This window comes from Cygnus atratus, chromosome 1, assembly GCF_013377495.2.
Source record: "Cygnus atratus isolate AKBS03 ecotype Queensland, Australia chromosome 1, CAtr_DNAZoo_HiC_assembly, whole genome shotgun sequence".
NCBI lineage: Eukaryota > Metazoa > Chordata > Aves > Anseriformes > Anatidae > Cygnus > Cygnus atratus.
This window is the reverse complement of record NC_066362.1, coordinates 113,105,132-113,207,168: the sequence shown is the minus strand read 5'-3', so window position 1 is coordinate 113,207,168 and position 102,037 is coordinate 113,105,132. Positions and strand designations below refer to the sequence as shown.

Below are 102,037 nucleotides of genomic sequence, written 5' to 3'. Positions count from 1 at the left end.
CCTCACAGGGGTAGAGAAGAAAGGCGTTGGCAGGGAGAGGATGGACTCTGCTTTAAATATCGTGAATTCAAAGGCTGCCTCAGGTCTTCAAAGCTAAGACTTCTCTTTACTGGTTATGGGCCAAAAAATTCTACGTGATCTCTGTATCTCACTCGCAATATGTTTTACTGGAAGCTGTATTTTTCAAAGAAAGAAGGGTACCACATGAAGAGGATGCAGGAAGGCAGAAAACAATAACAACAAGCATACCATAAACCACATTTTGCATAAATACAGCTTTGCAGTGTCAATTCATAACATATATATGAAAGGTACCTTGAAAATCTTATAAATCTACCTAAAAAATGGATTTTCTCAGGGTCTTTACTCAACATCGGCAGATATCATACAAGAAAAAAAAAATGATAATGTTATAATATAGATAAATATTGACTGGAAATATGGCAGGGTTCTCCAATATAATTTACAGGAAATTTAGATTATGAATCTGAATTTCAAGGGCAGAAAGCCAGTGTAACAATTCAACCACCACTTAGAAGTCCTTACTTCCAATTAAACTTTAAATAATGGAACTTAATCAACAAAAAAGATTTTACCTCATGAATTAAAGTTGGAAGTTCTCAAATTCCTCTCATGCTTCCAATCTCACATTCCAAAACCCACGGTGACGAGATCCTGAACTTAGGTTTTTATTGTTATTATTAAAAAACAGCTACTGACAATAGACTTGCTTCCCTTGGTTAGCTTCACAAACTTTTATGTAGTTCATAGTTTCCAGGCAGTCACAGATTGAAAATCTTCGATTTTAAACACGTAAGCCTTACTGAAAAGCCTCTCTTGCTCCTTGCCTTTCTTTAGGTGACAAAATAAAACAAACAGAAAAATGGTAAGAGAAAAATAAAATCAAAATATTCCTGCCATTTTCCCTTTATTCTTTAAAAAAAAAAAAAAAAAGAGGGACTAAAGACTAAAAATCAATCAATTTCAGGGATTAACATGGAAACAGAGCCTCCCAGAATCATTCTCTCTTGAACTTTATCATTAATGGTTTTTCACATATTTTTACTCTCCTTTTAAAGTCTTCGCCACCTTTTCTTCTGCAGCATGTCTCAAATGTTTTCATTTTGTTGTAATTGTGTGTGGCTTACTCCTCTCCCAGTTGCATTTTCTATTTTTTAAAAGCATATTCAAGTGTGTACTTTGAAACTGTAACTAGTACCATTTAGGGCCTACACCATGTTTATACTGATCCTTTAATTCAAAAACAATTAAAAAAAAAAAAAAACAAAAGTAGAAGCAAGTATGTTTTCTGACTGCTCATTGCTGTCAGGTCCTGCAATTTGTAGTAAGATATACCTAGGAGCCTTAAGTTAATGTCTTTGTCCTTACATCCAGACAAAGAAACTATAAATCCAAGAACACGACATTAGATGTATTGTAAATATTGTATGATGTTCAAATACCTTTATGGCCCCTAGAGAAAGATAGCAACCAGCTCGTGATGATATTGTGATGACAGGCAATTCGCATGGAATTAATTTTTCGGTGTCTGAAATACTTTATTTTTACTATTGACGTATTATCTGCAGCCAGTATCTTGCATATCTACTGTACTTACAGAAACAGAATAAGAAGGTTGCTGGTAAGTCTTCATGAAACAAATCCCCCCCAGTGTAAAACAGCTGCATGTCCTTAGACCCTGTAGAGATAAACCCACAGGATGCACGTAAGCTCGGTAGAGCTGTCTCCAGCCATCTGCACCACTTTGCCCGTGACCTAGATGTTTGAAAGAGCAAAGTGCTACTATAGAGAAGACCTGGGCATTTTCCCTCCCTTCACAATGATCTAGACCCAGTACCAGCTCCCAACTTGTGTTTGTATGTCTCTGCCATTGTGCTGTCCCTCTGCTGTTTTCACCTTAATAGAACATGCCGGAGACCCATTTCACATCATTCCTTTGTACAAGTGTTCTTAATCCTAATCCCTCTTCTCTTCTAGGAAATGTGTCAAAGCTACAAGGCTGCACTTATCCTCCTTTGGATTCTCTGTCCAAATTAATCTTGAATTCCTTGCAATCAATAAGGTAATTTTAAGACCTGGGGTGCACAGTTCTACTTCCTTTTCGTTCACTTTCTCTTCTGTTCTGAAATCAGAGGGAAGAAGTGATACCCCTACGGTAGAAGGGGAGCATCTCTTTGAACCCCTATGGACAGGGAAAATTGGAATTCCTCATCTCTCAAACCTCAGCTGAATGTTTTATTTGAGGATGAAATGTTCAGTAGTGATAGCAGACCTTTACTTCCTGCGTGCCTCGATCTGCAAATGTCCATAATCATTATATTGTACCAGATAAATAAAATATGATTCTTACAGAATCAATTCCTTACTACAGTCAGCAGATTTGAATGGATTTAGCAGAGGGGAAAAACATGACAATAGCTTTGAGGTATCAAAGTGACAAAGAAAAAGTAGAAGTCTTTGTGATTATCAGCACTTTGTGTCTCAGTACTTCACATGTGTATTCCCTGTGTACCGAAGCAAACTGTTTGAATGTTGAATGAGGAGAGATGTGAAAAGAGTGAAAGAAGAAAGGAGAAAAATAAGAGGGGAGAAGAGAGGGGAATGAAGTGAGAAGAGAGGAAGAAAACTGAAGAGTAGTGGAAAAGTTAAAAGAAGTTAAGACATCAAAAACAGTGAGAAGTGGTAAGGAAAAAGGAGTGAAAGAAGAAATCTGAGAAAATGAAAGGCATGAAAATAAAAAATGAAAGATGTGAATAGATGTGAAAAGAAATTACAAGAAAAGACATGAAAAGAAAGATGAGAAAAGGGAATGAATGAAGAAAGTGAAATCAAAGAAAAAGTGGAGAAAAAACAATGAACTGAAAATATAGGAGAGAGAATTGATATAAAAAGAAGCAAAGCTAGGAAGGAGTGAGTCAAACTTGTGACAAAAAGGAAAAAAAAATGGAGGAAGAGAGCTTGAGGTCAGTCAAAAGAAGATCAAGCTCTGCACCACTTTGTTGGAAAGGTGGGGAAAGTAGCACACAAGGGTGGAGCAGGAGGGCATGGGAAAGCAGGGAAGGAAAAGGAGTGAAAGGAGTCAGAGCAGTGAAGAGCAGGAAAAAAAAAAGCCATGAAAGCAGGAAAGAGCAGGAATAAGTACAGAAGAGAAAAGCAGAGCTGGGTGGAGATGTGAGAAGTGGCAACATGAAGTCAAAGCATGGAAAAGCAGCAAGGGGAAGGGGAAGTGGGAGGAGAAGAGAGCAACACAAAGAGCGGTACAGAGTCAGAGTGGGGAAATGGAGGCAAAGGAAGAGGGGGAAGAAAAGGTGGGGTTGGGAGGCAAAAAGCAAGGATCAGCAACCAAAGCACTGATAAGCAGGGAAAATCAGAGGCCAGAAAAGCAAAAGCAGCCAAAGTTAAATAAGTGAAAGACAAGGAAAGGAGAAGTAGAGAAGGAGGGGAACTAAATCATCTGAAAAGCTGTGCATTACATGAAGGCAGCAAAAAGGAGGGCGTAAGGTAAAAGCAGGAAGAAAAAGGGGGGGGGGGGGAAGGGAACAGAAAAAATCTGAAAAGCAGAAAAAAAATCAAAAATTAAGCAAATGAAGAAGCGAGGGGGGAGGTGGGAGGAAGGAAGGAAGTGGGGGTAGGAGAGGGGAAGGAATGGCCTGAAAAGCAATAGAAAAAAGTCAGCAGTAATAGGCAATGAACGGAAAAGACCAGAAAAGCAGTTGAAAAAAAGCCAAAGCAGTGAAGAGACTGAATAGCAGAGAAAAGGACAGAAAATGAGGGGAGAGAATAAAAAGATGTAAAAAGCAGAGGAAAGGAGGGAAAAGAATGAAAATGTGAGATGTGAAAAGAAGATAACAACACAGTGAAAATAACTTAAAGCAGAGAAAAGAAGGAAAAAGCCAGGAGAATATCAGAAAAGCAAGCAAGAGGAAGGCAAAGCAATGACAACCAGGGAAAAGAAGGGAGAGGGTGAGATGGGAAAAGCAGTGAAAATAAATTAAAACAGTTACTAGCAAGGAATGGAAGTCAGTGGGGTGAACAGCAGGGAAGGGGAAGGCAAAACCTGGGAGCAGGGGGTGAAGGAAAGCCCTGAAAAGCAGCTACAAGAAGTCAAAGCACTGACAAGGAGCTACAAGAACTGAACGTAGTGACAAGCAGGGAAAACAGAGAAGGGAAAGGAAGGAAAAGGACCCGAAAAGCATAGAGAAAGCAGTGTAAAGCAGGGAAAAGCTGGGAAAAGCAGCCAAAACAGGAAAAAGCTAGGGGAAAAAAAAAAGTTAAGCCAGGGAAAAGTGGCAGAAGATACCAAAGGAAGGAAAAGAAAGGGGCAGGTGGTAAAAAACGAAGAGCAGGGAATAAAAGTCAAAACAGTGACCAGAAGGGAAAAGAAGCAAATGGGGAAATATTAAGAGATCTGAAAGCCAGTGAAAAACAGTCAAAGCAGTGAAAAGCAGACAGACAACTAAAGGGAATGGAAAAGAAGTATGAGAGAAGTGGGGGAAGAGAAAGATGTGATCTAGAAAGTGGGAGAAAGAAGTCAAAGCAGTGAAAAGCAGGAAAAAAAAAATCAGGAAAAAAATGAGAAGACATTAAGTTGTGGTGAAAGAAGTCAGAACAGTGACAAGCATTGCAAAGATGAGAAGAGAAAAGAAGTAAAAGCAATAAAAAGCAGGGAAAGACAGAAGCATTAAGCAGACATAAGAGCAGGGGAAAAAGAAAGGGAAGACCTGAAAATCAGTGAAAAGGAAATTAAAGTGGTGGCAAGTGCATGGGGTGAGGTGGGGAAAGAGACGGCAGAATGGGAAAGAATGTAAAAGGAGGAAGAGAGACAGGAAAATATGAAGAGGAATGGAGATGGAGAAGGAGAAAGAACAGAAGGTGTAGAATAGGGGTGGAGAGGAAGAAGAGAAAAGCAAGGAAAAGATCTAAAAAACAGAGAAAGGTCACAGTACTGAAAAGTGTGTGTGGAGGTAGATACCTTAAGAGCAAGGAAAATAGGAGGACAGAAAAGCAAGATGAGGATGGAAAAGCAGAGGCAAAAAGTCAAGCTAATGAAAAGCAAGGAAAACAAAGGAAAATATCTGAAAAGTGGTGAAAAGGAAGTCAAAGCAGTGACAGTCAGAGCAGAAAAAAGTCAGAGCAGAAAAAAGTCAAAGCAGGGCAAAGCAATGAAAGAAAGAATCAAAACAGTGACAAGAATGAAAAAGGGGGGGGGGGGGGAAATAAAGAAAGAAAACCCATGAAAAGCAGGGGAAAGACAAGAAGGGAGAAGCGGGGAAAAGATGAGAAGAGAAAAGCAGGTAAAAGATAAAGCAGTGACAAGCAAGGAAAAGGGGGGGTGTGGGGGGGAGGGAGACCTGAAAAGCACGGAAGATGCCAGAAAAATGCCCACAAAAACAATGAAGTCAAAGCAGTGAAAAGCAATGGGAATAATAAAAAGGGAGGGGGGGGAGGAGGTTAATATAATAAGGAAAAGAAGTTCAGGCAGTGAAAAGCAGGGAACAGAGGAGACGCTTGGGGAGAAGGAAGCATCTCGAATAGCATGGGACACTGAAGAAGAGAAGGGAAAAGAACGGTAAACAAGTCAAAGCAAGGAAAAGAAGTCCAAGAGAGAAAAGAGGGTAAAGCATCAACAGAAGGGAAGAAGAAAAGCTTGAGAGGAAATCAAAGCAGGGAAAAGTATGGAAGTGATGGAAAAATGGGCAAGGGGAAAAGCAGCCTGTGTGTGTAGGGAAGGGATAATAGACCTGAAAAGTATTTGAAACAAAGTTGGGGAGGAAAGGGGAAGGGAGAAACATTAAAAAAAAAAAAATTGAACTGAGGATGAGAAAGCAAAGTAAACATCTCAAAAGCACTGAAAAAGGAAAGGGAGAAGAGAAGAGAAAGACACAGGAAGCACTGAGAAGAAAGGGGAAAGAGACCAAGAAAGCATCAGAAAGAAAGGAAAAGCAGTGGAAAAAAATCAGTGAAGGGAGAACAAAGGGTGAAAAGAAAGTGGGAGAGGGAGAGGAAAACATAAGCAAGGAAGAGAGGTAGTGAAAACAAGTCAAAAGTAATGAAAAGAAGTGAAGAAAAAAAAACCTGAAAAGCTGATAAAAGAATGGAAAAGTCAAAGCAAGGGGGGAAAGCCAAAGCAGGGAAAAGAATAGAACAAAAAGCACCAAAAAGAAGAGAAGGGGGGGACCTGAAAATCTTGAGAGGAAGTCAGAGTAAAAAGCAGAGAGAGGAAGGGAAAAGCAGAAAAAAAGATAGGAAAAGAACAAGAGGAAAAGAAATAGTGAAAAGAAGCATAAAAGCAGAAAGGTGGGAAAAGCAAGAACAGCAGGAAAAAGAAGCAAAAAGAAGAAGAAAAGAAAAGCAGGGAAAAGAAATAAAAAAGCTGAACAATGGCAAGAGAAGGAAAAAACAGTGAGTAAGAAGGGCAGGAAGGTGGAAAGAAGGATGGGAGGAGAAAAAGAAGGGGAACTGGGGTGCGAAAGAGAGGAAAAAAAGGCATTGTTTCCAAAGAGGGACATTAAATATAGTTTCTATTGAAAAGAAAGTGAGCAGGGTTTTAAAATGATTTAATTCAGAATTAGTATGCTTACTGCTTCAAAACAACTCAGACAAAAGCCTCTCTTTTTCACCATGAGGAAGCTCTAAATGTGACATCTCTGATTGTCAAAGCTCGGGCCACTGAGAGATTCCTGGATGTGTTTGCCTTGGCCGGTGAGGTTGTATCAGTACACAAACCCTCCTCTATTCAAGTCACTATCTCAAAGGGACTCCCACTGACACAACTGAATCCAAGGCACTGCAACTCTAACGTACCTACTTGTAGCATTTGTTGTTTACAGAGCAAATTCCTCTTCACAAACACACAGAAGTGTATTAGCTCTGTGTAGTTGCTGGACTGATGGAAGATGCCTGCGTAGAGCAGGGTATTTATTACCTGACAGTGTTATTCCAGTTTAGAATAAATCCATGTACAGCATTTTTCTTGGAAGAAATACTACCCTTGTGAAAAAAAAATAAAATTAAAAAAAAAAAAGTGGTAAAATTACTTCATAAATAAAGCAAACATTTTATACAGGCAAGAGACAGATTCAGTTACTAAAGTGTGCCAGCCCTAGATCGGGAAAGCAGACAAAAAGTGGACTGAAGCTTTTGAACACTAAATTCCCTCAGTTTGTTCTCAACCCTAGGGGCTCTGAAAGTTTTCTGCAGGTGTAAAAATGAAGGGGTTTGTTGCATTGGAAATACAGAATAACACAGCGTGTGCTCCCTTGAGGACTAGCCTTTTTGCCTCCTTGTAAAAACTCCTCTTTATCATCATCCTTGCAGTCTCAAAAAGATTGACTCCATCTACCAGCAGCTGATGTTTTATGCTGGGCAACATGCTGAACGAGCTCCAGGTTGGCAAGAAAACCTCAAGGAAAGAGGCACTGAAGCGCTGCAGGAGGTGGCACGAAAGAGATTCTGGAGAAGACAGTCTGGGTGGAGAAGTTTTCTGCTTTACATCTGCAACTACTCACTTCAGAGCAAACTAACTCTGTTTTTATTTTTCCACACATCATTTTCCAGTCCCTAACCAATTTATTGTCTTTTGACAGTTGACATCTGTCGCACAAATCTCCTTTTCTCCCACTTGTCATGGGCAGACCTACAGGAGGTGGATTTGGTTATTACTTTCTACTGTCCTACTGTTCTTTTTATTACTCAGGACCACATGGAATACCCAGAAGATGTGAAATCTGAAGAAATTCTTAAAATCCATCAGACTTCGCCAGACTCAAACTAATGCTCAGTAAGACTCATCTCTGCACTCTCTTTTGATGATCAGATTTACACTTATAACACAAAACTGGATTTGAGAAAGTGTTTTTAACCCTTTCCTCCTCCTTCAGTTAAGTTTTAAGGACTAGTCTGTGGATTGCCTTGAAAATTAAGTCAAATTTCTTTACGTACACACTACAGAAAGTCTGCACAGCATTAGCAAAGCCAGAACTTCTTTTCCAATACCCAAAAAGCAAGCCACCAAGCCAGGTCTTCAAAACTATAAGTTACTTCCATACCATTGCCTCAAGCAGTGAGAACTGGCTGGCACTATGCAGAAAAACTAATAGAAAAACATGATGCTGACATGTTAAGACAACAAGTATGTCCTACAGTCAGACATGGCAACCTTCAACACCCTGTAACAAAAAAATGCTTTGAATTAAAATGCTGGTATCTGTACAAAACCCTAAAATGTAAAGCATATGCGATTTAAAAAATAAAATAAAGCAATCATTTAGACTTTTTTTTTCCCCTAGAAGGAATAATACTATTCATCCACTGCTCCACTAGCAAAAAATGTCTTCACAGAAAGTTTTTGTGACAGACTCCAGAAGGGGACTGCACCAATGAAGAAGCCAAATAGCCGATGTACTTAAGAGAACATTGTATATACTCTATAAAAAGAATTTGCATTGGAGACCAGCGTGTTTCTAAGAGAGGCTGCAACACTGTCTGATGGTACACGTGGCAATTCCATGAGATTTGTCTGTTTGCATGCAAAACAATGATAGAAGCAAAATGACAAAACATTTTTGCACGTTGTTAACTGAACAGCTTTAAGTTAAGCTTGTCAATTAAGATGCGGTGCTCTAGAAAATATAACACCCTTATAACTAAAACATGTGCCCAGAGATCATGACAATCATATTCCAGGGTTTTGGAGTTTGCACTTCCAGTGGGAAGCAAAAATTCCTGTTGAAGCTGTTCCTATGAAGTACTTAAGAGACCAAGAGCTGGACGCCAGCCCTACTTACCAGAGATGAGAAACGACTCTTGTGAAGACATACAGGAAAGAAAAGAGAATCCCAGTGTACTACATAAGAAGTTTAATTGCATTGCCTTGTTCACCTAAAGCCACGTTACATTCTATTGTCCGAAAAGCGTGATCTGCAGGGGGCTTTGTCAGTCCTGGCCCTACTGAAATTCAGACCAACTTGCCCCAGGATGCATCTGCTCTTTAGGGTTCTTAAAGTTTTGTTTAAAAAGCCAAATTGTCCAATACAATCTTCCTGAAAGGACTTATGACATTTCTACTGTAATGGTAATTCTGTCTTATCAATAACGGTATTATTAGTCCTAATTTTCAAAAAAAAAAAAAAATAGTGTATACTTTTGTTAGACCAAAACAACTGGGGCTGTTTTTCTTGCCATGATAATTTGATATTTGAAGTTTGCAGCTTTTCACTGTGACACTGTTTATCATTATTCAGTTGTGATGCTTTGCATTGTTCATTCCTGAGGAAAAACTGCTTGTTGTGAAACAAAGGAGGTCCTGCCTTTGGAATGAGGACCTAAGCTGGATCCACATAAAACACCTTGAGGACATAAGCACAAACACTGGGAGATCCTTGTGCCCTTCCTACTCCGTGGCAATGCTTTTTTTTTCCTTTATTTAGGATGTCTTTGGTCAGCCTCACTTCCACTCTTACCCTACTAAAAACAGATCAAGTTTCCATAACCAGTCACTCAGCAACACACAGTTTGACTTTTTTTTTTTTCCTACAGTCCTAGACCCATTAACATCTAATGTGGTCTGCCTCTTTTAAGGTCTCACTCAGCTCTGTTTTCAGCACATTTTAAATGTGTACATCTCAGCATTAGCTGGTAAATGAATTAAAATACTGCCAGATGCCTGCATGCTGACAATCCACTCTTTCCATTACTGCTGCTTTTGCCAGTCTGTTCTGTCCAGCATTTCCTCATTTGGTCTGCTGTCAGAAACCAAGTTCTCCTTCTTCAATTTAGCCTTTCTTAATTATAGCAAACTCATCTCATCTTTCATTTCTGTGAACTAGTGACTTGATTAACAGTTTGGATTCAGACCTACCTTGCAACAAAATACACATCTACATTCTAGTTACAACACACTTTAATTACTGGAATCCAAACTTTTGTGACAAAAGTATTTTCCACTCAAGTGGAAGTGTTAATCTTCACTCATCATGGCCATAAAGTTCTTCCTTTAGGTTCCCTTACATGCTTTCTTAGTACGAGATCTGCATTAAAAAAGTCTCATTCACTTTCAGTTAAGGTCTGCACCATTCCACTCTGGCTAAAGGTATTTCTCTCCCCTCCCTATGCTATTACCCATCTTGTTTAGGCTCCCTTCCACACAGAACAACCTCTCAATTTACCCTCACTTACCCTCTTCTAAATCAAATCCCTGCAGAAGACTCTTTTTTCCTCTAGAACCTCTGAACATTGATTGAAGTGATTGAATTCTCTCTCTGCATTCAGCAGAGGAGCCTCAAGTGCACAATTTTAACTTCCACCTTTGTCTGGCTTATGAAGCATATCACATCCTCGCATCATTCAGGTTCTCAAGGACAGTCACTGTGACTGTTTTGTGATTGAACTCGGTGATGCTTTGTTAACATCTAGCAAAATACATGATAAACAACAGAAAGTGCATATCCTCTTGGGTCTAGGCAGATCATATATATTTGATAAGGCTAATATGGAGAATTGTTGAAATAAAAACAAGGCATCTTAATCAACAGGGAACAAATAGTTAAACTGTCACTGCGAGGTGGAGAAATAAATCCCAATTGCAAAGTTTTCAACAAGAGGTTGCTTATATAGAATGAGAAAAAGAAACAGGGATATATAACAGGAAACTACAATTTGGCAAGGCATCTTTCTTTGCTTGGCAGCCATAAGACATTGCACAATTCTAATATCCACTCTTCTAAATAAAAATACATCACTCGCCACAGTCATGCTGGATCACATACAAACTATCCTCATGAGATCAATTCTCAGCAATAACTCTACTTTGTAGTTAGTTACTCGTGCCATTTTAACTGGAAAGATACTTCCATACTAGTTTGAAGTTCCATACAACAATCTTATTGAAACATAATTTGATCTATAAATCAACACAGAACATACTAAACACTCTGTGTCAGAAGGTTATGGATTTAGATAACTTCCTTGTTAAAAAAAGATATATTTTGACAGGATTTATCTTCAAAGCAGTTTAAGATTTTTCAGTTAATAAAATATAAGCTTATCGATGGTTTAATGAAAATGATGGTAGAGTGATAAACAGAGACAAGTCACATCTATAGGTGAATCCAACCCTTCCGTAAACCAGTCCCATTCAGACATCATTATACTTACAGGATGGAAGACTACATCCTGGAAGAGCAGCAGTTCTGAAAAGGACTTAGGAATCATGATGGATAATCATCTAAATTTACAATCTTTTAATGCAAATAACTGAGACTGAAAGATTTTAAAATGCAATCGTTGGAGGTATAAACAAACAAGCAAAGATATAAACTGAAAGGTTCAAGAATGTACCTGCACATACTACACGCACACAGCAATACCGAAGTTACTACCAGAATGCTGTATGCAGTTCTCACGTCCACGCGTTAGAATGGATTTGAAAACATCTGAAGTTTCAGAAGAGCCATAAAAGCTTTACAGTTAGAGATATAAGGAACTCCATCTACATAGGTTATTAAAGTTAACATATTTTTATGTGAATAAAGTGAAAGAGTTTAAACCTAGAGTAGTTATTAGTTATTCTAATAGGCGGCTAGCTATCCGGTGGCCAGCAGCTGTAACTAAACAGTTCTGAAACCAAAGGAGGACTACGAGCATGGAAAATGAACTAGCTGAATCACTCAGGAGACACGGAGAAATCCTCACGCTTGAAGAACCTATATGGAAACTGGCTATCTTTTTTAAAACGCATGTTCTATTGCACCCAAAAGATACAGACTTCATGATGCAAAAATAACTAGATTGTATCCTAGAGATAATGAATGGCATGCCAGTCAGATTATTTCATTACCATGGTCACTTCTGGCCTTAAAATCAGCTAGTCTGTATTAGGTAGAAAGCTGCAGTGCGTATAAGAACATTCAAACTAACAGATGATAATATAAACAACTCAAACTACAAATACAGTCAAACAGAATCAAGCAGAGCTGTGTTCATACATCAATGATTTGTATACCTTGCTGTTTCAATTAAAAACTCAAAATTATCCATTACGCCTCCAACTTTTACTTTCATATTTTTAAGTCTGTTTCAATGTATCTGATATTTACATATTATAGTATAATCATACCTACCATACCATGGCTTGGAGTAGGTTAATTGCATAGGAAGATTTACTATGTTTACATTTCTTTTCTTAAATTACTCTTTTTTTCAAAAAGCACAGTAAAGAGTCTGAGGACAAATTATTCAACTGTTTATCATACATAAGACTGCATGACTATAATACAAAGGGCTTGTCTTTTTCATTTAACGTTACAATATACACAGCAAGTCCGGACTAGATCTTACAATCTGAACACAGGTATTTAACCTTTTCCATGCTGTTTATGTTTACAATGCACAGAAGTCCTGTAACCAAACTGTGTAGTAAAGCACACAAAACTGGACTGTAACATAACACAGTATGCAGAAGCACTGGATTTTGCGGTTTCTTCTTTATGTAGGTATTTTTTTAAACTGCTTCATTTTTGGCGCTTGCTAAGGTGTGGCAACCCACGCACACAAAAATTACCCAGATTTCGTATTACCCTTATATTCCTAGACAGCAGTAAGTACTGGATTCCTTTCTATATTGCTGAACTCAGCACCCTGTTTTTAAGGTGACAGCCTTCCAATTCCTGTAAACTCTGAATTACTGAGTTTAAGAAAAAAAGAAAAGAAACAGGAAAAAAAAAACAGTTTCATCCACAGGGTTGACATGTTGATACAAAAGAAATATGGATCACTTGATTAAAAAAAAAAAAGTTGTGATTTACAAAAAAAAATGGTAATCCCAAGTATTCATTCCCATCTACACGGTAGCCAGCTGCTGTGTTGCCACTCTAAGTATATAAAAAAGTCCACCTTTTAGTCTGAAAAAAATTACTTAGCCACATGGAACTGACCAGTGTGAACTCTGAATTTTCTGCTGAATTAAGTTTTAAAAGGGCTTACTGGCAGAGGTAGATCACTGCTTCTGTAATATATAATAGGCAAACAGTGTTAATCTGGGATGGGCAGTCACTGAATTGCCCTTGTTCTTTCAGATGGTTTTCACTGAGCTTTTATTTATACAACTAAATCTCTGAATGGGCCCATAAATTTTGCAACTGCCAAGCTGACTGTGTTATATTAAGGCAGCATTACCCAAAAATTAGGCACCTGTTAAATACAGCCTGCTAACCTCAGGTCTCATGTGAGTGTCTTGCTTTACTCAGACTATTATTTTGGACCTGTTCATGCAATCAAGGTCTTGCCTTCAAGTTTACAATTATGTTAATAAGGAATACAAGAATCAACTGCTGGTTTCATAGCTTCTGGATCTAGTGTCCCTTTTACCTTCAGAAGCCTGAACACATTTATAACGTAACAGATGTTATAGTCTTGAAGTAGATGTCAATCTATTATGTTCAGTACACAGATTGCTGTAAATGTATTGGCTATGAATTCAACAACAGTTCCAGTTTTGTTTAAGCAATAGTACAGCCATAATTCTCAACTGACATTTAAAAATGGTCTAGTTACACCTTGTGTCAAAGTGCAGAACTGCTACATTATTGGTTACAGACATCTATGTGCTATAAAAACAGCTTTGGTACAATAAATTATCAAAAAAGAAAATAAATTTTTGTAAAATTCACAGCATAATTGTGAGGCAAAAAAGCAGTCACATAAAATTCTGCATTTTTAAAAATGTTCAGGATGAACAGAAGACGTCTTTGTGCAGAAGTAATGGTGGAGAAACCACGTGCCAAGAAAAAGCAAAAGAAAAAAGTAAAAAGCAGGAAGGGACACAGTTGTAGCTATTTCCATCAAACGCAAACCACTACTTCTGTGACCTTCAACCAATAAGGAAGTCAACTTTATGACACACGCAAAGTGACCTTGCAATACCTTACAATAAGTGGGTCACAAAAGTCTATTTTTAAAAGAAAGGCCTCTTGAATTACCCATTCTCTGTGTTTTCAGCATTAAGGACTGTCTGCAAAAGCATGTCCAAAAGTGATTGCATCTGAAATGGTAGGCTCTTCTAACTTAAGAGTCCAAATCCATAAGGCCAAAGGTTTTCCCAAAGACCACCACTTAGACCTCCCCACGACTGGCCAGGACCGACCCGTTGATTGCTTCTCAGTGCACCTTAGTTATGAAACCAGTCATATTTCAATACTAACTGACTGTGGTCTCCAAAATATGAGACGCACAGATTCCCATTACAATTGCTGCTTTGATCCTCAGTAGATTCAGATAAGGAGAGTTCTGATCACCGCCACTTAGCATGCTTAATGTGCCTTACAAACTCCATTACAACCGTCCCTTTTTACAACTGAAGAATATATATTTGTGTAATCTGAAGGTCCCTCTTCCTTACAGTACTGCATTTCTGTGCCCATGTTTGTTTGGGGAACTAAAAAAAAAAATATATGTATATATATATTACTCACTCCCCTCCCACCCAAAATCTTCAAAGGGCCTTTTTATAAATCATGTGCAATGTCTTTAAAAAGAAACTAGTTTGCAGCTACAGCCAACATTTTAACAATAGCCCCCTGTTGAATGAGACAGAAAAAAAAAAAAACACCCTCCCCCCAAAAAACAAACTATGACGAGGTTGTGGCAAGTTAAAATGGGCGAAGCAAAAGGTGAACACCACTAAGCTATTCATTAAGGTGGGTCCGGACATGGCTCTTTAAAAAAAAAAAAAAAAACTTCATTGTCCCTTTGCAATCTTTTCAAGTCTAAAAAAATAGTCAGCTTTGCCCTCCTGTAGCGGTTCAGTGAGTTTATCTCCTTCTGATTCAAGCAGCTTTGCACTTTGTTTTTGGAAAAACACCACTTCTATAAAAACACACAAGAAACAAACTTAGTTTCAGTTTAGTCACGAGCTAGCCACAGGACTTTGCTGAACACAAACTCCTGTCATGGGAGACTCTTCTCTATCAATTCCTTGCCTCATTGCAAGGTGTCCTTCAGTCATGTAATGAGCAGGACCTGTATTAGCAGAAAACTGGTACGTTGGATGTCCAGCTATGCCAGTTTCTTGGCGTGGATTAGAGTAGACTGTTAAATTCATGTCCATGGCTCCATTTTGTCCAAAGTCCAAGGTATTAGCAGCCACTGGGCGGTTCTGATAGGCCTGATTGCCTTGGTTACCAGTAGAGGAGGAAGATGTAGAGGAAGAAGTAGTTGAGGAAGACAGGGATGTCATGGAGTGGTGACTGTGGCCCACCTCCATAGAATCCTGGGTGGAGGAGCTGTTTGTTGGAGAATTGTAGACCCTTGGCCTGGTCCGGCTACCCAAGGCTTGCTGTCCATGATGGTGGTGGTGGTGGTGGTGGTGATGGTGGTGGTGAGAGCTATTTCCATGATGATGATGTAATGCATTCTGTTGTTGAGGGGTTACATGGAAGGTGGTTTCTTGAACTGGATGGTTTTCAACAGTGACCTGTGTAGGAGCTTCAGTGGCTGTCCAACCAATTGGAGGAGGAAACTGTTGTCGAACCTATGTTAACAGGCAAAACAAAAAGTGAAATGATTAATCAAATGTATCCATATATGAGAGAGATTAAGTTATTAATGTTTCTGCTAACTTTTGAATAAGTTAACCAATCCTTGCAGTTTCAAAATTAGTCTAGAAATATAATCATGTAGTTAAGGAGTATTCTAATACATGTTTCTACATATAACTTTAAAAAAAGTTTGCATTCTGATTTTTTTTTTCAAACAGGCAGTTAAAGAAAGTCCCATATGTGACCTTACTACCAAATTAAAAAAGCAGCTTTAAACAGCATATTGGTTCTAGGTGTTGTACAAACATTAAGGCCTTAATCTGTGACTAGGGCCTCTGGATACATTTAGCATGCTAAACTAAATTAATATGTTGCAGTTCATATCTTGAACACTACCAACACTATTAGAGGATTACTACCCACACCTCTGGAACAACACTGCTGATTAAAGATTATTAAAGTAGCAAGATCTAGCTACACAGCCATTTGTTGAATATATTAAATTATCTACTTGGGAGAAGAAGAAACTGAGTTGCAAAGAAGCATGTATGATGTTCTCTTCTTTTCATGACTGTAATGCATGGAGGCTACTGCTTAATACCTGTAAAAAGGATTCTACAACTTTAAAAGGGATGAACAGAAATGTAAAATCACTACAACATTTCAGTTAATGTTCTTCCAGGAACAAACGAAGGTAATATACAGTATTTTGTGGTTTTATCTGATCTGTATTTAAAAAAAAAAAAAAAAGAAATTACTGAATCATTTGTAGCTAATAATGTTCCTAATTCACCAGTCGTAATGTTGGTGAAGCATATGAACACGGTGAGATGGAAGTAAGAACTTGAGCAGGAGTCCACTGAAGTACAAGCTAGATTCATTGGGTTGGAAGATACGTAGTTCTGTGTACCCTTAAGCCCTGTATAAGATGACAGCCCCATCTGGCATGTTGCGACTCATACAAAACCTTTGCATCCACAGAATTTATTGGAAATTTTTACACTGAAGTTTTTACCTCCACTGAAGTACAAGCTAGATCTTCATTAGGTTGGAAGATACGTAGTTCTGTGTACCTTTATGCCCTGGATAACATGACCACCCCATCTGGCATGTTGCAACTCATACAAAACCTTTGCATCCACAGAATTTATTGGAAATTTTTACAGCTACCTACAGTACTTTTGACTAAGTGAATGACCTAACATACAAAGGACTACACAAGAAGGGGACTACACAAAAGGGGCCTGCTCCTGCGGGGGCTCTCCATGGGCCGCAGCCTCCTCCAGGCCACATCCACCTGCTCCACCGGGGGCTCCTCCACGGGCTGCAGCATGGAGATCTGCTCCGTGTGGGACCCATGGGCTGCAGGGGGACAGCCTGCTCCACCAGGGGCCTCTCCACAGGCCGCAGGGGAACTGCTGCTGCATGCCTGGAGCACCTCCTGCCCTCCTGCTGCACTGACCTTGGGGTCTGCAGGGTTGTTTCTACATTTTCTCACCCCTCTCTCCCAGTTGCTGCTGTGCAACTTTCCCCACTCCCTCCCCTTTCTTCAATGTGCTCCCCAAGAGGCCCGCACAGCGTCACTCCCTGGCTGAGCTCTGGCCAGCAGTGGGTCCCTTTTGGAGCTGGCTGGAGCTGGCTCTGATCTGACATGGGGCAGCTGCTGGGCTCTGCTCACAGAGACCACCCCTGCACCTTCCCGGTTCCGAAACCTCGCCATGTAAACCTAATACAACTACTTTTAGGGATTTCATATTCTCAGAAAAAATGTATAAATCAGACAAAGCTCTACTTGTGCATACCTGTGGGCTGTGTGTTTCACAGTCCATAGCTTGAACAGCAGCAGTGAAGTGTCCACCACTATGTCGATGCTGGTGTGTGGGGTCTGACCGTGCTCTTCCACTGTTGCTTGTCCCAGAAGATCCACCTATAAAATCACAGCGACAAGAGATACAAAAGCTGTAAAACAATGACAGCTGTAAGCTGTAAAACAATGACAGCATAAAGATTTAAATAGCTTCAAGATAAAAAATAGAGGACCTATCACTCACATTTTTGTAAATCTACTTATAACTTTTCATTGGAGCAGTTCCAGCCAATAAACAAATGCCAAACAAAAGTCTGTCATCTGGGACAGGCTCTGGGACAGACTCCTTCGACACGATTCAGAAATATAATTTAATAAGAAAACCTCACCTGAGCTTGAAGATGTACTAGAGGTGGTTCCTGAAGACTGTGACTGCTCCATGGCAGGACTCGTAGACACGCTGTTGCTTGTGTTGGTACCTTCGTCTGCTGTTTTCTTAAAGAAACTATGCTGTAGGGCATAGTAAGGTTGAATTCGTGTCTTAGGGTCATAATCAAGCATCCTTAAGATGAGGTCTTTGAACTTCAAGTAGTCAGCTACAGTATGACCCGATTCCCCAGCACGACGTCCACCTGGTCCTCCTGTTTCAACTCCTAGTATATTATGAAGCTTACGAGTTCCAGGCGGTTTGTATTCCTGTTGAGAAATTAGAAATTACTTGAAATCAAGTTACACACTAAGCCTTGGATGTGCGTAGTTTAAACATGCCATAAAAGTGAAGCAGTCAAATCAAAGTAAGAAACTATTCAACACTACAGAAAGTGTTACTTAATCAACCTGTCTTACAACTCAGAATAATAATAAGCAACAATAAACTACATTTTTAGTAAGACAATGTAAAACAAAGTAATATCTCACCATTATTTAATTTATTTTTTTTTTAAAGGGATAATCCATATTGTCATCCTAACTATATAACCTACCCTTTTTCCATCTTTGGTCTTCTTCAAGTTCCACGTGCCATCTGGCAACTTCTCAAAGAACTTCCTTGCTTTTGGTGCTTGGTCAAGGATATGGGCAGGCGGTATCCCCAAAACTTCCACTATTTTATTCATTTGATCCACCTGTTCCGCAGGAAGAATATTTATGAATAACATGGGACAGATAGATGAGTAGTACAATAGAGTCCAATATTCTACAGTTACGTGGGAAGCATATGTTAACTACCCACACAAGTTAAGCTCTGAATTAATTTCAAGTTTAAGAAAAATTCAATATTAACTAAATAAATTAGTGAACAAGGAGCTGTGGGGAAGATCAGGGGAGAAGTGAACCCAGAAACATAAAGTTATTACCAAGCAATTTAGAGTTCTAACAAAAGACATTGCTATTACTGATGTTTATGAATTTTAGAATTATTAGACTTCCCTAATTTAACCATTATAACAACAGATGAGTATCATTACCAGAACGAATAAAAAAGATCAAATTACTTGTACTGTATAATAGCTGCATACCTCATTTGCCCCACTAAAAAGAGGCTCTCCAGTGTGCATCTCAACTAAAATACACCCAAGGGACCACATATCAATTGCAAGATCATAAGGCATTCCCAGTAGCACCTCTGGTGATCGATAAAAACGACTCTGGATATATTGGTATATCTGAAATAAAAGCATTTAAAGATAATACACAGCATCCAAAGAGCACTATTATGATTCTGTATTACAAAACGTAATTACAATAAAATACACTTTCAGTGTGGGGAAAGCAAAGACAAGGTATTAGTGATACTAAAAGTATGTTACAAATTTATAAAAATATTTAAATGTTAATTATTAAAAAAATACTAACTCTTGCTCACAAAAAAAAGTGCAAATTCACTCACAATTACAATATTTTACACTTTACGGTTGATGAGTGTAATCTCATGCAATTACAGATAATTGTACAACAAAATTTTAGTCTGGTAACATTCATATAAAAACTATTCCAGAAGCCACATCAGAACCACATAACACTTCAGACAAAACCAACAGTAAAAAAAAATCAAAAGCAACAATTATATTGTCATGAAATGAAATTACCAGGTGATTCCAGCTGGAATCACCCCCAACTATCCAGCTCATTTCACAAGTCAGAAATTTCAGTCTTGATCCTAGATCTGAAGACTGGCTTAAACATGGGCATATACAAACAAGAAACAAAGCAAAACAAACAAAAAAGAAAGATCTTAAAAACAAAACAAAACAAAAAACCTCCAAAACCCTTAAAAAGAAAACAACCAAAGAAAAATATTCCAAACAGAATTGTACTTTATATTTTAATTAACACAAAATTTTATCCAGCACTTTCCACAAAGGTGCCAATGTTTACTTACTTCTATTTAAGTTAACTTTTCTGTGAAATTGCACAAAGCTTTTTTTAATTGTGCTTTCTAGCACCTCAAAATTATCTTATTATTGACCTATACAATCTAGATCTCATTTGTCTTCCCTTCATTTTCTTCCTAGGCTCAGATGTTTCTACTTAATAGAGAAAATTAATTTTATTAATCCTAAATTTGTGCCTCACCACTTTCTATTCAGTCAATCCATGAGGTTTCTTAATTCTCTTCATAAAGCGATATCATCTTCATTATCACTATTCATATTTCTGAACTGACATCTTTTTTGCAACTGCTGCAGATTTACAGCAAGTCTGATTTAGCAGGTGTTTTGTTTGTTTGTTTAACACCCAGTTTTCTCATAGCAAAAGGATATCATTCATATATTTATAGATAAAACCACCAAAGGCACACAGCTGACCTGGCAAGGTTCAAAAGCCTCTTTTCAAGGAAGAAAAAAAAAAAAGTGGAAGTCTAATTTCTGTCTGTAGAAGTTTCCTTACCTCTCTAGCTATCAATTTGTATTCAGTGCAAACAACTAAAGCTAAGGTACCCTGAATACAGGTGGTCAATCATTCCACCAAATAGGATTCGTTCAACCAGAAAAGTGTCTATTGGGATTAGACTATACAGTGCACAATGAACAGTAAGTACATCCTGATGAACTTTTCAATGAACTGTCAGTGCAAATCAAACATTTGAGGAATATAATTCTTCTTCCTAAAGAAAACAGTCTTTGGCATCCAAGCATAATTGTTTATGGTTCTAATAGCTGTTGTATATACTTTAATGTTTCTTAAAGTAAATACAGAGCTAGTTGACTATGCTAGACAGAAACTAACAGCTCAAATCAAAAATGCACTCATCTTCAAAGCACATGAACAACGGGATACAAACACAAATATTTTGGACAGTTATTAATTAGGCTAAATCTACCCTAATCTAAAGAAAACAATTTGTCCTGGAAACACTTTGCACGTATGCATCTTTACTCATAGTAGTACCACCAGTGAACTCAATCCAATCTTCCCACAGTTTTACTAAAGTGTTTGTAAAAATGTGGTTAGTTATAAGCAGCATCTTTAAGAGCCAAATACTGCACTGTCTCAACTCCCAGAGTTATGTCTTATCTCCATGGCACACTAAATAGGTACCATCTTAAAGTGGAAGAAACTAAATGCATCATCAAATAAGAAAATAATAAAGAAGTATTATATTTAAGAGCACTACACCACTGCAGACCTCTACAATCAAGTGATGATGCAACTTGCATTAACAGCGCATAAAAATATAATCAAGGAGAAAAGAAAGATGGAAAGTTTATCACATGTATCCAATAATAGCATAATCAGAATTTCTACCCATACGCACCCTCTGTCCAAGTTGACATGAACTGCCAAAATCAACAATCTTGATGGCGCTTCGTTTGGGGTTACAGAGCAGGATATTCTCAGGTTTTAGGTCACAGTGAATGATACTAAGTTCAGGAGTCGCCAGAAAAAGCAGTGCAGTGCACATTTGCTGTGCAAATTTTCTTGTCAGATTCAATGAGACACCTCTGAAGTTGGTGTTCCGCAACAGATCATACAGATTGTAGGACAGCATTTCAAAGACTAAGCAGAGATGGTTTCGGAACATGAAGTGGCGCTTCAAATGCACTTTAAAAAATGGAAGAAAATAATTAATACATATGCTGCGTGGTACATATTACATACAAATTACACTAAAATGCTTAAATGTTTCAGTCAATATGCAAGAGATTGACCTGTAAGATAATATTGAGTTGTTTTTTTCTAGATCTATTATTATTTACAGAACATTTCTGCTATGCCCAGGGTATGGGTTGTTGGATTTTTTCATATATCACGTGTAACTCAGTAAAGCTACATTAACCAAAAAAGTGATTTAAAAGATAGAAGAGAAATTTTTCAAAATGAATATATCACTCCCCTATTAGCAAAGGCAAAAAAAAATAGTGGAAAATAAAAATAACATAGAATTCTAAACGAAATTAAATTCAGATTAAGTGGAGAACTACAGTGCTATTCACAACTGATCTCTGTCTTCAATAAATTAGCAACACCCATATCTAAGTAAAAACATCAGCAAAAAAGACAAGCAGCAGTACAAATTGTGTGCAAAACAATCTTAATCATGAGCCTTTGGACCTTTTCCAGTGAAGAGTTCATTTCTCCACCCTCCTAAAACTAAAATTGTATTTAAGTCCAAGCAGACTGGAAAAAAGTGTACATGCAACAGCATTCTCAACAGTAAAGCAGATATCACACTTTAGATTAAATTATGTATTAGGAATTCCCTTTACATTTACAGAGAAATTATTTGAATGCCAGAGTAATTTAAAACATACCAATATATTATTGCAATTTATAAATCATGACTTCAATAGACTACTTCAATTAATAAAATCAATCACAATCCCAAAGGCATTATATTCAACCAGACATAATTTCAAAATTATGAAAGCAACAAACCCAATCCAAATCTAATCAATCTGTTTCATGAAATACGTGAAAAAATCATCTGTTTAGAAGCAAGCAGGATTTGCCAGGTTCTTATTCAGGTTGGTCTCCGCAAGCAAAAGAAAATTTAAATAGGAAAAAAAAACATTGCCATCTTCAGATAAATAGCAATATAGCCCCTCTTTGTCACAATAAAATCTTGAACCAATATTAGCACAGTCAGCATTCAGACTTTCAGTTAAGGTAATTACATGGTGTCCCATCGAGTTTTATTTTCCTCATTATTATAAGCCAGTTCTTCACGTGTCCCTTACAACTAACCTGTAATGATACCATTTGCTTGCATCCTGATGGCAACTCCTGCAATACTTCATTGTCTAGACCTTTTGTATTTTCTCATCTTTAATGTACTTCCAATACCCTACCACCACAAAAGCACCAGCACCTTTTCATGTGCTTGTGGTCTTCCTGCACCATATACCCCTTCCTCCCCACAGCACCTCGCTGAACCTGCCAACTTGGCAAGAAACAACATGTACTCCGACTAATTTTCAACTACCAGCATGCTACTTGACCAGCTCTACCAGTACCACCTGCAGTGCCACACAGCTCAAATAGTCTGGGTAAGAGCTGAACTTGACAAACCTTTCCCGCAGTGAAGACATCACATTTGAACATTTATCCTCAACTCTGCTACCCTGAAACTTGAATACCTTAATGCATTCCTGTAGTCCTCTAGAAGCTACTAGAGAAGACCTGGCAGAAGTATACGCAGTTACACTTTATGTCATTAAAAATCAAGGTTAAAATCTATATTCTGCAGACCAGTCTCCTAACTTAACCACACACATCATGAAGTCTTCCTTTTATACCACACAGTATATTGTAATACTTGCAATGCTTCATGAAATGCTCGCAAAGCCTTATTCAACCACTCTCAGCACCATGCACCTGCAAGTCTATGCAAGGATAAAGTGAAGCACCTATAGATCTCAGTTTTTGCATCACATGCAATACATGGTATTCACTCAAAACATGATCTCTTTGCCTTTTTTTTTTGACCTTTACTAATGCTGCCATGCTTGTTAAATACAGTGATTTAAAAAAAAAAAAAGTGGAACTACTGAAATATATCTTAATAGATTCAGAAATCAACTTGATACAAGCCTAAAGCTATTAAAGTTAGTTGTGTGCTTAAACAAAAGCAGTAATTCATTTCTCTATTGCTCAAAATTATCAAAACCTTTTTCTTTTGTTTTTGCTTAAATACTGCACTTTATATTAAACCATCTCAAGTCACACAGTTAGATATATGAAGTTTTAGTCAAATCTCATTTTATGTGGTGCTATATACTTTCTAAAAATCTAAGTTAAGAGTTTATTCATTTGGTGATAGCTCTAGTGTTTTTATTTGCTCCGTATTGATCTGAAACTGCTCCTGTCTTTAACATTCCTGAAATATCTTTTTTGATATAGTAGGATGCAAAGTTTAGTTTCTGTTTTATATAAGCATGTTCCTAATAAAGTTAAAAATGTATAAAAACTTTTAAACTGTATACATAAAATGTATTATAAGGATAATACTCCATAAAAAAGTTAAAATGTAACTGAATAGTCATCAGATAATTTAACAGCAATGTGTACTAACATTATTTTAAGGGTTTCTTTATAAACTACAGAAAGAAAAATTAGTAATCCAATATATACATGCAAACCTGAAGAGTATAGTTGTTAGTATTTCAGCTCCTGCAAACTAAGATAAAAATGTTTAAAAACAGTTTCATTTCTTAAATTATCTCTCACAGTTTTCCATCTCTTTACAACATGATGTCCTTCCATCACATTTTTGCCCAATGCTCCACTTCAGAGGACAGACGGGATTTAATAAACTTTTTACCTGAGCTGACCAACTTAATTTCATCATGACTTGAAAGTTCAATTAGCATTATAATAATAACCTCAAGGAATAGCATGTCAGTCTACAGGAAAAGTCAGAATTATAAGCTTTAGAAATATTTTCTGAGATCTAAATAGGCAAGTCTTAACTATTACAAAAGTCTTATCTCAGCTTTGTTGCATGAAATTTTGAGCTTTTTAAACAAGCACAATCAAAAAATAATGAACAAGCTAGCCATAAAACTACCTATTTCATATTATCTGTTATCCCAAAACATTTTATGTTTTTCTTCTAGATCTAGTCCTGCTGCAAAGCGATCTGTTGTTTATGCAAGTTAATTTACACTGAAAACTACTATTAAAAGTTGTATTATTTCATTTGTTAGCACCAAAACCATTAGTTGCAGCACCCTACACTATATATCAAAACCTAAAATATTCATAATTTGATTAAATAAAAATTAAGAAAAATATTTGAATACCTATATAGTACTTCATTTCAGTGTCATGTTTGTTCATAAGCTCAAGCAGACGCACTTCAATCTGGGCTTGGTTTAGGAAAGCTTTCTTGTTTTTTATTATTTTGATAGCCACCCACTCCTGTTCCACTCGATCATAAGCCTTTACAACCTGAAAGAGAAAAATCAAATATGTAAGTCATCTCTCTGCTCAAGTTTGGAAAATTCTGCAAAACCCTTTTTAAACATATCAGAATTTATAGAAAATTTTTACAACTTTTGTTCTTTCCAGTTAAATTTCTTTTCTTGCTTGATACTACAATAAAGCCACAACCGATAACACAGAGTTTACTGAAGTGATGTTGCAAAATAGAGCAAAGGCTTCACTGAGCTGGACTAAGGCAAGTATTGTACCCAAATGCAAACAGTAAATCAACAAAAACAATACTGTAAAATGACTTGCAGAACACGAAAAAACCTAACAAATAAAACAAAAGAAAAGCTCCATAAAAGAAAAGCTCCATCCTCCTTCCAGACTTTTTCTTCAAGCCTTGACTACAAATACCAATAGTAAAAACAAACATTACTGGAAAGAATAGGTTATCCCTAGCATTAGACCATTGTTTTAATATAAAAACCCAAAACAAATAGCTAAAAATGTGAAACGATGGCAAAAGGCTGAAGATTTGCTCATTTGCAAAGCACATGACCAATTTAAATATACTGAAGTATATTCAAACATTATATGTGGTAACAAGAAACAGCACAAAATACAAATGCCTTGAGCAGGCACTTCAGCATAGTAGAATTAAGAAAAAAATGAGTTGAATTTCAAAATGAAATAAGAATGGCACTTTAAATGATATGCATATTATCACTGACACAAATTACAGATTGCACAGCTGATATACATTACCTGTCCAAAGGATCCTTTGCCTATTAAAGAGTCAATTTCATAACGATCCATCCACTTCTCCCCATTTTTTACAATATAGTCATAGTTGTCATCATCATAGCCATCATTGTAAACTTTTCGCTCCTTTTTGTGACTGGAATCATCTCCTTGGCCCTGCTGATGCCGCCGCTTTTTTTTTGCATAGTAAACCTAAACATGAAAAGTATATTGCTTACTCAGTTACCTTTGAAAATACAGAGCTATATGAAGCCAGCTATTTCAAAAATGTTAGTGCTTTGTATTATAAGAAACAGCGTGGCGAGCAGGTGTAGGGAAGTGATTGTCCCCCTGTACTCAGCTCTGGTGAGGCCGCACCTCGAGTACTGTGTTCAGTTTTGGGCCCCTCGCTACAAGAAGGACATGGAGGTGCTTGAGAGAGTCCAGAGAAGGGTGACGAAGCTGGTGAGGGGTCTCGAGAACAAGTCTTACAAGGAGCGGCTGAGGGAGCTGGGATTGTTCAGCCTGGAGAAGAGGAGGCTCAGGGGCGACCTTATCGCTCTCTATAGGTACCTTAAAGGAGGCTGTAGCGAGGTGGGGGTTGGTCTATTCTCCCACGCGCCTGGTGACAGGACGAGGGGGAATGGGCTAAAATTTTGTCAGGGGAGGTTTAGGTTGGATATTAGGAGGAAATTCTTTACTGAAAAGGTTGTTAGGAATGGGCTGCCCAGGGAAGTGGTTGAGTCACCATCCCTGGAGGTCTTTAAGAGACATTTAGATGTTGAACTTAGTGATATGGTTTAGTGGAAGACTTGTTAGTGTTAGGTCAGAGGTTGGACTAGGTGATCTTGGAGGTCTCTTCCAACCTAGACGATTCTGTGATTCTGATCCTGTGATTATGGATCCTTCAAATAACCAAAGAACTTCGAAAATGATATTACTTAAGATGGGGTGGGGTAGGGGGGTAGGGGGCAGCGAAGGGGTGTGGGGGGGGATGGGCTAGATTCTCTCTCTCTTTTACTGTCCTCCATGTAACAGAAACAAACTGGTATACAACAGGTATAAAAATACTTCTGTACTTTGCAGTCATTTTAGCTCTAATAAAGTAATGTACGATTTCTTTAATTTACGATCAAATGAGTTCACTCTGCAAGAAAGAATCCAAAATAATGCCAGCAGAAGATGCAGTACGATTCACAGAAAATATACTTAATAACATATTTCAAACAATAAATTCATATCAATACACAAAACAAAGATAGCTGGAGCCATTACCTCATTAATATGCTTGTATGTTTTAATCAAATCTACGGAGAGTTTCCTCAAAGGAGCAGTAGCTGGATCACGGAAAGTTTGGGGCATCCGCCTCTGTAATATGACAATATTAGATATATTAGAAATAAGCATCAACTTTAATTATATTTAATCACTTCACCAAATTGAGATACTCTACACAGAAATGAGGTTTTTCATGGTAACATCTTTTTATTTGAGCTGACAAGGAAAAGAAAAACAAATACAGGAACCAAAGAAAATAACATTTAGTGCAGTTACTTTTTAATACATTTATTCAACAATAAATAAATAAATAAACTTCCAAGTGCTTAATCTCATCTGCTGCCTCCCATTACAGCTGAACTGATACTCAGCCTCCTGCAGAGCTGCAGAAAGAGCATAAGCTGTCAACAAAAATAATGAAACTGATTTATATATAAGTATTGCTGAACTAATAAAGGACCTGGAAAAGTACAACTGCTCCTCTGTCTTTTACAGGACTGCTTAAAACTTCTGACTGTGGCTGTGCAAAAAGCTTTTTTTTTTCCTTTTGCTCAAGAACCAAAAATAAAAATAAAATATGTTGAAGTGACCCAAAAAGGTTTTCACAAACAGATGTAAGAAAGAGTCTGGGTATCTGAACCCAGGTACCCAGACAACCCCACACTAGAAAGCTAAGCTCACATTCTCTTCCTGCGGACAAGCAGACACAGAAATAACCCAAGAAAAACAAAAGAGACAGAGTGCACAAGAGATTGAGAGAGATCATGAATGAGCTTGAGAGCTAAATAGCGCAAAAAAGCCAAGAAGCTGCCAGCAACCTGATTGCATCTGTGCGAGGCTGGGGCTCCCAACAGCTACAGGCTCAGCAGAGCCTGAACTGCAAATCACAGTCCTGACGCACACCACTCAAAATATGTCTACGTAACATTTCTGCATCCATGCAAGACTGCTGACTTCCAGGCTTTCTGATTAGAGACTTTCTCAGAGACAATGTAATCCAGTTAAACTTTCCTCAGGGACTTTTAACCCAAGCCACGTACGTCCTAGATGTTTGCTCTAATCCATTCACTTTTGGATATGCCCCCTACCATCAATTTCCTTTCAGCAGCTTTAACAAATTAAGCCCTTAATTCATTTTGACTACAAGCCCGTGACCGTTCTGTATACATCAGGAAGGTCTGTTTTAAAATTTTCTAAACAAACTATTTGACATTTCCAAAATATTTTTGTTCCTTCTTCTCATCTGTCAAACAGATGTTAATCATGAAACGAATCACACCTAAATGCAATCATTTTTGGTTCTCTTACACTGCATCCCTAAACACCTCAAGAGCATCTAGTCCTAATCACAACCATCACTGTCACAGGCTTGTGAAATGCAAAAATTTCCCTTAAATTTCTGAATTTGATTTAAAGAAATTATTGGAACATAGTAACATTGGTAGATTTTGCTGGTAAAAGAAACTGGTGCACAAACACTTGCAGAGACAACCCTCCCACCTAGGCTGATATGACCACCAAAGTCCCCAGTACTGCAGGTTAATGTTTTGAGGAAACAGCCTGAGGACAGAAGAACTCAATAGTTCAGATCAACAATTCAGACATAAGACTGCTCTAACTTAGAAAGGGAATTTGTACAAGAAATGTTCGTGTTTATTTTCTAATTTAGAAGTCAGATTTCCTTACTTAGGGGAAAAAAAATCTAATCTCAATGTTAGGGGGAAAAAATAATAATTTAATGCTGTTCCCTAATCACAAATCATTAAAATTCTGCAGGCTACCTCTGATGCTGTTCATAGCCAGGATCCTGTCTGAAAACGGTTCTTTTAATTGTGCATTTAGACAATCATATATTTCTGAGGACTCACTTGACCTGTATGAACTTTTTAACAGATATTAATTTGCTATTCTGGGTTCTTGAGAAAGTCTGGGTGAGAGAGGAGAGGGAGTTGGCCTTTTCTTCCTGCCCTTGTTATACTGTAAAATTTTTAACATTCCCTTCTTCTTCCTCCAAGATTCTTCTTCAGATTCTTGCTCCGTTCTTTCCTGGTGATGTAGGATTATGGAACAAAGCGCTCATTATCCATTTTACACAGTAACACTCATAAATTCTTCATCATTGGGGTAATAACAATTTCCCTCTTGGTTTTAAAGAACATTCAATGACAGAAAAAAAATTAAATCCTATTTTGCAAGCTCCAGTCTCTATCTGGTGGCCAGACAGCAACACTGCAACCTCAGATCTTCCTGAAGATCGAACAAAATCAAAAGATATTTCAAGACTAAGAGACAAGAAACTACTTTCATTACAGTTACATATGTCAGTAAATATCCACTGCATTCTGACTGGTCCACACTGATGCCTTCATAGCATTACTACAGCTACCTGGAATGGCAGCATGATGAAAACTAAACTACAAGTAAGGAACTGAAATTTGATTTTTCGTAACTGTTGAGAAGCAACTTGTAACTAGTCTAAATAAGGAAGAATCACATAAACGCACAAAAAGGCATCTAAGAACCCCATTTACATGTATTCACACCACTTTTGAGATAAATCTTGCTTCAAAATAAACTCTGACTTTTAATTCAAGTGTGTTATTTTACCTATAATAGTCTTTGAGGTTTCCTGAATGAAGGAACAGATAACTTGCACTCTCTATGTATAATTTCTCTCTCTCTTTGGGCATATACTTTGTTATCTAAAAACAGATGGCACTGTTTCTTGCAAAACGCATTTCATTTTGATTAAGGGGAATTATAAGCAGATATATATGTGCTCTAATTCAGATATTAAACAAACAAACAAAAAACTACTTCTAAGTTCATAGGGAGGGAGGGAGGGATTCTGGCTGTATACTGTACAAGTTTCATTTCACAAAAAGAAGAAGTAATGAGACTTTATTCTATAAAGATTACAGTTGGAATTCTTGTTAAAAGTTATGACCTACATATTAAAGAACTGAACAGACCAGTCTCATCTCCTATGCCACTTGCTTTTTAAAACCCTTCTTGCATCACAACAATATAAGATAGGAAGTCAACGCTAATCCCTTGTCATGGCAGACAGCCACATAATAGATGGTATCTCCAGAGGGTCAACAAAACAGATGTTTAATTGATATAACCACAAGCCACTGTAACATTTCTCCGTAACACATAATATACAGCAAACCAGATTTTTAGCAAAATGACTTAAAGCAAAAAAAAAAAAAGCATGTGCCAGACAGAGAACCAGAGATATCCAGGACTCTTCGAAGTGACTATACTCAGAGTCAGAACTATGTGCAGGTAGGGACAGAATTTCCATCACTGACTTGTTCTGTATTTCCCTCCTTTTCTGGCTTCCTTCCCTAAATAAATAAGGTTAATGAGTGAAAGTAATAGCAGCAGACAAGCTATACGTTAAATAATTACATAAAAATGGCAAGTAAAAAAGGGTCATCTTCCAAGATTTTACACTGCCTGATTCAGCCCAACCATTTTCAAAAGTATTCTTTTAGAATAGAGGATGGTGGAGAGAATTAGAGAAATGGGGGGTAAACAAACAAACAAAAATGAAATTCTTGTTGCCAGAACATAGAATTACTTCTAAACAAAAATCTGAGATAGAGGAAAAGTAAGGGAAATACTTTTACTGAAATTAAATGCATGCTCACGTTCATTACAGTCTGGTGAAGTCTGGCCATCACTAATAATTACGTCAACGATTAGGTGGCTGAAGTAACTAAGAATTTGCTGCTGCCTGCTTGAACACATTAACTTTCCAATGATCTAGCTGTAATCAATAAAATCCCTGTCCAACAATCTGGTCAGCAAAATCAAGAATTTTGCAGGTGGTAAGTGATCTTAGATACTTATACAAACAAAAATGTTTAGCTGTCAGACTGACCTTTGAATCCCAGGTGATTTGTGAAAGCTAAACTGCTGGAATTTGTTACCAAATTCTGCCCAGGAATCTCAACTCAGCTTCCTTATCAGGTAAATCAATTTTCTACTCTTTTGTACTTAACCAAAAAAAGTTTGGGGCAATCTGAGTATCCATGAAGATAAACATTATCACAGCACAAAATAAACACTTGTTTGAAGTTGTAAAAACTTTTAAGCTCTTATCTGTTATTAACATCAGGCTACGTTGAACTCTCAAGATGCAACCAGTTCAGACAGGACAAAGAAATATTACTGCTTGTTTCTGCTAAAGGAGGAAAGGTCCCAGAGATCTCATCTTTTCTATTCACTCCAGGCCACATCCTCTTACTGCTTTCCTGAAGTGGGCTCTGGCACTTATCAGAGAGGTAAGACCACACAGCCAAGGGCAGGACCCCATCCTGCCAGCAGGCCCAGCATGCAGACAGAGAAAACCCTTACCATCCAGCAGTTTTTGGGAAACAAGAGCCTTAAGCTTGACCACAGGGTGGGGGGGAAGAAGAGAGCTGGAAGTATTTAACTGTAATATAAACCTTGTAAATAAATGGAAAAACAAAGCAATCTGGTTGGCTTTGAAGTATATCTTCCTGTTATTTGTTCCTTGCCAATGATGAGATGAGTAAGCTTCAGCCACCATAACCATTAAGCAATAGGTGTAAGAAAAGACAATGTAAATAATATTTTAAGGGTAACATAAAACTAAACATTATTTATATAACTTTAAGATAAATTGTCATTACTGTTTCCTAACCTCTAATCTGCAACTGTAATTGATTCATAAAATACCAGAATATGGTCCACAAGCCATTACAAATCGAAATACAAGCAGGACAGAGTGGGAATAGAAACAATGAATTAAAATTCAAGGACTAGCTTCCTTGTTATCTGGTTATGAATGAAAATCATTGCAAGAACTTGAACAAGAAAAAAAAAATGACTCGGCAATAAAATGAAAAACAGAAAAGAGAAGGGAGGGGAGGGGAGGGGAGGGGAGGGGAGGAGAGGGGAGGGGAGCGGAGCGGAGAGGAGAGGAGCGGAGAGGAGCGGAGAGGAGCGGAAAACATAAGGGAGATCATTGTCCAAGGGACCTGATGAGTTACATCCACAGGTCCTGAGGGAACTGGCAGAAGAAGTTGCTAAGCCGCTGTCCATGATATTTGAAAAGTCGTGGCTGTCCGCTGAAGTTTCTGCTGACTGGAAAAGGGGGAAGATAACCCTCATTTTTAAAAACAGAAAAAAAAAGATGACCAAGGGAAATACAGGACAGTCAATCTCGCCACTGTGCCTGTCAAGATCGTGGAGCAGATCCTCCTGGAAAATATGCTAAGACACATGGAAAATAAGGAGGCAATTGGAGACAGCCAATAAGGCTTCATTAAGGGCAGATAGTGCCTTACAAATCTGGTGGCCTTCTACAACAGGGTTACAGCATTGGTGGATAGGGGAAGAGCAACTGATGTCATCTACTTGGACTTGTGCACAGCATTTGACACTGCCCCACTGATCCTTGTCTCTAAATTGGAGAGACACGGATTTGACAGACAGACCACTCAGTGGGTAAGGAACTGGCTGGATGGATGCACTCAAAGAGTTGTGGTCAACGGCTCTGTGTCCAGGTGGAGACAAGTGACGAGTGGTATTCCTCGGGGGCCAATACTGGGACCACTGCCTTTTAACACCTATGTTAGTGTCATGGACAGTGGGATCGAGTGCACCCTCAGCAAGTTTGCTGATGACACCAAGCTGAGAAGTGCGGTCAGCACACTGGAGGGAAGGGATGCCATCCAGAGGGACCAGGGCAGGCCTGAGAGGTGGGTCTGTGTGAACCTCATGAGGTTCAACAAGGCCAAGTGCAAGGTCCTGCAGCTGGGCCAGGGCACTCCCAAACATGAAAACAGCTGAGCAGAGAACAGATCAAGAGCAGTCCTGAGGAGAAGGCCCTGTGGATGCTGGTTGACGGGAAGCTCAATGTGAGCCGGGCAATGTGGCTTTCTTCGGGGCTGCAAGCACAACCTGGGCTGCATCAAAAGCAGTGTGGCCAGCAGGGTGAGGGAGGTGATTCTCTCCTTCTGCTCTGCTCTCATGAGACCCCACCTGGAGCACTGCATTCAGCTCTGGGGTCCCCAGCACAAGAAGGACATGGAAGTATTTGAGTGAGTCCGGAGGACAGCCACAAGGGGGCTCGGAGGGCTGAAGCACCTCTCCTATCAAGACAGGCTGAGAGGGTTGGGTTTGGTCAGCCTGGAGAAGAGAAGACTTCAGGGAGACCTTAGAGCAGCCTTCCAGGACTGAAAGAGGGCCTATAAGAAACCTGGAGAAGGAGTCTTTATCATCAGGGAGTACAGCCACAGACAAGGCATAATGGATTTAAACTAGAAAAGGGCAGGTTTAAAGTAGATTTAAGGAAGAAACTCTTTACTGTGAGCTGTGGACGCCCCATCCCTGGAAGGGTTCAAGGCCAGGCTGTATGGGGCTTTGGGCAACCTGGTCTGGTGGGAGGTGTCCCTGCCCATGGCAGAGAATTGGAATTAGGTGGTCTTTAAGGTCCCTTCCAACCCAAACCATTCTATGATTTATAATCTTTGCTATTTATCAAAATGACATTGCTTACAGCAAGTGCTGCTGTTCTAAATGCCAGAAGTTAACAGCTACTTTAAGCAACTGACAAACATTATCCTTATTACCTGGCAGCAGCCTGAAGAAACTTATTTTCTGAGAGAAAATACTATATGCTATTAAATATTTATTATCTATTTTAATATCTATTCATTCTATAAATTTTCAGGATCCCAAAAAACGAGACTTCTTCCTGGGTTGTACTTTCAAGCAAGTCAGGTTTGTCTGGACTGGAAGGAAATACCCTACTTACAAAGTTTGGCAAATGTAGCAATCAGCTTTTTTGACACTTGCATTCTCAACTCCTTCACTTCAGGATTCTCAAAGATACGCTGGGCTGCTCCGCAAATTATTTAACAGTTTTTTTACTCGGTGAGAATCGAGTTTATTCTAACCATGGAGTATTGAGGAGAGGGGAGGGAAGGCTTCCCTCTCAGAAGACACCTGCACCAGCCCCTGCGGCGGTCCCAAGCTTGCAGTGCAGTGCTCCGCTCTGGCCAGCAGATGGTGGCCGGAGCTCGGAAAAGGATTTTGCCGGGCAGCCGGAGACCCCCGCTTCCCTTCCCGGTGTGGCCAGCAAAAGGGCTGGCAACTTGATGTCTATCCAGCGGGCATTTACACCCAAACGGGCTACATTTAGGATGCTGCACCTGGTGGCACCAAAGCGGAGTCAGTCACCTAGGCTGCGGGTGGCCACTGCTGAGTCAGGAAATTTGGAAACTGAAGCTGAGACCTAACTTCTTGTCTAACGGGGTGCAAAACATCACATTAAAAGGATCTACCCTGTAAGAATTATCCTTCCTGGATCTGCTGAAAGTTACCTTTTCCTTTCTGCTGTTTTTTACAGCAATTAGACAAACCTATTAAGCCCTCTACAACAGAAATTCAGCCCACTCCTTATTTAACACAGGGTCATTTTTGTTCTTGTATTTGTGCATGTGTAAGTCAAATTCTTTAAATCACATTTGCTGCCCAAATTAAAAACATGATCTCCTTTAACCACACATACTTGAAAACTGACGTATACCACCTTATGGTCTGAATTTTTGGGTAGACCTGTGTGAGGCCAGGAGCTGGACTTGATCCTTATCCCTTCCAACTCGGGATATTCTAGGACTATGAGACTGAGTAGAGTTTGCCATCACTAAAAGGCTAGTCTGGTGTTCCAGGCTTTAGTAACAGACGAGCAGTTGACAACAGAAAGAACTAATGGCTGATGGTGGGATTCCAGCAGAGGAACAAAACAACTACACCGAGATGGTTCAAAAAATGATCTCTGCAAGAGTTGTTCAGAATTGACATATGCAGGACAGAGAGAAACAAGTTGCAGACCATTCAAGGCAATACCATGAATAAAAAGGTTTTCTGTAGAAGAGCCATCAAGAAAGAATGTGTAAGATGTATGTATTGTTTAGCCATGAAAACCTAGATGGTATGGAGATTTCATCCTGACTTAAAGACAAGATGATAGCGTTGTCCACAGCAGTGGAGAAATGTAAGCACAAAGCCTTCCACAATGGAGGTTCCCAGCTTTTATAAGAAGATACAAGAATAAGAGTTAGGTTTTAACCAAGATGAACTAGAACTGACAGCTAGACATCTAACAAAAGAGCTATGAAAGAGAAAGAATGAGAATTTTGCTTGCACAGAGACAAGGTGTAGAGCAGATTATCTGAGTCACTAGAATAAAGATTTTAGCTGAATTTGGTTTTGCAGATGAGATTAACCAAAAACACATGCAAAGGCAAAGAGACATTAAGACTCCCCCCAACAAGCCCACAGAGAACCTCCATAACGCTCTATGTGACATATTGGTAGGAGACTCACAAAAATTTAAAAAAAAAAAAAAAGAAGAAGAAAAAAGAAAGAGTTGTGAAAAACAAGAAGGCAAAAGACATCAAGAAGTTGCCCATAATCAAAGTCCATGGAACTAAAAGCTACTTGCAAAGGATTAAAGGAGCTCCATTCACAGCTGCTTAGGCAGAGGACTATGAGGACTTCAACGCAGTTATAGTAAAATAGTAAGACAGAAGCTACAGTACAGAAAAAAAAACAGGATGGAACTGGAAAAATAAAAATATTGATTCTAACATACTATTTATGTTGCAAAGACAGCTTGATTGTCCTTCCCAGAAGGTGGCCAACTGATCATTTTTTCCCAGAACCAACCACCACCTTTTCCCTAGTATTTACATCCTCCTCTTGGTAGGCTGCATTTTTTGGTCAACAACAATTCTTGGCTACTCTCTGAAAGCTATTCTTCAGCTTTCCATTATTCAACTACCATTTTAAAGCCGTTGCAATCAAAAATGACAAGGGATGGTGATACATCCTAAAGTTCAATGATTTTGCTTTTTGGTTCGAAAATAACTAAACACTATTGTACACTAAAGCTCACAGATGTGATGCCAGATTATAACACTTAGGTGAGTACCCTGGAAAGCTTTAAGGAACACAGAAAATTTTCTTATTTGGCAGACTGATTCACTAACTTCACTGTGAAGGTTTTGGGGGACCTTTAGCCTAAAGAAAGTCTCTCTTTGCAAATTTCTCAAGCTAAATACTGTTATATATGACCAAATTTATTCCTCCTACTGAATGGCTCACATGAAAGTATAAAAACTTCCCTTGCCAGCTCCATTCACTTTGCCATTCTTCACAGAGCCCTAGCCATTACGGCTCTCCAAATCTTAGTATCAAATATCCTGGCACTTAGTTTGAATATTTCACTCCCTCTAATCTTTTTCTGCACAAGCTCCATCCTACAGAGCAATACCAACAGGGTACCGCTTGGTAGTACTGCAGATTTTTCTACCGAAGCCACCTTGGACAGAGGAACAGACATAAATCTGGCAGCAGCAAAAGACTTCAGTCTCCATCCTTTTTAAATGGAATGTCTCATTACCCTGCACCAAATTCTGAAGCTACGACTTACAAGACTTCTGGATTTTAAGTTTTGAAACGCATCTGTGCTGAAGTCTACACCACTGGGCTGTGCCCGTTTAAAGAAAGCAAGACTTACCTTTTACACAGGGAGATGCTAGCTTTTGTGGCTACTGCTATTAGTTAAGAAGCTACTTCAGCAGTTCTAGCAACCCAAAAAAGCAGTAAGGAAAAAACACTGATCTTGACAGCTCAAAAGCACCTGTAATCACTTTCCCTAACTGTGCTCACTTTATCTCTTTGTGATAGTAAGCAGTAAAGTAGTAGTAGTAAAATCCCAGTGCTATCATAGCTGTGTATTTTGCTTTTTGTTTTATAAAAAGTTTATCTTTCCTAGTATAAAGTGTGTTTTGTGCAAAACGCTCTACTTCAAACATACTAACTGTTGACTGCATCAAAACACTTGGCATTAAATCAAGTAATAAAACAATCACATTCTAACATCAAACAGCACTGAACAAAGTTGCTATTAGACTCTTTCCATTTGACTTGGATGATCTTCCCTGCCTCTTATCTCAAAAACATTAGAACTAGAATAACTACAACAAATATGCACTAGATATCTAAAACCAGCTTCCGGTTCATCCACCCATCCTTGAAGAGTCAGGAGTTGGTCAGTTAAAAAAAAAAAAAAAGAATCTGCCTTGATCCTGTAATTTACAAAGAAAGAATGACTACATCTAAGATGACTTATTTTTTGGCTATCACCTACCTGGTTTGTTAGAGGTTGCTGAATTCGGTCAGTGTATGATGAGGCAGAAACCTGTTGGTCGTTTATGTTCTGCTGCCGACGATCACTGTACTGCTGATGCGAATGGGACATCTGTCCAGCCATCTGAAGGCCAGCAGCATGGAATGAAAACGATGGTGCAAGCCGAACAGATGAAGGTTTGCATGCTGAAGTCTCTCCTCCTGTAAAAAGACAATGTGAGTTTTTAATGCAAATTCAATGGCTTTAAAATATTTACCTGAGTTAGTCTCTATCTCCTAGCTCACAGAGCATACAAACACTTTCACCATTTTTTAATATACACGAGAGTTGTCATACACAATCAACCCAGAAATTATCCTCATATGAAGATTGTTTAGTTGAAGTACCTCCTTCCATTTCAATTGTGACACATCATTCATTAATCATTTATTCATTTTTATCCCTAACAGCCCATCTCTAACATCTTCACTTAGGTGTCATAACTGGACTTTGGCAGCAGTTATTTTCAAAGATACAAATCTCGCATGTGGATTTCCAAGAAAAGCAGAAAATCACTCAGATTCTGTCTTCAAAGGGTGTTTACAACAACTTTCTGGACTGATTGTACCAAAAGAAAAGAAAAGCTAGTGCCCAGCTTTTATTTTCTGGCCTCAATGGCTATGGTTTCCTACAAACTACTTAGATCACTAGCCTACATTCTTAACTTCCGCTCTTCTTCCAATGTACACTGTGCTTCCTCTCAACTTTTTGACTCCTACAGTTGAGTTTCATTGGACTACAGGTAGCAAGCACTGTAACTTCAATTAATTCTTTTTTGGGAAGGTGAAATCAGACTGCAAGAACTAACCACAAAGCAAGAGACAAGCCAAACGCTTGGTGTCAAGTTGCAGGAGAATGACAAACTGCACAGCCAAGGTATTATATTCCATAACACACTTAAAAATGCCAAATACCACAGGCACAGAAACTGCCTCTAACTGGGAAAGATCCAACACCTCTCAGCTGTTGTTTTAGATATATTATATGGTGTTTAATCAGTTCACAGTCTGCTTGTATCATCATTGCTCTCCAACAGCAGAAGACAAAATTAAAGTACAATTTAGTTGTCTTTCTTTGTTAATTAAAGTTTGGCATGTTCCACGTGTAACATCTATCCTTTTACTTTTTGCTGACTACATCAGAGTGGGAAAACTCTCTAAACGGATGCCATACTGGGACAACCTAATAGAGAACAGGATGGGAAAAGCAGCCAGGCACACTGAAGTCAACATCACTACTGAAGGAAGATGAGTGGAATCAAAATCTAAAATCTGGAAGCACAATTATTGGTAAACATTAAATTTAGAAGCAAAATGTGAGATGAGTAATCTCCTTAACCATCAAGGGGAAACCCCATTTCCTTTACAATCAAAACCTTGCAAGAAAATATCATCAGTAGAAAACAGTAGATGAACAACTCGCTTCAGTTTGACTTCCACAAAAATAACTGACTGCTCAACTTACCACCTGTTCTAAGTTAAGAAAAAATAAAATACTGAAAGTGACAGCATGTCATTGACTCAGCACCCAGTAGGGCAGTAAAAGAATTGCATGGGATGAAATAAAACACCATTTTAAACTAAGATCATTTCAGAAAAATTTATTTATTAAGTACCTTTGAAATAATATTCAAACACCTATAAGTAAGAAAAACTAAGTACAGTACAATCACTACTACTAAAAATGGGTGAAATAAAATTATTTCATGAAATACCTACTGACAGATAACTGGTATTCTTAAGTGTTATAATTCAGTACTACTAAAATGCTAACAAAAACTGCTCCAGAAGATGAACATAAGCCCACATTGCCCACAAGTACCCACATATTTCTCAAAGCTTCATTAAATCTTCAAACACTTAACCAAAGCAAGAAAAAAAAAATCACAAATTAACTATGATATATGAAAACAACTCTTGTGTGTGCATTGTGGTGCTTCTGGTAACATCAAGAATCAAGACAATCATACAAACAGAAACAAAATAAAGAAGTTCTTGACCTAAAAACATTATGAACTAAGTAAGCTTAACATTGTTTCCAGTACCTAAACAGGGCCTATAGGAAAGCTGGAGAGGGACTCTCTGTCAGAAAGCGAGGTGACAGGACAAGGGGTAACAGACTTAAATCAAAAGAGGGGGGATTTAAATCAGGTATTAGGAAGAAATTCTTTACTGTGACGGAGGTGAGGCCCTGGCATAGGTTGCCCAGAGGAGCTGTGGATGCCTCATCCCTGGAGGTGCTCAAGGCCAGGCTGGATGGGGCTTTGGGCAGCCCGGTCTGGTGGGAGGTGTCCCTGCCCATGGCAGGGGGGTGGAACCAGGTGGGCTTTGAGGTCCCTTCCAACCCAAGCTATTCTGTGATCCTGTGATTCTATGCACAATAAATTGCTCTTAACTATCCTGTAAAACATCCATTAAATATTGCTTTGTGATCCTAGTAAGCTCTGAAAGTGAAACTGTCCTCCAACATTTAAAGACGGTGAAAATATCAGTAAAATATTTGAGTGCAAACTTTTAAAAACATTTGTATATTTTTCTGTAAAGTAACATTCCAAGTAATGTCTTATGTACACTTACAGTTTGAGCAACAGATTGTCACCACTAACAGTCAGTCAAAAATATTAGTTTATAATAAATTTTAGAGCCATCTACTTGGAAAAGTTTTATTTCCTTTTTTGTTGTTTTTGTTTTTAAACCCAAGGCAAGTTTCCCAATAGCATACTAGAAGTGACACTTAGCAAATTAGATAACTTAATAAAAACAAATTTCATTTTAAAAAATCTTCACTTGCACATGTCCCTAAAAAGCAGAAAACTCGCACATACAAAATCCCACGCAGAGTTTTTAGTTTATATTTTGACCCCATGGTATCTTCTGACACTCACTCAAAAGATCACAACAAATCTGAGGACAAAACGAATAACACACTGGACACGGTTTAAAAAAGAAAAAAGAAAGGGTTAGAAATATACTTAAGCCCCCAAAAGAACGCTTGCTTCACATCAGCTTTAAACTTTTTACGCAGGTACACCCTTTCCCTCCTCAGGAGGATGATATGGCTGTTGCATCTCTGGTCTTCCAAGCTGAAAACTGTCACATGGATCAACTCTGTTAATTCAACAGCAGTGTCCCAGAAAGACGAATTTCATGACTTATGACAAGGAGATTGGACAGTTGAATCACAAAGAAAGCTTCACTAAGAACCAGTTTGACAAATAACTTACTCATTCAATTTAATTTTTTTTTTTGGATGTTCAGTGTCTGTGACTAACTATTTGCTTGGAGGTAAGTCATACACAAACAATGATGTCAACATACATCAATCAAAATTGTCTCCAACAAGAAACTTTTTTATAAGGCTATTGCTCTTTGCTAGAAGTGTAAAACAATTTCACAGAGTAACATTGAATCTCAGAAAAGGGGACACTATTAAATACAAGAGCCTGCCTACAGCCTGATGAACTGAAGCCTGTTAGAAACAGACAAGTAGAAACTGGTTGATTATATAGCGTGTTCTTTTTCCAAAGAGAGAGACATTTTAATAGTCTCTGTGATGATGGCGGTATTCAACCCTTAAAAAAAAATAGCAATAAGCATGAACCACCTGGGTGAAAAGTTTAAGAACCATTAACTATATGCTCTGAAAGATCAGTAGCCAAGTAATTTCCATCTTTACGATTTCTTACTGTCACTGAAATGGAGACACAGAAGTTCACAGATTTCTCTTCCTGAGTGAGAGCAGTGTTAGCTATCATCAAAAAACAAGCAATGTTAGCAATATTCAGGATATGGTCCTTGATGAAACACTTGACCTCATTAGACCTCATTAGACTTTGTTCCGTGATACCTGCAATCAAAAAACTAAGCCCAAGAGAACCTTAGTACTGCATACTACTATGAGCCAAGAAAAACCTGATAATATTAGGAAGAAATGAGGGGAGAATTAAGAATTGGCTAGAATAGAAATCTTGACTTCTTTAGTTTTAGGTTGAGGAGCCAGCTCTAGAAGAAAGAGTATTTCTTGGCATGGATATTAACTGAGGTTAATGAATATTAACTGAGGTTCACAAACCCCACAATCGCCAAAGTCCTGGAGCTCTAGACATTCAGAAAGTGAACCGATCCATTGACACCACGAGGGTACCAGAATCCAGCGGAGCTCATACACACCACACATCCATACTACAGGGTAGAAATACCTGAGGAACAAGTTCTAGTCAATCATCAATTTTGTTTTCTAACCACTGTATCATGAAACGATAGCACTTGAAGAAGCAACTTGGGAAAGAAACAAAGTGACAGAAAAAGCATGCCAAGATCTCTAAGAAAGGAAGTAAATTAAGGGAAAACATTGCAGATTGGCAATGGGTAGAATTACCTAAAGAATGGGGTTCACCTATGTGTTAGGTCAAGGAATAGCATAAAAACATATAGTTGAAAAGCCAATTTGATATTATGAAAATAATTTGTTTGCCTTTGACGAGACTGTATCACAACTTGTTATGACAAGAAGGTCCAACTCCAGAAGGCATCCCTTGTTTCAGCCTTGACAGCATTATTTCCTATAGTTGCAAATGTAACAGCTCTTTGAAGTGAAGCTGTTCAGAATACTGTATTTCATTAGTCATATTCCACAGACCATAATATAAGAAAAATATAATTAATAACAGGAGTAACTTTTTCGTCTTTTGTAAATTTACTGTCTCTGGAAAGTAACAAGTGAGTACGAAGCGAGCATTAATAAAATACTATGCCATTGTACAAGCAAACCACTGTAACGACAACCAGAAGAAAAAGCTTAAGAGGGGACCAATAGCATAAATGTGGTAATAGAGAAAAACTAAGTTATAACCTCAAGAGGTTCATAACTCAGAACTATCTGAAAATATAGATACTGCAGAAATGGACAGGCCTCTCATATGGAAGAAGGTGGGGTTTATTTCTTTAAAGCAGCACCTTCGCATAGTGGAAGCAGATCTCTGAAGCAGATCTCTCAAGTAATTTGATAAGAATTTCATTTTAAATGAGTTTTCCAAAATGTGTGCAGTGTGGTCTTTTAACTTTGGTGTCTAAACACATAAAAATTTCAACCAAAGTTTTCCCTATGGCTGGGACACTGTAAGGTCTATGCAGTCAGTGCTTGGCCTAAACACAGGACATATAATGCATACTTTATGCCTTGTAAAAAAGCCCATAGATTATACATCAAATTCACATACAATAATAAAAATCTACGTACATTCACAGTGTTTCATGTTCCTTTTCCAAACATGGAGGGTGACCAAACATAAGCCAGTAAGAAGTAGCATACAATGCTGAAAACAATTACATACTAGCTACAGCCAACTCCAGACTCTAAACATTAGAACTAAACCTCCAGAGATGTAAAATGACAAATAAGCACCATCAAAAAGGTCAAGAAAAGCAATCAGAAGATAACTTCTCTTCTGCACTTAAATAGAGAATAATCCACATATATTCCCAGACGCATTAGGTCTGGGTATAATTTTATCCTTACCAAATGATCTTTTTTTCCAGGTGTCTTCTACAAACCTGCAGCCTCTTCTGACAGTTGCCATCAAATAAAGAGGTGGCAGTCCCAACAGCTGAGGCAAACTAACAGCTTATTGCCAAAAAACAGATGCCCTGACACCTTTATCCAGGTACTTGGTTATGTCCCTAACTCCAACACTTGTTACAGACTTCCATGAAGCAACTCAACTCACTACCCCAGAGGAGGGGAGAGGGGGGAAAAAAATGGTACTAGCATCAAATTATTCACCCCACCCCAGCTGTTCCAAGGTGTGTTGTGTTTTTTTTTCACTTCCAGATTAGAAAATGAACTGAGTAACAGAAAAAAGTCAGAGGGTCACGCTGCCATCCAGTGAGAACCCAACATGCTGAAGAAACAGGCTGGCAGCAAGAAGTAGCGATGCCAACAGATTGAGAGAGGTGATGCTCAGATCCGGTTCAAGACCAGCTAAGGAACGTGAAGGTGCACAAGTCCATGGGACACGATGAGATACATCCATGAGTTCTGATGGAATTATTTCCAGATCCTCCTCGAAAATATGTGAAGGCATATGGAAAATAAAGAGGTGATTGGTGACAGCCAACATGCCTTCACTGAGGGCAAATCGTGCCTGACAAATTTAGTGGCCTTCTGCAACTGATGTCATCTACTTGGACTTGTGCAAAGCATTTGATGCTGTCCCGCATTAGAGCCTTGTCTCTAAACTGGAGAGACACGGATTTGACAGACGGACCACTCAGTGGGTAAAGAACTGGCTGGATGGTCACACTCAAAGAGTTGAGGTCAATGGCTTCATGTTCAGGTAGAGATCAGTAATAAGCGGTGTTCCTCTGGGGTCAGTGCTGGGACCAGAGCTGTTCGACATCTTTGTTGGTGACATGGACACTGGGATTGAGAGCACCCTCAGCAAGTTTGCCAATGACACCAAGCTGTGTGGTGCGGTCGACATGCTGGAGGGAAGGGATGCCATCCAGAGGGAGCTGGGCAGGCTCAAGAGGTGGGGCTGTGTGAACCTCATGGAGTTCAACAAGGCCAAGTGCAAGGCCCTGCACATGGCCTGGGGCACTCCCAAACATGAACACAGCTGAGCAGAAAACGGATCAAGAGCAGTCCTGAAGAGAAGGCCCTGGGTGCATTGGTCAATGAGAAGCTAAACATGAGCCAGCAGCGTGCACTTGCAGCCCAGAAAGCCAGCTGTATTCTAGGATGCATCAAGAGCAGCATAGCCAGGCAGGTCAAGGGAGGTGATTTCCCTCTTCTACTTTGCCTTTGTGAGACCCCACCTGGAGTGCTGCATTCAGCTCTGGGGTCCCCAGCACAAGAAGGGTGCAGAAATATTAGAACATATACAGAGGAGGGCCACAAGGATGATCAGAGGGCTGGAGCACCTCTCCTGTGAAGACGGGGCTAAAGAAATTGGGGTTCTGAGGGAATTGGGGTTGGTCAGCCTGGAGAAGAGATGGCTCTGGGGCGGCCTTCCAGGACTTAAAGAGGGGCTATGCGACACCTGGCAGAGGACTCTTTATCAGCAACAGACAAGGTGTAATAGATTTAAACTAGAAGAGGATATGTTTAAATTAGATGTAAGGAAGAAATTCTTCACTCTGAGGGTGCTGATGCACTGGCCCCGGTTGCCCAGAGAAGCTGTGGGTGCCCCATCCCTGGAGGTGCTCAAAGCCAGGCTGGATGGGGCTTTGAGCAATCTGGTCTGGTGGGAGGTGTCCCTGCCCATAGCAGGGGGTTGGAACTGGATGATCCTTAAGGTCCCTTCCAACCCAAACCACACTAGCATTCTAACATCCCTCCCCTCTACCCAGCATTGGTGAGGTCACACTTGGAGTGCTGGATCCACTTCTGGGCTCCCCAGTAAAAGAGAGACATGGACATACTGTAAAGAGTCCAACATAGGATGACGAAGACAATTAAGGCACTGGAGTGTCTACCCTTTTAGGAAAGGCTGAGAGATCGGGTATCCTTTAGCCTAAAGAAGAGAGGGCTCAGGGAGGATCTCATCAATGTCTGTAAACAGCTGAAGGGAGGCCATTAAAAAAATGGAGCCAGGCTCTTTTCAGCGGTGCCCAGCACCAGGACAAGAGGCAATGGGCACAAACTGGAGCACAGGAGGCTCCATCTGAACCTCAGGAAACAAACACTTCTGTACTGCATAGGTGACAGAGCACTGGCACAGGTTGCTCAGAGGTTGTGGAGTCTCCCACTTTTGAGGTATCCAAAAGCCATGTGGACATGGTCCTGGGCAACCTGCTTTGTGTGTCTGTCCCTGCTTGATCAGGATGTTGGACTACGTGATCTCCAAGGTCCCTTCCAGCCCCAACCATTCCGTGACTCTGTGCCACAAACGTCAGCACAAAATAAATGATAGGATTTCTCTCATTGAATCAGGGAAACATTATATCAGCTCCCCTGTCATATGGGACTGCATATGAAAATCACCACGACAGTGAGATTGTTTCTTTGTATTTGTCACCCAACTCATTAAATATATACATTACTTTTTAAGGTGTGTATGTGACTGCTTTTGCCACTCTCACAGTTCAACCGAAATATTCTATTTAGGTATACCTCTACTGAAGGATGAAAACCACTGAACGTTAGAAGAAGTGAATTTCCTTTGGTATTTCTTCATACCTACTTACCCCCCAACTAAAAATTAAAGACAAAAATAAACTATTGTGACACTTTTGACCTCATGAGTTATACAAGCTTCCTTCATGATTGACAAAAGCAACTTTCAGTGCAACAGCTGATCTTTATTTCTTTACACCAAGAGATACAGAGAATTCTCTATGTGATAACATAACCTTTGCAACAGCCTTAAAAATACTTCACTATCTACTGACTTCTGCAAAGTGAAGTAGGGAAAAACAATGAAAGTCACATCAGCATTTTATTTCATTCTTTTATAAGTGTAAACATAGTCATTCCCCATATGTGAGAACTTACCACCAACCTGCGATCTGGGTAACTGTTTCCTTGAAAATAACAGCAACTTCATAACCCCTTCTGTACCTAGATCTTCTGCATTTGGCGTCCAGGCAGTGATTACTACTTCCACTGAATGCTTCAGCTGTTAGATAAAAACCCCACTGCCCAAGGTTCCCATCTCTTTGTTCAACTCCACTTCAAGAGGAGGCAGAATTTCTTACCATATTCAGAAAGCCAAGACTGGTAAAGCATGGCACAACAGCACTTATCCAACCGAAATAATGTAGAACTAGAACTAAATTGGAAATGGGAATGTGGTGTGTGTGTGTTGCTGGACTGTGGAGTCATCTAATTTTGAAATATGAACATTTCAAACATCCTCTGCACAACTCACCTTATTTCACCCTTCCTCCTTTCTTCAACATTTACTCCATAAACATCACAGCCTTTACCTTAAATATTTTGACCTTCCTTTTACTTCCTCTCCCTTCTGCCTCATCCTCCCTTTCCCTACTCTCTGCTATCTACTGTTCGGGTCATTTAGCAATGTGCTGAGATATTCCTTCTCAGTGGTAAGTTTGCAGTTGAATGAGAACATGCCGGAAAACACGACCAGAGAATAAAAGTGTGAACTGTATCATTCACCACAACGGGTAGTCTCATTCCCACGCTCAAAGTTCAAGAGCTTGTGGGTCTACACCACAGACCAAACATGGCAGCTCTTAATACCGTATGACTGGTTCATACTTCAAATCTGTGTCTTTCCAATCTCTGCAATCCCAACTCAGACTAAGGCCTCCACCTTCCCATTATTTTTTTCTACTAATAGGCATTATGACCTCAGCAATTATTCAGTGCACCCCTTAGAAACAAGCCTGAAACACTGAGATTGATCTCTGCTTTTCTTTAATATGCAGCCATCTCTGTGTTGTTAGCACACCCTAAAACAGGCAGTGAGCAATTAGCAATAGATACAAACACCTGTATCTTGAGAACTCTGTCCAAACAAACCCACATTTAAGACAAGTTAGACCTACCCTAGTTCTGCCTAGGTATAATAAATGTCAAACACTTGGGATTTTGTAGTTTAGATCAATCGTCTTTTAAGCAATAGGCAAATGCCAACCTGAACTCTAAGTGAACTACTACTCTACCGAAGCACTGTTCTGCCTATTGTCCTCATGCACTACACTTAAAAATGACCACATGAGAATTTGAGGGTACATGGATTTCACTCGGCTTGCTCTGGAATGAGGAAGGCTGTGAGAGAACCAGCAAACAAAGGGAAATTACCTGCAGCAGCAACTTCCTCTAGAGGAACTATATTATTGTGGAGGAATTATATTATTAAGAATGGCTACTTCAGAACCTATTTTACAATAACTATTCAGTCTACTTCCCTGTACAGAAATGCCAAATGCTACCTTTGCTCAAAGCAAAATTAAGCCCTAAACTTAGAAACAACTGCATTCTCCAGTCCTGTTCGACAGGCCAATGCACCCAGGCCACCGAATCTTCTTGCTCGTGCTCTTTCCAAATGGAGTAAGCTGCAGCTAAGGCAAAGTGTTCAGAAGTTGATAAAAAATTACTTCTGGGTGCCATCTTTCCCAACAGCTTGCAGATCTTTGACATGACTTGTTGGCCATGTGTCTGGACATTTGGCAGAGTGGGAGCAAAAAAGAAAGGCCAAGAGTAGGCTTCATTAGTTGTTCGGACCTTGTTGTGCCTGCCTTGGCTATCCTCTGCCCTGGACAATCTGTGGCGGGATGCGGACTTTGGACAGGAATTATGTGCATGCACTCTATTGGTTTTGTGCCTGTACTTTCAAGGGAAGCTAGTTCACTCTGCTGTAGAAATACTGCGGCTAAGACCTGTGACAGGGAGAGACTGAGGTATGTATCCTCTCCTCTACCACTTCAAAAGTCTGGTGCAATCAACCTAGAAAGACTAAATGCCCCTGCTCAATGTAATCCTCCCACAACAAGTAAAGAGAAGGAAATTCTTAAACTCATAAAGCTTTTTAATCGGAAAACAACGGAGACGCGTATGATTTAATCCACTGGCAACACTATAAATCTGTTTCGTTAACGGATAAATATTACTTTGAGTATACTCGAGAATTCTAGAACTAAGAAATTTTTGTGAAAGTAAAAATACTTTTTTTTTTTTATTAAATAAACCAACGATCACCAAAATGCTCAGCTAAAACCTACAGGAAATAAAGTACAATAAATTTCACAGTCAAAATCCTAAGCCCTGTGAGAACTCTGATTTGAAATTTCTATTGAGAAGCAGACTGCCTAAGAGCAAATCTGGAAAAAAAAAAATCTACAACTCCACAAGTAAACGGTGAGAACTGAACCTGTACGTGCAGGACTTCACACAGACCAGAAACTTGCACCTACATATGCACTTGATTGAAAGAACATTAAAACTGAAGATTAGTGTGCGCAGATGTTCAGAAACACCAGAATACTTCCACAGTTTTAATTTAGTCACTCTATGTAAATAAATTATGATACTATCTAGCTACATGAATACCCTTATTTACTTTAAAAGGTGGAATGGAAGTAATGCTCACTGAATAGGCTGCTACACAATACAATTTATTTTCATTGTATTTAACTTAATATCCCTTGATACTCCTCAGACTGTGCCCAAATAAAATTATTGTCTGCATATATATTGTATATGGTAGTTGTTGTTGTACCTATGTAATTCATAATTTCTTTCTGCAGTATTCTTATGAGATTGGGTTTTATTCTACCTACAGAAAAACAAGGAGACATAGGTTAAAGACGAAAAGGTTTCGTGATTTGAAATTTCTGATTTCATATAAAGACTTTATAAAGACTAGGAACATACATTAGTCAGTAAATCTGTTTAGCAGAACTCCGGACAGAGGTTTTATAGGAAGTTTCAAAAATTTGGGAAAAGTAAGCCAAATGAGAGGTCTGAAAGAGATGTTCCTTTCTGCTCACATTCAGAACCAAGCAAGAACGGGTGCTAGATTCACGTTGGACTAAGGACTAAAAAGAAGCATAGTTCTTTCAAACATCAGGGCACTAACATGGGAATTCCTTCACATATCAAAACAAAGATCCATTCAAATCAGTATCCTGTCTCTGAAAGTGGTCAACGGCAGTCATCTTGGAAGACAGCAACACGGCAAGCAGTTTGTGCCAGGCATGTTCTTCCAGCCTCCAGTCCAGGAATTATGTGAAGCAGAGTCTTTGTTACTAACATATTTTGCTCATTCTTTTCTTCTGCGGATTTGCTGAACAACTTTTTGCATTTCAGCTTTTGGCATCCCATGGCAAAAGGCTCCACAGTTTACTCTAAGGCTGCATTAAGCACCACCTCTTTTCGTTTGTCATGAACCTGCCATTCTCCTGTGATGGCCTCTGCTGAACAGTCACAAAAATTAAGGCTGCCTTCCTGCAAAGGGGCAACAATACAGATTAGCAATTTTGTTTATTCTACTGTTGCAGGCTGGGTTTATTTTTTTAAGCTCCTTTTTGACACATCTTCATGTGATCCTCCAAGAGAGGATATTCTAATATGTAGAGAAGAAGAAACATTCTCTATAAAGTAACTGTATACACACCAACATATTTCTTATTGAAGCTTTTATTTTTTCTTAATATACATTGAATATTCTTCAGAAGTTTTCCTACCACTTTGTAACTCCATCTAACTCTTCTTCATAAACATGTAGCTTGAGAAACACTGGTCAAATTCAAGTAGTTTTGCTGATGATTCAGCCTAATGTGACATTTATATTACACCAAATGTAACATGTGAATCAGAATAGCTGAGCCATTAATACTTAATTATTAATTATTCAATAAATATTTTAAAAGACTAACATCTGCTTAAAAAGGGAAAAAAAATTTAAATCTTCAAAACAACAAAACAGTCATTTTTCAGAGGACATCAATGCTGGTGAAAATATGCCAAGACTAGCATTCTGATACTTCTTTTTTCTCTCCCTCTACAAACCTATGCTTATTTTAAAGTTTCATGCAGTTATGTCTACAGTTATAAAGTTTACAAGTTCTGTAATTTAATGAAAATTCTGCCATTTAAACAGCCTGGATGTAAAGACAGTGGAAAACGGCTCTCTACTATTTTACAATCACGATGAAAGTTCATAACAGCTTTTAATATAGAAATAAAGAATAAAGTCTGAATATCATTCCAAATAAAAGTTTAAAAACTACTACTTAATCCCAACTACATAAGCATACTTAATGTAGCTGAAAGGCCCACAACTCCCAATCAGTTCCCAGTGCAACCTTTGAAAGACACGGATACAAACAGGAAACAATGCTTATGCAGAGAGTTCTGTCAAATCAGTAAGTAAAAAAGAGAAAAGGATAAAAAAATACTTTGTTTATAAGTCATGGTAACCTTGTAATACAGACAACAGAAATTTAGTGACAAAGTTTAAAATGACATGACTGTGTGAAGTCATTCCATGCTAGAAAAGAACCTTTACACTCACATTCCAGAAGCCTTCAAAAGCAAACGCCACTTCAAGTTCACACAAATTACTTTTTATCTTAAGATTTTTAACTTCGTAAATGCACTAGAAATTAGATTTACCTCAGCTATCAGTTTTCTGTAGAGTTTACAAAACAGTTGAAAATGTAAAACAAAACCCTACCAAAATAAAAATCGGCTACTCTAACTTGGTCTAGCCTTGGTCTTCATGGTGAGTTGTCTTATAAATGACTGCAGACTACTGCTCATCTGAACCAATGCTCTCACAGCTCACTTAGTCAACTCTAAGCATTAAATCTGGAGAATGCCGTCTGTTCTTTTGGTATTAACGAATTAAACCAATTATAAAAATTTTTAGAAGTATTAAAAAACATTGGGAAAAAAAGTAGTCGCCAAATTGAAGCACTTTTACCGAAATTTCAATTCCAACTGAATTCAAAGGAATCCAAATCTGCTGACGACAGGGTCATGTCAAAAAAAATGCCAGTAATTTCCACCATTACTAGTAAATATTCAGTGGTAGAAAACCTCTGACGTGTTAATACCTATGCTCGGGGGGGGAGAGGGGGGAGAGAAAAAAAAAGGATATAGAACATACGTAGATGGTTTTACTAAATTAAATAATCCATTAACACTACAGTCAATTTTACTGAGTTGGACAGGAAGAATGAGAGCATTTATGCGAAGAAAGACCATAATTTGGGCAGCTAAGGAAGACAGAGGTAGGGACTTGGGAGGACTGCAGAAGGTGAATTAATCCATTACTGAGCAGGACAAAGCGGGTTTGGAAAGCAGCAGAAAGGAACCAGATGCAGATTTAAGCAACAAAAATGTTTTAAGACCACATTTCCCAATACTCTTTAGGCAGGAATGATATGGAGGACAGAAAAAAATCCAGGCTCGACAGTTACAGCTGAGAGGTTTTTTAGGGGAACGACAACGACAAACATGAGGGATGCGAATACCCCATTTTTACAAGGCTGGTGTGTATTCTAGAAATAGGTTATTATACATTCACACCGTCTGGAGATAGTTATCTCAGAAACAGGGGTTACTGCATTTTAGAAAGTACTGATATTAAGGCTGACTTCATTAACGTTCTCAAAGCCAGGCTTTCCACAGAAGTCTGGTTCTTTCAATGTAAGGCAGTTTAATTAAAAATGGGGGGTGAATTAAGTGGGGAAAGAGCTGCGAGAGTCCCCTTCCACCCTCACAGCACTCTTTCCTGAGCTATTCCAGTGAAGCTTTTATTATAATTTTTCCATTAACCCGGCGTGCACACACATATTTTAAGAGACCCCCACACACACAGGTACGAGGCTCGCCCCCGGGCATGTGGGGAGACAGATGTACGCAGGGGCAGTTGGAGCCTGTGGCGGGCGGGAGCTGCGGCAGCTCCGAGGCGGCCGATGAGCAGCGCCCCGCAGCAGGCGGCACAATGCGGCGGGGCGGCGCGCAGAAAACCTCCCGGAACCCCAGCAACAGCGGGCAATTAGCATAGCCTACCACCGCGCCGCCGCCGCCTGATTGGGCGAGCCGGGCGGCGCGCGGGCCAATGGCGCGGCGCTATGCAAATGAACTCCCCCCAGTTGCCAGGGCAGAGCTGCCGACCGCCGCCCAATGGGGAAGCGGGCGATAACCGAGAGGCGAAATGGAGCCGTGTCACGCTTCCAAGGCGCTGTTAACGCTTTCAAGTTCAAAGCCCAACCGCCGCGGCCGGCGACGGTTGGAGCCGCGCGCGACGCCGGGCGCCCGCGGCAAGGGCAGGGCAGGGCAGGGCAGCCCCGCGCCGCCACAGCGCCGCGCCCCGCCCCGCGCATCCCCAGGGCTGAGGCGTCCGAGCGCCCCGCGTAGACCCCGAGGGAGGCAGGGAGGGGAGTCTCGCCCTGCCTTGGGTCGCCTCACGCAGCAGCCCTAGGGGCTGCTGTATCGGGACGCGCTGCCTCTAGCGCAGGACCCTCCCCCCCCTTTTCACAGCTAATAAACTGCTGGTGTTTCAAAGTGGGAAAAGACTGAAGGAAGACCCTCCTTGGGTATTTACTTCGCTCGCAGATTTTAAATAAATGAGTTTCGGGGTGTTTGACTAAATAGAACCGCCAGGTTCGGGACTAAGCATAAGAAACGTAAGCATGGTAATGAGAAATAGCCAATTTCTTCCATCACTTAGAAATATCACCTAAGAGAACACTTGCAATTAGTGTCTCTGCACACGGCAGAGCGAATCCCCCAGGAATACCAGCTCCTGACCACCGGCAGCCCTGACATGCCTCAGAGCCGCCACTCCCCCCACACACAGATGTGCGTTTTGAAACGGCCATCCTTCGGTCCGCTTACAATGGAGAATCTAAACACAACGCCTGACAGACTTACTCTGGAAGCAACTGTCTCTCTGCAGAAGAAGAAGAAGAATGCAGCTGCACAGCCTGGCTCTGCACCGTGGTAAATGCAGGCAACCGCATGCTTGTTTTACTTCACTTTCTGCAGGCTGGCAGTGACGTGAAGGTGTTATCACTGCGATTCACTCACCTGTCAGATGCGGGTTTGTGTGTTTCTTTTTCTCAGGGGCCTGTGGAAGCCGCCTGACACTGGCAACTGACATCCGCTATCCAGGTACGGAGCAGGTACAGGACCCGAAGCAGCAGCAGCAGCCACTGCCTGTGTTTCTTGAAGCCGCCCAGGGACTGTGACACTGCTCTGCCCACCAGGCAGCTGGAGCAGGACTAGGACTCTTGTCAGCCACTAGCCGGAGGCACTGCCAAAGAGGTGAGGGGCTCTGCGTTTCTTTATCCATCTGTAGACACCCCAAACTTTCCAGCTGTTAACCACAGAGTCTGCTTAAAAAACAGTGCCAAAAATGTAGGTTCCAGAGACCAAGTCTAAAAAAAAATCAAAATTTTACTGGCTCTCGTTTGGGAAATTTTAAGTTTGGAAACTTTTAAAATTTCAGAAGCATTATCAATAGTAACTTTACTATTTCCTTACATGTCCAAAATATATTAAGTTGTCTTACTGCGTGCATCAGCCCCTCTGACACACACGAAAATCAATTCAGTCTGTTCTTTATCTCATTTTAGCTTTTTAAACTAAATTTCTGCTCTTTGATTTATGCCCATCTACCATACCCTGTAACAGTGCAGCAGCAGCAAGCAGAAGAGCGTTATCTGACCATCGGCTTACAAGATTTTCCAAGCAATCTATCCTGGGCCAGTATCTTGCAGCACTAATCCTTCGGCTAGTCTGCTCAACTGCCCTCTCAAATACTTTTATCAGCAGTTAAGTAAGAAGAGTTCCTTGAGTTTGTGCAGTGTCTTTTCTCTTCCCCACCTCTAAAGATGACAAATAACATTACTTACAATTTCCAGTTCACAGTGCAAAACTAAAGACAGTATATAAGTTACCCGCTACGTGGCAACACATCAAACCATACAACCTGTACAAGAGGCGAAAAACACCAAAAACTTTGCACCTAAGCAATGCCTATGTCTAACATGTAGCCCAATGTCTAAACTTTACTTTTTAGATTCAACATATATTCCCAGCTGAACACAATATAAGGCTGGCATGGAAGTGAATCATTTTTAAAGCTCTCCTTTAATCTACAGTACAAATACATATATATTAAAAAGGAATCTTTTCCTGCTCATAAAAGCCATCAAGGGAAATAGAATAATTCAAGTCATTTCCCATTTGTAGTTACTGAGACACAAGATATATTTAAACAGTTGGTACAGAAAAAATGGAAAGCATCTACCATATCAATGTACAGCTAGCATGCCAAACCATTAATGTAAGAGCTAAACAAGGGATGAATACATCATGTGCAATAGTCTCACATGATATAAATTATTCAATACCTGACCAAAGAAAACAGCTTTCAGGAGAGAGGGGGAGGATCTGAAAGTGCTTTTGTAGTTTGAATAAATACAGTATTATGAATTGATGACAAATATGCTTTTACAAAAGGGAAAAAAAATCTTCCTAACTCTACAGCACAGTTAAATAATCACGTTTATTTTCAAACTATTTCACTAAGTTATGTCAATCCAACTTGCATTCTGTTGTTTACCATAAAGGTTGATTTCATTTTATACAGTGTTGAGAATTCTGAAGGAAAACTAACTGTAATAACGAAATGATTTTGTACATAGCATAAATTCTGGAAACACATGCTTGCCTCTGTCTCCTCCTTCCACTTGCAGGATTTGGATAATGCATAGCCCTATTGATACTGCCAATCTTCTTGCTTTACTAATTTCAGATTGGCCATACTACTCTATTTAGGATTGCTATGCTGACAAAAAAATTTAACAGGATACTTTAATTGATTATGTCAAATAAAAGCCTTTTGTAGACTTAAATAAATGGACAAAAGGCCCTTTAAGTGACAAATTTAAGAAGAAAAAAAAATCTACACCATTGTAGGTTACACTGTGATTATGGGGAATCTGCTGGCACAAGTATTCAAGGGAATGCCTTCCAGGGATGATTTCATGTATGATCCTAAAATAGTTTATTTCACTCAAACAGAAGTTGATAGTATATACTTAGTTTTGGCCGCTAACATAGCAGTTATTTTTTATTTGGAGATGGCATACTATTTTCACATTCTGTATTAATAACAGAAATTCTGATACATTTCCTAAAGGAAAAAAAAAAAAGAATACTTGCAAACTCAAACATGCAGTTCATATTAATCCATAGTAGTTTATAAAAAAATATAAGTCAAAAAGTTTATTTACTCACTCCAAAGTACACTGGAAGCGCCAGGACTATTTTATTTTATCCAATATTTACAAGTTTGAAGTTGTAACTAAATCACTTTTTTACTGTGTTGTAAACAATTTGACGGCTGATATTCTCACACTGGCATGTTACAATAGACATCTCAAGCCAGTCCTTATTTCCTGAGAAACTGCATTCAGATTTTTTAAATCATTAAACGACCAATCATTCCCCAGTAGAAAGCTCTAACGTTTCCATATCTATCTAGTTACAAAATATATAACTAAAATCAAAAATAAAGCTATGTTTTCACAAGTACAGTGAAGCCTCACAATTCCAAAGCACTTATTTGAAAGACTAATTTCCTACCTTTTATAATTTCTGTGTTTGTTATACACACCTTTAAGTAATTACTTATTTTGATTTGTCTCATTTTGAAGTACTAGTTTTCAATGAGGAAAAAAAATTATGGTTGAGTACATGCTTGCTACTAGCAACCACCAAAGACAGTGATGCCAGGTTTTGTTAATCCAAACAAGAATACAACCTCAAAGTGTTTGGGGTTCGCTGTAAATTCATTTCTCCTAAGCAGCACAAGTTTAAAAGCAGAAATAAAAAAAAAATAAACTTCTACTGGTATTCCTTTAGGACAATACTATGATCTTAGAAAAATATTTTACAAGTATAACTCACATTTCCTTGATATGCTTCACTGGTTTTAGTATAAACTAAGCAGCATATATTTTAAAAAATACAGTTAACTATTAAAATTTCCTTTTTTCAAACCAATAATTAGAACAACATTATTCATGTACCAGAGTTGTACAAATTGATAAACTTCAAATTTTGTCTACATTCCCATCTAAACACGTCTGTAAGTCTTATTTTCTGGTTACAAAACCTCAGTAACCAGAGGATGGAGTTCGTTTGCCATGACACGGCTCCTCCTTCCGAAATAAAAACTCCACCTTTCTCCTCTAGGGGCATTATGGAAGACGCAGAAGGCAAAGACAATGTGTTCCTATTCCCCTGATTAAATTGTAGCACTTAAGCGTTTCTTCCCCTCGCTCTGGTTGGCTTTATATACTAATTCTCAAAACAAGTTACTGAGAGAGCAACCTGTCAGATGCATCTACAGCATCAATATGGGAAGAAAGGCAAAGACAGCAAAGTACATTCTGGCCACCCGAAAAGACAATTTACTTCAAAGGCACTGCAGAAATGGTTAAAAAAAATAAAAGAACTCATTCCACCATTTCCTGAAGGACATCTAAACTACACCAAAGAAAATATGACCAGGTGGTTTGATAAAGCTTTGAGTTTGGTTTGGGTCTTTTTGCCTCCACAGAGGTGCAGAGGAAGGACATTTCACCTAAGAAATGAGTCTTGAATGTTTTTAAGGAAAGGGGATTATGTAATAATGTTAATCGTATCCAAACACTAAATGCTAAACAGACAAGCAATTCTTCAGGGCTCGGCTAATGACTATGTTCTGTGAAAAGATCATCACAAGTTCAGTTTGTAGCATAAATGCTAACAAAGTTCTAACCCCTGCAGGCTTTTAATTCTTACGGGGCTTCAAACACAACTGTGCCAGTGGTCCGGTCAGAGTACCCTTCCAGTTCATGAGTACATACTGAACATGACATTTATAGGCATCGGACACAACTGTACTGCAATGCAAAAGAACCGTGATCTCCTAACATGCCTAACATGTCGTTTTACCTAGGGTCTAGGCATTGCAAGTGAAGAAAATGAAACAATTAACACGCAATCTCTTTGTCTTAAAAGGTTAGGCACCCATGCATATTGAAGCTTCAACGTTACAGTAAATTCTAAAAGTGTGTTCTCAGTGAGATAAGAGAATGAAACATAATTGTAACTGATTTAGAAACAAGATCTTTTTTTCTTTTTTTAAGGCAAAATAAGACAAAAAAACCACCATCCTTCTAATTCCTTTCTAAAAACAAAACTTTCGAATCCAAGCAGTATTGTAATAAGGTACATTATCTCTTCAGCCATGCATAGCATGCTCTGTGGAATGAATGGGCATATATAACCGCCTGCTGACAAAACACTCTGCTTCATGGATGGCAGGCAGCTACCAAAAGTGAGGACTTTGGCAAATGCTCTCTTGGAGATGTGCATTTTAACAGCTCTTCTCTAGCAAGTAGATGCTAAGGTAAGAGGGAAGAATTTTGAAGTGCCCGCCTCCTCATGACTGAAAAAGCAGACATATCAGGCTGCTGCCTATATTAAGCTTTTGTGGGAAAAGATGCTTGAAAAGGGGTACAGAAGGAATACTACTGACAGCAGGAGCATTAATCAGAGAGGTTATAAAACAATCTTCAAAGTAATAGGACTTTCTGCTACTACAGTGATGAATTTCAGGGGGGAAATATAATCAAAGCATAGTTCTCTGTCAGCTATAAGATGTCTAAAAGAAAATGAGCTGGGTAACTTAGTATCCTCATCTGGTAGACTGCCACTGAGCACAGCTTTTTACCAAGTCATCTAAAGAGTTTAAAATCCTTACCAGAAAAAAAAAAAAGAGCGATATTGTTTATCATGCTCCACAGCCACTGCAAAAAATAAGGAGCTGGTGCAGAATAAGCAGAAAAAATCCAAACCACTTGCTACTGCTTTGTAGCATCAGTCATTATGCCAAGCAGTGGCAACACATGAAGCTGATACTTGCCAAAGCATCTGGGTTGAAAGCGATGCGGTGCTGTTCACTGGCATTGCTGTACAAGCTAGCAGAAAAATGTTTCAAAACGTCAGTCAATCTCAGTCAGGCTCTTGAAGACTTCTACAGGACTTCACAGAAACGCTACACATCTTAGCAACTTCTGAAAGCCCCATCATGCACAAATAGCAGATACCACAGAGAAGTTGCCCTGTTTCTTCCTCTCCCCGACAAAAGGGTAAACGGAGACTTCCTAGTGGAGATTTCCTGTCCCAAATACGACTAGGAACTAAAGGGAGTGGACAGAGATTGCAAAATTGCCTTTATTGTTATTTGGGAGAAGGAAGCATGGTAGACTCTTGAGACTCTTGAGACTCTTGAGACTGGTTGAGCTGACTAGCCAGTGATCCAGTGTTTCAAAATGCCAGCAACATTTAAGCTTAATGCTACAGAATGAGAATCATGTAAAAGTACAGCTGCACAGAGACTAATGATGAAGAAACAATATTAAAAAGGACTAAAGACAGAGACAGCATTCTTTATGTGCAATTATTTCATTGTGGGCTGCACAACTCTAGAGAAGACTGAGAATAACATAACCTGACTTGTGTTCCTACATAAGCACGTCCCAAAGACCATGGAGGAGGTGATTCTCTGACATGCTTATGGCATCAGATAGAGAAAGAATGCTATATCATCTCATTGGGCATAAGAAACAAGTTCCTACTAGCCATGAAGTCCCCAGTCAACTTCACTTCAACCTCCATAGATTTTCAAGGGAAGTGAGGACCTCTGCAGGGAACCCCCAAGCACATTCACTTCTTGCCACGGCACAGTGTTTTCTACAGACACACAAACTGTCAGCAGATTGGCCCAGAGTTCAGTTGCAGAGACTTTTAAGTTTTGGTTGCACATGTTGTTTTCCTTACAAATGGGCCACCTCTACCATACTCATGGATATGACGCTACAGTGAACGTCTCTTGAATTCTCAATAGGCCTGACAAACACAGGAGACACCTCACAGAAGAAAGGGAGGTCGGTCTGGCCATAAAGCATGCCAAGAGGTCTGCTCCTGGGCACACCTCACGTTCCAAAAGGAGGCAGCATACTTTCATGTCAAGGGGGGAACCCTTCCGCACAAGAAGGTGTCCGGATAGAGTAGAAAAGGCTGTTGTAGGAGCCTGTATTGAAGTTTTCACCTTCGGACTGCAAAGTTTCCTATATCCTATCTGAAGAAGGAACAGGAAAGAACTGTGCAGTGGGAAGCACTAAAATTCTTTTATTTATTTACAGAAATCCATGGTCAAAAAGTTTCAGTATACTGGCATAGTGACGATACAGAGGAAAAAACAGTCAAATAATCTAACCTTGACACACAAATAAAATAAATATGAAATAACAAGTAAATATGTCTGGGCTAATGTGTGCCAATTCAGAATGTAAACTTTACATTAAATACTTTTATTGGAAAATAGCAAAATACATTAGTAAATCTTAGAGCAACTGAAGTGTGTCATTCCACCTCCCCCCCGGTTCCATTTTTCCTTATTTGCCTTTATCTCTCACTGGACATTCTTCCATCATTCTTTATCATGGACAGCAGCAGAGCTACTGTCATTTTTAAAGAAACCAGAGAAACACAGTTTCACATATGGAACAGAACTTTTCTCACCACTGACCAAAATTCCGACTGAGATAACATGGAGCTCTGTCATTTGGTTATCACAGATGTAAGGCTGTGCCAACCAAAGCTTTTGACAAGCTCTTAAATAGGAATACAAATATATGCATATATGTCCCACTTCTAATGACTTTCCAAGGAATTTTTTCTTTTTTTAAGAACTGATCAACTCTTGCAGGTAGTTGATATCTTCGAATAGACTTCGGTAAAGAAAGAAAGAGAAGATCTGTCAAAGGTCTCATTAATCCAAAAGGTGCAATGCTTAATTATCTGATCTTTGATAAGATTCAGCTGATTCATTAGATAAAAAACTACGAAGCTAATCTTGAAAGGCAACCAAATCCCTTTGTCTAAGTAGCCCGCTAGATAGACTTGCTTATTAGACACCAATTCACTTTTCTCTAAATTGATCAAAAGGCTTAGATAAGAGGGAGATTAACCATCTTCCTAATGGTTTACTGCAGCCTCTTGGAAAGGCAAAGCTATTGGTAATCTGTTATCAAGGATAAGGTGGATTTTTGATGGCTAAAAGACATTGCTACTAATGTCAGATGGGAGGGGGGGAATACAATGTAAACCAACAAGCCATTGTATTAAAATTCTTTTAAAGCATAACCAAGCTGTAAGTCATGACCAAGTGTATTTGCGCAAGGCAAGAATTCAATTCTCTGCCAACCCTCTCCTCTTCTTACTGAATTTTTCATTGAAGTTATATAGTCTAGATCACAAAGTTACAGGACACTAATTATTCATGAACTTTCTTAATATACATTGAGTGTTTCTGTGCACCTGAGTTGAATACCTGTAGCCAGAGTGAAAGACGTCAAGTAGAAAGATGCTGCTATAGATCTGGCAGTGTTTTTAACCCAAATCTTTGCTCTAGACAAACTTAGCTCCCAAATTCTATTTAAGGAAAATGCCTTCTATTGAAAAAGTGAAATATTCAGCTAGCTACATTTTGGTGGCACTTTTTTCTGAACAGAGTGTCAGAATTTTTGCAGTTGGATGGCAGCCGATAGAGTCTGGATTTCTCCCAAGAAAGAATGAAGTTTCGCTTCTTGCCTTCCCCTGGAGCTCCACATGCCTCCAGCCATAGAAGAAAAAACAAACAAACAAAAAACCCAACAACTACTTTTTGCCTTTCTCAAGATTCAAACAGTTGCTGCCTGGGGCCTTTTGCTACCAATATCTTTGTAGGAATACAAAGCTGAACACAGCATTCTAAACCGAAGTTGCAGAATCTTCACTTGAAAATTGACCGATTGATTTGGGTGTGAAACGGCTTCTTTTCCCGAGGAAAATCTCTTTTCTTCAGAAGAAGTAGTCATGAAGACCCATAAAGTTCATAAACTCAGCCTAAGCCACAGAACAAGCACAACTTTACAGATATACGTTGTCAGAAGATGGGAGAAAACAGAACTTTCATAGAAATCCTACAGGAAAGCAACACAAAATTCTCTCGGGCTTTGTAAGTGAGAATGAAGCAAAGGAATATTTCTGCATCTCCAGGTCAGTAAGAAATGGTTATATCCATATATATTTATATATATATATCTCTATATATAGCAAAAGGTAAAACATCAGCATTTTCTTTGTTGTGACCAAGCAATGTTCTTCCATAACAGTAAGTCCAAAGGCAAAGGAGAAAGAACTCTGCCTGTCCTTCATTACGGACTAGCAGAGAACAGTGGACTTAATAGTTCCGTACACATGGGACCAGCAGCTGTGTACATCTATACTAGCAGATTCAGCTGGGCAAGGAGGGTTCCCGAGCAAAAGGACAACAATCTGCTCTGTTCGTACAACGTTAGGGCATTCAGAGCATCCGTTCCAACTAGCAACTCTTCCCCAGCAACTCCCGGGAATGTGTGGCAGTCAGCATGTTCCAGGAATCATTCCCAATATGCAGCTTTCAGGCAGCCACCCAGTTTTACAGCCTAGGACAGTTAACTAGCACAGATGTGTGTGCTGCTCCATGGGGTCAGTGACTGGGAACATGCAATTTACTAACAGAGAATTGGGCATTTTTGTCTGTAAGTTTTGTTTTTTTTCTTAAATCTCTTCTGACTACATCTGCTCTTGCACCTCCTTTTGGTGTACTTCTCAAATACTGTGACTTATCTGTCCTGAGAAAATCTCCTTCCAAATAGTGAAACCAGGGAGAGACGGGGAAAATAAATAAAAAGCTAATGGCTCTATCAAACAACTGCACAGTGAGATCAAAGGGCAAGAACAATTAGTTGATAATGAGGATCACCAAGCTCAAAACATATACATGCAAACTACATACATACTTCACAAACTAGTCTAAATTCAAGTGCACAAGACTACCTTGTGTTTTGTTTTTTCACTTATTTGCCAGAATCATCTGGTAGAATCAAAATTTTCCTTTGACATCTCAAAATGGCAATTACGAAGAACTAAATTTTGGGGAACACTCCAGAGATGTGAACATTTAGCTTAAAAGAAACATTAGCTTTTGTAAAACACTTTCTGAGACTAAGCACCAGCAATACACTTTATACAGCATGGAAATATCATTTTACACATGTATGTCAAGAATTACTCAGCACTGTAAAATGATTACTTAATTTTATAACAGAAAAAGTTTAGAAATGCATAACTTATCTTTAAGAAACAAGAGGAAATTGATTAATAAATTAATGCTTTTTTTTAAAATGATCTTTAAGGAGTTATATGGCACTTATAGCACCACCATAAAATAAGAATAGGAAACACTACCTAAAACAAAGTTGCAAATGAAATTATGATAGAGATTTGTTGTTTTTCAAAAATGTTTTGATAAACTTTAGTAAGTAAAAAACTTCAAAGTGCAAACTCACCCTTGTATTCCAAGCCAGCACAAACCCTCCATATTAGTGTAAGGTAAACAAGTATGTTTACCAGGCCTTTTTTTTTTTTTAATATGCTCAATTAGCTAAACTGTCTCTTTTTTTAAATACTTTTAATAGGCTGATCTAATAGACTTAGGCCAATATTCCACATTAAGATACCACTTATCATTTTTACATTTGCTCCATCTCCCATAGAAGGATTTTTTTCTATTTCTGAGGCATTACTAACACAGCAAAACTTGCACTAATAACAGACAGATGAAAACATACATACTTTTACAAATATACGAAAGCTGGCAATCTCATTTCAAGCCATATAGACATTTTCACTGTCCTTGAAGAAGCATGAAGATGAATGAGCTAGCTACACTAAGCTACCATTAAAAAAAAAATCATCAAAATAGGGTTGTATTCATCCCACTTCTTGGGCTTCTTATAATTTCTGTTGTCTGTACAGAGATCTTCATGTATTGTCAGAAATGGTTATTTACTCCTCTGGAATGGTGAGAAAGCCCCGAGGAACTGGACAATAATCACAGTATTACAATGCTTCTTCTCTATTCAAATGCCTTACTGCCTGCATAACCAGGTAAAACATAGCTTGTGTCCACAAACCAGGTAAGAATGAAATCAACTTCACCCACCTTTGCAGACCTGATCATTCTACCGCATTTTCTGGAGAGCACGTGTATCGATCCTTCTGCATTATATTTCAGAGGCAGTGGCAAGATCATTGCGGGATATTGACCTCAAATAGGCAAGATGCATGAATACAAAAATTCTGAGATGTTAGAAAAGATGCAGTAAGACAAGGTAACAGTGTTGGATTGTATACCAAACTTCACGTTGGAGTCTATGTTCACACATGAAGTGGATTCAATAAGACAATGAAATGTTAGTGAGTTTGTAAAAATTTCTTCTAAGATTTGCTGAACTTCTTTGAAACAGTCGATGTAAGAATAAAGAAACAGGTCATAGCATAAGCTACCAACCTGAGGGAACATAGGCTTAAAAATAAAATAAAATCTTAAAGATCAGAAAGTTGAGACACGACAAAAAAAAAATACAGAAGAACTAGAACTAACTGGTACAAGCAGAACTTAGTACCATGCACGTATCCTCAGTTTTTTAAAGCACTCTTAATAATTAGTTTGTTATGGAAACACAGGCACCAACAGATTGCCATGGCTGGGGGCAGGAGGCAAGGTGGAAATCAAGAACAAATCTCTACATCTGAAACAAAATTACTGCCTCCTGTTCCATCTTTATAGCAAATATGGTAGAGAGCTGTCCCTATCCGCAATACAAAAAGAAAATCTAGATCTTCAAAGTTATTTAGGTACTTAACTCACTAAAATGTCAACAGTAATTAGATCCAAGTATTAGTGCAGTGCTGGGCCTCAGAAACAAGGCCTCAGAATATCACATCAGTCGATCAACATAAGTTGTGGTGCAAATTATCCACTAACTTTGTTGCCAAGATAACTGAAAGGTCAAAACAACAAATTTCATGTCTTACCACCATTCATAAAAACAAATGATTGTTTCTTGCTCTCTAATCTAATCATTGCCCATAACAGTTTATCAACAAATATGCAATTTTGAAAATAGAACATCAAGATGAAAATCTGAGAATTAAACATTCTCAGCTTCAAGTTATTTTCCAAGTTTAATTATTTTCCCTAATAGAGAAGGTTTTAACTAGACCCACGTAGATTATGCTTGAACTGCATCTAGTGACATAAACCATCTGATAAAGATGCCCTTAAATTGTCTTATAGAATTATCCATATTAACAAGCATGGATTGTTGATTGCATATTAAGACACAGAAATCATTGTACAACCTGGTGAGCGGAACAGGAACACTTACTCCCCTACATACATCCAGGTGAAAAGCTCCACAATCAAGTTTTAGATGATCCTATGTTTATTCCACAAGCTGGTAATATACCAGCTTGGTGTAACAGTTGGCATCAAGCTATCAGAACGAGCACAGTCACCACTGCCTGAAGTAACATTTTATATAAGAGTACTAATAACTGTATATCAAGGGATGAACTGAACTGACTAAAAACAGAGAAACGGCAGTTTTTAAGATGCCACAATGCCCAATTTCAGCAAGGAACATGAACAGTATTTACATAGTTCCTCCATCCTACCTACGTGATAAAGAAGCACCAGCAGAATCCCTATTAGGAACTATCAAGTACTACTAAGGGCAGGCTCTTAAGAAAGCCATCCTAGGGCTTCTCGCACTGTATCTTGAAACCTAAGCCCTAAAGAATATAACTGTTATGAGATGGAGAGAGAGGACATTTACATCTGAGTGCATAATTTATAAAATAGGAGGCACTAAGAAATTAGACAAGTGCATGTTTAACTCAAGCTACTATTAAGGCTTGTCTAGTGCTAGAACTAGTCCAAACTGATGAGTTTAGGGTATTCCGTCTCCACAGAGAGCAAACCCAAATAAAGCTATTGCTGCGTGCTGGTACCAATGGAAGATTTCAACCCCAGGATGTAGTTTAGGAACGCAACGCTTGAGACATGATTCTTAGAAAGCTGTAAAGGGCAAGCTCCTGAACTAGCACTGCCTGGTGCTGAGTTCAAGGGAAGAAGATCCCTCTGTACCGAAACTGCTGGTCCCTCTGCAGGAGGCACATGGCTGCGTGCCACCTCACAGCCCCTGCCCCACTCCTAGCAGCCCTCCAATGCCTCCAAGGTAGGCAAACAAAATCACTTTGTGAAAGAAGTTTGCTTCTCCAAGCACACAAACAGGACAAAAAAGCTCTATGCTTCATGCTGTACAGCAGACAAAGCACAAATGCTCACACTTGCAAACGCCAGAGCCAGAAAGTCACCATGATGTAGCACAATGCCGAGTACATTAACAGCTCTAAATGCAGTCTGGCCACCCGATTACAGTCCGGCCACCACAAGAACCTTTACTTCTCATTCACGAGCTGAACACTCCGACACCACAGGTGACTTTTCATTACAGCTGCTCATCTGGTGACTTTAAGGCCTTTAGAAAGACTTTGTATCTGTAGTATTATGTTCATCGTAGACCGCAGACATTCTCAGTGGACTGAGCAAAAATTCTGGAAATAGGTAAACACTTCCTACACATATAACAACTTTTATAATAGTTAAGATCATAATTCTTAATCTGAACTTTTGTTCAAAATCAAATATTTGCTCAAGTCTAAACGAGTCTTTGCTCTTAGAAATAGGTAACAGAAATAAACTTAAGCCTTACCATATCACTAAAGCTCAACTGTTCATCCTCATTCTGAGAAAATGTCCTCATCACTTAATACTTTGCTGAAAGTACTTCAAAAAAAAGTTTGTTTTTAAAAAGATGGCCACATAAATCAGGATACACAATTACTGTTCCAAGGTATTAAAACTATAGATGTGTATCTTTAAGACATTTACATCTGAAGCATTATGGAGCAACATGAAACTTCCTGAAGTGCATGCTTGATCTGACTCCTGTCCCCTGATGGTCCAACTGAGCTGACAACACCGCAACTCCACCAAGACAGGAGAAGGAGGATCAGCTACAGCAGCTGAACTCTGTATGCCTCCCTCTCCCTGCTCCTCCAAGGAAGGCAGCTGCTGTTGGCTCTGCCATCCAAGGCCCCCACAAGCCCCACAGAGTATTCGTGTCAACCACCCCCAACCCACAGCCTAAGAATGAGTATTTCAATTCATTCTGCTGCAAGGCACAAATGAAAGTTCCAGTGGTAGCAAAAACCCGAGACAACCACTAACATACCTTTCTACAGGAATTCAAACCTATCAGAGTTGCTCTCTCTTAAGGGGAAGCAAATTAAATAAAAACCAAAACCTCTAAAGATTTTCTATTTCAGATGGTTCACTGTGTTCCTAAATAAGAAAAGTAGCATTCTCTATAAGGGCAGACTTCCACAACAAAACCCAGAAACAGCTGGGTTTTTTTAAATCATTTGTTTCCTCTTTGGGGAGGACTGAGGCTGAGAAATTCAATCTATATCGCAGGTACTAAGCAGTTCTGGAGGAGGGGAAAAACTTTTTTTTTTCCTAAATAGGCAACTTCTTTTTAAATATGGATGCAGAAATCTAACTTTAGCTGTCCAGGTTTTCACATTTCTGATCTCAGATGCAGAAAGTAGAGCATTAATCTAGTCTCTTGACTTCAAGGTTATCATTCATTGAGGTCAATGACTCCATCTCTGAAAAGCAGAACTTCCACTTTCAGCGTGGTAACTGTTGCCTTTCAGTAAGCAACTGTGTTCAACTCCTTTCTGCCTGCTCTCTCACAGCTGCTGACAGAAAGCTAACAGCCAGAAAGACAGCACGAACAGCTCCTGCTAAGGGAGTTACCTATGTAAAAATAGTGGTTAACTCTAAAAGCATTCTTATTCATGCAAAGAGCTCACTAGCCATCTATGTTTAAAACTAATACTGCTAATAAGCAACCCTGTCTCTTACATTATTCTCTCGGCATCGTCCTTTTGGGGGATGAAAATGAAAAAAACCTGCACACTCAAGACCTGAATAGCCGAGACCGACTGCCTGTAACGAGAGAGTTAAACATGTGACAAAGTTACTGACAGAATCAGTCCAACTGGAATAAAAGTCACCAACCAGAAACAAAACCAGAACCAGCTCATGCCATGCTTCAGCATGGGCCAAAGATTTGCTCCTTTTTAATCCAATTCTGGTTTTATGCCAACAGTACGTACATCTCACAAAAGGGACTCCAGGCATGCAATTACCTAAGTGGAACCACAGATAGTAGCATGTTCATCAGTTCCACAACAACTAAATCCAGGTAAGCGAGAAAAAGGTGATGCCCTACTAAGTTTCTGACATTTCCTGGAAAAAGTTGAAACAGCACTAAACAAACTACCTCAAAGGCTGATTGGCAAATCTAATATAATGTAAAACAGGGAAACTTCCAAATAAAGAGCAGCAACATTAGACAGTTTTCTTCTGATTACACTTTTTTAATGACTTTTTTTAGTGTTTTTTTTTTTTGTATATTTGCTTTCAATACTCACATATGAAACATGCTTTAAAACAGTCACAGCTTAATGAAATCTGTAGCTGAATTATTATGGTATAAGACGTGAGTCATGGCCCAATTCTAAATCTTCATTCTACTCTTACATAAACCTAACACCTGAATACTTGCAAGAGTCATCCTGATCCAAGAACTTCCCCCAAAGTCTTTATTCTCATTTGTTAAATTTTAATAAGCAATGCAACTGGGGAAAAAATAGCTACAACGTAACCATTTACTATTTCATTGTTCTAGCACTGTTGCTATTGAGTAGTATTGGAATGGGCTTTTTTTTTTCTTCCATTTTCCAAACACAAACGTTATTTTTAAAAGGTTAAGAACAATAGGATCACTTCCAATGTTTCTTCAAACTTGAATATAACATTTTCACATTCCCTATCACTTGCTTGAATATCAACATCTCTGGTGTGTTCAATATAATTTCACAATGAACACAAGAATTTGATAAAATTATTTTGATAAAATTATTTTGATGTTTTCAGCATGAATGATGTTTTTCATGCATATCCATGAAAATGGGAATGTGTTCAAAATGAAGTTAATAGATGATAAATTCTAGTGCACAATTAAAGATAAAATAGCCATTCTACACTTCTTTTTAATGATGTTACATGATCACACCTCTGGATAATATCATGTAGGCACAAGAATTGAACAAAATATTATAGAAAAAATCGATATAAAACATAACTGATAAGTTATCCTATTTCCTTGCTGCCCTTAGCATACAGAAATGCCCCAATGTTGTTCAATGGTCTTGTGGGAGACCTAAATCAGGAAGAAATATCTGTTGTGTTTTAATATAAAATTCATCGCCACCAAAAAGCAGTTCAGGACATGCAGTCATGCAATGTTTTCCTTCCCTTCTGCTGTCAAGAACAGCACTTCTCCAACAATAACTGTTACCAGTTACTCTGAGAGGATCAGCATGTCGTGATCGATTCCTTCAGAATGGATCCTTCCGGATCTCATACGTCTGGTTTACTAGATTTACACTGGTCCCCTATACACTCAACTGAGAGGCAAGTCCTTTTCTGGCACAGGTCAAGAAAAGACAACAGGCTTTAAGCTCTTCAAAAGCTTAAAAGATCAGACAGTTAATTATTCTTAATTATATATTCCTAGGCCACAGCTAACAAGAAAAATCAAAGCCAAAACAAGGAAGTTCTTTGTTTTAAAACCAATCCATTTTTATTAGATAGCCTCTACAAAGAGAGGGAAAAAAGTACCAAGAACAACAACAAAAATAACCACACAGTTCTATTCTACTTGGCAGGTGCAGCACAAGACGTGGCAATCGATTTTAAAATATTAACTTTCAAATGCAAGATCAATCCTTGCTTGTACGTACACAGCACAATCCCAAATCTGATGCTACCACACTATAAAAAGTAAACACTTGCTAGTACAATTATCAGCATAGTGGTATAACTACCACTGTAATGGCAGCAATAGCATTGCACTTACGGTTCCAACTTTTCAGACACTGCTCTGGAAGAGACTGACTCTCAAAGTAGTAAAAAAACCACAAAAGTACACATTCTGAGAATACACTTTTAACACAAACCTGATTCTAAGGCATCACCTTTGTTATTATCACCTATTTGTAATGCACAATCATGTCTGAAATATAAATTTAGCTCTTCCTATAATGAACTGAATGCCCAGCTTTGCTTTTTGCAGAGTACTTCACAGAAAATCCTATAAGTCCTATAAAATCCCAAGTCCTATAAAATCTTTAAGTTAGCAAGACTGACAAAAAGCAATTCTTGAAAGTCTTTTAGTCCCCCAAACAGTTCCCTTCTCTGATTGTGTCCTACATAGCACAGGTGCTAAGAACACAGCAAAAGATCCCTCTCTCCTTTCTGTGACAATGAAACACATCACCATCTTTAAAAAAAAAAAAAGAAACAATATACTGAGGGACACAGAATTATGATACAGCTCATATCAGTGCATAAAAACTCCTGCCCATGGAAGTTCTAACATGCACTGCTCCATAAATACTGTTAGACGTCCTGTAACTTTGTTTTCCCTACTAGTTCAATCAGAAAATAAGATTCAATATCACTATTTCTTTGTGCTTTCATTTTTTTTGAGCAGCGTATCTTAGAACATTATTTTCAGCTTAAATGGTGAAGTAAAATTTAAATATTCCAAGATGGAAAAAGTGAAAAAAAAGTTCTTCCTGAAGGGGATTGTTTTCCTTGGTTATACTGCAGTTAATTCTAGCGTTTTTGAGTAGGTCAGTTTCCAGTGAGATGAAGCGATGCCCACTGTAACAAAGAATTTATTTATTTACCCTATACAAGCTCTCATTCTTTACCCACGGGTAGCTTAAACATTACCAAGCATCTCTGAAACCCCAGATCAGTCACCCTCAGAAGCCGCACATTGTTAAGAATGCAAAAGGAACCATCCTCAGTAACCACAAAACCTTTCAATTTCTGGCCTGAGCTCTCACAAGCTACTTTGAACTTGAGGCAGGTATCAGTCATCACATGACTCTTGCTGTTACTGTACTAGAGAATAACTGCAGTATTTTTTTCATTTTAAGGTACACGAATCATCTTTATTCTTAGAACCCCAACATATGGCTATTGGCTCTCCTAATAAATGGAGAGCTGCAAATAAATCTTACTTGTTCAATTTCCAACTTAAATGACATATCAGAAGTCCAAAAGTCTTTGTCAAGATACCACCGTCTTTCACTCTGTACTTATCATGAGACGTCTAAATGAAGAGTTTGGGCTTTAGAAGATAGAATTACTACTCAGAACACTGCCTTTCAAAATCCCGTATACATTTCTATTTTTAAAGCTCATAATTCTACAAGCTCACCATCATCAGAAAACCTGACCAAAACTGAAAGTGCTAAAGTTTTACTTTAAATGTGATTAATGTGTAAAAATACTAAACTTAATCCTGTCAAACAGTATAGTGGTTCTACTTTATAATATCATCTCTCTGTTCCATTGTGGCATGAATACTTTTAAACTTTCAAACCTGTTTCTCAGTATTTAAGTTGGGCTATATTTTAATCTACACAGTAATAAGCAAATGACATACAAACTAATAAGTTGCTATGACTGCCAACTTGAGAGAGCTCCACAAATTTTATGGGACATAAAAAGATTCACTTTTAAGACTTTAACTGCTATTCCTCCATAAACATAAATTAAATATCATCCCCTCCGAATATTTTTCTTTCTCCTCTTCTTTGCCGTACCACTTTTTATACTTTTTTAGGACCAGTTTTACTTGACTTATCGACATACAATTTACACACATACAACTGAAATGAACAAATGCTTAGTTTTCATAGAATGCAATATCCACTTACAGCATCTTGGCCTTAATCCAACATACTCCATGTAAATATACCCCGTAAAGCTGTTTATGCATGAACAGCTGATGCAACTGAAAACTGTCAATCAGGAGATGATCTGCATGCATACGTAAACGTATCTAGCTTTTTTCCTGACCTCAAGGATTCATCGGTTTTAAAGCAGAGCAAGCAAACGCAAGACCTGTCTTACGCGTACTTCATTTGTCACAGGCCCCAAAACGTAAGCATTACATTGTTCTGCAACTTAAATATGGGCACATAGGCATAAAGACCTACACCAATCTTCCTGTATAACACAACTTCTACTCTATTTCTGTTGATCATGATTTTTCATGTCAAAATATTAAAAAAATATTCAAGTATTTCCAGCAAAACAGTACTGCTACAAGTTATTTAATCTGCAAGTACACATGGGACTTATTTTGCTTACCAGAAAACAGAAGAACTTCCTAAAACATCAATTTTAAAAATGAGTAATGAGTTAAAGATGTTCAAAGATCTTATCCTCAGTTCTTGAGAAATCTTACAGTAGCTGGACATAAACACGTGAGGCATAATGAACTCTTAGCTATTTGTTTGGTATGCTCTTTCAGATGGATCCATAACATTTCTTTAAAAGGAATTTAAGGAAAGATTGAAATAGAGTATCACAAAACAGGTGACATACATCTCTTGCTAAGGAGGCAGCATTAAAAGGGGGGTAGTAACAAAGAAGAAAAGATGAAAAGCAGTACATTTAGTTAGCATCCTTAAAAGCAAACCCTTTTTTCATAAAAGTTTGGACACAATATTTCCATTCAGAGAAACCATTTTCTTCCTGGTCAGTTACAAAAGAGTTCAAAAGGTCAAAGTAAGATTTCATAAATTCTACAGTTTCTTAAATATTCTACTAAAGTTGGAATGACACAGTTTTGGGGGTATACAAAAAGTAAAGTGAATGAAAAAGTGTTTCAAGAACGTTAAAGATTTTCCCTTCTAAAAGTCCATAACAACAAGCTCACCTGTATGCATCGTCTTCTTTCAAGTCTCATATCATCCTGGGGGGTTGTGGGGACAGGGGGAGTCCAGCAGGAAACAACACTGCAAAATGAAGAAAAAATACGAAGTATAAATACAACCAGTAAGATATCTCAAGAAATGTAAACCTCTGTTCTACAGGCTTCACATAATGCCTAGTTCAATCCTAGCTACCAGGTAGAACCACAGAGGTAATCGTAGGAAGTTCCAACAGAAAATGAAGTTTTCCAAAAACTTCCTAAAAGTAGAGGTGGACATCACAAAGACCATCTTGCAGTGACGTTAATTGTTAGGAAAACACGAGCTGCCAAAATTTCAAGGATTAACATAACTTTCAACCCATCATTGAACATTTCTGAAAACTGAGGTAATCCAAACAAACTTTTCTCAAACCTGCAAAATTGAAACTCAGAATAGCATTTGCAAAGCAAGGCTGAACTTCTGTGGAATTTTGCCAAATCAACAAGCTACAGAATTGCAAGCGCACATAAATCCACAATGTACAACCCCATTTTTCCTCCTATGACACTGAATTAGGTTCACCTTACACTAAATTAAAAAAAAATGCTCAGAATGATAAAATTACAACTTTCTGCAAGACAAGGAGATATAAAAAGGTGAGTTTCCACGAAACAGTCTCTCATAGAAGTTACAAAGTATTGTGTGACTATACAAGAAAAAAAAAAAAAGACAAAAACAAAAAGCACCATCTAACCAACCCCTGGTCAAAGTAGTTTTCAATGATTTGCTTTTCACGCACTCTCCAATGAAATGTTGGTACTATACAACTGATGCAGACATCAAAAGCTCTCACTAATAAATGAGAGTGTTAGCGAACTTCAGCAAATTGCTTAACAGCTCAATTAAATTGTAGAGTCTAGATTATTACAATTTAAACACCTCCCAATATATAACTCCAGAAAAGTGTTTCTAGCCTGAAATGCACTTAGGTACTGCAATTTGAGCAGAAAATACTGCATTTCACATTCATTTCTTGATCAACAATGACTGTGTAAGTACTGCATCTTCCCTAAGCCCAGCTACCAGTTCTGCCACCATGCCACAGAAGCGTGACATACACACACAAAAGCAAGTGGTGGCAAGACAAAGAATTACTTTTTCAATACACATAGCAGTATATGCTGCAGTGGGTTGTTATTTTGTGAGCAGGTGAATTATTGCTGTCATGCCTCCAAAAGAGGAAGGGGGCAAATAAAATCTGGCCACCCCCCATCACAAACCAACAGCCTTAGTTTTCCACCAGAGAAATTCCACAGACACCTCGAACATCAGTGCCATACCCTCAGTAGCCATGACCTTGGCAAGGCTGATGAGTACTGTCTAAGGCTACACAGGATCCTACAAACTAGGCGCTTACATGCCTAAGTTGCTTCAGTTTGGACAAAAAAAACAAACTCAGCCTGGTACTTATGCTAAACGTATACACCACGCAAACAGAAGCAGTGAGTGGCTTGCACTAAGCTTAGCCCAGCTAAACTGAGCAGTCACCCACCTGCATTCAAGAACAAGAAGAGAGGAAGGAAGACCAAGCTCTTCTGTACACTAAACAGTCACCAGATTTAAACAAACAAACAAACAGCAAAAATCCTCAGGTGCTAGGTACATCCAGCCTGCATTGGTATCTCAAGGCCAAAGAGCTGTATTCCCATTTTTGAAAGCTCTCTCTAGCCAAGATTTTTTTTTTAATTGCAGTATCTGTAGACACTAATATTAGAGAAAGTCTTTCCAAGAGAAGCTGTGAGGTCTGGAAACATCACTGTTTTGTCTCTGCCACCTTGCAGCTCAAATACAGAGAGGATTCCCTCTCATTCACCTCAGCACAAGGCCAGTTTCAATACTGTCAGCTTAGTTCAAACTATCAACAAACATAGTTTGAGAAAACCCAGCTGATTTTCAGCCAAAACAGATTGTAGAACATTCATATAGACTTCTGCCAGTCCTGCACCGGGCATGGTAAGCTCCAAAAGAAGCACATCAGCACATCTCCAGTGCTTTCCAACAGCCTAGTGCTGTACCAAACCCACGGCAACTCCTGCAACATACAGCACAGCGCTGTCCCGGGCAAAGAGACTGCAAACTTTCTATTCTGAAATGTAAGAAAAGGAAACCATTTAATAACAATGTGCCATCCAGCAAACACAGAGAATTTCAAGCTATAGCTACTAAACTTCACACACAGCTTATTTTGTCACAGCAGTGCACCAGCTTCATCCATATGGGAAGCTCTGCCTTTTGCTGATTGCAAATTAATCTCAAATGTTCTTAAGATCACTTATAATACTAACTCTGAAAAAGTATCCGCCTTGCAAAGGATTGACAAAGGTATAAAAAAGGAGAAACCAAACTGGAAAGGTATCACACAGAGACCTGAATAATTTTTGAATTGAGAAGATTAAGTCAGATCTACAGGCGGTAAGGAAGAGTTGCTGGTGTAACTAAAGTCATTAACAGCTCATTAACCAGGAATCTGTACATCCACCCACCTCATAGCTAACCAGCAGAACATGCCCATCACAAACTAAGGCATTTCTTCCATCTGCTTACTTTAGTGGGACAATTACCAGATTCTGAAGAACTGGACCACTACTGTGGAAGTGGGGACCTCAGGTCAGGAGCAGAAAGGCAGGTGGGTGTCTGTCATAGTGCTGTGTTCTAAGAAGGGATCCACAATATAAAAATAATTTTAGAACACCAGCCCAAAACAAAGATAATGAGTTTCTGTGACTGTATCAATAGCACAGATACACAACATAAAGGGTAACATTTTAAACTATTTTTTTCTTTTTAAAATAGATACGGTCAAATCACATAATAGCTGCAGGGGCAACACATTTCAACTGTCTTCTATCACGCCTCTGCTTTGCTGACTTCTTAAAACTGAAATGACCTTTACACAGCCCATAAAAAGGGCTGCCCCTTTTAGATGATAAATTGATGATGAGAGTAGAACAAAGAACAAATCCCACTCATCACACAATCTGCAAGGTCACTACTAGAAAAGAAATGGATCCCCTCAATAACATTTATTGGGCTTCAAGAACCCAGCTTGATTTACTGACTGGTACGTAACAGAAGTGAACTGGGTTTAAAGAAGTAGAAGAAGAGATGACAAAGGCGTTGAAAAGCAAATTATTGGAAGTTGCATAGCAAGCAAAAGAATAACTGAAGTATTTCATTTAAATGAAGAGAGCAATTCTTAGAAAACAATTGCGTACGAAGCTACCATGCTAAAACTGTTCTTCAAGGTTTCATTTCCTGTTTTAATTACAGCTGTTCTTCATCTGTCCTTACCTACACAATGCTCTTCTGAACTCTTCAAGGTATAGATAATGGGATTACCCTCCTACTCAAAGCAATTCCACATTCATGAATAATTTCAACTGTGGAGTTCAACTTTACTGCAAAATATTTAGTTAAATTAACAGAAGGTGCTGAGCAAGCATATTTTACCCCAGATCATACTCCATATTGTAAAGATGGTGACTACGACAAACATCAAGCTTTTACCTGTCCCTAACTTTTTCTCACACTGGAAGCTGAGTTTCCCCATTAGCCTCTTTGAGGATGTGCGCATTATCCCACCGTATTCCTCAACAGCATTCTCTCCTTCCTTCAAGGCACTTAATAGCCAACTCACTTGCCATTAGGTTCACCGTAAACCAAAGCTGGTTTCAGAGCAGACATACATACAAAAACCTAACAAAGTGCAAAAACCATTATTAACTTCTCTCTAGAGAGATGTCATCATCCTTCCCCGTTTCTCTTTTTTTGTGTTTGCCTGGATATCAAATTAGATCGTGAGTTTTTGCAAATGGGGACAATTTTATAACATATGAACACAACAGGAATCCAGTTCAGCTGAATCTAAGAGCAGCAGAGCAGCAAGTTGTGTTTTCTTAAACTTCATTATTTCATAAACCTAAAAATGTAGGCAGTCGTATAATGTGTTGAATGTTTAGTTTATATAATAGATATTAATTTAAAGCATCTTCAATTCAAAGATTGTTCCATCCACTGCAAGCATGCAAAGTGTTAAATGCAACAACCATAAACACCTTTTAAAAAGAGGTCACATTTTCACTACAATCTTAGTTTCATTTCCAGCATCTATGAAGCACTCTTTCATGAGAGATTTAAATGACAGTTTTCAGAACATCAATAACAGAACACCTAAGAGCTCGAATTAAAAGATAAGTCTGCTGGGGAGGGTTTTACTTTTTATATTTTACTAATTAAAACACTTCCTAGAGAGATTAGTTGTCCTTATTTGGTATCACTGCATTGTAAGATTCTACATGAAACCTTTAGTGAAGAATTGGAAGATTGTGCTAATACCAACCAAGTTCAGGAAGTTCCTTTTTCCTCTGTGAAAGGTTATTTTGTAACTTCTCTGGTACTTCATGAGTATTACTTGAGAAATCTCTGACACCCACTGTTGTCTGAGACGAACATAATTCAGGTCACTGACCTTCAGCAAATGCAAGCCTGTTGCTAGCAACATAAAATATAAATATTTGCTGAGATGCAAAAATACTTGTTTATTTACCGGTAAAATTATCCTGAACTATATACCATTATGTTGAAATGATTACCTTGAGATGGTTAACACGCTGGAATACAATGGAAAGAGACATACATAAAGCAGTAAAATAACAATTTTGTAAGCTTTTGTTAGTCTGCATCTCAACAGCGTGCTCTTGAAACCCATGGACAACAAGTGATGCTGCTCAACACAAGACATACAGGGAAAAAGGTTCACCAAACAGATTTGGTACATTATTTAAAATACTGCATAATAAAACATGAACTAAAACCAATACTAATGGACTTTTTAATAAATAAATAAATCCCAGGGGGAATTTAGCTAGTTGTTGTCAACTTTTAGGACAAGTTCCCAGAGACACACAGTTGAGGAGCTCCAGAACTGCTGTTCTGGAGTTCGCACATCCACTGTGGTTTGTTACTATAGTGGTAAAACCCTGCCTGTTTGGGTATACAGACACGCATCTGGTCAAAATACACAGGTAATCTGTGGCACAAAGTGGAGCCCAGGAGGCTCCCTCTGAGCCCCAGGCAGCCCTTCTGTGCTGTGCGGGTGAGGAGCCCTGGCACAGGCTGCCCAGAGAGCTGTGGGGTCTCCTCCTTGGGGATCTCCAAAAGCCGCCTGGGCACGGCCCTGGGCAGCCTGCTCTGGGTGGCCCTGCTTGGGCAGGGCTTGGAGCAGGTGGCCTCCAGGGGTCCCTTCCCACCTCAGCCATCCTCTGAAATCTAGTCAAATTAGAGTGACTGCAGGAAAGCTATGGTAACACAATTTAGTTGCTGTACATTTCTTAAGTATAAACAACGCGGTTTAAATGCTATCTCCATTGCTCCGGACAGCAATACCGATCCTCAGTTAAGAAGCTACCTTTAAAATGTTAATTTAAAAAAAAAAATACCACACAGCAGTATTTACTGCTTCTCTTTACTTAGGGTAAAACAGATGTGATGTTATTTTTCTTTCGTTCTCTTATATTATTGCATATCAGGCTTCATATATCTCAAGTACTACACAGAACTCAGTACAATGCCTCACATTCACACACAAAAAAAAACATACACAATTAAAAGTACATATGGCTTCAGCATATAAACCCAATAAACTCCTGCAGTTTTACAGTCACCTGTCCTCAGTTTCGTTAGCACATCCAACAGAACCACGAATACAGTCACCTTCACTTGTTCGTTTAACCCATACTTCAGACAGGGAACGTTAAAGTTATGGGAAAAGGACATTTTTGTACATGGCTGGTTCTCAAGCCTATATGAGAAGGCACCTATCAGAACTTAGTTTATACTAAACTTCACTAACACACCATTCATCCTAAGAGCTTGTGTTATCCTTTTCACTGCCAAAGGGGTTTAATGTACACTGCTAAATGAGAAGACTACGTTAGCTTCTAGATCAACATTTGTGAGACACTTATGAAACAATTACATCTAAAACAAAACATACCCAACATCCTTGTTCTTGTATACTGTCAAATTGCGATTCTCAGTGCTCCAAAAAGCACTAGTTCCTCTAAAAAAGAAAATACTGTGAATGACTGGTTTCACTCTTATGCTAAATTTACACCATGTGATGCAGGAACCCATCCTTTAAGTGTGAAAGCATGTGCAAACAGCTTTGCTGAAATCACAGAGTTTCTCACCCAAATTCAAATCTGGCAAAGGCAGAACTACAGTTGCACTTCAGCAAGAATTTCTCAGCAGCAGTACCGCTTAAGCGGCCTGTATCCTTTCCACTGCGACCTGCTTGGCTGAGACAGTGCTACTATTACAGAGCCGCCCAGCAAACCGTGCTGGGGAGCTGATCTGGGTGGGGAACCCTGGGGAGCAGGAGAAAAGACACCCCCCGTGTTTAACCCGTGCCACTTCTCTCACCTGCATCACTACGGGCAGGCAGCAAAACTGAAGGAGCAGCCTCGAGGCAGGGACAAACAGCCGGGACACAAAGGGGTTCCCTCAGCCAGTGATGCTGTCAAAGTCCTAGGGACGGGGGTGCACCTAATGTCATTGCAGACAGACCCAGAACAGTGTCACACCAGCCTTAATGAGGTAAGACTTCAGGGTGCAACCTGGATCTCCAAAATACCTGATGTATAACATGCGTTTTTTTAAACCTGGCCTCTTTAAGAACGCATAACTCTCCCTTCTGAAAAATGTACTCTTTTCCTTGAACTGAAGTGTAAACCTGATACTCGACCCATACAGCCAGACAACTCAGGTGCTGTTTTTTAAAAATTTGGTTGTTCGTGCTGTCTGTGGATTTTTTCACAATACTGACAATATAATGAGCCATGGATTAGAGTGGGGAATTGCCTTTTTTTTTCCACCTATGTAACAGTGTCAAGCAAAATGGACATGGTTAAGTGTTACCTGTTTTAGAGCAGCAAAGTCATACCACTCTACTTCCTTTGCCCTCTCTGATCCAACAGAAGCAGAGAGATGCTACAACAGGAGTTGCCCATCCCCTGCAGTATCAGCTACAAAATTCACAAAGGTTTGATGTCACTGAACTGTTATAACCAAGTACTTTCTTTCTCATGTTAACATGCTTCCTAACTATAACTTCCTTAAAAGGTGGCATCTTATGTGCAAAGATTAAATTATTTTAGAAATGGAGCCTTTTCAGTTAATGTGTAATACATGAAATAAACGGAAGCATGTGAGTAAAGTCATACTTCAAAGCAGAGTATCTATGAGGGCTGTAAACTAGTTCATCCAGTTTAATTTGCTCTCATCGTTGTGAAATGCTTTTCAGCGCAGAGATTTTTCCATTGATGTCCCCAAAAACATAGATCACTTCATTTACAAAGAACTGTTTCTGCTCCTTGTGGTTGCGAAAAGAACTTCAGAAATGCAAAGCAATACGTATGCCCCTACGTATTGCCATCCATCAGTTTACAGCTTTCAATCTAAAAAGTCTGAAGACAGCGTAACCTTCCTACTCTTCTCTTTTTTTTCAGCCATAAAGCCAGTAAGCAAAGAAAGAACTAAAGGAATAACTAATATATCCACAGAAAGCGGCAAACTACTCAATTTATAGAACTTTACTACATCCTAGTTGTTATGTACAGCTTCCTATTCTTCCCATTTAGAGATCGTTAACTATTATTACCATCCTCTCCTGTCCTTTTATCTACAAAATAGACCACCTGCTTCTCAGGGACTTGGCAAGACAGGAGTGCAGCTACTTCAACCTATTTATCCTAGAGCTGGGACAGCATTTGCAGTGCTTTCCAGGCAAGTGATGTGTACCAAAATGCTTTAACCTCTCAAAATCTGCAAGGGCTCAGACCTACAGCACACATATGTACAGATGCAATACGCACGCACTCTGCATGGCCATAGGTACGTGAGGGAAGGGCGGTTGTTCTTCGCTGCAAGTACAGATTAGGTTTACTGCAATGCCTTTATAGTGATGAAAAGATAAAACCATATCTTTCAACAGGTGCAGACAACAGTTTCTTCCAAAAAGTTTGCCATTAAACTGATATTAAAAAGTTATAAAAAAAAGAACTCCAAGAAATAGAAGAAAAAACAGACACCTGAACTGTATAGTACAGTCAGCAGGGCTTTAAACAAAACATCGGGATACATTCAGTTCAGTGGAGTCCAGCTTTCTAAGTGACCCATACCTAACGAATTCAGATGTTACTGGGTTTTGCTGTAATTGCTGTTTCCTTGTTTTAATTTCTTTTTCTTTTTCCTTTCTAATTCTGCCCTGAAGCATGACAAATTCCCTATCAAGCCACAAGGTACACATAACAGGAAATGGAAAGTAACTAATTCATAGGTCATTATCTTGTTTTAATCAACATGGTTTCTGACCGATTCTGTTAAAGTAACTTCTTAGAATAACTACTGTAAAATCTGACTCAGACCACAACAAACTCTGTTGCAAAAATACTTTATATACTTACACAGATCCCTAGGAAATTACCTGTATAGCTTCTATGGCATGTCTAAATGAAGGAAGACTATTTCTCCAGCAGACAGTTTCCCACCTTAGTTCAAAGGCAATCTATAGTTACATATTTCAAGTATATTTATAACAACCTAGATGTTGGTTGCCCTGATACAGTAATATTTTTATCTTGAAAGCTTCTGAATTGCTTTACTACATAACAATACGCACACCTATAGTTTTTGAAATTAAAACAAAACAGCTACCTGTAAACTGCCAGTTAGCTCTGCAAATAGTACTTATTTATATAGCTGATAAGTGGCTTGTTGGAACAATATATTGGTTTGTGTGCCTTTTCTAGTACTTTTTAACCTCTCCAAACACACCATGGAATAACTGCTGCTTAACTGACCCCCAGAGGACAGCTCCCATTGACAGCTGCAGTGCCACAATCTAATTTTGCCCTTCATTATCTCAGAGATTTAGACAGAAGACGCATACACACAGCTAGGTACTCTCTAGTCATATGTGAGCCATATGCCTGGGTCTTAAAGCAGACTTTACCCCCGAATCCCTGTATCTTCTGTCAGAGCATGTACGCTCCTGATAAGAACAGTGGTAATGAAGAATTACTGCTGATAAACTTTCTACTTTAATACAATAAATCATTTAACTCTTTCAGCCTAAATCGTAGCTTGAAAACTGACACTTGTCTACTTCTGCCTTGTATCCAAAGAAACTAAATGAAAGTATTTAGTTCTCAAACATCTCAATTTTCCTTAACGCATCTGTCAGACTTCATCCACTTAGATGTTTTTTTTTTTTTCCTCCTTGATAATTTTTCAGGTACGTTTCTGATCCAACGTATCTAAAAGGAACATATAAAGAAAGAGATTATAAAGAAAGAGATTTCTTCAGTTACAAACACATTTTTCTCATCCTGGAAGTCCTGCAGAACTCAATGTAAACTTTCTCTAAAATATATATATATACATACAAACACACACACACATTTTTTTTCTCTAGCACTTAAAAAAAATCAACCAACAAGGTACCCAAATCTTGCATCTTCCTAACAAGGCTTCGGCCACAACATGAGTCTGAGGGCAAACTGATCAGTGACTAGGAGAATGATTAAAGCAGCCACATCTACAGTACAAGTATTTAAGAAGCCTGGAATTAGACAGAGGACGGCCTCAGCTCTTAACTTTCTCCTTTTTATTTCTTATTTCCTTCTCTCAAGGTAATAAACAAGACATGGTCCATCTTATCATCAGGTGGCGATTTTTATGCAGGCAAGTTCACAAGCTTCACCTCTATATTAAAGAGGTTAAACTCTGTACCTTAGAAACAGGGTAGACGCTGCTGCTCCACAAGGGGAGCAGGGGCTGATTTAAGAGGCTGGCAGCAGCAACAAAAGCGGGTCTGGCTCACAAATGGCTATTCCTAAAAGTAACTCTAACACATTCTTCAAGAGGGAAGGATGTCCTTTTTCTCTTTTTGCACAACTCAAAATTTCAGCACATTATTGCTCTTTCTACAGACCCCAAGAACAATACTGAAGTGAAATACGGAATAGTCCTTTTGCCTTTCCCCTCAATTAACTCACACAAAGGTGCAAATGTACAAACAGGGGCTTAACCACAACTTAAATTTGCTTATAGAACTCAGATTTGCCTTTTAATTAGATCAATCAATGTTAAAAGATGCCGGAAGGGAATTTTTGGATTGCCTCCAGGATTTTAGGATATCAACAAAGTAACCGGGTCCCTAAATTCAGATGTAAAAGAGAAGTTACATTGTTTAAAAGAAAAAGAGATGAAACCCCTTCTTTCCAAAACTACACATACCATGACTGCTCTTCCAGCTCTCTCTAACTTGGAAACCAAAAACCAGGTTCCAGCTTTTACCAGACATGTCAGTACAGACACACCATGTTTAAAAATCATCTTCAATATGCTTTCAAATAGCAGTTCATATAAAGTTCAACAGCTTTTAAAGTAAATTTACAGTGGTCAAGTTCAGGCTCTATGACAACCAGATGCATTCAAATATGATGATGAATAAACTGAATTATTTCATTAAAATAAGAATTCTCGAGCTGCAGTTGCGCAAAAGCCAAAGCTGATTTAGATTTGGCTGCTGTGTTCCCCCCACTGCCCTCCCTGTCCTCTGCCATTCAGTGCAGGCCCATTTCTGGCACCTGCCCCAGCCTCGTTGAGTCACCTCCGCAGTTCAGCATGACGCAAAATGTTCACCTTTTTCAATCAGTTTTCTGCTGGCTCTATACGACACCAGAGCCCAAGTTTAACTTTCACCTTGAAAGTCTACCCAGTAAATAAAAACCCAACTTCAGCACGTGCAAACAGGTAGTGTATTTACATTCTGCGTGCTACCACCTGGTCAGGGAGAACTTCGTTTGTGTTTTTGTATGGTCTCTGATGTCTGGACCTTTGAGACTGACAGCTCCTAAGTCAGGACCCCAAATCCAAGTACTTGGTGTTGGAAGCGAGGCAGCCATGCTCTACCACTGTGCTGAAATAGAAAGTGGGGTATTCTACTTACGGAGGGAGAACTTCATCGCCTTAGGTGCTGTGTGACACACAATAAAATGGAGATCCTTGCCTAAATAGCTCATTATCTAAACAAACCAAGTTTGTCGACCAAAAAGCATAATTCTTGCCAAACTGCCACAAAGCACCTCGAAGACCACAGCTAACATCTGGTTTGATGTCACTAGTTACAGACCCCACCTCTACTTCTGGAACACAAGTGAAATGTTTACAGGCTCTTCTATATATAGTTTGTGTCTGTCATAATAGTCTACATAAATAAATTTGAAGAAATAAATTTAATCAGGCCTGCCAACTACAAACTCCTCTGACAGCAAAGTGAACAAAAAAATGTTCATCACAATAAAATCCGGTATCCTTACTATTCAGCTCTTGGTGTTCTAGCCTACATACGCAGAGACTTCCATATGCCTTAAGTCCTAACTCAGTTTGACCAATGCAACAGTAAAGGAGGTATCTGAATTCTGAAGCAAAAATGCTTCTATCCTGAATTACTGCAGCAATCGCATAGGGGACATTATTTCCATCATCTTATGAGACCTCAAGTTGGAGGAGCTGAAGAAAAGCACTGCTTTCAGAGTTCAGGACACCTCTAACATAAGCACAATGCCATTATTTCTTATGAACTGCACTCAACACATACACTCTAATACATTTCAAAAAATATCACAGGGTACTTTTATTTTACCATATGAATTAACAAATGTAAATACACAATTTGTCAGAATACGTCCTTCAGGAAATCAACTTCATTATAAAAATTACTTAGTGTTAAAGCTCCTTCCTTCAACTGAAGAGTTGAAAATAATCCCACTGCTGCTGACTATTCGATGTCCCATCTACGCTCTCCCACACTCCCTACATCTTATTTGCATACCATTCAGCACTCCTAACTTGGTGGTTGCCCCACGTTTGCGCAACTCACAGAGTATCTCTTCACTGCGAAAACAAAACATTACCCAGGAGCCATTTCCTGTAAAAGGCATAAGCACTGACTAAACCCCCGAAACGTTCTTCTTCCTCTTCCTTTAAGGTAAGCGCGCTAATCGCTGGACTGGAGAGTCATGTTTCCTTTTCTTCCCCTCTGCTGTCATTCTTTAATTCTCTTTTGTACAGATTAAGTGGGACTTGTAGGCAGTCTCCTAGAACATGTGAAAGGCCAGGCGATCTACATAGTCTCACTGCAAGTCAGGAATGAGTTTGGATTCTCTTCACTTGAGGAAGACGCTGAATGGAGGCTCATTTATAGCTCACGCCCGTGCTCTACCAGCTGAGGTCTAAATGATGGAAACGATGGTACTCCCAGCTCCTTCTGGACCTGCTTAAAACAAATTTCCACAGCTTTCTAAAAATAATTCAGATGCCTAATTCCAGAATAAAGAACTCTGAATCTGTCATAAGCATCTTCCAGAAAAGTACAATTTTGAAAATACCTCTTAATTTAGAAGGGATATCCTCCAGGGATAGCTTGGACAGCTTCCCCAAAGAATGTAAGAGCTATTAAAACTCCATTCTGAAAAACGTTTAAAGCACTGAGTGCTTAGGGCACGATGCTGGATCTACAGGTGAAATTATGCCTTATAACCAAGGCAATCTGACAGGCCACCACCTCCAGGAAGGGCAGGCCCGCTCCCTTTTCCCCAGGTGCACAGTTCTGCCCCTTTCCTGGGGAAAGCTTCAGTTTTCACACTGAATATATGGCAAAATGAGCTAACAACCCAACCAAACACCGTTCACATCTTTGTCAGGTACTTTTTGTGCCACAAATACGCTAGCCCAGGTTGTGTCCCATTACACAACTCCACACTAAGCGTACGGCTACACAAGCTGACCAGGCTCAGGGCTCCTGCTGAACAGAAAGGCCCAAGTCACAAGCAAGGCTCATCTTCCTGGCGCTCTTCCACCTCATGATGAAACAGTTCAGGTAGCTAAATTGGCAGTAACGATTTTACCTTTTATATATATCATTAGCCTTTTGTACTTTGCTTCTTAAGCTGGCCCCGCATAGAAAGGTAAAGCCAAAGCACCAAGAAAGAGAACTTACAATAATGTACAGACAAGGGAGAAAGCGGACAGAGGGACAGTCCCTTGTCATCTGATTCGGCTGCTGGCAAACCAGCTGGGTCGCAGAACCTATCCTGACTTCTGACTGCTGCTTCCCCTGCAACACCCAGGCACCGACGAGGTAGGTGTTGCCACGATGACAGCCCCAAGCCCGTCAGAGGATCGAGCTTAATTCCTCTCCATCTCGTAAGCCACCTTTGAAGTAGGAAATTACTGTAACTCTTGTATCATGCTCGTGAGGTAATCTCCAATGCACATAGCATCACGAGGCACTCCAAAACTATGGTAAAGACAAGGCTAAGTAGATCAGCAAAAAACTGCACAAATGGGTTTTCCCCTCTTTGTTCCTTCAACGCAATGAATAAATAAAGATGAATAAATAAATGATTCCACTTTTACCTCACATCATTCACTCCAGAACTACAGCCCACACATTTATTAGAATACAGACCACTGTCAGCCCCAAAGTTTTGTGTTGGTTTTTTTTTTTTTTAAATAAAATACTAATCATGCTAACAATTTTTCAACTTAACACAATGCAATATGGCTTTAAGTTCCATCTGTAGTTCATTTACCATGGCCTTATTCCCCAGTTAAGGAACCAGTGACCTAGAAAACTCTCATTGAAGAAGGAGATGAATTAAACTTCAGTAAATTTTCATGTATTCTAGTGATGAAGTCAAAATACTTATTTTTCACATTTAAAACTCTGAGGTCTTGTTTTACTATGTTGCTAGCCTCCATCCCTGCCATTAAGTGTAATCTTGATACGTCCCAAGATACGCCATACTGCACAGGTTGTAGGCAGCGAAAGTCTGGAGAATTTTAAATGGCATTATGAGTCATTAGGAAGAATTCAAACACCCTATTCAACTCATATAAACACGTGGATGTGGACACACGCACACAAAGGGAGAAAAGCCAGCACAGACAGTGGGCACACAGCAACCAGCAAAAGCTTTACTGGGGTACGTTTATCATCACACTGAATAGAAATTTCATCTAATACGCATGGTAGCTCTATGTCCCTATAAAACATGGTTGCAGGTAGCTCATCAGAGACTCCAGTACACTTGCTGGGCCAAATAAGAAATCATTCTTATTTCTTCTATTAAAAAAAAAAAAAAAAAAAAAACATCACTAAGCTCAGAGCATATTCGTCATAATGTAATCCAGCTTTCTTAGAATTTCAGCCAGTAATTCCTCAACAAGCCTTGCCCCCCGTGAAGGTATGGAATAGCCCACAGAAAGATCTAGTCATTCAAGAGCCTTCAAAGACCAGGAAACCATGACACCCTTTCATCAAGCGAAATGAATTGCCAATCACCACTAAAACTGTATAAACCTGTATTATTTCCTACCTATCGATATCAAAAACAAGGACTTTCTAGTGTGGAAAGCGTTTTATGAATCTAACAAAAGGTTGCAGAGACTTTACTGTAAGGTGACCCTATTTGAATTCAACAGCTAAGAGTTCAAAGTTTGCAACAGGTTACACCTTGTGTCACCGACACACACACACAGCCCACAACAAACATGAGTTTGCTTTCACTCGGGTAACAGCAAAAGGTTAAAACCAAGGATGAAGGAGCACACAATTGTTAAGCAAATCTAAACATTTCCTGCTACAAAAGAAAAAAAGAAGGGGGACAACATTCTGACACATTCCTCCCTTTCCCAGACCTCACTGCTCTAACACTGATTGACCCAAACGAAAACCAACTTCGTTCGGGTCTGCTTACTGGGTTTCACACACAGGCATGATGCTAAATTATTTGAAGAAATCTGCCACATTTTGATATCCTAAAGGCTTTAAAGGACTCAGAAGAACTTTTTTTTTTTTAAACCTTTTTTTTTTTTTTAAATAACTGTGTTGAACTTGCAGCCCAAGCTTAGTCTGCTAACTTGAGATAATGTTTTGAATCCCCTTCTGAGTGCAGTCACTATGAAGGAGATGTACGGAATTCATTTTTGAATGTTCTCTGATAGCAGTCGTAAGAAAAAAGTCTAAGATACATCTCTCATCAAGATGTATTTCCTCTATGAGAAAAAACTCTGAGGCCTTTCAGAAGAATCTTGTCTAACTGGGGTTTTATGAAATTCAAAGACCAAATGGAAGAAGTTGAAACTTTGGGATTGTTTATATGAACTCCAGCAATTCCAGCATACAAATGCTGGGCATTAACTAATCAAGCTAATGCTCTTCAAATGCAAGTTATCTGTCAGTTGTTCAAGAAGCAGACATTGCACTAACACCGATAAAATTATCCATTTAAGTAATGCTAAAAGACATGCGAAGATAATGCATCTTTCTGGTTATTTAATAGTCTCTCCAACAGCGTCAGAAGATGCTAGGGTTCTGTCCAGGGGAGCTTGGTTTACTGCGGTGCCTTTACCTGACAAAAATTCCTAAAATGATTTTAATTAGGTGGGTTGCAGGAAAGAAATGAGGACAAAAAATTAAAAAAAAAAAATAAAACACAAAAGGCTTTGAAATCCTGACCTCACGGACCTCCAAACAGTACTCAAGATCATCGTGTCTGAGGTATCCAGGAAATATAACGGAAAGAAAATCTTTACTGTCTGACTGAAGTCCTTGCAGACTACCAAGAATAGCCTGCTAGATGGAAAGACTCCAAAACAAAGCCGCTTATCAAACAGAATTTTTCTCTAATTGTCTACTAATGTTACTGAACTGGTGTGTTTCATGTAGCCACGTGCTGTGCTTTTTAAAAGAACTACTGTAAAAAGATAACTTTTGATACAGAGCTGCTCTTTTTTCCATTTTGTGAAAAAGCTCAACTAAAAGGTCACAAGTGTGATCTGACACACTACGCGGATGATGCCAAGAGGTGTCCTTAAGAACACCGTATTTCTGGACACATCTGAAACAGCAGAGCAATGTATGAAATTGGAGGGGCATAGCAAAAGAGAGGAGCAACAGATTCAGAGCTCACATCAGGTGCAATAAACAGACCAATTGCAGCTTCATGGACTCATTTCTGCAGCCCTTCATACAACAGTTTCCAGCGCAAGGCAAAAGAGAAATACCAAATATGAAAATAGGGCTGTCAAGATGGTCATGAAAGATAACTTTCCCCATTTTTAACACCATGTACACAACTGACATTCAGAAGATGGATTCCCACATGGATTTAGCAGCCAAGGCCTAACCTTCCTCTTTTGCTCAGAGAGGCTCTTTCTCAAGAAGACTTCATGTTAGCTTCCTACTGGACTTACAGGAGTTACTAGAAAGCATGGAGAACTTCATGGCGCCTCAGTTTTCCATGAAAAAACAAGAGACATGCTAACCTGTACAGATAACATCTACCACAGACAGCGTGAAAACACTGAACGGTCTTCCTCCCTTTCCTGAGAGGGTCACGGAAACAGATGACATCCTAAAGTACAAAGATGGCCAAAGCGGGTAGCTTTGAAATTCAGAATAATGAGCCCAAAGGATTTTAGGGAAAAAGGGAAACGAGGCTTTATGAAAAACACAATGGACTGATGAAGAAGGGAGGGGGAAGACATTCACTAAAAGTTGAAGTATCTAAATCTTTATTTGACTGAGGGGCCTCAACTACTCCTAGAAACCAAGCAATGCCAGGATGTTTATCACAGGCATCACTGAATGTCTTCAGTCATGAAAAAAAAAACATGCATAAAACAAGTATAAGGAAAAAAGTTTACTTAGAAGTAGACTAGAACAAAACCAAAAGCAGAACAGAAGGTGGATGGGATTAAAAAAAAAAAAAAAATCAGGCAAGTCACTGAAGTGATATAACATTTATGAGTAATACTTTTATTTACCAACCAGGTAGGAAGCAAATGAACATTTCCAAAGGCAGCTATTGTAATCCAGAATAGTGTTTGCTTATTAGCATGTATATCCTGATAGCAGGCTGCTTTATAACCTGACTTAGAGCAGCTGCCCTAACAAAACAAAAATCTGCAAGCTCAGGGAGTGGTATTTTTTAGTGCTCCCTCATGTAACAACGCAAAACTTAAGATGATGTTCATCAGGTTGTGTGTGGAGAAAGCATGCCGTGCATACTGCAGCCTTCAGGTACTCCTGGCTCCAGTTCACCCAAAGGCTTAGAGAACCAAAGGAGATGGGAGGAGAAAAAAAGCCACGCAAAAAATGCAAAATTTTTCCTCACTATTAGGAAGAGCAACTATATGATCTTCCACATTTTTATTTGAAGTACCTTTGGATTACTAAACTGTAGATAAAATTTCACCTCTGATATAAGGAATCAACACTCCCAGTACTTTCCCAACTAACTTAAATTTTGTTGATAACCATTTACCTGTAACTGCAACAAAAATGTTACATATCTGAATGCATAGAAGGGAAACAAGAATATAATCCCAGCAGCTCTGGTCACTTTTAAAAGGACAAACAAGCATGGAATTTCTAACATTTTCTATTTGTTTGTTTGTTTTGACATAACCAGTCCTTGTTGATAATATCAGGAGAAACATTTTTCCTGTCTCCTCTGAACAGCAGAACCAAAAAAACCCACAAAACTTCTTTGCTCTGCAGTTTCCCTTTGCTATCGATAAACTGTTCACATCCTACAAAGACAGAAAAATACCTTTCATTAGAACATTAACTTCAGGAACTTTAATTCATCTTTCAGTTTCTCCAAGTAGCAACAAACTATATTTTGTGTGCACATACCTGCCTTATGGAAATACAGAATTTAAGTTAAAATTTTAGAAGAGCACAATATTGAGAAGAAATCTATATACTGCATTGTTTTATGGTACTGTTTGGAAAAAATAAATAAATAAAAACTTTGGGTTTCTTAAGAGGTTTTCTTCCTTAGAAGTTGAAACAGTTTTTCCTCTCAGAAGCGTTGTTCTCTCAAGCAGCAGGAGAAAAAGAGAAAGCGAGAAAATATGAGAAAGATCAAGGATGAGAAAACACTGAGTGACCGAAAGACTGAGCAAGGGAGGAAAAAAGAGGAGCTTAAGAGAGCAAGCAGTAAAAAAGGATGTGAGACAGTAAGGGCATAAGCGCAAGTTAGAAGAGAAAAGGAGTAAGTGAGAGTGGGGAAGAACCAGCAGATGGGCGCAAGCAAGAAGAGTGCAAGAAACCAGAGGTGTATCAAGAGAGCAAGCAAGAGAGAGAGAATTTGCTATCGAGTAAGACTGTCAGGCAGATTTTGTGCGTGTCAGAGTGCAGGCGAGCAGGAGAGCGTCAGAGGGCAGCAGGAGAGACGGAGGGAAGGAGCGCGGAAACTGGAGATAGCAAGCCAAACTCTGTGAGGCACAGAGCGAGGGAAGAGGGGGCGGGGAGGGCGGCAGTGTGCATGTGTGCGTCTGTCTGTCTGTCACTGCAGTGATTTACTACAGGAGGGGTGGCAAAATTCCTCCGAACGATGTTCTCCATTAAGTAACAGAGCTCTCAGAGCCAGTTAACCAACCCCGGCCTCTTCCAGGCACCCTGTTCCTGTCCACCCACACAGCCCATTCCATTATCTTGTCAAATGTCTCAGCAGCAGCACAGTACACCAGGTCTAGGAACCAATCTGGCTGAAAAGTAACCTGATTCTCCACCCCCCCACACACCCAAGTGTTATATATATAAAATTATGTATTTCAGCCAACTCAGTTTCCAAGTCTGATTCACTGGTTGGTCTTACAAACAGCTGTGCCAACACAAAGCAGGTGGGAACAAGCAGCCAGAATCTGAAGAGAAGGGGAACTGCTTAAGCTGTAATTGCCTTCAAAGAACTGCTTGTTGCACACTTTGCCTTAGAATAACTCTCTCAATAACCCAACTCCAAGTGCTTCAGTGGCTGTACATATTGCAGCATGAACTTCAAATCAGTTTGCTAACACTTATGCTGTAAAAACAACACATACAACGCCATCAGATTTAAATACTGCTCATGTTCCACAGACCTTGTCAATGAAATATTAAAACAAGAGTGTTGCTTTTCACAATTTTGCTCCTTTACCTATTATTTCAAGTTTGGTATAGGTATAGTTCTTGGGAGAGCAAGGTCACCATGAAAACGGGGAGAGAATCAACGTCGCTTGTGTTTTCCTCCAAATGTGCCGTTCTTTGCTGTGCTGCCCTGCAGCACTCTCTATGCACCGAAATTACGTACCGGTCTACTGCCTTGTCTCATGCTAGAAGATGGTATTGATCTGGGTGAAAAAGAGGTAATGAAGTCTTTCCAAATTTCCCCCAAATTTACGAAGGTATAGTACCAGAAGACCAACAGCTTCATTCTTCTCTCACCAGCTTCTGTCAATTTGCTTCTCTTCTGTGCCACTACTACCGAGCAGTGCCTCAAGACTCTGTGACAAGCCTGACCAGCTGAAACTGGAGCACAGATTATTGCTGGGGAAGAGTCATGTCGTAGAAACTTAGCCAAGTTCGCCTCATGAAAGCCAACCAAACCAAAGCATACAGGAGTGTGGTTTACACAACTGGTTTATGTCTGCACGGGTAACCCACTGTTCTCCAAACTGCTCGCTCTCAAGTGGCTGACCCACAAGATTGAGAAATCAGTCCTGCCAGATGCTGGAGTTAACCTGATAGCTCAGGCAACAGAGGTGTACTAAGAAGAAGGAGATGTTTCAATTATACAAATTGTATGAATACCATATATGTCTCTTTCTGTATGAAAAAAAGTTTTGTAAATGTCATAAAATCAAAGACTAAGAAGTTAGGAAATGTTTAAATTAAGGTGGGCTAGATATACAACTCTGTCTTACATTTTGCAACACAATCTTTCACAGTCAAATGCTATTTTATTCATCGAACAGATGTACATTAGGAGGATGGCACACAGAAAACAAAGCTACACAGTAAATGGCAGCTATACATTAAACAATACTATTTATTGAAATACTCCACCAGTGCTTTCAGAAAGTGAAGGATGTTATCAAATGGGGCAAAAGACTGCAAGCAAAAAAAGACACAAACTCCCTTTGGGATAAAAATGAGTTCTAACTCTAATTCCCTCAAATTTCCAAACAGACCCTAAGTTCCATGAGCAGACCACTATCTGGATGTGCTGAGTCACTCTCCAACCTTAAGAGACTGCTTCTCTGAGTTACAAGGCACTCTGAATATAAACTCAAGTCAAATGCAACTGTAAATACTTGCATCCTGCTACTAAGGCATAAGATGCCTAAACCCCTCAGCCTCAGCTCCACCTTTTATGTCACTGTGTAACTCAGGGCAAGTCACTTTACCGTTTTTGCCTCTCATTTCCCTTGCTAAAAAGTATCTTACCTAAGCAGGTATTCACCTCCTGTTAGTGAGGCAAAAACTGCTTTGTGCTTGGAAAGCAACAAGAAGTGCTATACAAAACGCCCGAAATCACTGAACCCCTACTATCACCCCTAAAAAAGGTTGCCAATAAGGAAGATACAAAATAATAATAATTTGAAAGGGGTTTTTAGTACCAGTTCTGGTATTACTTTTCTTGTGCTTTAGATCCTAACCACTGAAAAACACTGCTTTCATAAGATGCTAAAAGAATCTGTTAGCAGTTGCTAGACTCTGATCCATGCTCAAGATTATGAGAAAGTCACAAACCCCACACTATGTGCGAAGCCTGGACAGCACGCAATTATCATCAACCTATACCTAAAAACAACAACAAAAAGCTATATCTGAACAGATGCTTCTTTTCTGAGCACTACCCATTCCGTACAGTGAATGAAGCAAAAATCCTGTTGTAACTACAATTATATTTACTGCACGATAAAAGAAAGTTCAGACCTCCACTAGGACACAGAGTCAATACACTAAAAGCAAGAGAATCTTCCCATTTTTGTCACTGAGTGCTTGACTTAATTTGGGAATTTTTATGGAAATGGCTGACTCAAAGACAACTACAAAGAGGTATACGTGATTACAGTGTAAGGAGAAAGACCCTACTTACAACGTATGGAATACAATGAGTACCTGTTTCCTCTAATGTACAAACAAACTGGCACTGTCAATTTGGGAGCTCATCGTTTCTAGAATACGTACAATGAGTAACATGTAGCTCATAAATTGTATTCTGAGCCCACTGTATGCTTGCACTTGTCTCACCTCATATCACAGACCTCAGGTTGCTTTGCTTCACATGAACAAAGTTTTCCTCAAACATAAGTTAGGGTTAAAAAAAATAGTAGTAATGCTGAGAAAGAACGAAAGCAAAGCACATGAAGAACCCTGTATCAGAAAAATATCAAGGGCAAAGTTTCCACATATGGAAGTCTAAAGGTTAAACTCTTCAGCTTATATTCAAGCTCTTGTGTTGAAATAATTGCGTATTCTCACATCTCAATAAAGTTTAGTAGGAACTACAAGACTCAAAATCTTAAGAAAAGAGAGGGAGGCCAATAGCATGGCAAAACACCGGTTTAGGTATGTATGCCTAGAAGGATACTTTCAAAGGAAAGAAAAAGTTAGGATAAAGATACATAAAACAATGAGTGGCACAGAGAAGGTCAATTGAGTCCACTCCCTTTCATAAGAAATTTTGGAAATACGCACTAAAAGGGAACAAATGTAAACTAAGGACACAGAAATCATTTTCACGGTGGAAAAAAAAAATTGCTAATCTCAATCAAAACATTTTCCTGATGTAAAAAAATCATTAAGAAAAAAAATATTGTGATTTATGTTTTTTTAGAATTAGAAATAATCTTTATTACATTGGACAGCATGAAGATATATATATACATATCAAGAGCTCATAAGTTTTAGAACACAAGTCTTCTATGAACTTCTCACTACTAGGAAAATGTTTAGTAACAGGGATTATTCCAATTTAGATTTTCCTTTTTCTCCTTAGATGCTTTTTAAATAAGAATCTAGAAAGTTTGAGATTTTTTTTCCTTCTATCCATTACTAAATTAAAGCCCTACACCCTACAAATAGTCTGCATGCATACAAATCACACAAAAATCATATATCGCTGATCATCCTGATGTTGCTAAATGCAAAGCACCATGTGGATACACTGCCAGAGTTTCAGAAGACCTCTTAAAAATAGGAGTTTGTCACATACATACTCCCCTTTCCTCCAGACACAAAACATGGAGATCAATATTCCCTTATATGACTATATATATTTTACCTTTTTATTTCGACTCCTTTAGAACAGTAGCTAAACTCAAACAAACACTTCAAAATACCTCAGCTCACTTAGAGAAGAAATGTTTCTGCAAATTACGCAGAACAGAAAGTGATTTCCAAACACAATACTTGAACCTTGTGAACTAAATGTTAAACTTATTTTTCCAAGTCTTGAAATAACTGGATGCTCACTAAGAACATCTAGCAGAAAGCCATAACTGCCCTTACTCAGGTATACAACTACTTCCTTGCATTATAACCGGGATGGGGAGTGGGTTGGACCTATACTTTATAACAGAAAACCTTAGACAAACACAGCTCAGACTTGCATACAGATGTTAGTACATTTTCCTTCCTTTATGAACTTCTTATAACTTTAACACAAATATTTTAGCAAAAATTTGTAGTTCAGTTTGCTGCAATGGTCTGGCACTATGCAAACTACTTTAAGGAAAGGGGCATTACGCATTACTTTCAAACACACAATTAGAAATTGCCTCCAAATCTAATGACTCTTTATATGAAAAAAAACACAAAACATTAAAGTCTCTATCGCATGAAGCAAAGCTGATCTTGGTTTAAGAATTAAAAAAAGCTTTTCATGTTATCATTAACCACTAAGGTAAAGCAGCTAAGTACTTCTATTCCAACGTTTCCACACGTGTAACTGTTTCTCAGGGTTTCACACCAGGCTTACAAAGTTATAACATGACCATAGTGTGAACATGACTGGCTGATTTAACTCCATAGAGATATGTAAATGAATGTTTTTATGGGCAAAAAGACTGAAAGTAGAGTCATATGCACACTGTGAACTGCGAGCCATGACTGCACACTGCGTCAAAGACACAGGTGAAAATATCACTTAGCAAACCCTACAAAGCCAGGAGAGAAATCCTCTTGTAAGGATGACATCAGATATCATCAATGACTTCTACTCACACCTCCACATTATTAAACATTAGACCTTCTATCATCAAACTTTTGTACAACAGCTGACTACTAAATTGCAACCACTCCCAGCCTTTCTTATTCACCTGAAGGAAAAGTGAACAAACCACAAGTGCACACATTTACACAGCGCCATAACAAAATGCTACACAGGAGAACATTAGGAATTGAACAGGTATGCATCTCGAAGTCATAAAATTAAATTAAGAAAGAAATAATATTTACTTCACATTGTACAGTACATAGAATGGAAATCAGATCCCAGCTAAGGTCTCTAAGTAGCACAACACAAAACCAAACAACTTTTAACTATGATACAACCTTCAACTATAATTTTTAACACAGTATCACATATACTTTTTCCACTCAGCCTTCAACATAAATGAATCATTTATGATGCTGTCTCTAGTAGACATAGTTCACAGAAGACATTAACTCACTTAGAATCTAAGCTTGTAAAATGCAGTGTATATTAGAAATAATAAACCATCAGGGAAAGCTTGAGGAGTCGTGAGGGTCATTCAATGTGAAGCTGTAGTAACTGCAGAGTTAACTGACCCCTCCCCAGCACTGCACCTCATAGTTTTTCTGATCTGGGGGCAAGAAAAACGCAGTGTAAGTTTGGAGCCTTAGCACACGCAGAACTTGACTTGAGCAAAAACGTGATTTTGGTGGGAAGACACGGACAGATATACAATCACGCTGATGTTCAACATTTGCAGGCCTGCGTAAGGCCTGCCATAAAAATCTCAGCTTCTGAAGGCACGTGATGACATTGACAGGAAAGTCACCCTAAAAACTGGAACACCGGATTCTAAACTGAGCATCTGATCAGAGTGGAAAAATATATATTCAACTGTGTTATTTCACAAGTATGATCCAGTATTTCTCGGATTTATGAGTAACTTCTACAGAAAGGGAAACTGCCGAGATCTTCAAGCAACAATCACTTCTTGTAACATTAACAAAGACATCAATACATTTCAAACACTAACTTGCAATTTTTGGCATACCATTAAATTAATGCCTGCTTATCCACAAATTAGAAGAAAAATAGAAAGAATAACAGCAAAGAAACCAGAATCAAACATGCTCAAGGAATGTCATTGAGCTTTCCATACCAATTGGATTTTGAAAGAAGGTATATTACAATTTTATTTGTCTATAATCAAACACATACCCTAGATGTATTTCATTTATAAGTCCTGTAAAACTGTATGTGTTTATATATGGTTATGTATTTCTAAGTACCCAAAAGAGCTGCAATTACACCTGGTCAGACTGACCAGAAGTCAGCGAAAGGAAATCCACAGTGCTCAGGAAAACAAAGAACTGAGTAAGTAGTGATATTTTAACTTCTCTACCTGACAGGACTCTTCTTCTTTTTACACCTTCCTTCAGTTTAAACTGTTCCCTCTATAAAGCAAGTGGATGTGCTGTGCTCCGGTTGGCTCCTCAGCACCACATCCACTGGCAAAGTACAGCAGAAGCTGTTAGTAATTTACGCAGCTCACAGTGACACCAACGAGGATTTAAGCACATCGAGGTAAACAGGATTTCAAACGAACAAAAACGCTAGCTGCATGTGTTTGAGGCCAGGAAGCAAAAAAACTGATGAACAATTGGTTTTCAGGTCACTAGGATTTAAAACTTTTACTGGCACCTTGGATTTAATCACTAAAATACATTTAACGATGATTGTGCCAACTAGTCATTCTACTAGCTTGGTTTTTTGAGTAACTCAAAATTCACTCTGAGTTTTTTCAACTCTGTTTTGAAAGAATAACTCTGCCATCAGAAAGCAATTTGTACATGTCCATTGCTCTCTTATTTCACTATCCAAACAGTTATTGAAGAGAAAGAGGAAACTATTCAACATGTAGACGTATTACTACTTTATTAACCTTTCTTTTAACTGACTCAAATCACAGTTTGTTTTTATTTATTTCTGGGAAAAAAAGAAAACCGGAAAGCTTTGGAACTTTATGTAATACCTAAATTGAAAGCTTGGTTTCTCACAGCTGCAACAAACAGTGACACTTAGCTGAATTGATTTCACTTTCATTTACAGTTTCACTTTCAGGTACTTAGGGCTACAGATCCTAGAAACTTTGCAAGGAGTAAGTTTACGAATAAGTGCTAGTTTATGCTATTTTAATTACAGAAACATTTTCACTGCTTTCAAATTTAAGAAATGCTAAAATCAGAGAAGAAATTAAACTGATTATGTCTGCAATACAAGCTAACTGAAATAGCTACTGCCCAGACTCCAGAGGCTCCAGAGTATTCATACTGTAGGGACTTGGGCAAAGCTGACTGGGAACTATCTGCTGCAGCTGCCTAGCCCTTCAGTTGGTGCTCTCCCCGTAAATCATATGGACAGGACACTTTGGAATGAATGAGGATGTGATAACGTCACTGTCCCTCATGTTGGGACTCCCCACCTCTGTCCTTATCAACAATGGAAAAATTTACCTGTCCTTTAGAGGGAAGGGAAGGGAAGGGAAGGGAAGGGAAGGGAAGGGAAGGGAAGGGAAGGGAAGGGAAGGGAAGGGAAGGGAAGGGAAGGGAAGGGAAGGGAAGGGAAGGGAAGGGAAGGGAAGGGAAGGGAAGGGAAGGGAAGGGAAGGGAAGGGAAGGGAAGGGAAGGGAAGGGAAGGGAAGGGAAGGGAAGGGAAGGGAAGGGAAGGGAAGGGAAGGGAAGGGAAGGGAAGGGAAGGGAAGGGAAGGGAAGGGAAGGGAAGGGAAGGGAAGGGAAGGGAAGGGAAGGGAAGGGAAGGGAAGGGAAGGGAAGGGAAGGGAAGGGAAGGGAAGGGAAGGGAAGGGAAGGGAAGGGAAGGGAAGGGAAGGGAAGGGAAGGGAAGGGAAGGGAAGGGAAGGGAAGGGAAGGGAAGGGAAGGGAAGGGAAGGGAAGGGAAGGGAAGGGAAGGGAAGGGAAGGGAAGGGAAGGGAAGGGAAGGGAAGGGAAGGGAAGGGAAGGGAAGGGAAGGGAAGGGAAGGGAAGGGAAGGGAAGGGAAGGGAAGGGAAGGGAAGGGAAGGGAAGGGAAGGGAAGTTAGGCTGTCTCATCACTGTGTACTTTCCAGTCAAGAAAAAAAGGAGCTGCTTTTGTGATCCATGCTCTCAGACAAGCAAGCCATAATTAAGCACCCACAGATATTGGACAAGACTCATAAATACATGAGTATTAGAGGAAATGGAGCTAAAGTCCTAGTAAAGCCGGGGTATGTACGCACTAAAGACCTAAAGTAAAAAAATACATTTGTACTGGCAAAAGCAATCGAGCTATTTTTTAATATATGCTTAGATAAAAACAAACGAAACCAGAATTTTATCTCCCTTCCACATAAAGGAAAAAGATTAATCTATGGATATCAAACTGTTACGAGCAACTAATGATTAGGTCACTGCAATTCTATGGGTATATTGTGTCACCTCCAAGAGAAAGTACTATATAACTGTACATATAGAATATGTCTTTCTAGAAGGAACAATTGTTTCTAGTTATCAAGAAGGTGGTGGTTTTTTCCAGTGTTTTTAAAACTTCAGTAGACTATAGCTCCCATAACTTTCCTCTTGAAGGACCCACAGAGGTGAGGAAGGAAAAGGAGAGTATTCCTCTTTGCAAAGCCTTGTTGACTTTTTCCCCCAGTCTTAAGTTTACAAGAAAAACATTTGCTCAGAACGGCTTTTGTATTATTTCGGTCTTAGAGCAAAAAAGAAGTCTGACTAATCAGACTTGAGTCTGATTAGCAGAAAAGTTATTACACTTTTTTTAAAAAAAAAAAAGTTCCTTAAAACTCTTACTGAAAAAGGAAAAAAGATGGAATTGTAAAGTAACTTAACAAATAATCTATTGTATTCAGTTATGAAGACAAAAGTAGCAGTTCTCTGTAAATAATCCTATTCTACAACAACAGGATCTATTTACAAAAGGATTTCAGAAGTTATACAAGTCTCCCATGCTTCCATAAAACAAAGATATCAGGAAAGATTTTTACTTCACTTTGGAAAGTAGTTGTCCAAACAGCATCAAAAATTACTACAGAAAGACTAAACATATACCAGTCTTCAATTCCTTCTCAAGAACTTAAGTTGTAACAGCAACTTTCAACCTACAGTCCTGTAGCCAGGGTTAAAACCACCTGAAATAAAGAGGTTTTAAGAGGAACACTGAAGAGAGAATTTAACTATAGCAAGAAAATTGCTTCTTTGGAAAGAGTCACTACCCTTTTTCAGTTCAGGTAAAACCATAAAATAGCATCATAGCAAATAAAGGTACAGGGTTTCATGAGTTTTATTAACTGGTCTTCTTGCACACTACCATACGAGCAGGTGGTACAGCTTCATACATGTTAGCATAACCTAATGGGAATGGACTTTTTCATGTTATATTTTAAGGTGTTGACTAACTCATTTGAGCTAAAATAACAAAAATCTCACAGTAAGGTCGTTAAGGCAAAGCCTAACCAAACAGTTAGCCCAGACACGTTTCTTCACAAGGTCCTATTGGAATTAAGAGTTTTAAAATACAATATACATGTTAGCAAGTATGTCCTAGTTAAATGTTACTTTAAAAGCTTCGAGGAGACACAGTTTTTACTTGACTCCAGTCACGTTTTTCTACTTTGTGTAAACTATCTACCAGCCTTAGAAGTCATTTATGGTCATCGCATGTTAATTCCTAGTCCATGCAAAACCCACATACTTTAAAAATTGTTAAATTCCTGATTACTACATCCTTATTTTACACAAGTGAGGGGATGCTACCCATAAATTGACACTGAGATAGAGAACACTTGGCTGCTATTAGGTAAAATTATCCTTGTTGCTGCTTCTCTGTAACTGTCCAGCACGGGGGAGGGGATTCCAATGGCACCTCCTAAACCCACCTGAGTATTGATTTGGGAACTGATCACATAACAGACTTCCGTACCCCTTTGCCTGGAAACAATATTAAACTACTGTAATGTATAAATGTGTATGCAACAATTTCAGAGAAGGAATTGCCCTCTTTCTGTGATTTAAGATGATCATGCCCTGTACTCAATTTTGAACAAATTGCTTAGTTCACTGAAAAAAAAACCTCAATAAGCTTCACAAACTTTGATACAATTTTTAATTCACAAAATAAATGTAAATTTATCACATGCATTCTACTTCAGATTGCAAATAACGTGGCTCTGGTTCTAAATACTTCATATAAGCCAAAAACATTAAGCATAGCCTACAAAAGTAGTCGATATAGATACACACAGAGTTCACTCAATATATAGAGATAATAGTTAACAAATACTAGCTCATATTCAGAGTTATTTTCAGTGATATTATTCTAATTCTATAAAGTATAATTAATTTTCCAAAAAATATCCAACCTACAGAGGTTGGGGGAGTACAGAAAAAGAGAAACAAGTTTTACCAAAACTTCTTTGGGCTACACTAATCCAAAGAGATAAGTTGAATTCTGCTCAGTTACTAGCAGATAACTAAGCACCACTACGAACAATACATTTGCTTATTTATCACCAGACATCATCGACGTATTCTTCAGCTTTACCAATACAGTTATAAAACAAGTTGTTACCTTGTCCTCAGACAGGTCCCTACAATGCTATACCCATGTAAAAGTGACTATGTATACCTACTGGCCAAAGTTGTTACCACGCTCTCATTGGGATTAAAACAGTAGGTTGTCAAAACCACGCTTGTTGATTTATTTTGTAGCCAGATATTCTTCCTTTGTTAATTTTAAAGAACAATGAATGTTTATTTCCCCCAATGACTGTGGAGTAATAGGAGAACTAAGTAACAGCAGCAATCTAGACACACGATCAAAGAACCCCTACATAGTCTTTGGACGGACTAAACCGAGAACTTCAAAGCTGACTGCGATTCAAAAATGCACCAATTTCGAAATTTCAAATTACGGGACTTCTAATTGTGCTTTCTGATGCTGCGCCGGTGGGAGGGAAAGCCTCAGATGGGCTCCCTCTCTTCCTAAAAGCCCCGTCAGCTAGCCGCTCAACCCCAGGAGCCCTCTGCGTACCTACGCCCAAGCGCTTCACCCTTTCTCCCCCACCCGGCGTGGTGACAGCACCCTGAGACAGACTTGCAGCCCTCCTGCACCGGCCTCCACCATCCCCTGCAGCCCCAGGGGAGCCCCCCGAGGGCAGGCCCCCGCAGCCCGGGCCACAACAGGTGCCTGCCCAGCTGATGGCCCAGCTCCTGCCGCCCCCCGCTCCCGCCCGCCCACCGCAGGGCGTTGCGCAGCGGGGCCGGGGGATCCCGGCGAGCTCCCTTCCTCCATATCCCCGGGCACGGGGCCCTCCCGGCGGCTCCGCTTCCCCGGCTCGGCCTCTCCCGGACACCGAGAGGGGGAAAGGGCCGCGGAGGCCGCCGCCCGGTCCCGGCAGGGAAGGACGGAGGCAGGGAGGGAGGCCGGCCCCAACGCCCGGCGCGGCCGCGGGCCCTGCCGGCTCCGCTCAGGGTCTCGCCGGGCCCCCCGCGCCCTCGCCGCCGCCTCCTCCTCGTCCTCCGCGCCTAAGATGGCAGCGGGGCTGCCCCCGCGCTGCGCCCCCCTCGGCCGCGCCGGGCCGGGCCGGGAGGCGGCCCCAGCTCGTCCCGCTGCGCAGCTCGGCGCCGCCGGCTCCGGGCGGCTCGCTTACCCGTCCGGGGGGCGGCGGGCCCCGCGCTCCGGCGCGGCTCCTCCCGGTCGCTCGCTCGTTCGCTCGCTCGAGGCCTCTCTCCTCGCAACGCCCGGCCTCGGAACACGGGGCCCCGGTGCGGCGGCGGCGGCGCCTCCCTCCCGGTCCGCAGCCCGGCCGCCCCGCCGCGCTCGGGCCCTGCGCGGCTCGGGGCACACGGCAGGCAGCGTCCCGCGGCGGGGTCTGCCCGCTGCGCGCCTTCCTCCCTGCGCGGCGGGCAGGGGGGAGGAGGAGGAGGAGGAGGAGGAGGGGGCCCGGCCCGGCCCGGCGGGCGGATCCGCGGCGCTTCCCGGCCGGGCTGGGTTTTCTATCGCTCACAAAATGGCGCGCGTTCCAAACCTGCGCAGCGCCCGGCGGCGGCAACGGCGGGGCCCGGCCTCGCCTCGGATCGGAGCGGCTCAGCGGCGGCGGTGGCGGCCTGAGCCCCGGCAGGCAGCGCGGGGACAGCGGCGGGCGGGCGGGCGGGGGGAGGAGGAGGAGGAGGAGGAGGAGGAGGAGGAGGAGGAGGGGTGGGGGGGGGAAGCGCAGCGCCGTACCGAGCCCCCGGGAACTCCTCGCTCCCTCCCTCCCCCGCCTGCCAGCCGCTACCTCCTCCCCCTCCCTGCCTCCCCGCTCCTCCTCCTCCTCCTCCTCCTCCCTCACGAACCGGCTCTGCTCCCCTCACGCCGCAGCCACAGCCCGTGCCCACGCCGGGGGGCTCAGCTGCTCGCCTCACCGGGGGGGGCACAATTTATTATTTTTTATTAACTTTTTATATTTTCGGGAAGGTGCGAAAGGAAAAGAAAAAAATAATAATAATTATAAAAAAAAAAAACACACCC

General features: G+C 39.5%; 1 protein-coding gene and 1 long non-coding RNA gene across 5 annotated transcripts; one reads left to right on the top strand and one right to left on the bottom strand.

Annotated features, from left to right (window-relative positions):
• Positions 1-10,471: 10,471 nt before the first annotated feature.
• Positions 10,472-101,810, bottom strand: DYRK1A (dual specificity tyrosine phosphorylation regulated kinase 1A). Of its 4 annotated transcripts, none has more exons than XM_050714420.1 (12): positions 101,753-101,810; positions 71,338-71,416; positions 36,950-37,149; positions 26,749-26,841; positions 25,498-25,686; positions 24,606-24,753; positions 21,119-21,405; positions 18,879-19,025; positions 18,345-18,485; positions 17,751-18,057; positions 17,357-17,481; positions 10,472-15,547 (listed from the first exon to the last, which is right to left on the bottom strand). In XM_050714420.1, exons 2-12 carry the CDS (start codon positions 71,345-71,347, stop codon positions 14,924-14,926), a joined length of 2,271 nt encoding a protein of 756 aa, XP_050570377.1. In that variant the 5' UTR covers positions 71,348-71,416; positions 101,753-101,810; the 3' UTR covers positions 10,472-14,923. The 4 variants fall into 4 exon arrangements, with proteins under 4 accessions (XP_050570377.1, XP_050570376.1, XP_035401811.1 ...); XM_050714419.1 differs by having other exon boundaries at positions 101,556-101,802; XM_035545918.1 differs by lacking the exon at positions 101,753-101,810 and adding an exon at positions 101,178-101,257.
• On the top strand, positions 51,962-54,078 carry LOC118247701 (uncharacterized). The gene is made up of 3 exons (XR_004778522.2): positions 51,962-52,408; positions 52,532-52,732; positions 53,102-54,078. It is a non-coding gene; the product is annotated as an uncharacterized LOC118247701 (long non-coding RNA).
• Positions 101,811-102,037: the final 227 nt, after the last annotated feature.

Coding starts and splice junctions, on each gene's coding strand:
- DYRK1A (XM_050714420.1), bottom strand. Junction 21,406..24,605: donor TGAAATGAAGTACTATATAG/GTATTCAAATAT, acceptor CATTTTTTAAAG/TGCATTTGAAGCGCCACTTC. Junction 15,548..17,356: donor GTGAAACACACAGCCCACAG/GTATGCACAAGT, acceptor CTGTTAACATAG/GTTCGACAACAGTTTCCTCC.